This window comes from Varroa jacobsoni, unplaced genomic scaffold, assembly GCF_002532875.2.
Source record: "Varroa jacobsoni isolate VJ856 unplaced genomic scaffold, vjacob_1.0 scaffold_1430, whole genome shotgun sequence".
In the NCBI taxonomy this organism is placed as follows: domain Eukaryota; kingdom Metazoa; phylum Arthropoda; class Arachnida; order Mesostigmata; family Varroidae; genus Varroa; species Varroa jacobsoni.
The window spans coordinates 11339-155517 of NW_019214332.1; the positions used below are offsets into that span (position 1 = coordinate 11339).

Sequence of the window (144179 nt, forward strand, 5' to 3'; positions counted from 1 at the left end):
TTTCAACTGAACGTATAGGCTCGTTTAACCAGCGTGTATGTTATTGCACTTTGTCTTCACATAAAAATCTCGCCATTACAAGACAAGAAACGTATGGATATTAGCTCTAGGAAATTTTAGCCTAATGAAAAATTATATTCTTGCTTAAACTTGGATCTTTTTTATATCTCCGCAAAAAGGTACGATGAACCACAATGAATATTCTATCGTCCCAGGGGACGAAGGTGCGACCCTACAGTTGACTCGGTAATAGGTTTCATCCTTTTGTCCAGAAAATTAAGCATTTCCTCAAAGCAAATGATCATTTGTGTGGCCTGATTCAAGCTATGCTCGAGTGTGCGTTTATGAACGAGCTGGCACATTGTCCAGTCAATTTTGAAAATCGCGGGTTTTCAATTTCTAACAACATTGACAGTTTAGCATGCAGACCTCTACCAGTAATAAATGCACCTGCTCGTGCAACCGGTGTCACATTCGACAATTGTCCGTATATCCAGTGAAGTAATAGAGCAAGCGACCGAGTAAGGCGAAGCCTTTTTTTGGCGCGATTGCCAAAAGAGGTTTCACAGAATGGCCACCATCGAAGGGGACGGCGATAAGGCAGATCGGTTAGCTGCGACATGATCAAAATTGCAATTTATCAATTGGAATATCGAACCGGTCGCTGCTGCTCTGACGTTACATTACGAGCACCGGCGACATCATACACCGCTGGGGTTTCACGCTCCCGAACGACAGCGTACCGGGAACCACGCTGTGGTGGGCGCACTGCCAGACACCATAGGAGTCACTTCCTCGATTGCTTTTCCTTTTGTCCTCTATTTATACCAAAACAACATTGTACATCCTTTATGCTACTATACGTTGCCACGTGCTGCTGGAGTTGCTCGGCGTGGATCGAACTTTTTTTGGACAGCGGCGGGTATGTTGAATACGCACCCAACAACAACAAGAGTAACAACCACTTCGTTACTAATTTATCTTCATGAGGACGTCCCCTGGCAAGTACCTACTTACAGTACACTTAGCTGTCAGCGATTATCTCGACACATTCACGCGGTGTAAGTATAAGTTCGCAAAGCTATGCTAAAGGACGTTTTAAGCAGGATGCGCAGATCCGCTCATACTTCAGACTAATTACAGGTGGCGTATGTACGTATTTTCAGTCGATGCAGTTCCAGAAATGCAGCTACTCGTTTATTGTTGAATGTAAATGGGTAACTGTAGGTAGTACTGGACGACGTTCTAACCCTCAATTAAACATCGCGGTCAAGGGTAGCATAAACTCAAGTTGTCCAAAAATGACTTTACATAACGGTTCGTGTTCTTCTAGCCTCAAACTGTTTCGCAGAGCAGAACTTGTAAGAATTGCTCTACGGCCAAGAGCGCCAAAACACAGCAAGCTATTAGCGGGATACGTAGATTCTCATTGATAGCACGGCTTATAAAAGAGAGGTCTCGAAGATAAGAGATCTCTTGGGATCTGGTGTAACGTGATAGTACGCGCGGAAGTTTTCCAGGAAGATCCGCAATGGCTCGTCGGTTCTTTTTTTCGTTTTCATGAGTAGGACAAAAGTATAGTTTTGGGAAAAAGTTTCACGAAAGCTGAGGATTCCCTCTTAAATAGGAAGTGCAAAACCAGCTTGACTCTGTAACAGCACGAGTACCGTTCTGCGTCATGTCGAATGTTTTTCTCCCGCTTGAGATGAGCGGCAAGATCCTATGAGATTTAGACTACCAACGACAGACCAACCGCCCTGCAGTTGGTACACAGATAAAGGGAGGCGAAGATTCGGAAACATGGACCATTTTCTGAAGTGGCCTGTCCTATGAACGAGATTTTTTTTGTGGGCGAGAAACGGTCAGCCACGAAAATGTGAGTCCATTGATAGGACTGATAAGACAGACTCACCGTTCTCCGTTTCCGTATCAGCGTTAACCTAAACCTCAGACCTAAAGCCCGCTTTACTCTATCGTCATTAGGGTATATTAGAGCTCGTTCGGTAGCCCTTTTCGATTCTGTTTGGAGCCTTGGATAGGACCATCAGTCTCAGGCTATTGATCGTGCTGAATGTATCTCACTTAGAAGACTTCTTATTCACTCTTTGGTTATATTGTTAGCTAACAGATAAGAAGACGGAAAGGCAAGCCGGTAGTGTGTATGAGCTCACATTGTATATGATATGCTCGTCTTACTTCATAGACCTGCCGAAATTTTGCAAGGGGTTTCTGAAACAGCAAATTTTTTTCTTGATACGGTTTTGATGTACTAATTTTTTCATTTTATTACATCGGTATATAACTATACCAGGCCTGAACCAAGGATTTTTGACTTTTTAGTATTCTATTAAATCTAGTACTTTTTCTTTAGTAGCTTTTACTTCATCTTTTTGAATATAGATTTCTGGGAAAACTAAGTAGTACATATATTCGATATTTAGTTAGTTACAAGCATCTAGATAAGTAACGAGAAGACCCGCCATCAGGACATTCTGTAAACTTGCGCCAGTACAGGATATGTTTAAAAAAGTTGCTTTAATGCTGAACTATTATTGCGTATATAGTTTTTTTTTTACCTAACATAACAGTGAAGGCAAAAACCCTATGAATGGCTAAGCAAGTTCTAAAAAAAATTCTTCAGGTACAGGCCTAGTGCTAGCAGCCTCCGCGGTAACGAAAAAAAGTAAATATACATGAAGGGAGTATCTACTCAAAGCTAACCAGGCCAGCTATCCAGCTAGACCTACGAACACGGACGAACCGGAAACGTAGAAGGTTACTGAAACAGAAGACTCACGCATTGTATGAAATGCGTTCGCTAACCTTGACTTTGGCAATAGGAAAACAACGACAAAGCCGCTCCCTTTGCTGCCTGGTTTTGGGGTGTTCATAATTAGCAATAGCATTTGGCTAGCGCCATACGCCATACCACGACCCTTAAGTGCTTAAATTCAGACCCAGATGCAAGAGACTTATTCGCATCTATGCACAGGGCCTTGGTATGAAAGAAAGTTCGACGGAAGTTTTCCCATCCTACCTAACACTAACCAGGTTTACATGTAGACGATTTATTTGCTACGGTATGTTATCATTGTTGTTAGGTGTTTCTAAAACAACTCGAATGAAAACAAATGAGGTAAAGTAAACGTTTTTTAATTCCTATGTATATAGTGATTCGTATAAATGTAGGATAGATGCGACCTTCGAGTGATGGTAGAAGGATTGTGCACACCACGAAATGTCTCGCTCTTATGTATTTGTCAACATAGACCAACAAGATGCCGCTTTTGCGTAGTTGCGATATGAAAAAGTATTTGCTTGTGAGCAAATCATGGGCAAACGCCTGCCTGGACAAAGGCATGACATTAGGCCATGTTTCCTGAGGATTAAGTGCGCCAAACGAAGACCCCCCAAAAACCTGAAATACAAGCAATTTTGGTTTTTCGATGTTTATTTTTTGTGTCTAAAACGTTTGTACAAGGTGTTCTTCTAAATGTAAGTTTCTTATGGGCATTAACTACACAACTTCTTGATTTGTTCTATTTATATCCGCTAAAAATAATAATAATACAAATACTAAAAACAATATTGTCTGTGTGATTTTCATCACACAATCTAAACGGAACCTGTACAATAGAAATGTATGATAATGTGTAATGTCGTATCTTTATTTCAGTATATTATATTGAGCAATTTTCTCGCGTAGGTCGGCCTAACTATCTTTCCCGTTAGTAGAACCGTTATCATACATTCGTAATGGAGACTAATTAGGCGTGGATTATGACGCAGCGAACGCCTGCGGCTTTACAGATCATAAGTAGTAAGAAACTCAACTAATACGCTGCTAACGAAATCATGTCTAATGAAGGAAATCCTTAAGCATACACAGACCTTGATAACTGTTTTAATAAGCTCATTGTTTATAATCATAGTCCAATTACACCACCCTTAGGAGCCCCTTAAGGACACCGGCAAATGAGCCTGAGAGTAGACGCACATTGTCGATACTAGGGATATGTGGGACACCTACATATGAAATTTGTTTTCAAGCAAAAACTTGCGACACTTCTTAATTTGAAGGAATTAACTGAAATCTGTAGCACTTGTATATATATCTCAGTGTTTCAAATCGGAAAGTATATAGACCTGGTCAAATTTGACAGGCCTCGCGCGGCCTTGAGTACCACTTCAGTAGGAAACTTTGCCATTAGTAGCTCATTAAAGAACTAAAACAGAGAACAATTTGTCCATCCCAGTCGCGGCACCACCGTTTAGAATAAATTATTGGATTAATTTTTGTTAGCAAACCACCCAGGTAGTGTTAATATTACCGACGTCATGATTTATAAGGTAACCGACATCAAAAATTATTGTTATTGCAATCGTGACGAGAATATCTTACGATGTATACGAGATATATATGTGACGCTAAACTAACGGAACAGGTGTGCCTGGTTTTCTCGGCTCCTCTACTCGCATATTGGAATATTTTCTCGAGGCCGCCTTTTCTTTTCTTAGTCTTGCTGTGGATCCTTAAAGCAGATTTCAGTCACTTTAGGTCTTAAAGTTGCTCAGAAAAGCTGTCGAGTATATATTTTATCGGCCTCATCGTCGCAAACAGAATCTCTTTTGTTTAGAAAGTACGCTCTCGTACGCTCGCTGTCGCCGTCAGCAGTAGCGGTGACAGGAGCAGTATTTATCGTAAATCTTTGCGATGAATTTTTCTGCCATAAACCTTCGACGAGTTCGACATATGACTCAAGACTTGGTTGCTTAGTAGAACAACCGTAAAGGTGGGGCGGGCTCCGACCTACGGTCGAGACCCCTTGTCTGTGCCATCGGCTGCGTCTTCACCACCCAGACCCTTTCAAGGTGGGTCGCAAAATGTTTGTCGCCGTGTGTTTGCTCATGGCAGCCTCATAGCATCTGGTAGAGCATATCCCTTCTAATTAAAAGAGGAAATGGCACGGATGGCAAGAATAATATAGATACGAGATATATAGATCGTAAAAATGACGATGACGAACACAGTGATAAGCGAGGACGTTTTTTTTAGACCTTTTGTTTAAATGAGTCCATCAGAAAACTGATCATGAAATACTTAATGTAGTTATATGCTCGGTAGCGTGCAAACGATAAGTGGAAGGAAATAGATTCTTGTGGGAAAGAAAATGGGAAAGAATCAATTACCAGGTAGAATGGACGATGATATTTTTAATAATATCGACATGTACATCAACATATGTACATGTGATGTACACTAGCACTCCGTGCATTACAAGTGGTATTACTCAGCTCGTCAATAAACACGAGCTAATTTATTCGATCTATTGTGAAATCTATCAGTTTTGTGGAATTCAGGAACTTGATATGCTTATGCGCTATATCAGATCGCCTTTCTGCAAACGATTCGGCGCTGATTGAATATGAATCACTGTGATTTTTCTCATTTCTCGAAGCGTTTTGACGATTTAACTTATTTCTAAGTCTCTTTTCTCGGAAATTTCTGAAATGCATATGTATCCGACACACTGCTATATTAGGGAAATACTAGGGACAGCTTTTGGCGCGTGAGGTACATTCGTTTCTTTTTTTTTGTTTTGTCCATTAAGCTTTCATATAGATGTCCAACATAATAGTATGCTTTTCTGCTAAAAAGATTTAAATAGAATATATTCTTGCAATAATTGTATTTACCAAACCGGAAAGCGCATGAGCCGTACAGTTCTTACTACTTTGGAACTACTATAGTAGATAACTAGAATACGCGGATTGCAAAGCTGTGTATCTCGGCATAAAAACATAGCTAAAATTATAGGCCATGTTACATCATACTGGTGCACGAAAACCATGCCAAGACCTAGGAATAGCATGAAGATGAGGCTATGAGCCTTCTCCCCTTTTTGTCCTTGAACAAGCTTTCCTTGATAGTAAAGTAGCTGCTTCTTATCCCTGTACGTTCTATCTCAACCCATACTCAGTGAAATCGTTCTGTGTCTCGATACGATCCAATGAACTGACTCCTTGTTTATGTATTTTTTAAAGCTGTGGAAAGGTTTAACCCCAGCCACATTACCCGTATCCGCTGTTTACGTCACGCCAATCGGTCGTTACTAAAACTATCAAACAGTTGGCAAAATTCAACGATGATTTTGGTGGCATCATTGATCGTGTACAATATTACAGGTAATGGAGAACCGACGAACACGAAGTGCGTGCGGAACACGGATGGAGTTTATTTTGGTCAATGTTTGATGTAACGGCACAATTTCAATTGATCAAAATATATGGTTACGGGAAAGTTTTACTTGTATTTAAAGTATGTATTGGCATTATTTGGGCGCACTACCTCTTAAACTTCAACTAATGTTCAGCTTGCTAATTAAGTAATAACATTGTTTTTGATACGTGTCTAAGTTTGTGTAAGGGTTTTGTTTTAAGGGAGTTTATTTTTCTTAGTATTTGCTTTTAAGGGAGCTTATTCTATGTCAGTATGCCAATCTAACGGACAGCAAGCTTAACCAGAAAACATCTATCTGTAAGAATAATTAACTCCGTTCAGAGGAGCAGCGACGGCGACTACGAAAAGCAAGATCACTCGCCGACACGAAAAGAGGCCAAAGTCGAAGAAGTACGTGGCCAGCTTGAGTAGAAACCCGACGTGAGCAGGAAAAGTAGGGAGCCTAAATGAAGTCTATTTTAAGCCTGAATTTCCTTTTCTTTCTCTCCGTCGCTTTCGGTCTCGTTATCTTTCTACTTTTTCGTACGGTTCGAGCAGACTCCAGCCAAAGACGCTGTAGCAGCCCCGTCTTTTTCTCTCTGTCCGTCTACAACGACAAAGGCGCTTCCCAAAAAGATAAACATCCATTTCACTATTCCTTCAGTGAACATGCTTCTTTAGCCGTGCGTTATAGCTACGGAACGACGCTTCCAATAGCATTAACCGAGTGTGCCATGTGCTCACGCTGGTCATCCTTTACTTAGGCAGCGGAACCTGGTGGGCGCTTCTTCGGTTCGCTAATTTGCTACTACCGCTACTGCTGCGGCTACGGCTAGTGCTATAATGACTATTCATCTTCTCCAGCGTAAGGACCCGAATCGGCGGCGTTATTGATTCTGTCGCTATGAATCCTCATATTTGCTGAGCCTTTAGCGCTTCCGCTCATCGAATTAGGGGCGCCAAAATTCAAGCGCCTCCAACGACAGCGAGCGTCCGATACCCAACTTAGGTAAACTAGAAGAAGCCACTCCAGCAGTAGAAAAACAACGAAGTAGACACAAGGTCAGGTATAAATAGCAGCAGAATAGACGTACACATGGACGCTCTTTTACCACTCATTCGTTGGCCTTTAAGCAGTCTATAGTCAGTGTGGGTCTGCGTCTGGCCTTATTCGCATTGATGTCGAGCTTCAGAAGAGATAAAAAATGGACACGAGAGAATGAGAAAAGACAACTGATGCCCGAAGCCTTTTTCCAATCGGGCAACATCATTGACACTCGCAGACTCCTCTCTACTTATTTTGGTTGAAGCGTTTGTTGTTGTTGTTGCTGCTGCTGCCGCCGCCGCCGCCTACCCGCGTGTCATGTTGTTTTTTATCATAAATCTTTAAAGATTAGTTGGCCGTTTGTCGATAGTGCCGTTTTCTTGTTGTTATAGATAGAATAGAATGTCCGGCAGAAAAGAGGAAAAATTGAAATTACAACCATCGGTAACACCCGCAGACGGATAGTGGTTGCGGTGGCTATTATAGAATTCGATGTTGAAGTTTTCCTTCAATAACGAGAAAAAACAATTGTCACAGTCATTTCTGGATGAAATGGAAGGACGTTATCAAAACTTAGATAGTAAATTTTGAATAAATTCAATGCAGACCTACAGAGAGGCCTGATATCGTTTAGAAGGTGTACTACAGTATGATAGGGCATACAGCTCAAGTCACTATGCTGCAACGTTACAATATTCAAGGGAAATAAACGTTCTAGATTAAGCCTAAATGAGTTCTAAGAATATGCAGTTCGCTTACTATACTTATCGAAGAAAACTTGCGTCCATACTGAATTACGCGAAACTTCGGAAATGTTTAAAACGTGTCGCGGCAGCGTTCAATATCTGTTTAGAGGCAAAGATTAATTAGGTATTCGTGCTGATCTTTCATCACTGTGAACGACTGTAGCCTGTGGATAACGAAGGTGACAGAAAGGCGCTGTCAACAATATGCCAAAGCAGCTTACATAAAACACACCGGATACGTTAGATTTAGAAATCCCCGTTGAGATTAGCTAGGTGAAACACCACGTTTCTTCCTGCTCCATGGGTAACGTATTTGGCTGCCAGTCTTAGAGACACGTTACCACGATAACGCATAGTAGAGGTAGTAGTAGTAGTAAGTAGTGTCGGTGTCAAGCGACACTGCTGTTCTTAGTACGACCAAATCACACCATGGAAGAAAAATGGTAAAATGGTGGACATGAACAGGAAGCTTCTATCGTATGAAAGGCGGACAGATACCTAAACGCCATTTGATGACAGCTCAAAGCTTGCCTCGCGCTTAGGCTTTGCCCTAACCACGTATATCAAACAAATATATATCGTTATAAAATACTCAATACGGTAGTCGAAGTATGGAGTCGATTTACACAATAATTTTCTAGAAAATTGGCTAGCCCGACGCGACGCGTAGATACATACATATACACCTAAATTATACGGCGATAAAGCATTTCCGTTGCTAGACCCAGCTGCATTATAATTGACGGTATCTATTTCGAAACAGGCAGTACCATTTGCGCGGGACAGGCAAGACATTATCTTGAAAGGTATTAAAATAAGAGGCGGAATTCAGGAGAGAGACGTACCGAGTACCGCACCATGATGAAACCACCCGATTATCTCTCCCCGTACGCCTGAGTGGCCCAGAGATGGTGCGCAGTCTACGCTTAGTGCTTATACAGCATTACTCTGATTTCTAGCTCGAGCGATGCCCAGAACGAACTAGCGGACCCAACTATGCGTCGCTATATGATGACCCGCAAGTATTGTATATTTCGGTTAGGAAGGGTATCGTTATGATAAAGCTGAGTAGATACCATAGTCCCTTTCAAACATCTTATATAATATACGAATATAGAGAACTATGGCTACATGTCAATATCGTAACTTTCTTAATTAAGGCAAGTGCAGCACTTGTCATATATATAATATATAAAGGTCGATGCAATTTGGTCCAGTTCAACCTTGAAAAAAGAATTCAATTCAGTTTTCGTAAAATTATGTTTAAAATTAAAAAAAAAAAAGTTTAAAATGAATTTCCTAAAACTTTTGTAATTATCAAGCTGGACTAGCTTGAAGAATCTAATTTAATAAAACTATTCGGTACCTATACCAGTTATTTGCTCTGACATACGATAAATAGTGCGATGCATATAATTAATTAATTATAATTAATAAAACTTCTTTAGCAAACATTCAATTTTGGCAAGGCGTTATTCGTTTATGGCGCGCTATACATATATCGACTTAGAATATGTTATTTATTTGAACAGACAATCTTTGGTTTTAGCTAATAGGAAATTAGCTTTTTTATAGGAAAAACATACTTTGGAAATATCGACTAGGGAATGTCTCAGCCCTGCAAAAGGGTTTAAATACGTACGAGCACTGCAAATGCGACGGTGCCTATATCGCAAACTACAAAAAAAATGCAGTGTTTTCGTGTTGGCGTTTCATACAAAAGCCGAATTACTGGCGATGAACTCGACGAGACGCTTAAAGATTGAATTAAATATTCATCCATTCAGCTACAATGCTTCAAAGTGCAAAGAAGCTATGAAAGGTCTTCAAGCTTATTATTATATCTCTACTAGCATGTCTGTACCGGCCAGTTTATCCCTCCTGCTATTCGTGTTCATCATTTCGAGGAATCAGTAATAAATATAGCTATTAGTTTACTATTGAAACGTGTCTTCCCCACACCTCTCACAAAGTTCTTCTGTTTCTTTTTAAGTTGCGTCGGCCGCCTTATGTCGTTCGTTCACGTCGACTAACCCGTAAGTTACTAGTGGATCGCAAATGCATTTGATTTTACGGCAGGAGTCACTGAGTGTAATCCATCGACGCTACCATGAGCTTCATCTCAGACTGATACGTCGAACAATGCCATGAAACTGAAGGATCCGATAACAGTGGCCGCCGAGACGCTGGCCGAGCAAGCAGGTGCTTCATTTGATGAGCAGACGGCAAGCGTGTGGATATCAGAGAGCTACTAAAGCGACCATTTCCACTAGGTCTGACTCTGCTGGCGCTGTTCATATGCTTGCCTAGCTACCTGGTGGAACCAGCGATCGGTGAAAGAAGGAAGCGATTATTACGAAGAAAAAAAAAGGAAGATAAGACGATGGCTTGGTCCGTTTTACAGTACCGCAACGAGAACTATTCGAACCGCTGCTTAGGGTTCGTAAGGGTAAGAGATACAGAGAGAGAAACGAATATAGAGGGCAAGACACTAGAGTGTAACGCATATTGGAGTTGGGGCATTGGGAAAAGTTCAGCCTTGAGAAAGAAGGTAGCTAAGATGGCGTTTCGGTCGGCCGCTTTGCCGCGGCCGTTCGGCAACTCTTAAGGCAAGCATTACGTTGATGATAAAAATTGTGTGGGCAAACATCACGCGCAGACGAGTCGGTAGGGAGGTAGGCTCGTCGGTAGGCACATAAACGACAGGCCATAGTGTCTACGTCATCCCGTCATGACTAACCGGAAGACGAACCGATAGCTGGTTTAAGCTGCGATGGCGGCATATTGGTGGCTATCTGGCGGCTCGGCGAAAAGAGCTGAAAAACAAGAAAGGTTTGGCACACCCTAAATAAATAGGCTGCTGATACGCGATCTCATGGTGGACTGTAGGAAGCGGACGGTGTTAAGCGGTTGAATACGAGTCGAACCAAAGCGGTGCGGCATAGCAAGCTGAACTAACATATGGGATAACATACATAAAAAAAATGCTAGTCGAAGAATCATAGGTAGCGAAATAGAGTTCAGCAGGAGAGGAAAAATAGCTTGGTTCACTCAGTGTAGCAATAATATTGGTAATATAAGACAAGTGTCCAAGTTTATCAGGATGAAAATGGGTGGTCGAAGTGTCCGGTTTTAATGTGACCGCTGTATTACATGTGTTCATGGGATGTGCAAAGGTTGAACGATTCGTGCTTTGTCTGTATGGGACTGGCAAGCGGGAATTAGATGCTAACTCCTTCAAGGAAATGCGAATCAGGACATGCGAAAAGATTAAGGACAATATCAAAGTCAACATTATTAGCCATGACTTATCTAACTGAAGACTTCCGGATATTCATAATGATATCAGCATGATCTAAGTGATTAAGTACGCTACGAGAAAATGAGACTTAGTCCACAAACAAGCGTGGAACGAATAGAAGTTCCCTCCAATGCACTGACCAGGTAGGCTGTGATTTTCGATAGGTCCTTAGAGCATTATGCCTGTGCGCCTGCTTGTAGAAGAATTCCTCAGTACCATTCATGATTACCTGTTCCAGCGTTCTATGATTTGACTGGATTGTTCCAGGGAAGCTGCTATACGGTTTATATGCGGTCTGTGTTCGCTCATCAAAGCTTTTAATTTCTTTCTGGCAGAAACCGCAAGGTAGAAGTAGTGAGCGCATTTTTATTGCACGTTAAGCTGTGGAGAAATGTTTTGTTGGGCTAGTTCTAGTATCGACAGTGTCGAGTCATCAAGATCGAAATTTCATCTTTTTATAGCATCCAGATGGTGCGTAGCAACGTTTTGCGCATAAAATTAAAAAAAAAAATCAGATCTAAGACAATATCGAAAATGCAGTTTACTCTACTATTTGGGCTATAAGTCGGTTGAAACGGGTTTACGGATCAATCGATCAGACCTGATCCGCTAGATGTGGATCCATAAATTAAAGGCAGCGTAAATCGCTTTCTTTCGACGATGTTTTGGTGGCTTACTGATTCTGTAACGTCTGTTCGGTTCAAGCGGTATAAGCGTTCCAGCTTATATACAAGACTTCATAAGATAACCTCCTGCGCCGCTATCAGCGCATAACACGCACCCTCATGATAAGCGATAACATTCGGCTAGAGAAACGGAAAAATATATTTCTTTAAATTGTGATGAAATACGCATTATCAGTTATGCTATTGAGAAAACCATATACATTTTTAGTTACTCGTCAGTTGAGTAATATTACATATGTATTTTGTTTACGTGAAACACTGTATATGGTCATACATTTTTTGTGACAGGAATTGATTCTTATAGTACACTGAATTTGAAATTTAATAAAAAAAAAATCGTTTGTCTCCTCAAGTGTTGATTAATCTTGCCAAGATGGCTTGAATTTTTGACCCTTGGATATTATAGATTTACACTTGTTGCAGCGCGAGCAGTCCGATTATAAGTAGACGGAAATTGTGATTTGTCTCTTGTTTTGTCACGCCAACCTGATAAGTTTACCGTCTGAGAACACTTTCTACGCTTGCGCTATCCTCTCTGGGTCTGCCGAAGTTGTGGTATTTACAGAGGTTAGCAATAGCGCGAAGTTAAGAACATGGGCTTCGAACGGTTAGGACAACCAGTCTGATAAACGATCTCGGTCGTCAGACTGACAAGCGTCTTCGTAATCAGTCAGGATGAGAGCAATATTAGTTTCAAACAGTGTTATCGAAAACACTGATGCAATCCTAAGCAGAAGTAAAGAATGCCAGTTGGTCCCTTAGATTCATGATTATTATTATTATTATTATTATTAGGTTTCACAATAGAGCGAATCAAGTAAGTGCTTTATTCACAGTGTTTATTGTCAGTATATATCTCTCACGTTATAATCATTCATGCTGGTAAAAAATTGTTTCGTTCTGCAATAACAGCCCTATTAGGCACGAAATTATGCTGCCATTGAACTACTTCCGCTCCGTCCGTCTACTGAAGCGGATCAAGGCTTAGATCCTGTCTTTCTTCAGTTGGTTTCTTGACTTACGCCGTTTTGTGTCTCTTCTAAATCAGGACGAAGGGGGAAGCGTCACACAGATAATGAAAGAGAAAAGCCGAACAGACGTTGGGAGAATTTGCTATGTTGTGTTAAGAACGTTGGCAGAGTAGTAGGTTAATAGCAGAATAGAAGCCGTCGCAACAATGGCGCAAGCCTCTGGAGTACGTTAATGGCGGCGTTATTGGCTATTGGTTAGTTGCGATGACAATGTGAGCTTAATGGTTCCACACAGCACCGGTTTGTCGGCTTACGATCGGCCATCCCGATGAACGCCTCCGACGGAAGCCTGAACCACATCATGGCCGTTTAGAAGCCCGTTCTACTTTTTTGGCGAGTCGGCTATTGTCTCAAGTGTAAAAGCTCCAAGTACTGTTTTTACCACAGCATCGCCAATATCCAATAAATTAGCCATATAGCTACCAGATTCGCAGTGTGAGAAAGTGCAGATCTTTTTAGGACGGACTGATCTATCCTCTCAAAGGACCTTTCTTATTCAGCTGACAGGAAAGGTTTTAGGTTAGTCGAGAGTGCTGCTAATCCAGTTCGCCTGCGGAAGGTCACTGGGACGCAAACGCGCTGCATACAACTCTATTGCATGTGAAGGCAGGCCTGACTTGTCACGATCGTTGCAGGACGAAACGATTCCACTATTGTTATCACTGTTAAAGTCATCATCAACGAATAAAATCGAAATAAAAATAAATGAATAAATGTATGTGTATTATATACCACGTTAAGATGCGATGTCCCTAGAGATTTACTCTTTCAACAGTAAAACAGATGCTACTCTCAAAGGTCTTAATTGGTTCATTTTAAACTCTGTAGCATTGATGTGTATGGTCCATAATTATTAAAAATACACAAGGGATTTGTATTCGTCAGATGTGGAAGTTAAACGGATATAGATCCGGCGTGAATCCGAATCTCTCGTACTCACCACGACGTGTTTTAATTTGTCGTTCTCGTTCCATGGTTTCCTAATACAAATTATGCTTACGAAAATACCTTTTTGCTGAGATCCGAGTGATGTGGAAATTACTCTAACAAAAGACAGAACCCTAAATTTAATGTACCAGTCATTATATTATTTGACGAGTTTCCACCGTGCTTATGAGAGTAGATAGTGAGACCCTCACTGGGCAACGTGAGCCACTAACACGTGCCAAATATAGCAATACTCTAAGCTGATCATCTAACCAAAATACACTTTTTCTCCTCGGAGTTTCCTTGTTGTCGTAAACCATAGGGAAGGTTTCAAGCTCTTTTTTTCTTGCTTACGTTTGCCCGATAAGCCGTTTATCAAGCATAATATAGCCTCAGGTGTTGCCTACTTCTAGCGCACGCCAGCGTCAGATAAGGCCTTGTGAATCAGACTAAGACTCTCAGTAATGTCAGGTTTAATGTTGTGTTGCTAAAGCCGGTTTTAAGCTTGAAGAACGACAACAGCAATGGCAGAGATACCAGTACCAAGAAAAACGAAAAAAAAAAAAACGTTTTTCAAATTACGTTACTCAGCGTCCATCAGCTTCCTAAACGGTACGGTACTGTGTGAGTAGATTTACCCGTAATATTAACATTTACTACGTCCTCAGTTTGACTGTTGATGTACTCCATAAGCGCTTTTAATTTGATAACAATATAGAATTGATTTGAATTACCCCTCGATAATCGGGGGTGAATTAGCTCGAACATCATCAACCAAGATGTTTCATCATCATACGTTTTAAATTGTGCTTTTATCGAAAATAGACTGCCAGTATCACTCAATAGTGGCCTGACCACTATGAAAAATACTTTAGTCGATAGACTCTCGTTGCTTGATTTTGTGTCGGTGTGTGAAATATTCGGTCATTTCGGTGGCGTAATTAAATCTCTGGCTATATGGGCTAGATCCGAGTAGATGACTCGTTGCATGTAACACCTCTTTTCTAGTTTATATAATCGGCTACACATTGTGTAGTCGAATCGGCCCGGAAAATGTATTTGAAACTGCTGGCCACGAGTGCGCAACAACAATTGCTCCTTAAGTTCTACTTACTTTAAAAGTGAAAATACGAAACGTCTAGCGGTAAAAACCTTTTGGGAAAGAGTAATAAACGTAATCCGGCCAAGATCTCCGTGCGAAAATCAAATAGTAATGCTAGCACGAGTAGCATCTCATCGCATCTCCCGCTTTCCGCGACTCTTTATCTATCTGGCCGAAGTACGAATGGTCAAAAAAAAATTTGTCTTTTGTGTAAAGTCTGACTAAAACCGTGAAAGAAACAATACATTTATTAATTTTTTTTATTTTAAAACTCGTTTATTCATCTTTGCCAGTAGCAGTTTACACACTTAAAATATAGACAAATGGCAATTTTATCTCCTATCTTATGTCATACATATATGACGACTTCACGAGCCTTGTTAAAGCCATTATTATCAGACGATTTCTAGAGTAATCAATTTAGGGTCTATGGTATTATTTACTTGAGCTACCAATGATTGCGTTATACATTATAAACCATAGAATTGCCATTCTTCGGTTAGTTACTATGCCCATCTGCCCAGCGATTGATCCTGTAGGTAGCGAGAACATGATACAGATACAAAAATTGCCTACATCTCGTACAAACACAACATTCATTAGGTTCAGAAAATTCTGTTACTTTGCATAAGCAGTAGTGACAACCGTATACTGGATAGCGCGTCACTAGTAGACCCTATTAGAGTTTCAGAGTTCGAGTTAGAGACAGAGTTCGAGATGGATCTCGACAACGTTCGATCCCATTTACCAGACTTTTATAGAGTGCCGGAATTTGCGATAGTTTGCGACACGGCCGCAGAGACCTTCAGCAAACAGTAGCGTCACCGCTAGGGAGTGAACAAGCCCGTTGTGGTTTGCTTAATGCATCTCCAAGGCTCCTTTAAGGCACAAGGCTTTTCTTTCGATTCAAATGCTCGATATTCAGTCCGTAAGTGGCAACTGATGCGATTGTAGGGTTGAAAAAAATTGCAAAGCAATGGACAGGGTTGATCGGTGGAGGGTTAAGCATTGATAGCGAAGCTGTCAAAGTTTTTCTGCATCCTTGTAAAATATGCTAGGATAAACTTCGGTCGTTGTACGAAATCAGCCATTCTAGATACGTAAGTAGACCAACATGTGTTACCGATCGGCCTAAAAAATGTAGCGTGTTACAAGCCGTAATTCTGTTTCTCTCTCAACGTTCTAGGCTATGTTTGAAATCTCCGAGAACGCTGGCAGCTACGATTCCGTACTGTCGACTGCAACCCTATTCTCCGGGAGTATCGCTTCTATTAAGTTAAGCGTGGAAACTCTGATATCGACGAGGATGCTTAAAACTAAATTCCTCGGGGCGGAGTTAAGGACTCTTTGAGCTCTACAAATACTGCATAGAGATACTGACAAGGCCTACTTAAGATTCGCTCGATATCGGTAAGTAGGATCTTGTATGCTGTTTCGGTCGAATGCTTCCGCCTGAATCCGTGTGTCTCCTTAAGTATCGGACTCACACTCTCCAGGAGCACGTTTAATCTCCTTGGGAACGGATACGAGACAATTTTAGAGCGGACGCTTTCTTTCCCGATGCCGCCCCACACTATCTATTGGCTTCAATCGCCTTTGCTTTTTGAGATAACGTGAAGTGTTGCATACCGCCATTGATGAAGAAGTAGTCAGGACCAAAAACATTCGTTAAATAAAGCCGTCCACTACGGCGCCAGCACCACGGCGACCTTGAGGGGTTCATTTCAAATCCTATTTGGTCCCGCTTCTTTCTTTGAACGTAGGCCCCGGAGCAACTGAGTTACTTTGAGGACGGAAAACTGTTAGCCCAGTCTTTTACGCTTGCTCGTTGTCGATATGTCCCACATTGCGTTAAACGACGAGACACCTTGATGTACGATGACACTGAATGAGAACATTCCAGCGAAGTGTTGAGGACTAATGAGGCGATGAGGCACGATGTGAACCTGTGGAAATCAAGCCATCTATATGGCTGATACTCGGCCCCTTTTATGAGAACAGCCTCCTTCTTTTTCAAGTATTTCTTGCGCTCAACACCATATGTTGTCCGGCAGATCGCACTGAACGCTGTGGCCAGCGGCTTTGCTGCCGGTTATAGCGCTACACATTACGTAAAAGCAGGTTACAGTGGTAATCCAACCACGCCCGATGTTTCCTCCGACGAACTGGACGAGCTAATGATTCCAGGATGTCTATGAGATAACACCAATAGAGCTTGGCACTGCGAGGATCTCATGAGCCCGCTCCAAAAGCTCCTTTGAGTCCAATTTAAAGGCTCATTCCTCCGGGCGAACAATGGTCTTAAAGGACCTTGAGTCTAATTCAACAGAAGTGTGTATCTGGAACTGATTTCCTCTGCAAATTATCTTTTTCGATACATTTGATTTTATTTCTACTCGCGCTCATTATAAAGAGATCTATGACAGGACTTCTTGCAGAACCGACAAACTTTGTGCTCCATCAGTGCATCTCGAAGGACTGACCTTTCTCTCTAAAGGAATTCTGGGCACGCACTGAAGTCTTGTGCCACGACAATTGAAGCGCTAGAGGAGGGCCCGCCACAGCCTGTAGATTACCGATAAGCTTTTCTACGAGAATCAGAGTAAACTCCCCGTCGCTCGGTCGCACGTACGTCGCCACAAGAAGTATTCTGAGGCAAAACTAGGATGTTGTTCTCCACACGAGGTGGAGTGAGGTCCCCAAGTCTGTGATTATGAAACAGTGAAACTCCGCCATTGGGTGACCGCGGCATGTTTCCTTTGTGCAGGACAGTAGGCGCAGTAAAATACGGATAAGTTGAATGGACCGGTCGCCCAGGTCTCCGTTACTACAAGGATATCGATTGAATCCCAGGTTTCTGGTGCGGGTAGCGCTGACGCAAAAACACCCTCCCAATTCCACTGCGATCTTTAGCGTTTTTGACGATTTTGATCGCGACATCTGCTCTGAAAGCGTGTCTGCGGCTAATTATGAGAGCTTACGATTTGAAGCTGCTATTCTAAGGAACGATCTGTATTTTTAGCGCAATCAGGGCCTAGTTTAGAAAATTTTCAATCGTCGGTGACGGAGGTAGCCACGACAATTCCGTGGTAGGCCGACACGCCACTGAACCAATTCAGATAATGAGAAGTCCTCTTCAAAGGTCAGGACCGGTGGCGATCCCCTGGTGCACACTTTACACAGCTCACAAAAGGCTCGGTCTTTTGCACCCAGGCCAGTAGACTGTCGAATTTCGTTCTGACGGATCACCGGCGCTACACACATGTCCCTCCGACTTGTTCGCATACCTACTTTCGGGGTCCTCTTGATCCTCATCTGTGAAAAAAATTTCATTTGCTTTGCGATCTTACACGCTTTTTCTTAGCTACAAAGCCCTTATAGCTCTATCGGCCCTCTCAACGACTTGACGCTGTATGATTAAGAGAGGCACAACAGTGAAGGGTGCACTCTCCTGCGCTGCTCTTCAGGCAAGTACATCATTAGTGTCTTTACAGTCTAACGGAGAAGGGAAGAGATCGGACATACAGGTCGTACTCTGAGTGTAGCCCTCCCAGTTTTGTAGTAAACGACTCAACGCCGGCTATGAATTCGCCCTTTTTAAACTTTATACACTCACGATAGCCTGCTTGCAGAAACGCGGCTGTCGGGCCACCTGAAATCTTAAAGTTCTTATCCGCTTCGGCTATCGCGCTATTCATATTCATTTTCGTGCAAATGCTTTCCGGCGTAAAAAATCCCACAAGGCCGGTCCGAAGAACTCGACAATAGCGTCGCCTCCATCCAAAATTGTTTTTATTGACAGAGTGACAACCCGGGTGTTTTTTTTGCTGTTAGGACAAACCCATCCCTTTACCCTCCAGGACTAAGGTTTTCAGGGGCATCGGCTTACTTTTCAGGGTTTCCACTTCGCTTTTTGAAGCTTTAACATGGTACAGTAGGAATGTGACATACGCCTTTCGCGCGGTAAGCTGTCCATCTATTTCATAAATTTTTCAGTGTACCAATTTCCAACAGAAAAGCTACACAATCGACACGACCATTTCCACACTGGCAATTGTTTGGCATGCAGCACGGAACATTCATTGCATTTATAACAGCATAGGCTGAGGTTCTATAGTCTTCCATCACATTGCATACGTAGAAGGAATATGGGACATCCTCTGACGTATAAGGTCCTTGTGCCCATTTTGGTCCACTTAGTTGTTGAAGGCCTAGAATCACTGTCGTGTTGTTCACCGTAATTGTTTCAGCGGTCGGCTTTTGTTGTCATTCCATTTCAAAAATCGTACCACTCGCCCTGGCGGGGTTTATAAATAAGGGTCAGAAACGGCTTTTGAGCTATCCTTTGGCTTAATCAACAGAAATAGAGGCTACGTAGGCCCTGATTCAGGGATAAAATTCGAAGAAAGTGTACGCAAATACACTGCCGATTTTACTTGCATTTTTGCTATACGCACGGTTCACTAGCAGAGAAAAGCATTTTTGGTGCTCACCGATGCACAGGGTTGCAATAAGCCGATCGACGCCAGGACGCACTTGCAAAACTTTGACAATTACGAAATTGCCACGGAGCTGTCTTGCGTACGTCTCTTCGACTCGAACGTTCGATCAATGTATAATATATCTCTGTAAGCTCTCACTGTGACGCATATTTACCTACATTATGGTGTTGTTCACTTGGTGAAAGTCTATTTTGTCATTTTGCTCTTTGTTTCCATTTGCTGTGCAGCAAGTCTATTGCCTTACGATGCCTAGTGGAAAATATATTGGTCTAGCCATTTCGCTACTAAAACATAGCTGACCTTATTGCGTAACAGAACGAGATACAGACGACCCTTGAGTAAGTGGGAGAAACGTAGCGCAAGATATAAGGAGGTATTCCCCAGGTACTGACATGCACGAGACAGTCTTTTTACGACCCATATATTTACCAGCTACGCCAAGGCCGATGAGTCCGCAGAGTAGGCCATTGATAGAGCGGTGCCTGCAACATAAACATGTAACAAAGACGTAATATCAGAGTAATCGATGGGAAAGGCGGAACGAGTTGGGATCGCGACCGGGTTCAGTCCGATTTCGAACAGAGGTGCCGGCATATGTTTTCGTCCTGAAGGCAGTGCAAAAATAAAGCAAAAGTAGACATCGCTAAACGCATTCATAGATATGTGCTGTTCAGCTAGCATCAGGAGAATGAAAATGGTGAGCTTGTTCCATCTCAGACAGAACAACACCGGCACACAGGAGTAGATCGGCTCTTAATAACGCAGTTTACATTTAAAGCTTATGAGCTTATGTCGCTGCATCAATACAACGAGCTAGCTGTCTGGGTGGATAAAAGGTAGTTTGCAGAAGAAGCATCCAAAGTAACCGAAGAGCGCAGTGAGCGATGGCCCAAGGAAGAAAAATAAAAGGGAATTTTCCACGTCCTCTACGAAACTAATAAACAGAGCAAAAAAGACGTGAATTTAAAGCATAGCTCCACGTTTGCCAGCTACTTCAGTGCTTAATTTCATCCCGTAATCGATTCCTTATGTATTGGCTGGTGGAGCGTCATTAAAGGGTACCGCATTTGTCGTTCCTACTCTATCCAGAGGCAAAATAACACAGAAAACAGTTTAAAACAGTCTTTCCACTGACAGGTTGTATTGATATGTTTATACACCTCTTCATTTTATTTGAATTTCATGCACTTAAGCAAGTTATCTGCTAGATCTGTGTTTCATCAGCAAAATCGAAAGGCCCAGTTATGTCTACTTCTTTTTTAAGATGTAAGTTTTTTAATTACACCATCAATAAATGTAAACGACAAAAAAATCCTATGTTCCGCTCGAATAAAAAGCTGGATTCCGTCCTAACCTGTACAGTCGTAGCTGTTTAACATTAAAGCTAGATATTTCGAATTTTACGTCCGGTACCTACGCCGCTAGACAAGGCTTCAGACGGCTGGCTACATTCGGCACAAAACAATGTGTGACTACGCCCGGATTCAAACGTAGATTACCACAGTTCCAAAATTTAGTAGACAGACACGTTACACTGCACTATTACGAGAGCATTATTATGAGTGTCTTCTCCAACACGACCATCCTCCAATCCCCGGCTGCTATTCGCTTATCGAATTATTCATTCAACAGCAGCATTTGTGTACTCAGAATCAGCTAGAAACAGGAAAAATGGCATAGTGAGTTTGAAATGCAGGGAGAAAGATTTGAGAAGAGTAGATATCTTCCGTTGTTGTTGTTGTTGTCCTCGTCGGCGCTCAAGTGTTCGAGCCGACGGAGCCAAGTTGCTCGGATAGCAAGAGACTCCTTTTACAAAGATATTCGGATCTGCTACTAGTACCGCGCCGCGGCCGTGGTTCTATTCAAGTAGTTTCTTTCTTCAACTTGGTACAATCGATGAAAACTTGGTGGTGAGTGTTAAGGCCCATACATCAATTCACTAGCAGTAATTCGCGAGGTGGAACTAGTTTGCCGCCGGCACATAGTGCCGTCACTGACTATAGCCTCTACTGCTGCCGTTCGATAGGAACAGTTCATTGCCGCAATACAAGGCTGCCGTTTTGTCCTGTTTCTGTATATTCTGCTCCACGGACGGGTGTCCTGGTAAAGTGAACGTTTTCAGATGTCTCCTTTTACATTCTTGCTTTTTTCTCGCGGTCAACAGGGCTCTAAGCCTGCCATGCGCTACTACAGTCAGACAAAATAGAACTACATCGGATCGGATCGCTCCTTTTCGTCGATAAACGGAATTGTTCTAACTTCAAACAGCCGTAGAAGGGATATTTGCCGAACCATGCAGGCCAATAGCTTCCAGTGACAAGACGAAAATACACTTTCAAAGAAGAAGTTTATAATGATGTATGTAAGATAGCACAAACTACGACGCATGTATTACCAATAGAATAATCTTAGCATTACAGAAATTATAAGTTATTTGCACGTCGTTAAGGAAGCAGACGTGCAACTGGGTATCTGTCGTAACTTTTGCTGCTTAATATTGGCCGGAATTTCTATTGGCACCGTTTGATCCAGTTAGCATTGGCATCAATGGCAAATCCAAAAAAGTATCGTCTTCATATTTCCCATTCATTCATTCAATCGTCGCGTACCATTTTGCCCATTACCCATTAAAATAAGATGTTTTTGACGAAACAACCATAGCTAGGTCGCAATACGTCGAAGCAAGTAACTGCCCTATTAAGTAGGAAAAAACGTCCTTAAATAGCTCCTCCTTCTACGAGCAAAGTACAATCATAAAGTAGTATCTGGGTGCTGGCTACATGACAGTATCAGTTATCGTCTACTTCTCCATGGGCGACAGCAGCTCTACAAATGGAAAAAGAAGGTCTAGAAAACTCAGCCCCAACAAAACCTAGCAGCTAAGAGGATGTTCAACGATGTGATCCACTAAGAACCAGCCTAGTCTAATATGCACAGGTAAAGCTAAAGCGTTAGTAAATACGGTTGTTATAAAAAAAATACTTGGAACCATTGCAAAACATCGTGGAATTATCTTCTTCCTGTGCGAAAAGGAAATTGTTCTTTCAAATGACCATGGCATCTAAACTCTATGACACGATGAAATCTAGCTAAATATATAGTAGACCTATTAATTCGAGCTCATTCGAGTCAAATCAATTCATTAAACTTAGTTTCGGGATACAACGCTAGTCTTCTAATTATGCACACGACGGCCATGCATGAGGACCAGCGCAGCTTCATTTACTTCAACTTTCTGTCCCAGTTGGTACATATTGCGATTAATCTAGGCAGAAGACCGATCCAAACTTTTCTTAGAAGCGGTACCACTCTATTTACAGCAAGCTTTCCAGCTAGTAAATACATACACACTTATTGCGGGTCAACGTTGTTGCTTTCTTTGGATGGATTACCGCGAGAGGTCGCCTGATTATCATTGCGACAAGGTCAGCAGCGTAAACTTTATCTTCACGCCATGCTGGCTTCGCTGACTGTATAAATTAAGCATCGAGGAACAATAAAGTAAACTGGAATTTTCAAAAGACAAAGTAAGCGTTTAAATATTTCAGTGTTATTTTTTATAAATGCTTATTATGAATTTTTATAGCATATACAGGGTACTAAACGTCGCATGTTACCCAGGCAGTAAACGTGAACTTTACCATACAGATATCTCCTGCCATGAATACCCTGTTCGAACAAAAGAGAATCCAGCTTTCCAAGAATCATATGGTACTCCATACGTGGATGAAAACTGAATACAATTGACGACCTCTTAAATCAAGTCAGATTTCCAAATTGTTTAAGAACTTGAGATAAAAACTTCGACCTGATTTCAGACCTACTTTGAAAGCTACCAGATATTAAGTGAACATTGTGTATACACATATTTATTTACTCCTTACAAGCTCCGAGGGGCAGTAGGTAAACGTCGTTAGCATAATGGTGGAATTAAGCCGAGAAGTAAGGCGGATCGCTGGCAGAAGGTGCCGCGTCCGGGGACATCGAGCGTTGTCGATCCGCAAAGGGCAGTATTGATCCCATGTCTGATACTGGTTATATTTCTTTTCCTATTATTGTAGGTGCACCATAATTAACAGTCTGGTCTGTTGTTACGTCTAACAGGTACCGATGAAAAGTTCTCCCATTTGCTCCTCTAGACTTTTGCATCTCGCACTGCTGTATCAGCAAGGACTTCACTTGTACTTGTATTTGTGGGGATTATGGTTCTCCCCAGGTCGAGGGATTATGACTCAGTCCAAGTCGTGACAAACTCATTGCAACCTAGTGCCTAGCCATATTGACAATTGCACGATAAATATTACCCATGCATGTAAGGGCACCATTACATGATTGCACGCGTTTGTTATAAACGGAATATCTGTCCCGTTTTCTTAGAACTGTAACTTCGAAGTTTAGTTATTAGCAATGTTTTGAAGAGATAACGATGCGTTGAGTAACAGATGAATAATTTCTGTAAAACATCTTGTAATTAATGTCGAACTAATACTCTTAATAAATCTGCGCTGCTTTCTATGCTGTGTTACAATGTTTATGTATGACATATTTTATCGGCAGACTGCTCTGAACGTATGCGTAACATGACAAAAACCTTGTTTTTTATTAGTGTCAAAAATTATCTAAAAATCCAGATCATGGCTTTTATTACTGAGCGTTCTCTGAGAGAGTCTAATATCTTTTATATAGCAGTATGACCTTTTCTCGGGCTGTAATTGATAGTGCGTCAGCTATTGATTCTATCTGTTCCTTTGCGCTGAAAACGCAGATCAGTCCATGGCCGGATCCGATTTCCACGTTTGGCCAGTCACAACAAGGCCACCGGACGCCGTTCGTGCCACACTTATCTGCATTAAGCCAGCTAATAAGAAATTCGTATCGTCATTTATAATCACAGCTTTCGTGTTGAGCTTTTCATCTAGAGCAACGTCATAAGCAAAGCTTAATTATAATCCGAAGATACATTATACATAAATAGCGTTGAAGTAAATAATTAACTAGAAACCTTCCTCCTATTAGGATATGTCTATCTAGCCTGAGTTTACCCAGCTAAAAAAATTGTCAAAAGCTGTAGCTTCGTCGTTGTGCTAATATTGTAACTCTCCATAACGCATCCTGAAGGCGCAACGAACAAATCTCTCGGGTAGAGTTATTCAGGTTTCTAACAATAATAGACAGGGTTTTCAACATGGATCTTTGAGCATGGCATATTTTTATAAAATCAAAAGGTGGCTTTTCAAGCAGCTGAAGGAAAAATATGAATTAATAACAATACTAATTATTATTATACTAAATTACTGGGCACACATTAGGAGATGCATCTCCTGCTAAATCGTAAGAAACCTGTTAACACAAATACTTACAAAGGGTCCTAGTAAATGGTTGTTTTTGATCAGTCAGCAGCCACGGCCTTTGGAAATGTCACGCATGACCCGTCTATTTTTTTAATAGAAGCACCTTTCTCAGTATAACCTTTAGGTGAAGCTTAGCCATTTCTGAAAAATTCGAGCTAAACATGCTCATCGAGGACAGAGATGCGCAACCACAGTTGTTTTCTATTCCTAGAAATGTATACTTCCCTAATCAGATGGTCTGGGATGTTTCCATCTTGTTCCCTATCCATCTCGGCAAGTTGGTGTTGTGCCTTTAGTCTGGAAGTCGTGCACATCACCAAAAGACGTTAAGGGCACCAAAACAAGAAACAGCTGAGCCAATTTTGTAGACTGCTTTGAACACGCCGTCTAATCTAAAAGCTCCACACAGAGCTAGAGTTCGTAAGCACGAGTGAAGTACTCTTTCGCAAAGAAGCCCGAGTTAGTTAACTAGCCTAGAAGGCTGATGTATGTGAAAGGCTTAATCTCAAATAAAGGTAGGCTTAATCTGTAGGTTTAGCATTGTTTTTTCTATTCGCAATGACGGTATTAATCTTTGTTTATATATGAGAAAATACGATTAGTCGTTGTAGATAAGCTGATCCGGGAATGCGTTATCAGCAGTTATTGGCGACAAGCGTTAGCGCACGTCGTCCATATCTCTGTCAATGGAGTCTATTGAAATTGGCGCTTTACGTATCTTTTCTTTGTTTCAGAACGTTAAGCTATACCTTGTGGACCTTAGTGTTGCAGACAAGATCACACTAGTACGTATGGATACCGCTTCGTTTACAGAATATTAGCACAGTCGGGCACCATTCATTACATTTTAGTACGATGGCCATCCAGTGCTGCCTGGGCACCGAAATCCTATATTTTTCCCAACAGCTGACATTTTTCACAGCTGTAGCACTATATTTTCATACAAGTTCGTTTTGTTGTAATATATTAGCGTGGGAGCGACAATACGTGTGGGTCAGCTCCAATAAAGGAACTGGCGGTTTTGATACCATCTTTTAGTAGTATAGTCTCATGCCTTAGCTAAGTTATGGCCTTAACTGGCTGTCAAATGTTCAAGTTCAGGCGCGAGCGGCAAACCCATCTGACGAATTGTGAGCTGGATGGCGTTCCAACTATGTTTCTTGTGCGGGGCAGATCTAGATGAGGCATATTTGTGGCAACGTCTCCCAATGTGATTGGCTCACTTTCCACTATTCCGACGACAACAGTATTCTGCGACGGAGTCATACCTAAACGGTATACAATCTGATGTATCGGCTGGTGGTTTCTAAAGCCCTGCTAAAACTTCGAAAGATTTACGACTCCTGGTCCCTCGGCAGCGTTGGCAGCACCGGATTTATTCCAACAAACAACAGTAGCTGAAATAAAAGCACAATGGAGTAAAATGCTATTCTGCACAATAGGCGGCATGTCGAACAGTAACAGGCAGATAGAGACACAATTCAAAAATGACAGAAATGGCTATGACACTAAGCAGTGGAAACGGAGTAATTAGAAATAAAGAGCGGAAGTTTAGTTTGTAAAACAGTAATCTAAGAGTGCCGAAGCAGAAAAGTTAGCATGTTGATCCGAAAGGAACGAACGCTCTGACAAATGGTAGTTCCAAGTATCAATTGGGTATCGTATGTACGAGATACAGCATGGGATGAGGTAATGTCTTGCTGAGTATGGATACGTTCACGTTAAATGTAGACAATAAGAGAAATCATTTATATTTTTCCTATTCTATAGATGTCGGCTTTGTCTAAATCTATTTGTTAGCCTGTCCAATCCCGAAGATCGCACTCTAGACTTTGGCAGTTTTCACTATTTAACCATTTTTGTAAAAGGAAAATACACTGTCAACAAAATTAATCTACTAATTTGAAAAGCCGTCCTTAGGACTTAAACGAACCCGGGGCATCCGCTGATGATTTGAAAAGTATCAGTGTAACCTGTATGCACCGCCTTCTGCTTCACTGATTTCTCTTACTAGGTCTAGTCGAGATAATCTTCTGCGTGGACATGACGCGGAATCATTAAGTGCCCAACTACTCGTATACCATGCTTCAAACACCTCATAATTATTGAATGCAGGTCACTACAGTTAATTGCGTGTTGTTTCCATATGTCATTTAGGGAAAGCAGACTCCAATCAAGAGGAGACGTTTCCAACGAAATTAATAAAAGACAGATGAGCACGCAAGTGCAAGGAAAAATGCTCAAGGATTAGTAGAACGAGCTGGGTTTTAAGGCATCTACCCAGAACCCAACTGAGAAGCGATATGCAACACTGGCAAAATAATCAATAATCATGTTAAAACCTTTCTAAATTGCTGACATCGACTGGCGCCGGCCGTTCAGCTCCGGTGAAACTGTACCCTGTGTGAGCTAACAGATTATGAAAACGGTTTTGCCTCAGAGTCTTGAACATTCAATATCTTCCTGTTTAGATTAGAGCTATTTCATCTGATTCTTTAACTGAATTTAAAGTAGTAGGAGAAAATGTATCTGAGTACTGGACATAAACAAGCATTCGTTTGGGAATATGCTTGAAAGTGACTGGTATATGAAATAATAATATCATACGTAGGATTAATATGTATACGACCATATGCATTCTTTAAAAAAAATAGAAGAGATTTTGATTGGATTTTAAGCCGCATCTGGTGTCAACCCTTCCCAGTAAGGCCCTCCATAACACTTCTTCGTCCAGGCTACCCGCAAAATCTCAATCGATCGCAAGTGACCAACACTGCCTTAAGTAGACCATACAAAATCCTCTGTGCAACTTCCAACACATAGATAGTTACACATTTGCTCGGTTGGATGGAATTATCCGCTCACACTTAATTCAGCCTATGCTTACATATTTGTAAATCTAAGTTATTATACTACTAAAATCTAGGTCAAATTATCTTTACTTTATAAGATCAAAACAACTTAAAAATCAAAATCAAGTTCTCAATAAATACGTAGCCAGCAAACGTATTCGACCTTGCTCTTTTCGCGCCCTTCACGTTCAGTGGATGCTGGGACTATTCGGTCGCATACTTAAAGCACATAGGCGTATATACTCTTTTTATTATTGGAGATTTCTAGCAGCATTCAGCTACGAACTCGAACTATTCCGACGGTGACGCTTTGTGATGGCAGCGAAATTTGTTCTAAATTGTCTGATTTTCAAAGATGAACTCGCAATGTTTACGTAGTGACGGAACGTTATGATTCGTGATGGGTCTAATTCGAAAAAAAAATATCACAATTTCCAAGTAGCTCGTTGGATAAATGGAGATTAAACCCATAATTGCGTGATACGATCATATGCAGTACGTGGGGATTCGTTACATTCGAATGTGATTGATTGAAGAGCGTGTCGCTATTCACGAATGATATTATGACCTTTTCAAGTGTTGAGGAAAAATCTTCTGACACGTAGACAGTATTAAAAGGTCCAGGTGATTATGGAGCCGAGAATGAGCACACTGACAACAATGATTATCGAGCCTTGAATCTCAGCTATATTATCTTTCGGTTAGTTTCGAAGTGTCTCGGGACGCCATCGTTCCTAGGAAGGTATAAGGGATGTGAATTAACAGCTTCCGCGTCACCGTAGCACCGACCATCAAGCTTTCAGTAGAGCGTGAAAGCGATCGTGTGACAAAAGCCTTATGACAAAAGTAAAATTAACACCGAAACGAAAAAAGTTTTTTTGAAATTACTGTGATAGAATAAACTACGTAGTGATGGCAGGCAGAGTATTCATCTTCGTACTTTTCCAAACATCATCGTGATGTTCAGCTACCTCAATCAACTATTCGCAAATGTGCATCCAATCCGTTCTTTTTAGTTCTATCGTATGTTGCCGTCCCATCTCCTATACTGCCATAAAAATACTTATCAGTGAAGCTTTCCACGCGCGATTACAGAGACGCTAGCCTGTCAATATGCAAAAGGAAAAAAATGCAAGCACGTATTTTCAATACAATTGCAAATTGTGAGAAATGAAGTCGACTACATTCAACTTGTAGTTTGCGCGCCGAGACACCGAACTTGAAGTTCTAGAGAGACGCTGACTCATGCTCTTCTTCATTGTCCACCAGTTCATTTCCTCTTTTCTGTTGTAGTTAGACTAGTTTTCGGGATAAATTAAATATTGGAAAACGCTTCCCGGCCGACCTTCATAGGCAGAACAGATGTGTACTAGCTCACAATCTGAACTCGTGTTTTTGCAGCGCTGGCAGTGACTGGTAGCCAACCAAACATGGCCGGTCAGTCCAATTTAAAGAGATCACATACGATTATCTGCCATATAGAAATGGGCCGTCTATTTGTGGGACGTTAACCCGCCTGCCGTCGGACGCGGTATTTGAACACGTATATGTGTAGCTGAGGCTTCTGGGCCGAAGCGGCAGGCCCAACTTTGTTGGTTTACCTAATCAACGTTGATATTTTACCGCCGCAGCAAGGGGAGATTAGTAAACACGGCATTCGTCCAGTAGACATTCAGTGCCAGCCAAGATGGTGGACGGATAGATCGAAGCGCGCCACAGCGTTCGGATCCGGGCCTCGATCATATTTATGCTACTTTACTAGTTGATGCAAAGACTTCAGCAGGCAATTTAGCCTGCCCTTCACTTCTCTCATGCTGCTACACAAATAACTAGCCAACCGAGAGCCCAACGTTTGCCTGCGACGGCAAGAAGCTACTTACATTAGATAGTAGTCTGATAGTATCCCTGTTTATTCCTATTACCGTTTTATGCACTTCGGCTGCATGTTTCGGCTTTAGTCGGCGGCATAGAGCTGGTTCCGAATTCCCCCGTGTTAGGCCCTACAGCCACCGTTACTAACCAGCAGACCGACCTGATAGGACCAGGCGACAGGGCAAAAGCTTGCTAAACCACGTGTATGTCAGTTCCCTTTAATATAAAAGCGGCTCTTTATTCGCACTGCCTTGGGCGACCGAAGGCGTGAACTCGCCTGTTTAGCCGCCTGCTGCTAAACAGTCGAGTAACTGGGATTTCTCGAAAGGGGCGTTTACAACACCGCCACCAACAAGTCAAAACACCTCAGGCATCTGTGGTCATTTATTAGCAGTTGCTGTCCTTGTGCGCGAGGACTAAGGCGGTCGCGGGATGAAGGGAGACAAAGGTGAAAGTGGCTGATTTAGCAGTTCAATCTTTGTTTGTTATATTTAGCTCTCAGGATCTAGCTAGAGTCCCAAAGACGTTAGCTTACTTGACTGCGACCAGCTTATGATAAATACGGATGACTATGCTTCTTTACTCATGCGCTCATATCTACTCTACCCTACCGTAAAAGGTCCGCTATTTAATTTTTCCTGCTTCTTGCTTTCCTTCAGACAAACCAGAGTTGCCCAGCTAAAGACATGCTGAAATTTGTCTCAAAAGACCACTGGGGGGTTGCATTCAAATTTTCGCGCGTTTCGTAATCGAACAATTATGTCGCTAGCGTTTGTCAGCTGGAGTCTTTAATACGAGCATGTATCAGGCGCTACGATTTGTCGTGAATCTTTTCCTGCTAATTTTTAGAGGTTTACTTACATCGCGGGTGTTTGCGTGAAGCCTGTCCTACAACTAAACAGTATCCTCGTGCTAATAATATGGATGTATTGCTGAAGGAATATGCTAACTAACTGCTTTCAATTGTGTATTATGCGTAGAAGATATATTATATAGTTGATGTATCTTGCAAATATAATGAAGTGGTGCCTTCAATAATTTGGTTCTATTTTTATAAAGGGCTTTCAGGGCAGACGAATTAACTAACTACAACGTATCTTTAGGATGCTTTACCTTTAGCACTCACCTACTAGGAACTATACGGATTCTGGAAACTAACAGTTTCCAGAATTTTCCAGAAGAATTCCAGAAGAAAGAGTTGTTGAAGTGCGTGATGCTTCTGGAAATGAAGCTGAACCTATTCAAATTGGAACCCAATAAATGCGCCAACCAATTCACGGCAGTGTTCGATAAAAAAAAACAGTTAGATACAATATGCTTTTGCTTTAGTCGACGTATGAATCGACGTTCAGGTCTGATGAGGCGGCTGTTCACGGCTGCAGGAGACATAGAACTCTAGACTTCTATTTGGTTATAGCTAATGGTGTTAATATAGTGGTCTTTATAGAACTATCAACTTTTTGACAAATCAGCTTCGATGAAAGTATGATGATAATGAAATCGGCTTGAGATACGTGTTCAATAGTTTCTTTTGTATATCGAGGCAAAAGTCTAAGCTATCTTGGACTCCTACGATAAGAATGAGATGAGACTTACATTGCAGCAATGGTGCAACAAGCTAGCGCTAAATTAACGTTTTGAATCAGCTGTGAGGTGTCTATTAGTTTAGTTGAAACCATTATTTTTACAATAATTCTATATTAGTGACCTTTTATATATTACAGGGCCAACTATTTACGAGATATGATTGGCTTCATAGCTTTGAGTTCCGTGCGTAACCTCGCTGCCCGATAAGGTTACAGGCGTATTTAGAGACAGCGAATCTACAGGGACGTAGCTTTTCCTCTGTGGTTTGACAAACTGTAACATATGGTTCGTTAGCGTGTCGTTCTAATGATGTTTAGATTATTTGATAATTAGCTGGTACTCGTTAACCGTTTGGCTATACTGTCAATCGATTACCAACAGATCTATATGTTTCTTTAAGCAGACACTTCGTTTAGAGCGTCGGCTACAACACGGTCGAATCTGTTGTACTCAATGAGAGCGTATGGGAGAAGTTTAGGGTGAACTGCCGAGTTCGCCGACGCAGACCTCCTGAATCACATCTATGTCACACGTTGGCGTGACGCGACCAGTTGAATTTCTGAACAGGATTTTTAAAGCAAGTAGCTAATAACTACACCATGACGCAAAAGCAAAACCTACCCGAGTGATCCCTGGCAGAGCTCTGTATATGCGTGTCTAACGTATTCTTAAAATGGAGTGATACTGACGAATCGGGACGGAACGATATTTTAACTTAATCTTTAGCGAGTGCTAATCACAAGGAAAGAATAGTTGCCCGAAACAAACCTGGTCGTGTCTAAAGTTTCCAGTTAGTAAACCGTATATTGTGAAGTCTCATATGACTTCTTTTCGGTTTTTGTTTATTTCTATTTCGTAGGAGTATATATTTGTATATGCACTCTGCATATAAAAACTGTTCTTTTCCTATAGGGGAAATCACAGAGCTGCCGAAGGTCAGCTGCAGTTCTTGGCGATCCTGTAAATCATTCTCTTGTATACAGCTTAAGCCTCCAAAACACGAAAATACCATTCCCAATTCTATCGAATGACAACTTTTTTAAAAAAAAAAAAAAAGGAGTTCGTGCTGTACTGTAAAATATGTTGTGAACTGTTATAAACACATAAAGAGTGTACACGTAAGGTAGCGTTATATTAATAGCGCAAAAAAATGCAAAGCAATGATGTAATTCGTGGAAAATACATTGCTTATAGTAAAATTAGTCTTTCTATTTACTTGCCTCGTAACAACAGTTCGGTATAGTATATCCGTGTTTTTTTTTGATGAATTGTTCGCTAATCTAATATATAACATTTAAGTCAAGTAATTATAGCGTGTTGTGCCTGCCTTGACTTATGGGCTGGAGAAACAGTACTGACGTGTTGTGCCTCTGATACTGGGTCAGTTGACGTCGTACTTTCTGCATGTCACCATCCCTTTCCTTATCTGTGACGTACTATCATCCAAAATGTCGCGGCGGGTCAAAAAGACTACCTGTGAGAATAACATTTTGATTGTCGTCGTTACATGTTAGTCCGTAGCACGATGGAAATCTATGGCAAAGGATTCTAGCTATTACCACTTGGATGGGCTAAGGCAGCACAGTAAACCGGCACTGAAATGAAAACGAATCTGTCTTGATACAGGGATTTGCTGACGGCATCAGAAGCGCAAACAAGTAGTACGTCTGTGCGACTCCGTGTCGTTTAGAAGCCCCCCTTGCAGGTGGGCGACCCATTAGTTTGGCGTTAGTAGTGGTCCATAGGCGACGCGCGGTCTCGTTTATCTAGAGACCAGAGACTCTTGCATATCCCTTATGACGAAACAGCGGCAACTGCGATGGGCTAGGGCAAGGTTGATGAAAAGTAACTGTATAGAAAATTCGACGGCGATGTAGGCAACGGCAATGATGACGGAAACTCGAGCGCGAATGGAACACAAAACAGACTACGGAGACACGTAATCGGATAACGGCTCGTTGCTTCGAACCTCTACGCAACAAGCCCAATCAATATGGTGCCTGCTAATAAACAGAAATAGTCAATCGGTGGCCTAGAGGAGACAGACACTACTGGAACGCAAGGGCCTATAGAGGCAAGAGTGATATGAGAGGCACTGCCTGTACAGAATTCTCCGTCTGCCCAAACGTTGCCCTTTATGTCCGAGACTAAAACGCCCGCCGAGCGTGTGTGGGAAGCCTGCATAGCCCTGGTAATCATGCATAGTTCTAATGTATGTTGTTAGCCGCTTAAGAAGGCAGTACAGGTAAGACACTCAGTCAGCGCGGGTCCAGTCAAGCGAATCATCAAGAACACCACTAGTCCCACTGGTTCATTCTGTCGAGAGGAGAGCCGACGTCGCCTGATTCCTACGCAGGAACTCTCTCAATATACGACCGTCTCGCGCTCTTCACTGCCAAATTTCCGCAGCAACTCTTAAGCTATCATATCATATATTCGCGAAGAAAACAGCAGGACGATGGGAAACGTAAACGCTTATAACGACGAACGGGTGCCACCGCAGGCTAAACATTTGAGGGTACACGTTTTGCTCAGGACTCTGTTGTAAGGACCTGCAGACTCCATGGTATCAAATCACCTCTCTTGTTTCCTTTTTTCCCGGAGCGCCTTTTAAATGTAGGACCAGCCATCCAAGAAAAAACTACTCCAATCTAAGCGGAGGAATACCTGCGTTCTTTAAGGATATCTGAGATGATTGTCCGGCGCCTGAAGCCCAAAGCCACTGTTACTACTCCTTGCTACCGCTCGCCTAACCGCCTCTAATACCATTCACCTTCTACATTTCATACATGCTCCTACGCCAACATGGTAGTATTCTCTTGATTGACCAACGCTTCGATAGGCAGGCAGCATCTCTTTGCTGCTGGCCGCGCGTAAAGTTTGATGGATAATGTTAGCCGTTAGTTAAATCATGATGAGATCGGAGGCGGGGGAACGACTGAAGAGGAACTCGCATGCATGTGTGCTTTCGTGTGTAGGCTTGTTCCTTTTTCGTCAATACGATAGTCGAATTTACATAGTGATGTGACCTTTTGGCAGACGATGATGCCCCTGACATCCCTCCTTGCTTCCGCCGCCAAACAGTGCGGTCAAGAATTGAATCAGAGATGAAGAATGCTCAGATTATGAGCAACGATCTTTGACAACTGAAAGAAGTCGGCATTAGTATATATGTACTAATATTTATACAACTCGTATTACATGTGTATTTATTCTTTCTTTTAGAATTAGAGTGTATTAAAACTATTTGCAGCAATTGTAATTATAGTGATAGTAATTGTTGTTGATGTTGTATTTGACGTCGCAGACTTTTTTTGAATAGTGCGGATAGACTTGCTGAAACGGTTAGCGCATGCGCATCATTAAAAGGATGCTAGAAATTAGTAGACGATAAGCTCCTTAGCGATAGGCTGCTTAAGCACGACTATCAACATATAAGACTTTTCGAGCCTGTGGACTGATGGATAAACGGTAATTGAAGGACGTATGCGCCATAGGCGATGGAAAGGAAGGAGCGTTTAAGTTTGGGACCTTGCGACATCCCGGAGTCATGGTTGTTAGGTGTCCCTGGGCCATATTTTTTTCTTCCCCTATTCTGTTTGCAAGTGCTCATCGCAATTGAACGCCTGCCAATTGTTTCCTCCTCTCATTAACGTCCTTGAGATTATATTGTTTTTGCAGGCCAATATTTTGTCGCCTAAAGCAGCATAATAGAATCTGCAAAATGATCAGTTTAACTAAAGAGCAACTGGAGCTGACCATTATTTCATCAGTACCACCATGTAAAGTAAACAATCGTGACTTTCACACCAAACAAGATATAGCAGCTTTAAGCTCGTAAGGTAGAGCACAAGAAAGACTGTCATAATAGTTTCAACAGTGACATGAAGTGGGGGGTAGTATAAGCACCGGCCAATGTCAATAATCGCAGCGTTAATGACAAGAGCGGACTAGTCGAGCTGAATTGACTTCAGCAAATCTTATTGAGAAGTAGCAATATTGATCTAATCTGCTATATTTGATGAGAAGATACGTCTACTCTGACTGATGGGGGTAAGTCTTGATGTCCGCGTGATAGCTTTGTGGGTAACGAATTTGCCTATTTATCCTAGGAAAACGTGGTGGGTGATCTAGGTTCGAATACAGACGAAGACAAGCTTCGTTTCGATGCCGAACGTAATAACAGAAACATCAAGTTTAGAACCACTCATGACAGAGCCACAAAACTTGCAAAAGGCACTTTGATTGGGAGAAGCTTAGGTGCGTTATTTGTTGCGACGGGCATGCGCTCATCCGCTACTCCGTGCATTCCGCGTTAGACGAACTCCTGCTATTATTGAAAAATATTACTTCCTATTCGAAATTGACATTTTAAATATTTTTAGTTCTTACACGGCTTTAGAAACCTCTAGAGAAAAGCGTGACGGGGCAGACCAGAAATTAGTGGGGTTTAGATCTAAACGACTTGAATATTGCTCAAAAAGTTGTTTTTGATACACGTAGCTTTCTCATACAGAAATGAACGATTGTTTCAGAGGAGAGAATACCAATTCGCAATCGAATCGTCTAGATGAGCCTTGAGGGTTGGCGTTTCAAAATTACTTGCTTATTCTTGCTATTTTTGAAGTTTTCTTTTAATCTTTTTAGGAAATTGCATTATTAAGATCTTTGGCCTGTTCTGAGTCTGAAATTTGAATACGTAATAATATTTTGTATGTCGAGGTACCTTAACAAGCTTGCACTTACTAGCATTGCACGGTTACCATTAGTAAGTTATTTTGCGAATTAATGATGGAGTACTTTGAAAATTCCTATTGAGCGAATCTGGTACCGGATTGGGGTGAACAGTAATCACGTGTGTGTAAACATGACCGTCAAGAATAAAAGTTTTAGCACATACAGAAAGAGTAATAGTATTGGAAGCAAAGTTTCTACCATAAACGTAGGTCCTTACCTACTCGATCCTGCCACCGAACTTGATTTCTGTTTAACACAACGCCGTGGCTTCCTAACTGGCGGTGAAGGTTGAACCATACGTTGCTTTCGCGAGCTTACGCTCGGCATAAGCTCAGCGGGTTTTTTGCTGATTAAAATTCTGCAAATTACCCGCATTTCCAACTGGCTTGGGATGAATTCACAGAAGATCAATTTTCTACTCAATTTCGACACCTTCAATATTTATGTTATAATTCTGTAACATGTCATCTGTAAAATGCCAGATTTAACCGACAGAGGCTTTCTAGCTTTAACTTTTTTTCTGGGAAGTCTCCTCGACCACGGCTACGTGTTCTTGTCCTTCGGGTCCTCACACCTGGTTAATTCCTCGCTGGCCTTTAACACTCTAACCTTCGTGCTGGACAACTCATGTACTATGCTTTCGCTTAAGGCCTCCCTACCTAGTTCCTTCACGAATCTCCGACGAATTCTTGCGACATTGTGGCCTTCGAGGAACAAAAACTTGAACATTGATTTTCTAGACTACACATTCTTCTCGAAGCGTACTCAATCAGTATCCCTTCGCGAGCAATATACATTCAAGAAAAGCATTTATCAGTCAAATTTCCTGTGCTAGCAGCGAGGTGTCCAAAAGGAATTCAATTTCAAAATTCATCGAATTCGCTTTTAACAGCCAAATGTACGTGTGCACCTGCTGCGTGCATACCATAAACTATTGTGTATACGCCCTATTCCCTCTGTAAATTCCAACAGTTACCCATAGTGAAGTAGTCCTATATTGTATATTGTACTAATGAGACGTCAATCAACATAATACTGTTAAAATAAAGAAGCGCTTAGCTTTCTGTGCATGGCGTATGCGTTACGTAGTACGACTATCGATTAGCCATGACGATGCCTCTGGCGAGTGACTTTTTTCTTGAAATTTTCGTCACTAAACACTTCCCTTTATCATAGCAGTGCAGCAAATTGTTTCTTCTCAGAAGCTTTCCTTACGTTGTCATAAAGGTGTAATGAAATTCGTATTGTTTTTGTCATGCTATTATTTTTACAGTGCATTTTTATGATGGTAACGATGGACATTGGAAATGCTACAAGAAAAGCTACTATTGGCTAATACAGGACAGCGCTGCATAAACACCTGGTGACAATTTTGATAATACTTTTGACGACATAATGTGGAACCTATTGTAAATGGCGCTAGACGCTTGGACCCGATGCAGAGATGTTTCGCCATGTTCTATCTGTGGTTGTCGCTACGAATAGAATAAGGTTATTTGTGTATTAGTAATTACTATCTAGCCACGATCCAACCATTCACAAGGGATCGGGCATTCAGTTATCAGACGCGGATCATATAAGCGATAGTTTCTGAATCGCGGTGAATTTGTGCTGCATTGAAAACAGGCCGGCTTTATACACGGTGAAATTTTCACGTATCCTGCAGTGACTATGTACAGAAATGTAATATTGGAAATCCTATAGTGTTTATACAGCGCTGTCCTGTATTAGCCAATAGTAGCTTTTCTTGTGGCACTTCCGATGTCCATCGTTTAGTACCTGTGTACCGTGCGCTTGGCAATATCTCTGCACAGGACAGTGTCGTCTTCGATACTGATTAAATTTTCATGAATGCTTAGTTTCTATATAAACAGGTGCAATAAAAAAGCGACTCTTTACTACTGCTCGCCGTAACGTAAACATGTATTTATGTAGAATCTACTGGCTTCAGCGGAGCGTAATATAAGCAGGCGTGTGGCCACATTCATCTCATACGAAACCAGTCGTCTATTCAGTAATTATGCTACCGTTCGTAGTAACGCTGACTAAATTGTTATGCCTGATATTTTTTATAGGCACTGTGGGTTTCTAGGCGAAAATGCTAGCAGATATGGGTACGCTATTTGTGCTCTGGAGAAATTTGAAGTAGAAGTAACTAGACTCTTCATTTTACTCTCAAATACGTACGCTAAAATTAGCCTCCAAGAACGAACCGCGGTAAACATATTGGTAGATGTTATCGAATGAAACATTTATTAGCTGGATAGGCTTATTAATCAGCAAAGTTCATCTTACGTCTAACTTAATGGTGTTTACCGAAACTGCCTGCTATAGGGGAGGCCAAATTATATATGCTAAGCTCGACCAATTTAGTTATTTATTTTATTTAATAGTACTACGACTGTTAGACGCTCGCGCATACGAGCTTAGACATTATTACGTATTCAAAAAGACATTTCATGCATCCTTCAATATGTAGTTCTTTTGTGTTGTACATATTGTAGCTCTGTTTCAGTTCCAAGCACCTATAATATCGCATTGGATCATTGCTTGAGAATATAAGATAGCAACGCTTGACTAGATAAATCTATCAGATGCCATCAAAGTGTATAGATCACGCTATCATATTTATATAGTCATAGCACATTTTAGAAAAAAAAGGTAATGTATTTGTTCTATGTATTTTACAAACTGTTTTGCGCCACACCAATCAACTAATGCTTGTTTATGGAAATTGCAATAGAGAGTACTTGAGTCAACAACTGCTCATACAATAGCGTTGTTGTTATTATCATTATTGTCTATATCGATAATGTTCTTCGCTTCCCTGCTATTTTACTAATCAGTTCGATCCTGCATACACTTGATAAATCATACAGCCGAACGCTTTTTACGCAGCAGCGTACATCGAGTAAGATCTAAGCCTATAATTGCACCTAACTTTTACAGTTATGGTGGCATAAAGAACAACTTGAATGTGCTCAACATCATGGCCCATAGAAAAATTATATCTTAAGGCATGACGTTTTCGCTTGAACGGTCAGTGGCCGAACCGGCGGTATTAACGAGTCATATGTAGTTATGTACAGCTTCGTCTCCTATGCTTGACCCCGTATAGTCTACTGTAGCATCAGTTCTCAACGGCTCCTTAGCCTCTAAAAGTGATTCATTCGGCCTTTGTCCTGTCCAAGGACTACAACCGATTTGGCCTTGACAGTTGCCTCTACTACGTTGACCAACTAGCACCCGATCTCTCGACGAACCTTCTACAAACGTTTAAATCCTTGATTTATCCATCCGCTGGCACCCTTTGACCAAGCAAGAATCATAACATAGCTTGCCACTAACGCCACCGAAGCTCTTTTTGCTCTATGGCCACACACACAGCCGCCCAGCACTTTACCCCCAGTAACTCTACCAGGATGTCGGTTCCAATCATTTTCACTTATCACGACAGAAACAGCAGCGTCATCACTAGTAGCGGCAGAAATGGGCAGAACCCGCCGCGGAGACCAATGGGAACAGTCGTATCTTCTTCAGCACAACCGCTGGAATAGCACGGGTAGGCAAGGTAGAAGCCTTCATTGGAGGCTGGATGGTACTAACTGGTCGGCCGCTAAAGAAAGAGCGCAGTGTAGACGACGAACCGCTTTTTGCTGTTTACTGTTCCTCCTTCCACTCGTAGAAGTTAGTGTCCTATGGATCTCCTTGCCCCGTGTTAGAATAATAAGTTGCCATTGCTGCTTGGCTCTCTGCTGATAGCACCAGCTACATCATTCATAGTGGCACTTCAACGCTCTTCTACCCGCCCTGTTTCGGCCAGTCCTCCTACCGCGATTAGCGGCCACTGAGTACGCGATTAATCCGAGAGGGAGGCGCTGTCGAAACATCAACGCAATGGGCTCAACAACAATCTTATTTAACGATGAGATCCATTTCTCGTGCATTTACTTCTTCTGCTCCTCCTAAACCAGTGAAAAAAAAAAACCGTTATTCAAACTCATTACGTTCTGTCCATACTTTCGCCCCCTGTCACTCGAAACTACCTTGTATGGTCATCAATAACCAAAAGACTCACATCACGAATTCAAACCTCAGATGGTAATTCTCTGCTCATGGAAACAAGATTGAACCGTTCGATGTCACACGAGCATGCTCATTCGTTGACCCGTATCTATGACAAATGTTTTTTTTCTTAGTGCGATTGCGCGCTTATCCAGATTCACTCCACTTACTGCACCTGAAGAACTGTCTTCTATATCTATTTATAGTCATCTAACACGGCGGAAATTCTGTGAAGCAACAAATACTGAACTGCTTGACTGCCCATAAAATCTGAGCTGGCCATGCAACATTTGCAAATGGCGTTTGTCAGACATAAGTTGTTTTATCATGCGAAGTATCAATACGCCTTAGCCCGATCCACCGCATGGCCAGCCGATGATCGTCAATGACACAGAACACATCCGGAATTTGGCATAGGGGTACTCGAAACCATAGACGACGCAAGAAGAAATGCAACGATTGAGAGCCAAATGACACTTGTACGGAGGATAAACAAGGGCAAATTTCTATCGGAAAAAAGATATTTTACGATTGCACCAGCTGTACCATGTACATTTCTGTTCGCTGCCATATTTGCGTACTAAAATAAGGCGTACATGTATAATTCTGTAGAGTGCATGACAAATTTCCGTGTGACGATCCTTCAGAGGCGATATCCAATATAGTTGTTTAATTGAGTAACATCACAAAAGATGATTTGAAACGTGTATTCAAGGTTTCTTATTCTGATTTGATAGGCGCGTCTCCAGAGCTGATTGCCTATGTTCATGTATACTTTAGCTAAAATCTATTCTCAATTAGTTATCTGGTAAGAAAAATTTTTTCAGTATATGATTTTATATGATAAAAAAACGAATTTGCCGTACATCTTTTAATTCAAAATGGTCATTCTCAGTTTCTTCTAAGGCGCTGTACCTGCTCGATAACTTCTGCAAACGGATAAAATAGCCTTTATCCACTAACCTATAATCGATCGTAGTCCTTGAGCTCAGACCCTAATATGACGTGACTGCTGTTGAGTTTTCTGTATTTATCGTTGTGAAGTATCGCTATTTGGTTACGAGCAACGAAACACCGTTGCTGCATCTCCAGGGCTTCTGTACTGTTATATGCAATATGTCGAACTCTATCGTACGCGGCTTTATTGCCACTGCTGCTGTTGTTGAAAAACGCGGCGTGTGGTCTCTATCAAAACTGTGCACGAAAGCCGTTCATTTGGCATTAGATTCGAAGCCAACTGCGGACACGTAAGGATTTTCGTTTATATATATTCACTTTGCGAATTCTCGCTCGATGTCTGCTTTCCAGCTATTTGTGGTTACCCATTTTTTTCAGGTGCCCTGTGCCTCTTTGCCTTTCTGTCTGGCCGTCGGCCCTTATCGGCACGCTTTCGCTCTAACTTCCAGTCTCGTTCGCCCTAATTCTGTCATTGGAATAGTAATAGCGGCGGTTCTGCTAACGGATAGATTGGCCACCATCACCGAAGTGTTGGTCACTGTAGAGGCGTGACGACCTGCAATTCTGCTTTACACGTTGGCGATGCTTTTCCATTGGCTGATTATTGTATTCACAGCGGTGTCTGCTTGTTCCCTTCTGCTTTTTCTCTTTCTCGTCTGCTCATTCGGTCGAACTCGGCTTGTATGTCTCGTCCATCACTATTAACCATCTATACCGCTTCTTCACTGGAGGCGCACCGCGCAGAAGATGACGACTAAAACGTGGTATTGCATCCCAATTCTGTATAGCTCACACTGAACCCTTCGGCAGTGCAGTGACGTCGTGTATCTAGCTTTTCCAGCATAGAACTTTCACTTAGACTCTCTATGCTGATGTTCTTTCGTCCGCGTTTTCGAATTTACACCGTAAGTTGGGTAGCTTCTATTGGACATGAAGCGGTCGGCCACGTGGACAGTGAGGTTTGTCCGCCCTGCCGTCTTCACCAACAATGCGCTCAGTGCGTGAAATTCATACAAATGAATATCTACTAGCCTTCTTGGCTGACCCACTCATTTACACGCACCGAATGTGGACCACATAGGTACAGCATGGATAGCAGTTGATGTGGGCGAATATCAATCGAATACTCTAAGAAATTTACAACTGCACAGTTACTATGGACGTGAGAACAAATAATGTAAAAAGGTTTGGTTTTCTGGTGCTCATTGGTGCAGACCTTCGTCGTATGAAAATGGATTTCTATTGGATACGTTGCTGGCCAACTAGAAAAAAGATAAAAGGTCATTTCCTACCATATTCGATAGAGCCTCAAAGATCGAAATCGAGTATTTACCGAGGAAAACAACTAGGAAGGTTTAGAGTGCAATATAGCCGAGAAAATATTTTAACTTTGTGCGTAACCAAGTTTTCTGGCAAACTTAACATTAACACAAAGAGCCCATTCCGGGAATAGTGGCATGTTTATAGAATGGAGAATCCGTATATAGCTACCCCTTTCGATTGCGGCTATGGTTATAGCTTCGCAAATTAGTTTTCGATGGAAATTAGCAATTCTCTATTGATAAACGCACGAAGATAATCTTGTTAATATTGAGGTCACCAGAAGGGCAAAATCTGTTCAATCTAAGTTTAGATATTCTACAGAACCTAGGCGAATTAAAATTTTTAGGTGTCAAAGTAAGACGTCATCGTATAACACATCCCAAAGTCGCGCGGCTGATCTGAAACTTGAGTTAAGGTAAGTTTTACATTAACGAAAATAAGCTTCGATATTTTGCAATATAACTGCGAATCGACATTGACTTCATTCTGCAAAAATCACGATAGTTATTTTTTTCACTGCGAAACAGCCCACCGTTTAACGTAATTGAATTACCCAAATTAAACCAGTGCACCTAGGACCACGTTGGCATCCAGCACGGGTTCAATTTAACCTCTCCACGCCACCCACGGCTAGGTTTATAAGCATATATTCTACTTGTACAACCCATGACTATGGAACGGACTAATATGTTCCTCTGTTATATGTTGATACACCCTAAGTCTGTTTTCCTTTTTATGATGCCCTGACCTTACGCGTCATATTACTAGACGAGATTATATCTTCTAACATGTAGGAATGCTCCGATGCCATAAACTCACAACTGCAATGTCGACCGAGAATTGACATGAATGGTGTGTTACGACTAACATAACAAACTTCAATGTACCGACACCTGTTGACACAGCAACGAAATTACCCATCCTGTAAATCGCAAGATAAGGTTATGTCATGCCTTCATCAAGGAAGAATTATCTTTCGTTCAGATCCGCTGATATCTTTGCTAAGATATTTACGTATCTCTTCGTAAATTTTTGTCGTCACGTTGGGTTCGCTTATTTCATTGTTCCCAGGCAAAGCAAAAGGCGGAGAACTACGTACTCCTTTTCCTTTCCAGACGGGGCCACCAGCTCCATCAGATGCGCCAGTGGTCGCTGACCGTCAACTGTGGGCTGGCTGTCTGAGAAAGGTCACGTCTCGCGGGTCGTATTTACGCGTGCATCATTTTATTTACCCACGTTTACTGTTAATTCTAATTGCACGAGCGGACCATTAAGCGTATCAACAAACTTAACCAATCTGCAACAAGTTGTACGACACGTGTTTGTAAAGTGTTAATTACTGTATAAGTTTTTCTTAACGATAATTGGAATACTGCAATCGATTTGACATCCAAAATACGACTGACTATTTTCGCGATCTCTCCCTGAAACCAGTTATAGAAACAACAAGTTCTACCCAATTAATATTGTAGAGTATTTCTGAGATAAAAAGACTTAACTACATTAGTTTCTTCAGAGCGTCGACAAAAAGCATAAAAAATCGGGCCGCGCGTTTGATAGTGCCCTAACCTTATTTTGCAATCCTCATGTTTCACAAGCTGCTCGAGCTGCGTTACTGGCCCATTTTGACCTGCTGCGTAGTTCACTAAATGTAGCGAGCAACATAACGTATCTCCCTCCACTCGGTTTAACTTCGAAGGAATCGGCAGCCTGTTAGTACAGAGTTGTTTCACACAGTGTACATATAAATACTTCGTGTCGGGAACATGCACAGAAAGAGAAAGTTGGGAGTTTAGTTATCCTACTCAAGTGGATCTACATATACATACATATACATGCGTGTGAAAATAACCATTATCCGAGTATTCCGTAGCTTATTCCGAATAACGAGCTGGCTATACGTAAAACAGAACACAGCTTTACTGCCTAGCAGCTATCCACGTCAGCATTGTCTATGGCTGCTGCTGTCACTATTTTCAGATCCTCTCCACACTTTCTAGCTTCTCCCTTCCGTTAATTCTGACTGACTTCTCCTTACTGCTAAAAACAGAATACAGCCTTGCTTTTGCTGACGTGGACGACAAAAGCTCAGTATTCTCCATCTAGCCTCTAGCACAATGGTCATGTACCCTTTCGATGTACCGATGTGGGTTGTGGTATCACTGCCAATGCAGCCGAGATTGCAGCCTGAATAACTGGGGAACGCGATGAGACGTCAAAAAGAATGAAGTAACCTAGGGTAGAGATAGTGATAGCAAGATAAGACGGCAGAATCCTTACATCGGGACAAGAGAAATCAGACAACGACTGCGAATGATCACGGACGACTTGAACGGGTGACAAGAGTAGCGTGTGACGGCGGCAGCGATGTTTGGTACCAAAAAGAAGACAAAGGGGTTATAAGGGAAAAATAAGCAAAAGCAGAAGAAAAAGCAGCCACGGCTACACCTCAACGAAGAAGAATAAACGACTGACCCAGTCCCGTTGTCTTCGGTCCTGTTTTTCATTGCTCCGCACGTTGACTCCTGAGGGTCGGGGGAACAGTTGGCTCAATGCCTCGCTGCCATCTCCAGCATCCTCCAAGCGTTTCACTCACCTTCTCGGAAACGCTCAAGCGCACCTTCAAGTGGCCGGCCTGGCGGTCGGTTGATCGTTCAGCAAAATTGTAGTCTTTTATGGAGGTGGGCGCTCGCTTGCACCTTCACTCCTATCCAGTCGGACACATTGACAGAAAGGAGCAAGAAAAAGGACTCATCGAACCAAACAGACGGATGAATGGAGGGATGAACAAAGACAACCGGACACTTCGATAGAGAAGCATGAAAGGACGAAGAGTGACTGCTTGATAACCGCGGAGTCTCCGAGGAGAGTCCAACAACTACAACAACTGGATAAAGTATAGGGAAAATACACAAGGAAGAGGGTTGATTGGTTTCATACAATAATGACACCGACAACAGTAGTATTACTACCTGATAATAATAGCGACGATGGGCCGTTCACGTGCCAAATTTTTTTCAGACAGAGCATGTGGCACTTTCTTCGAATGGCTCACGAAGTGTGACAAACTCCAGGCTCAAGCACGTAGAGTTTGCCGAACTCGAGTTGAGCCAGCGATATGTATCATTAACAAATCAAAACAAAACATATACATATATGTATCTAGCAGACTGGTAAGCAAGGTGCGCGGATAATTGCGGCGGACGCAAAGAAATGGTTGTTAGATGCTATGCGCTTTGAATCGCCATAGTGTGAGTCTACCATATAAATTTCATGGGTCTGTGGATATATATGGTATGATACGTTGTTTCAAACACGAAAAAAAGCTTGGGATCTTAGAGGAAACGTGTCTTCTAAGTGATAGCTGCTAAATCCCAAAAGCTACAACAGGAAAAACCACAAACAAACACAACAGGAAAACATATAATTGCCATTGATAGCTAGTTCATGGCGTCTTTCATGAAGTAATCTTTTTGGTACTTTTTCAATTCTTTTTGGTAAGTTTTCAATTTTATTTTTTCCGTGAAGTAGAGGCATTGCCCATTATCGAAAATCACAATAACGACTGAGTTATCGGTTGTGATTTAGACTAAAATATGCATTACTGTGGACTATCTATTAAATTACGTGCATATTGCACGAAGACTGAAGATTTAATCAATGCCCGGTAGGTTACTTAACTGTATAACAAGTAGATACTTCGAATGGATGCGTCCCCTGTATTAGAAACGAATCAGAAAAATGCAAACTGTAAAATTCCCACTTCGTCCTAACGAAGGCGTTTTGGCCTATCATTAGCCCAACGAATGTTGCATATCAGATTTTATAAATTTAAATCTTCAGTGTTTTTTAAAAAGCTCGACACACCATTAATGAATGTTGACAGATATTAAGCTGGCATTTCTTAATAAAATCGGGTGAAGTATGGTTGATTTCCACGCATTTTTACAAGTTCTCAGATATTCACCCCCTCCCCCGTGTTTACTACTTTGGAAAAAAGACTGATAATGAACGGCGCTAATGCTTTTGTACTTAGAGGTGAATCCGCAATTGGCTTGAGAGGACGAGTTTTTTTTGTCTGAACAGGCGCGGCACGAAGAAAGATGGGTTCCATCATTTTCTTCAGCGAAGTAGGTTGTTAGATGCAAGCATGCACCGCAAGCGTATCAGTTATTTGGCTTCTGGCTAAATTATACGCATCTAAATGTAGAAAAGCTGTCGCTACAACTCTCGAGGTTATTCTTTTTTTTTTGAAGTTATTCTCGATGCGCGAAAAATGAGCGTAATGAGAAGAATGACGTAAAGATAAAATCAAATGTCTGCTTGTTCAGTTTCATTACTTATGGCAAAAATCGTTGTCGACGTATAATTAATTCACCATTTTGGAAACTATTCCATATTCAATGGCGCACGGGTTTCTTTTCCAGCGTGCTTGTTGTCTATCTATTTAATTAGCTGCCATTACCAGTTCAGTAAAGAAACAGTTAAGCATAGACGCATTATGGTATCAAAGGAACCATAATAGCGGATCATTGCTATTTGACTTGTGTTATTCCTAAATGTAACCGTTCGAACTCTCATGAGAACTTTTCGCTATTTTTTTTTTTCCTTATTTCACTTGCTCTTGCGAACATCAGAGAGGCACGTTACCTTACCTCAGAACCGATCACTACCTCAACTCAACATTGGTGTACTTCGGCCCTGTCATTCAAAATGGGCTCGATAAAAAATTGCTATTGGGAAGACCATGAATGAAGGACATGGAGTGTCTGGCCGCCGTCAGTGTTGAAAGGCTTGAGAGATTCCCAGTTGGTAACATTACGAAGATATACATACAATATATGGCAATTATTTGAATGTTTACATGTCGACTAACTCCGTGACAACGAATTTCACATAATGAACTAACCTCAGTTTACATAGGTAGTACCGTGCAGACACGACAGCTTTGTGATACAAAATATATTGAAATTTCGACCATCAGTTAAAATGACGAAACGTTTAAAGGACCCTCTCAGCTAGAATGCAGATGATCAGATTAACATCAGGACTGCATAAAGATAATGAGAAGCTAAAAAAAAGTTTGTGATAATATTAGTAGAATGACTTGACTAGCCAGCCGTGAACTAAGGTTGGATAAATCAATACTGCCCAGACGGCAAAACCCCTCCGTAACGACGATGCCATGGGGAAGAACGGCACGAAATGCATGAACGCGGAAATATATGAAGAGACATTATCCTCGCTAGCCACGTGTATTGCGCTGATACACGTAGGAGACATGACAACGTATTCGTTCCACGCAGTCTTTTTGTCACGAGTCTTTACGTTGAGCCGAGGTTTCTGGAAGAGGTAGAAGAGTGATGACTGTGTTTGACAGGTGTCCATTTTGTGAATAAACGCATTAACGCTACATAAAACTCACCACTGACCAGATTCTCAAAAATCTTAACGTTGCCAACAGCATTTCTATAGAATCACTAACGATTAGATCGCTTGACAACAATGGAAACAGAAGAAAACAAATCGTGCACTTAACCTATCTGTATTATTTGTGGGCAATATATTGTAAAAGTGTGATTGGTCGGTCTTGCCATAGATTGACTGCAGAAGCATTCTACCTATAGATATATTAGGGTAATCAAAAGCTTAATATGCACTTCGGAAAAGTGGTCGTAATGCTTTTGTTCTATGCTGTAGTGGCTTTTTTTCACGGAATCACTATAGGTTTTCGGGCTAAATATATTGAGTATTTATGCCCATTTAGCCAAATTTACTTGTCCCTGCACATACCGTCAATAACACAGAGACGTGCTTATACTATTTGTAATCATTATATATTTCCTCCTATATAATCTATCGATTGTGCTTAGCGAATTTACAAGTGATAAAAAATGTCTCACTTATTTTATATTTTGTTTTATGCACTTATATAAACTAGAGTCAAAGAATCACTATGTTCTTTTTTAGCGTTCAGCCCGTATTAAGTAGCTGTTGTCAGTTAGAGTCTAGCGACCCGCACCAAGATATTACCAGCGGAATTCCGTTGTCGCGTTTAAATATAGTAGTAGTAACGAATGGCGGTGAGACATCCAAGGAATCCTTCCTTTATTTGCCACTGTATGCCTGTTTGTATGGATGTGGAACCTGTTCTCTAAAGATCACTTTTCTGTCCATTTACTAATGGATTTATTCAACGGCAACTACCTTTGGCCATTGTTGACAGTCTTGGTTGCTATACTCGTTGGTAAGCTTGTTGCTTAGACTATGCAAGCTTTACGGACACCATCGAGCTAACTCAGCATACGGCCACGATTTGACCTGCAACTGCCACCACCCTCTCAAAACCTAACTCACATCTGCCCACGAAAGGCCGAAGGAGAATAGGTTACAAGTCCTCCTCTGCCATCAGTTTTCATGCATGGGTCGAGCGTTGCTCTACACGGCGACCTCATCTGCGTCGTCGCATGCGTTTCCATGGCCCTTTGTGACCTACCTTAATCGACATAGCCATTCAACCTGTTACGAGAAAGCCGGCGATAGCGAAACATTGCAAAGGAAACCAGTTAAGCGCGAACAAAGTGCGGAGCAATAAGGCGCCGCGTTTGCCCACGCTTGAAACCAAGTTTCAATCAAGCAAACTAAAGCATTCAAAGTTTGGCCCTGGCAATTGTTCAAGTATAATTAATTTGATTCGGACTATTAAACTGCCAAGTGCACACTTGGGACTAGACTTTGCTGGCCAGGCAATACAACGGAGCGGGCATCGATGCCGCGGCTTCTGTGACGCTAAGGCCGAGGTTTGTTTTCAGGGGAAGACGACACACTCACGAGGAAACGCTTCTTTTCGCATATGCCACTTCCTTGCGAGATCGTCGCAACTCTCATACGCGGTACGCACCTTCTGGCTTGGCCTCGTCGGGTGGCAGGGACCACACGAAAAGGCACTCGACACCGTATATATACGCCAACGGTGCTTGTCGGTTCACGGCCTTAAGCCGAAAGACCGGCTGGAAAGGGGCCGGCGAAGCTTTGTGACGCCGTCAAAGTACCACTGCGTATACCTAAACAGTGGGAGGAGGAAAACGACGACGGAGTAAAGGATGAAGAGAACGACAACGATATATATGCAATGTCCATAGTCTAAGGGGGGACCTCAGGGACCTCAAGTCACGTTGAGAATATGCCACGTAAAGTTTGGAACCACTGTCATCACTTAGTCATCAGTGGTTGTCGTTATTATCACGCAGGGGCGAAAAAGCACGATGGTAACCACATAGCTGTGTGTGGATGAAGCTACATCTCGGAGTTACAGGCATTTAGTAAACACGGGTGAAGTCATTGCAGGTGGCCGGTACAGTAAGAACGTGAACCTCCTTTATGGAACACACGGATTGGGAAGGTAAAATGAGGGCAGAAATGCAGTTTTCTCAAAAACATTTTGCAGTGGATTGGTGATATAACTAATATAACTGGAATATCGGTAATGTAGTTAGCACTTTAGATTTGAATTTTACTTTTGTTTGTCTCGATACGTAATTCGAGCAGTGAGTAGTTGAAAATGCTTTGTAAATGTAAATTTAGCTAAGTTTAATTAGTATCGAAGCATACATAAGTATATATAAGATGCAAATTGAGAGACTGGATCTGATTCAAGTTCCGAAGGCCAAGGTTTCAGTGGACCACATTTATAGGTCATTTAGTGGACAAGTTATCTGATGTTATTTTCAGCTCAAATTCCAATTTTTCTAAAAGCCGACTTCGATGTCTTACTTACATGCCAAGCTTTCTCAAGATTCAAGCTTTGTGTTACGCAAGGAACCCACGACTAATCCATCGTATGCTCATAGTATTTCCGTACATTGGTACAATCTGTTTTTAAGACCGAAACGAATCATATCATTTGTGTACGAATATCTAGCTTGATATGCTGGATGATCCACGGAAGGACGATTGTTACCCGTCCAAACAAAAAAAAACTTCTTCAGTAATCGACCTAACACACGAAAAGAAAGAGTAAATATTTTTCTTATCGAAGGAGGTAATTACCCATAGCGGATCACCAAAACGAGCCGAGACGGACCTTGAAGCCTGGTATAAAATGCATCTGAAATATTACGATGTGGAGAAGCAACATGAAGTAGCCGTTGTTGTTTTGCACTATTAAATTTGTTTCTTCTGGGGCATCTTCGTATCCATGCTAGTCCATCAAGAATCATACCGTTTAAAGCCTGAGTCTAACTGTTATAATACAGCTCAGCTTCACATACCATGCAAAATCGATGAAAAAGTTTTTTTTTATTTTAATACTGATAATGAAAGGTAAGTCTTGTATTACGTTTTCATAAATTTATTATTATTTTTCTAAAACAGTTACATTGCTTTCAAGAGCTCCAAAGTAAATTGTTTGGGTCATAGTAGTCTTCGCGCGATATTGTTGGCGTTATACACAGTAAGCAATTCTTTATTATTACTTTGGGTGTCTAGCGTCTGAGCGAGATGAACATCTCGCACTCGATTATTGCGGTATTGGGTATCGATACGGCCATCCTGTCACTAACAAACAGAACATATATTTATGATATAGTCGCTTAGCCTAAGGGTATTAAGAGTTTCTTGTTTTAGCATAGCGGGAAATATCTCGATAGACGAGCTGAACACTCGAATCACCGGCTCTGTGAGGAGGCGTGTTGTTCTTATCAAATGTTTTTGGGATCCGTTGTTTCGAACCCGTTCATAAAGTGACCGCAACCTCATAATGCGGAGCCTCAACCACCTATTGCGATCAAACATTTAACTCATTCATAGCATTCTATCAATTGTACGTTCCATGCTACACATAAAGGCGAATTTATATTGATACGCTTTTGTCCCATTTAAAGAATGTAGCAAAAAATTTTCAAAGTGAGTCTTGTTTGCCACGACCGTAAAGCAAACTATCATCTATCATATTAATATATTTGGAGACGATATTGTGACATACGTACGGGCACCGAAATTTGTCACATCCCACCTGAGGCTCTACATAGTGGTTTTACCTTGCAAAAAGCTTTCTTTCTAATTATTTGTATTGATGAATATCATCACCGAAGGTCACTTTCCTTCTATTTCCTGCAAGTTTTACCCTGTTTATTTGCAAAATGTCAAATGTTTGCTACAGCATATGTACTACTATATATACAGTATATAACGTATGTAATACTGACGAAAAGTTATAAAACTCTAATGCTACTATAAAACTCGGTATGCTAATTGAAGCAATTTACATAGTTGATCTATCATCGAAACGTGACACAGGTACTTCCTTTCAGTTATGAGGGAATACACACCCGTACGGTAACTAGATATAGCGGTTCTAGAGGCAGCCTCAACAACGCCCCCTGTTGTTAACGTCAATTGTCTTATGGTTTTCCTGCTTCTCCTTCCCGTTGTACGTCATTCGGTACCGATAATGATTCTTAACCTGACGAACTAAGACCTCCAGTGTCCAACCAAGCGCAGAAGCAGCAGCACGATTTACCTAACGCGGTATTATGGCAGTCGCTGCAAGGGTCGAGTCTGCTTGAGAGCAGCTTCGACCTACTCATGCAATCTACCCTCTGGGGCTTGACGTTGCCTGCGAAACCAGAAACGAGCCACCACGCTATATGTCCTCCCGCTGCGTTTACTCAAGGCAAAAGGTTGCCGCCTGTTGATATTAAAGTTTCGGCTTGCTCGACAAACGTCGGCCGGCACTTAGCTAAGCTACGTCCGGGAGTAACTGGAACGACGAACTACTAGTAGCAATGGCAGCGATGGAAGCAGCTCCAACGATAGAGAAAACAGCATACTTAACTGTCAAACAGCATCGGTAGCAGCAAAAGTATAAACTTGGATATATACAGTATTATATAGGCATAAAACAACATACGAGTGGCTCACGGTAGGTACAAAAAGGGGTGGGAACCAAAAGAAACATAGGGACTCAAGGATAGTGTGCTTAAGAGGTTGCTTGCCCCCGTGTGCTCGCGCTCGTTCCGTAACGTTGGCACTGAATAATGCTGCTGTACTAATACTTCTGCTGCGGACGAGAAAGCTAGAAGCCGTCTGGGAGTAACACAGTGCTAGAGATCTGGCTGGCGTTAGCAGGCTTTAAGGACGGGCCGTATGGTACTGTCGGCTGCGTCGGCGTTAACCGTAAAAGGTCGGTGGTCCTACGCCACTGTTCTGTTGCTTCCGTTGTACCTAGTAGTCTCCACCGGCTATCGACTCGAAGGCTGGCACAACGAAGCAGCTTTTTCCACCTGACGCCTTTGCGTAGGCCGTAGAGAAGCTTACTCTGCTACCTCTACCCCTGCTTCTGCCGTTTCTCGGTCATTTGCGCCTTTTTGGTAGCGAAAACAACAACAAAAAGTGCATGAAAAGTTCCGGAGACGGACAAGAAGGTCCGAGCATAGCCTGAGCAGCTGGAAGCTAGCTGTCTGATGACTGAGCTGCAGCGACAAGGCAGGTTAGACGAAGCACGTGAGCTACTACTTGACGGGAAAGAGGGTAGGTCTGCGAGCACAAAGGTAGGCCTTGGAGAGTCCTAACCAGCCCGGCTAAACTTATTCCAGTGCGATATAGCCTTTCTGACGTTGTGTAACCGCCAACATTTTAAGCGAGAACGAGTACGCGACGAGTTCTTCTGTTAAAGCAAAAGTACTGCTATACCCGCGTACGTATAATTATGTGCTTAAACAGATCGTTTAGAGAAGTGGCACATGGAAATAGTAGGTGATGCGAAGTGCAGGTAGCGGTGCATGACCTATTGTCACCTTGCTCCTCTTCTCTGTTTGCCTCGTTTCAGCCTCTACTTCATCCTTAATGTGTAGATCCAGAATATTTGCTTTCTTTATCGTACTGATCGTTTCAGAGAAGCGATAATATTATTAAAATGGGTATCATTTACTGTTGCGGAGAATCAAGATCGACCCAGAGTGTGATCTTTGTAGCGTGACCGAACTGTGCGTTTTCCTTTTCACTGACGGTGCAGACGAGTGGGGTACCTCAGTGTTTCTGGATGTCTATTAACGTCAATATGTGAGATCAGGACATTTATTCCTGAGCGCGCCTGTGTGCGTGTATATAGACGCGAGAACACATATTTTGCTGTCTCGATGCACGTATCGGATGGAAGTGCATGCACAATGAAATTGAGTGGAGTGCTTTGTTGCATTTGAAAAAAAGTTGACGGCACACATTTAATGAGCTATCTAAAATGCATGTTAAGTTATTAGGATTATATAAAGCTTGCTTACAACAGTACTGCAAGCGAAATCGTTAGCACAGCTGGAAAAAGATGCGTGATCTGGTTTGTATATGTCGCTACCACAAACAAACTAGGTGTTTATTCTTGTTTAGGCGTGAGAAGAGAGACGAGGCGAGATAATATCGAGGGTTGTTTAGGCAGATGCAACGTACTAGTAATTTAATAAGTATAACAATATAAAATCCCTTGTAAGCAATATATTCCAGGAACGTTTAACACATCTTGGCCGCAGACATCGGTACACACGTCTATCTGCAAACACAGTGTGTATAAGAATCGATATCATATCGGCACAAATGTACAGTCAGCGTTTTGATACCTGATGCATCATGCCTGCCAACGGGTGTTACACTGTTCCAGAGTTTAATCCTATAGATAAATAGAATTGCTCAACGTACCAACAAGTTGCTACAAGAACAAGGTTAGATATCAAATTTTTCGCTAGTCGGTTATTGTTCGGTGTCTCCATCATTGCCTGGAAATAGTCGTTGATAAACCTACTTAAGTATTTTTGAGTGAGGGAAATTATCTCTTTCTACCTTAGGCCTTGCATGGGCTCAAAAATCAATCCTATATTGGCGACTTTTAATTGAATAGATTAGACTGTGGATAGTCAACCGTTTGGAGCCCTTGTGTCCTTCCGGGGGCATAGTCAGTCAATTGGTATCATTAGGCATAGCTTTAATTGGAGTATTTCAATGCATTATGTACGGATTCAATACACGACGCGATTGACTGATTTTCACTGATTGATCACAAAATTCTACCGGTGGAAAGTCTACCATTACCTGTTACGATAGTTTCTCTATTTTTCGCTAATTTACGAGTATAGAGTTGCACCACAATATTTTGTTTATAATCATTCTAGAATTTGGATAAAGGCCAACTTTCAGTTACCTTATTTGGAAAAAAGAAAAAAAAAAAAACGATGAGTTTCTCAAGGTCTGTTATCACAAGAAATTTATCGCTGCTGCGACAAAAAGCAACCGAGTTTCTATGTGTGCGATGGGGCTCATACTTCTACAAAAAGCAATTCCTTTGTTTTTGCAGAACTTTTCAGTGCGCTGCCCTGGTCTGCGCTATAAGTGAAATCTAGATTAAGTTATCGATACTTCAGGAGATGAACTATACATATTAGATTCACATTTATCTAGCTAATTCACAGTATGACAATGTCTGCTACATTGTTTCAAAGACCGTACGCCGATCCGCCTAAAATGATACATATAAATGTCAATGCTACACAAAGACAAATCAGTGCAATCAACAGACTCTGCTATCATGTGGCTACTGGATTGCGGTCTGGGTACCTAGTTCAGGAGAAAAGGCGCTTCTGAACGAACATTTTTATTCACGCATAGAAAACAACACATAAAAAGGTAGCCACATTTTGACATTATCAACAAACGTATCTACTTTTTACCTTATTTTTTTCGTATGTTTAGTCCTTCGGCGTTTGTTGATCTTGGTGGTCATTTACAGCCTTGCAAATGATAATGCGCAGATAAGTAAAACTATTCGAAACAAAGGCAGCATACTCCGTTCGCCTCGAGTCATATGTCATTCACAGACAGCTAGCTAGCTACCTATTTAGCACGTCCGTTAACAGACGGCCGTACGAAGCCTGCCAAGGGCCGCATCTTCACAAAAGGCTTACTCCATATTTCGACCAAAGACATCCTTCACGCAACGATCACACGTCTCGTTGGCCTGCAACTTGCACCAGAATATATTGCATATCTACGATGAGAGCGAATGTTACTCCCAAAACGTCTACCCTTTTCCTTCCGAAATTCGTAGGCAGCAATAATACATCCTCCCACCACACAGAACACCTCAGTCTGCTTATCTCGGTAATTTTCAGCAGCAACAGCAGTAACTGCTTCTGTTGAAGTAATTCTGTAGAATGTAGAACCGTGTCACCGTTCTATGCGAATTTCTCGAAAGTTTGTCCCTGGCTTTTTTTATTATGAGTTTTAGTGAAAAAAGATGCGCAGTCATCCGACGCAGCGTAACGATGGCCGCGTTAGTCCATCATTTCATCGTGATTTTGTTGCAACACTAGGCCAAAACAGGCTGCGTGCAGTGATAGCATGTAGCAGCGATAATTAGAAGAGGACCGCTTAGTGATTATAGCGAGAAATTTGCTCGGATAAAGATACGAGATCGGAGAGTGTGTTCGATAGGAACAGAAGCTCTTAAGTGAAGCAGAAAACAACATGTTTATCTAACAGAGTTTGTCCCCTTTTATGCTACTGTTGTTATCACCCTTGCTGGTGTTGTACTAGTAGTAGTACTAGTTATTATTGCTTTGAAACCACTCTCAGCGAACATCTGTCTAGGGTGTCTGAAGCTGCGATTTCTACTAGGTCTATAGTTGGTTAGGTATGTGTAAATAATTTCAGTGCTAAACGCGTGTAGAATTTGTTCTGCTATAGAGGAAGAACTAAATTTAATGTTAGCATTGCTTTCTTGGCGGTCCTAAAGTCCCTTGCCCAAAGAGGTTTTTTTTGTAATACTACCTGGCCTTTTTCCAATTACCAGTGAGAGTAAATTGTCTCTGGCGTAGCCTTATTGGGACGGAGCTTCACGTTGATTGATGAGAGGTCACCTCGCTAGTCTATATGACTCGTTTTCCAAACACTTTTCAAAGTGTACACCTGTAACTTTTAAGTTGAATCTCGACCGGTTCAGTATAAATATATATATATATATATATATATATATATATGTTCAGTCGAATATATATGCGCATTCGCTTTGGCCTGGATGTTTCAAGTTCACGTCTTCTGTTACCATCTTTCACGTTGTTTCCCGGGGTCCGAATTAACATACATAATAATGTCGATAGTACCAGCTTCCTTTTTCGTCACTTGCTTTCCTCTTGCTTAGACATTTTCGATGTCCCCTCTTTTCATGCATAGTTATTGCAAAAGAGGGCTGCCCCCGCGGCCGATCCCGCCGTTGTCGCTGAGAATCACGCACGTTTTAACTTTTGAAAAGGATCGCCGTCGGCTTCTTCCTTTACCGCTCGGCGAGTTGCGATTTCGTAATCAACTGATCATTTCCTAAACCCTCTACCTTCTTCCGAATAGCTCCTTATCAATGAGATAAACCAGGACAAGCTGCTGCTGCTGGTACAACTGAGCGTGGGCTGTGGCGTTAGTGCTCGCTGAGGCCGTGATCAGGTGCTGCCATGAAGGCCCCTCGCTTCATTGGCCAGTGAAACGCGAGAGAGGCTGAGGCGCTGCAGCTACTGTCACTATTAACAGTTTATTGAGGAAGTTCGTCAACCTGCGAATTTAACAGTGTTTCGTATCGTATAATAACCGTATTATTGTAAAACGGTTAAGTATCAGAAATCGTTTTCAGAACCATTTATGAAAGCTGAAGTAGACAACACGGTTTATAATTCCAAACAATTTTACTCTTGTCGTGATCGAAGACATTGCAAGCGCTTTCGGAGTTTTTGCAGTTCGCTTCTAATTTATATATAATACAGTGGTAATAATATGGCTATAATACTAACTGATTCGGCAACTGGGCTCATAGTCTGTGCCTAGATAGCACTTCTTAACCTTTTAGCGGACTGATGCTGGTCTTGAAGCGATTTGAGGTTTATGGAGAAGGCCGCTTTGAAATAAAAAGCGCTCCATATTACAATTTGCGGATGGCCTATGGTCTTTGAAGAATCTCCAATTAAATTATTCTAAATGAATGACTAAACACAGTTAAGCAAAGAAACAAGTCGTTTTCTTTTCTAGTGAAAAGATTAACTATACAGTTACCCGTAATACTGATACGCGCGTAGCAACAACAGTTAATACCCTAAAAAACACTATTATTATGCCCTAAACGTGATTGCAAGACTCAAGTGGTTTGTAGACTGAAGTCTGGTATAAACCCCATCTCTTTTGCCATGTAATAGCGCTCTTGGGCTATTGAGTGGCGAAAGACTACATTTAGTAGTGATAAATACTACCGAGTTCCCTGAAAGGCGAGTGTGAAAGGCGGCCCCTAGAAACAGTATGCTTTGCCTCTTCGAGAGCCTTCAACTAGCGTGTGTTTCTGTAATGAAACCAAATATCCAGCTTATTGTTGTATAAAGTGTTTCTGCTAATCCCAAGCGATGTACCATAAATGGGAATAATGTAAAGCCGCCACTACCGAGGGAAGAATGAGAAAAAAATATACAAAATCCACTTAATAGCATTCTAAATATAGAAACTTTCATGCAACCTGTGCTAACGGAAGATGCATCGGTCATTGGTATCGGCTCCGCTGAAAGATTTTATTATAAAACACGTTTTTCCTATACGATTATGCAAAAAATTTGAGCGGCGTTATTTTGGTTGGTTGCCCTTATATGGTTGAATACGCTTTTCTTAAACAAGCGTGTGGCTATAATTATTTTTACGACTATATAGTTAGTTTCGAGTCAAAGACACGTTTCATCAGCAGTGGGCTGATGAAACGTGTCTTTGACTATAAATGGACTTTGATCCATTTATAGTGGAAAGTAAATCAATTTACAGGATATCTACTGTTATTTGTTTGAAGAAAGAATCGAAAAGTGTTGTCATCTTTAGCGTCCGTTCCCATAGCTCGCCTTCAACCTGAAATGTTCCTGGTCTCAATGTATTTACGATAGTGAAACTCATATACGTTTCAAGGGAAGTATTTAGTATTAAGCTATTCTATTTATACACGTAATTACAGCATAAATCCACTTGGATGGGAACAGGCAAAAAGAACTAGCCACCGTTCAAGCCGGTGGCAGTTGTTTGAGTGTACAGCCGGTATCCTACGGTATACGCAATATTTGATAAGACAACAGATTTGAATATAGCTTGGTTTAGTATGATATTAAAACGTTCAATTATGTGCTGTTCAGTCGACGAGACCTTATTTATACCTATTTTCAGCTAAAAGGTTTTGATTTGAAGCCAGTTGATAGGTGTACAGGTGTTGTCCTCGTCAATTCAGGCTTTATTACAAATACCTATAAATTCGATTGAAAATTATTAAGTTATTTCGTGCTCTACTGACAAGTAAGAATTTTCGAATATATCGAACTTTAAAATTAAGTTTCATTAATCTGAGATCGAAAATTAAGAGGTCGGCGTTACCCGCTTTCGTTTATATGTAATAGCGCTTGACCTCGTGCTATTGTGATTCTTTCGTCTTTTATTACTATGGAGTACATCGATGTATGGACTAAGTGGTAAATAATTGTGTCAAATCGCCCTGTACGACTTAGCACATTTTCGTATATTTATATTTAATATAATATATATAAAATAAACTAGCAAACACATTATAAAATTCAGTACATTTTTATTTACGCTGCAAATAATGCAGTTCGGTACTAAGCAGCTACCACAAAATGAAAATAATTTCTAAACACTGGGTATGTTTAATGTTAGCGTATCATAGCTATTTTACCAGAACGAAGTATGTGGACTACAATGATGTATCAAAATGCCTTATAGCAAAAACTGCTTAAATGGCAGATCTTGACGCATTTTTTTTTATAAATGCTTATCATTTTTTTTAATTTGTCTTCGGTGCGTTCGATGCAACATATCATTTGAAGCCTCTTAATTTCGATATCTCGGCTTGTATTATTCCTTTCCGCCACCTTTCTACCACTGGCTATATATTTCGCGTTTCTTTTGTAGCAGGTGAACCCAGATGCGAGATTGTAGCGCGGGACCAAGGAAAATCTCTACTCGAAAAAGATTCTGGCTTGTGATTGGGATAATCTGCTGCAATGGGAACTGGGCCAGAAAAGTGACCGAGTAAGTCAACGGTATGTACTCCTCGAAATGAGAATACCACAAAACTCCAATTCAATAATAGGCAACACCGAATAGATCGCATTCGAAGTGACGCGCAGAAATGGATTTTTGCAGAAGATTGCTGGTGAAGATACTCTTGTCGGCTATCTGTTCACATATATAGCTTACTTAGTAACGATGCCAAAAAATTATGGAGTTTTAGTCATGCAGAAAACGTACGCGGCTACCATGAAAACTCTGTATAAGTCTTATTACTTGTCCTTGTTATCGTTTTTTTTTTCTTATCAACCAAGCAGACGAAATGGCACAATTCGATGACGCTCAGTTTTCATAGATGATTAGTTCTCCGTACGTCATCTCGGTTCACGTGCTCCTACATTATATAGCAGTAAGAGCTTTTTACTTAGTAGCACTTTTACTATTAATGAGTAGTCGCTAAAAAATCACCACAAACTGTTGATGTTTCGCCATGGCTTTACGGCTGTGCGCGCGGTTTTTGTGGCTAGAGCTCTCGCAGAAAAAGAGATAAATAGAAAGGAAAATGAGAGGGCTCCGAGCGGCAGTTCCCCATAGGCGTAGCCTACACGCTGGTCAAATTGCGCCGATTGGCCGCAGCTTTTCGTTCTCCATTGGCGGTGCGGTTTCATATCTTCTTCTCCAATTTCGAAGATGAAGGGGTAAGATCCGCTTCCGTAGGCGATCTCCATTGCCGCCGCGATCTTTCTCCGTCGGTCGTTCGTTGATGTTCGCCGCCGATTCCAGCTTTTGAGTAGAATGAAAACTTTGAAATCGTCGCCGCTTGGGAGGCCATCTTTCAGCCCCTCTCTAGAGCTTGACTCCTGGCCTAAATCCGGCCCTTTGTGGGGCAGACCACCTATCAGTCTTCTGCCAAGCTCCACTAGTCCGCCAGTAGACCTTGATTCCTCAGGCCTACAGCTGTTGGCCGTTTGCAGCTTAGTTTCTTCTGTCGCCTATTTCACACTAAGGGGAGATTTCGATGTTTTACCCAACAGCAACGCGGGCTGAGTTTTACCACTCACCAACCAGTTGGTCGGTTGGACCCTGCCCTTAGTGCCTTTGATAACTCATTCTCTTTGGGGCATCATCTGAAGCATACTTGGACAAAGTGGAGGCAGACAAAGGAATCTGGAGGCATTCACCGCTACTGAGCTACTGTCATGCAGAAACGGCGTTTAAGAACGGAGAGCTTGAGTCTGGATCTACGAATATATTGGTATTTTTCGACCAATGGTGCCTGCCATATTTCCATGAATCGAGCAAAATTATAGCTAACGGTGTCGCGGCAGTTCGGCCTAGCCCATGAACGACATTTTGAGGACTTGAGCTGAATAAAAGCCGGGAACTAGGCACTAGTTTCAAGGCAAAATTGGATCATTCTGAGTTTGACCTTCAAGAAATAGATAAAAGAAAAGGAAGTCTGTTTGAGAGTTAGATGGGTCGAACCTGGGATGAACTAAAAAGGAAGAGAAAATACTCCTTCTCCTCCTATGGATGGATACTCCTATAGATGGTCGTCAGCGAAGCCGTTGTTAATAATCAGAATTGAGGCTTATAATATAACGATTTCATATTTATGTCTTCAACGCCGTTTGCTTTCGAGTCCACCTTTCATCATGGAACGAACTAAACTGATACAAGAGCCCCGGGGAAAAAGACAAATGCTGGTTCTACTACCGCAATGACCAAAACGAAAATAGTGGTTTCATTTCGCGAATCTATTTCTTCACATACTGTATTGCTTTCAACAACAACAGTAACAACAACAACATGGCTGTTTGCCAACCAGGTCAAGCCTGATATGCGGCCAACGTCCACCCAACGAAATTGCACGTTCAAACTAGGATCGTCTACGGTGTCGCCCCTACAGGCTCGGTTCTCGGTGATTCACGGCTCTCACCCGAAGGCTATATAGAAGATATGCAGCGTGCCAGTTTGACTTCTCGATAATAGGTTGGACAAACTGACACTTAGAAAAGCTTTTCGAAAAAAAAACAGAGTACTATTAAAGGTCTCTTCAGTGAAGGACCGCGTACCTGCGAGCCCTCCCTACATGAGAAGATCTGATGCGAACTACGGACGGCCAATGTCAATATACTTAAAAATGGGCTCGAGTGAAGTTACGGATTAGAGCTTGCTAAATTTATCATGACTTCCTTACGGAATTAAGAGTACTTGAGGGTGAACTCTGCTATTCCTATTGGTGTTTACAAAGCCATAGTTTCATGTGGACAAGTCACTGGCATCTTAAACCAGGCGAAGCTCATAAAAAACATTTTGAGATGAACTAGGTTTAAAAAATTTGAGAGAAGAGGGAATATGGGTTTCATGCACAGATCGTTTTGCACGCATGAGGATAAGGGGGCAGCGTCATCTGTGTAGCTCATGAGGATGCATGCAGTCCCGTTAGATTAAATGTCGGCGTTGAAATGGATGAAATACCATTAAAGTGAGTAACAAATATTATCAATACAATGCAAACGAAAATTGACGGAACAGCTGCTCGCGTATGGTAACTTGGGCCTTGAGATGGATTTTATGATAATCGAATTATTATGTAACGGTTAAAGGGCCAAAACGTGTCGTTTAAGGGAAAGACGAGATTACTTTGACTAAAAAGCTTAAGCAGAGAAATTATAGAAACAAAAGAAACAGCGAATAATAAGGACAATGTCTGTATCCGAAATTTTTTTATATTTATAAAATCCACCAATAGGCGTCCTGTTATAGTTTGCTGTATCACAAAGAAATAGCTCGATGTCGAAAACCTATTTGAAAGCTGTTTTGTGCATAAACATCTTCGAGGAAAACAAGTTCAGTAGTTGCCTTGTCATTTTCGTCAAATATTAATATCGTTCCCGTTCCGTGGGTCTTTGCCGTTAAACCTTTATTCCGGTTCGAGTTGGCCCGGCTGGTAAATTTTATTTTTAGGCTTCCTCTTACCCTAACGCTTTCTCCGATGAATTTGTATAACTGCTAGCATGCTAACGGCCGTAGACTAAATCCGCTGGAGTCCGAGCAATAGAAAACTTGTCTGTATCTCAAGACAATTTCGGTTCCAAGAATAGATCTTATTCGAATACTGAATGGTAGATATCGCAACTCAACCTGAAAACGATCACAGCTTTTCAACACCATTCTTGCCGGTACAAACGTAGTCTAATCTTAATAAGTAAATGTATAATCTTAAGATGCGCACCACTAACGTTAGTAATGTCCTAATCCCCAAGTGATTGCGGCCCAACTCTGTATATAAGGCCTGTTTGAAGTCGAAGAAGTTACTGCGAATAAATCGCCATTTATCTGTTATAAAATGATCCTCAAGTGAAATCCTCAAGTAAGTGAATCCTCAAGGACGCAAGTAGCAGACGTTTTACCACCAAAGCCTATAATGTACGTTTAAATGTAATGGAAACATTCATTGCCTTCGCGCAACCATTATCAAGTAGATTCTAGGAGAAAAGTACAAAGACTGAATACGCGTCATCGTCATTCCCGAGACTGTGATTATCATCAACGCCAGCAGTCGTCAGTGATGTCGACGCAGTGGGAAAATCAAACAAAATGGTACACAGATTATGCGAAGCGAAAGTCAATTTGCAGCCTCCAACCCGGCCAAATCCTGGGAACACCATCGACTTTAGCCCTTTACCACCATATTTTTATAGCAATAGGAGCAACGAGAACGATAACCGCCCTGGACGGCTACACCTCGCTTGGCCGCCTGTACCAATTTGCCCGACTCGGAGCTATTCGGAGCGGATGCAAATGTTGGCGGTCGACTCTTGGTTTAGTTTTCTGCACTATTTCAACGGCTACTGCCTTCGTGGCTGCACCTTCTACCACTTCCTACATTAATGAAGATCTCGTAGACTAAGGCCTGCAGTAGCAACGACAATAACAAGGGTACTGGCGGCAGCTTCCGTAAGTGTCTGCTGCTCAGCTTTAATCTCTCATTGGGTCAATTTACCAATATAAAACGTGTTACAATACAACCCTCCGTGTGTAAGGATCTGTCCGAGTTAGAGGGATGTACAGCTTCGGCGGGTTTTCGCGCTGAAACTTCAACCCCAGCGACAGCAACGACTGTTGTCGACACGGACAACAACAATGACAACAAATTTAACGGTAACGGCATGAAGATCGCGACAACACCATCGTGCAGCACCGACAACATTCATCATATTCAACGAACCAATCCTCGAACAAGTGCCTCTATCGCCTTTCTCTCTTGTTTTAAGCTTTCCTGTGGGTCTGCCTATCTACTTCTTTTGGATGTGCCTATGTGTGCTTAGCTCATTTCGGCGATAAACTTTATTTTGGAATCAAACCAGGGCACAATTTGTGTGTCTGTGGGTTGCATTTTACAAGAGCAGAGCACGGCATCACAAAGTAAACCCACGCATTTCAAGATTCCCAGACCAACAACCTGGGCGGCCAGGTCAATGTTTGCAGGGGAAAGGCGCAATTTGAAGGCAATATAATGTCTAATGTAGTTTTTCAAATGTGACAATCTTCAAGTCTTTTATATCGGCTTCACTACCAAGAAACTACAGGACACTTACATGCGATGAGCGTGGCGCTAATATTCCTTGGAAGCAGTGTTAAATTTACTTAGCACAACATGCCCATGTTAAACATATATAGGTCCGTTTTTAAAAAGTTTCATTTTGAAGAATAGATAGTTTAACCAGTCTTGATCCAAGTCGCTACTAGAAATAAAACAAGCCATCACTGTGTGTTTCTAAAGTAAATTGAGTGACGTAACAAGAGCAAGTGTTGTCTAATCACGTTTTGTACATTGTCTCAACTAGGATTGCAATAAGTTAGCACCCATTTGTAACGTTCTATAAGTTACTTCTTTTAATCTTCCTCCGGCCTCATTAGCGGTCTCTTAAACCGCGCCTGGGTCTTTTTTTGTGTACGACCTGTATGATCGTATTAGCAGTCACTAAATCGGCGCCGAAAACTCCATGGACCTTTAGCCTATCTAAGTGGAATGGACCAAAATGCTCCAAGTGCCAGGCTCGGTTGAAATCATTTTTTGCTATTTTATCCAAATCGTTGCAATACACTGTAATCTCGTCACACGTGTTTAGATGAAACGACAGCAGCGACAGATAGTTGATTCAAAAGATAAAGCGAGGTCGTCAATGCTATGCGACTCACTTCATTAAATATAGAAGAAGCGGAAGGATCTTATTTAATGGACACCTATGTACGTTATGCTGTTTCCAAAGTCTTGGGAAAGCTTAGATATGTCCGGCAAAATCGCATGCACTCAACAACGCACGGCCGTATCTTTTTTGTGAGCGAAAATGGTTCAAAGCGGATTTAGCGCTTGGTAGTGAGATATTAGGGACCACAGAACGATAAGAAGACACTGCAAGACACATAGACTACCCCATACCTCCAAAAGCATTCGAAGGTCAACGAGAAAGCTGTTGACAGTAATTAACAATATTATAGTTCAAATGATGGTTTACGCGGTGAATATTGAAGTTATGAGCCACCTTTGCAAAAGTGAATCTGGACATCCACGCAATGGGTTTTTTTCATAAAACAAGAATTTTTTTAGCGAGGAACTCGTCTGTAAGTTACGTGTTTCCCTACATGTGTTTGTCCCCGTATGGGAGAAATACGAAACGAGAAAGACATCTAAAACTCATCAAATGTATGGGCTCGAAAAACTCAAAAGGCCTGAATGGCCACGGTCATACTTAAACGACTTAACTATTAACAGTAAGCCCACAACAACGAAGAGATACAAATAGTATCTCTAGTAAGCAGTAAGCACGTGCGCCTCATGTCTTTTGTTACAGCGTTCACGGTGTCTCAAGGGCCGAAAGCTTCAAGATATCCTTGGCCAATAGCATAATCATAATAATATATGTATATATAATAGTAAAATATGAGCAATAATTTAAATTTGGCTCGTGGCTATGAATCTATTTTTTCGATCTAAACTAAATTTTACTGCGTGTTATGACCTTGTGAGGGTGCTGTGGACTAATATCATGAGTTATTATTTCACCTGTATTCCTGCGGCGAGCCAATTATCCTTTAGACACAAAAAAAAAAGGGTTTCACATTACTTCTAAGTTTAGGACCGTTCTTGTGGTCTTAGAATCAGCTTTTTAAATGTCGGACACACATATCACGCTACGAATCGTTGTATTGAGGGGGATGTATTTCCCGAAATGAAAACTCGAGCAAGTTTGAAGAATGTCGACGGTGCCGTCACCGAAGACTCTTAAGCTCTTAAGCACTGTCCACAAAATGTAGGATTCTCTAGGCCTTGAAAGGGGTCCCACAGAGCTTCAACCTTCCTTTCCTCTGAGTAGTACGTGAGCGCTTTTATTTTCCTTTTCCAACAAGAGAAAAAGAGGTAGAAAGACGCTAGCAGGAGAGACGACGACCTTAAACTAGCGAATGTCCTTTTTTGCCATTTTGCTGTCTTCCTTTCTGCTTAGTATATACTCGGATAGAACCGTTTGTGAGCGTGCCGTACGCGTACACTTCAACGCCAACACTCGGCTATCACCACAGCTGCTGGTGAGTGTGAGGACGACAGACATCGACGCTTCGAAGAGAGATGGTGAGAGGGAAAGGAAGACAAAGAGGGAAAGAGAAAACGAAAGGAAGGCGAGCTTTCCTCTAGAATAGGAAAGATTTTTACTCTGCTGCGGGTTTGGCATCACGATGGTAGGCAACGTTCGCAGTAAGAGGAAGGCGTGCTTCAACATGGCCGAGTGGAATAATTCCATGCTACTGTTGCACTTCAATGCGGTGGCTACTGCCGTCATCTCCGTTGCTATCAGTCAGTGCACTTTACGAGTACTCACCCTGTTATTGCACTATATTTTCTGGCCACGTGTTGTTTAAAAACCAGAAGACGGTATTCTTCAATCAGTTTGCTTATAATCGGAGTGTTATTGCCATGCTGATGATGATGACGATGATGATAACTCTGAACTCAAAGTTCGTTAGGAAGTGAATTAACTTTCATTTACTAGACAAACTATTAATTTTGCCTACGTTTACTATGTATACCATGAACAGTGGAAACATCCGACGGGCTGCGACTAAAAAACAATATATAAAATCATACAGAATGAAAGTGCACGATAGCAAATAGGCATTAAATACTGCACTAATCAGCAGCACATAATTATAAACACATTTCGTGCATTTTTCCCCTTGTCAGTTTTCGCCCCCCTTGTTGAAGATATGCTTGTCGGCGCGAAGCACAGCTAATACTCCTTGAAACCTAGTACATTGAGTAAGCTTTTGTTCTCTCAGAAAGGTAGTAGTAGCAGTCGTAAAAAAGGATGCGCCTATTTTTAGGTTTGAGTGGTCTATTTCTGTCCCCCTCATCAATGGTAGAGGGAGAAAGATCTCTCAGATTTGTAAGCCATCTTCAAGCGGATCACATTTTTATTTCCCCGGTGTCGTTTGCTTATTTTGGGGTTCGTTTATCGGGGCTATTGTGCTGTAGTTGCAGCCGGAGAAGGGGTAATCGTTCTGCTGACGAACAGGGAGAGGCAATGGGGAGAATCGGCGTAGGACAACTCAAACGAGCGGTTGGTATAATGAGACGACAATTGTCTCGTCAATTGTCGCTTATCGTTGAATGTGCGCCCCGCCTTCTTCATCGGTGAACTTGCAGGAAGTAGATTTAGACAGACGGGACTGCTGCTGCTGTTGTTATGAGTGTTATTCAATCCCCTTTGGCTCCGATCCGCTCTCCTTGATTTACTCGACGTACTTTTCTTCCTCGACAGGAAGTTTCGTTCCAATGTATGTTGTATTGCTAGTAGAGGTATAATAGAGATCTAGAGAGAAACACATTGTGTGTGTACAGTAATGCCAGCCTACTAAGGGTTAGGCTGCTGTCTCAGCCTTTTACTCGGTTTTCCTGCGTCTAAAAACACGCTGCAATAAACAACTCACCCCGATTCCTGTGCCTAAGTTGAAGGAAAAAATACTTGCTTCAAATAAGAACAGTCTTGTTTTTACGTCGTATAGGCTTTCTTGGCCGAGACCACTGTTCGGTGTTAAGAGGAAATGAAAGAGGAATGGTACAGATGAATATCACCGAACAACAGGTCTGATTAAGACTCACGAAGTTTAGAATTTTGCTGAGGATAAAATCAGGAGTATCATGAAGTTAGGCTATCAAGTTCGAAGCATTCCACACCAACTTATGGAAAAAAAAAACGCTAATGCTCTCGTACAGTGCACTGTGAACATACAATTTCATAATCAGTTCCCTTTTGTACCGAATGTTGGCTTACTTCAGCCCTTGTTTCTTATCTTACTTTTCAGTACGTACAGTTGCGTTAGTCAGTGAGACACTCACAGCCGTACGTTACAGAACACCACCAATAATCTCCTTCGAATTGGCCAAAAACAGAAACTCGCCCTCCCGACCCGCCTGCTCGTTTTGCTTTGCTTGATCCAGGCGATAGGAAACGACCAGTTAAGTAGTATCAAAGCCCTTTTTCTACGGCATTGTTTCTTAAAAAGGCCCTTTATCGGTAGTGAAAGCGTTGCCTGACTGAATGGACAAAGGAAGCGGCCTTCGCAATACACAGAACATGGGCTGCAGAACCCGGAGAGAACAGTTTTTCTTATTCGAATGGGGAACCAATTGAAGGTTAGGTTAGGCTAAAATGGCTGGACTGCTAGACGTCTATTTGGCTGCAAAGATTTCGAGTAGTTGTAACGTTTTCCTTCAGAAATTGAGCAGGAGGACTTGCGACGTTGTCGACGGAGCGGAAGGTGGAGGTGAAGTGAGTGGTTCAACCGAAGTTTCCTTTTGTCGTTCTTTTCCCATCTTTCAATCGTTTCCTTCCATCGCTCAGAGTTGTTCATACAAACACTGCATTTTTACTGTACTGGTAGAATGTTTTTTAACTGGATCAAGAGCGAAAAAGCAAAGGAGAATCAATCTCGGCAAATCCTCGAAAAACTGCTGGGAAGTATTGCTAAGACCTATTAAGGATTCCTGAGGAGCCCGAAGCATTGAGCTCTGTATTGACTCTCCATGTACTAAAGTTCCGGGATAATACTTTACTTTCTTTCGTGCACCAGGCCTCACAGAAGAGCGTCTTTTTTTGCCAAGTAAATTCAGGAACACGTGAGGTGGTCTACGTTCGACACCCGAGGTAAGCACACTTTGCTTTGCTTTTATCCTTTTTCCCTTTATGGGTTTGTCGAATTCCTCTAATGCGGCAAAATAGTTATAAACCTTGTCCTTAATAGAGGCATTTCGAACCCGTTTGTCGGGAAATGAAGTCGATGGTTTATTGAAGGAGTGTAGATGCTCCCGTATTGTTTTTAAGGTTGGGGTTTCGACCATTGATTTTGTTTCATGAAGCCCACTACTTGCGATGTGACCTAATGAAATAAATCACCCTATGCACAGAACTACATCTATTTTAAGTCTTATTTTTGGGTAAACATTCAGTGGGAATTGTATGGCATCACGCATCTTAAGCATCTTGAGTTTTTGGAAAGAAACAAAAACAGAGTGCGCTTACTGCGTAAATCGGAAACCTGCCAAGCGTGCGCGTTAGTGTTAACCTTTCCCAGCATTACTGGGCTCGTGAACCGTATGACGAAGCCGAGTAGCCTGGAATTTCGTCGAATGCCTAGAAACTTATTACCTTTAGATTACGAGTCGCGTTTGTACGCTGAACCCATCGACACACACCACCATCGACTGCTGCTTCTTCGTCTCTAGTCAACATTTCGACTTGCCAGCGCATTGAATTAATCAAAGGTAACTTATAATTAAGGAATAATGGTAATAATAGTAATGACGACAGTAACACGATTTAGTATATCCACTGGAAATATCGCGGCAGTAGGTGACCAATAAATACTTCTTATTGATCAAATGCAGAAAGCGAACCCATCAGAAACAGGCAAAGGGCCAATGTTACTATGGTTGCTACTAAAGCAGGTTTTCTGATAACGTCTTGCACTTGTAACTTTTTTGTTGTTTCAAAGTCTCTGCGTTTACGTGTGTCGCACACTTTACACACTCTGCTAAATTTCTTATGCCTTCTATATTTTATAAAAGGCGGGTCTTATTAACCTAACGACGTCTCTATGTTTCTGTTAGGGTAAGTATTTATTTCTGATTCTCCCCTTGTAGCGCTTTTATGAAGCGATTCTCTTAGCATATGATGTGCGCTAGTAATAGCAGTGGTTAAATACGGTTCATTTAACGCTTCTTTCGGTATCGGTTGGGGTGCCAGCAGTATCAGCACCACTTCGCCGCGACGTCCGCCCAGTAGGCATGCCTCGCTTTTTTTTGCCACGTAAATACTGGGTCGGAAAACGGCGACTTTGCTAACCATAAATTACGATGGTCAACGGAGTCAAAAGAGTAAAATCTACCATGCTCGCCTAAACCAATGGGGCACAACAGTCGGAACGTTAAAGAAACCAACGGAAACGACCGTACGACGGGAGCTTCATTTCAGGGCCGTAAAGGCTGGCTTTCATCACTGTTTTACTATACTGTGTGTACTACACTAACTAGATCATCATACATTTCTCTACCAAAAGAAAGCCCAATGGACTGTGGTAACTAGAAAAAGAAAAAACAACATCAATAAGGCTGCTATTAGCGGCTATTACTTTGAATTACGTCATAGCACATTTGCGTGAGGAATATGGCTCAGTCTAGTTTTGATGTAATACATGCGAAACCAGCAAAAGGATACTAAGTAATAGTGATCTAAGTCCTAACTAATACTAAAGTATATAGATAATGGCTCTTAAAAATATAAGAGTTTCTGAAAGAAGATCACAAGAATGAAGAAGAAATAAAAAATGATCAGGAGAAAGAACCAATTAGATAATAATTAGTCAACATTTAACTAAGTTAGATGTTCTATAAACACACGGATAACCATTCACAGCAAATCTGACTTGCTAGGTATGAGTACCCTAACAACTTTTTGTCACGACAATGGCTCTAAACTGTTTGTCCTGGGTTCAGCGTATTAATAAGGAGTGAACGAGATTTTATGTGAGTGAACATGATAATCCTATTATGATCGGACACAGCTGAAAAATGGAGGCAATATCTTAATATGCTACTTAATACATATATATCTCCTTCCGGATTGCTATTGGAACAGATACGAACTATCAAACCTGGAAAATGTTGTCTAATATATATATATGTTGGCATTTTACTAATGACTAGGTTATAGTCATTATCTCGTCAAGCAACTGCTATATAGCATCCTGTTTAATCTGGTCTATATTAATGATAATATTGGTAGGAACACTGCGAAAACATATATGAGCTGGAGTTCCTCTCATGGGCTCCGTTATTCTACATTTCAGCCACATCCTAAAGAATACCTCAGATTTTTCTCACGTGGCCTCTATCAGGACCATGGCTAACGTCATAGGTGAATTGAAGGTGAGTTGTCTCCGGCCGACCCGGGCATCACACGCATCCGACACATTTTATAAGCCCAAAATGCCCTTTAAAGAACACATATGTATGGAAACACACCGCCCAAAATTTTAAACCCTTATATTTGCTTAGAGGAATCTTAGCGCCGAGTTCGTGCAAGGCTATCCAAAAAGGACTCAAAGCGCTCTTAGACAATGTAAAATCATGTATTTTTTTATACCTCAATTTTTTTTTATATCTCAAGACATATAAGTTAGATGAGATGAAGCACCCTTTGCTCCACTAATTCAATTGAAATTTATTTCCGGGGTTGCGAACGTTCTGTTCTTTGGGAGACTCTCTACCTATTCTAGCGTTGTAGCTACCCTATGGGTAACTTTGTCAAAAAAGCTTTAGGCCACGGCGAATATCTTTTCATGAAAGTAACGAATTCTCATAGGCGGACGATTTTAAATTCTGACTATAAAAATAGGACCAAATGAGACGGCATAACTGCACCTAAAGTTTGTTCAAAAGCCCCAAAGACATCAGCTTCGGTAAGCTAATACAATTATAAGGTTTGTTTTACATATATGTATATGCTATATGGTATGTTTTACATATGTATGCTTTGTGATTATATGATGTAATGCCATATGCCATTGCCGTTGAAAACGCAAATCTTATACGGCAAAGAAATAGAAAACATACTAATGAGTTAGAAAAATATAGAGAATTTGTTGTTGTACAAATTTCATATGCTTCACTCGTTTAAATTCAGTTTATGTTCCCCAACGTAATATCCAGTTAAAATTGCTTTTGATGTAAACCGTAATAACTGTGGATTATTTTCTGGGTTTTTTTGTGAATTATCTTCCTTCGGATCACGAAATCGTCATGGGGAGCTGGCTGAGTCTGATAAATACCAGAGGTGAGGCTATATAAGCATTTGTTTGTCTGTAAAAACTCGATACAAATAACGACGTGTGACCCGGTCAATTACAAGGTAGAATAATCCACGATTTATTTGTTTAGATTTCTGACCTCTGTTGGCGGACAAATGAAATTGCTCAGTTTACTTCAAGCTTCTTGGTACTATTCCTTTGTGGCAGTAGAATCATTCAGCAATTTTATGATATTAGTAGAGTACGCTAAGAAGAAGCTCGGCTTTTGGCTTAAATCTTGCAAAACTCTTCGGCTTGAACCCTCCTTTGAGGGAAACCAAGATTACTGCAGTGTATCTTGACGTTATACACTTAAGTTTACGTCTCGTCACCTGTAATGACATGCTGGAGCTAGCTCAACTTTGTTTGGAGCGCATCAAGATTCTCTCGAGACAGTTTTGCCTGGCTAACTATTCAGGCGCAGTTCTCGTTGTAACCTCCTTGCCTGTAAATGATGTTCCAAGAAAGTTTACATAACTGTAAGATATCTAATTCTACGGCGAACCTACTAAGGATAAGTCATACTAAGGAGACTAAGCAATTTTCCAGCTCAAGTTTTTTTTGTGGTCTTTACGTGTTCTCTCGTACTCTCTGTGCCAGGTAACTTAAAGGGTTATTCTCAGACTCTTTATCCATTGTCCCGTTGGTATCATCTATACACTTGGCATTGATTCAGAACTTAGACACCAAATGTTTTCTGCGCCCCTCGCAGCTCTGAGGGCTTGACTTTGTTTTTAACGAAGAACATAGTATCCGCTCCTAAGTACTTACTTTTGTTTGCTAAAAAAAACGGCAAATGGCCAAGAGGTACTTAATCCAGGGCACTTGCAAGTCACAGATAATAATCATGTCGAGTTTTATATCTATATTACTCCCCGTGAGCGCTGCTTCAGACAGCTAAGTATGCTCACGTCTCGACGGCAGGCGACGCTACTTGCTCCTTATTTCCTTATATCCCTATATTTCTATATATCCTTACGACAAAGCACAAGTTCCAGAGTTTCGAAATTTGGTCTTAAAAGATATGCAGGCAATGTGGCACCATAATCGCGGCCATGGATCGGTTTTCGCTCGACAAAACCTGCTTACTTATTTGACCGAGTCGTGCAGCCGTCATTGGTCTGAATCATAGATAGTCCAAAAAGTAAAACAGGGGGCGAAGTACGCATCTAGAAAAGTAAAGGTTGGTGTCGTTTTTTGCTCCGGATAAAACTTAAGACTGAGGTTTGCTTTAGTACAAATATAAATGCTTCCTTTAAAACGAAATATCCGTAACTAAATTTAAACAATCCCATCAAACTCAATGCAAACACATATAGCAAAAAGGGAATAATTACAGTTATCTAAATTTAGTGACTGATGTTGCAGCATCCACGTGGTAGTTCCTATAGTTTTATATATGTTTCTACGGTACCATCAAAACCGCTGACCCAGAACAGTTCTCTAATCAGAGTTACGCATTTTAAATTCTAAATGTGTTGTATTAATATCTGTATAGTAAAAATAATAAGAAGAAATGAAAAGGCGATCTAGCTTTGTGGTCTTCTGGCCAGAACTAGTGCTCTAAAACCACTTACTCCGCGTATCTATAACCACTAACGTGTTTTATTTAGTAATGCATAATAGAGCATTTACTTCGCTTTAACTCGACAACGTTTATCCTGTCAGATGTCCTCATACCACGATACGCATCTTCTAATGGCCAGTGAGCTTAAGCGACCACGTAGACCTCTTTGTAGGTTCTTATTGTACGTGTCAGGTGGGATTCCGTTTTCGTTAAAGAAGGTTAGCAAATACCTATCTAATAGGATTGGTGCTCACTTTGTCGAGGCGGCAGATATACGGTACGAAAAAAATCATTTGAAGCTTTAGTTCGTAGGCCAGTCCACGTGATAAGCACATACATGTTTACGGTCCCTACTCTACATCCCTCGAAGCGAAAATAGCAGGTTATGAACCAACGTATGGTCCTGTACACGTCCATCATCATCGACCTGTTACCAGGCAACCTCGATGATAGACTGAGAATACAAAGGTGATCTTGGCCTTGGCTGGTCGAGGGACGCGGTTTACATCGACATAACACATCATCAGCCTATTGACTTTCCATTCTCGCTGTAATATTAGTTAGTTGACTGCTGCAAACCTGCACCGTTTGTCGTCTACGTAAAAATTGAGGCATCAGTGCTAAGTATCGTAGCACTAAAAAATGTTGAGGTTAAAGTTAATATAATTTCGAAAATGAATTCGTATAACTATTATCAAAAATGATTTTCTACGTGTAAATTTAACTTAAAAATTAAAGGAAGGAAATGCCTTTTACGCCCTGTAAGAGTAAATACAGCCACCCTTAACATAAAGATTAAAATGAGCATCTACGTTATAAGTACCATGTAAAATACTAACAATTAATAATAGTACCAACACAACTAAAATGTGTTATGTTGGTCTGTCTGGGCTTGGGCTTGATTTACGCAACGTCTACCTAGAAGTTATAGAACGCGCTCCCTGAAGAAAAGCGACGGCATAGGGTGTTTTGCTGGCTGCGTGTTCGGAAGCGGTTAACAGGAGCCTTAAGTGTATATAATCTCTAACTACTTAAACCAACTAAACGCCAGTGGAAGCATTTGTTATCGTAACGAAATTAGCAAAGTGAAGAATTTCACCATTATCGAAATTCTTAGAGTTACCGGAGTAACGCTAAGAAGTCGCTTGTTTGTATCATGGCTACCCTGCGTGGTTTGAATTCGTTTATTTGAGCATTACGTTTGGGTAAGGCACATTCGTAAGTGACTAAAAAATTAAAATAGGACCTTTACCTGCCATCGACGGCCTGCATAACATTGGCTGGACCACTCGCCATTGTACGTGCCTAAGTATATAACTGCAACATCTATATGGAACATGTGATAAACAAAAAATTGTCTTATCGAATAACTCTTACATTCTTGATTAATGAGTTTTAATAAGTTTAAAAAGTGTTCCTCTTTTTATCGTTGTTATTTATGTGTATATAAATTATTTAAAGAAACGCAGCTTGTTTATGGTTGCTGTTACGCCTAATCTGACTATCTATCTTATATTCAGATCAGTTCAGATAAAGACGCCTAGACCCTATTTGATTACGATAGGAAATTCTATGATATAATTCGAACTGAGGCGCACATACATATATCGGAAATATTGAAAGTCCATCCATATCGTTGCTATAGAAATCTTCATGAGGAAATATTACAAGATATCCCAAGTCAGCCAATGCTCAGACTCTGGAAACGTGGGGTTTGGGTTTGCCACGATCACACTTATCGAGCGCTAGCTAATAATTCTGAAGCTGATGTGCGATTTTCGTTCTGTGTCTTCCATCTCATTCGTTCCCTTTTTTTCCTAATACATTTTGATAGCTTCTGTTCAGTTTTGATTTCATTTGTAATGAATTATAGGCCATCCGCTCTGCAGAAACTCATCTGATTTCCTTTTTTCTGCTGTAGATTCCCACCATCAGTACCCGCAGCCATGGCCACCAAGTCAATTCTTGGTCTCTAAGCTTGTGCTCGTTCGCTAATGTCGGCAATTACAATATAATTGCTCCTGTCTGGCACCCAATCCTCGAAATCGAGGCCTACCACAGTACAGGGATGCTTAGGCAAGGCCAACGCGATTTTTGCTAGCTCAATCGAGAGGGCGTGTCGACTGGCCAGTGTCCCCATAACGGCTCCCTAACGGCAGCGTAATGATTCGAAAATTGGACGAAACCAATTCTATTTTTGGGTGCGGAAACCAGTAGAAAGCGCTTGGTCAAAAGGGGTCACGGGCAAGAAGGGGGAAGCAGTGGTTCAACTGGCAACTGACAAAGCGTCACCAAATCGCCAAAGCGTATAAATAGTATGTCAACGTATATACGCCTATGTGCTCTCTAATCTAAAGCCTAATACATCCCACACACAAATGTATATCCGATGAAATTGTATAGTGTCGCCGTTGTAAACGAACGGTGGATCGGGTGAAAATGATGCTTTACGGTGGGATACCTTTGTCGAAAATGCCTAACTTGGAAGCATTGTGTAATTTCACTTAACAGCAATATTCTAATGAAAGTATAAATAAAAAGCCGCTAGAGGCTCGTGTATGTTGCCATACATTGTTCCAATGATTGAGGTTGCGGCTTCATTGTTGCTCCTACCTATAATCGCTAGATCGGCGCGAACCGTATCTAAATGCATCAAGGCTGTAGTAGTTGGAGTGCGTAGTATTGTGTTGACTAAGTCAAGCTCCATAGCGGCAAATACCTTACAAAATTCCATCTCAATCGCTATGCCTGACATTCGGAACATGAGGAGATGCAACTCTTCACTTCATTGAGGTGTTTGTGTTCAGTGTCGACCGGCGTCGTTTCGCCTTTAATATTATGATATGCTCAGCCATTTCGTGTAGCTTTCGAAAGTCCAATCAACTTCTTTTAAAAAGCGAACCATCTGGCACCCTAGTGTTTCCCTTCTTTACGGATATTGCACGAACCTTTCGCGGAAGATTCGTCATGTATTTTGTTCTTTCCATTCTGGTTTTCTGTTCTGCAATAACTCATTTATCTTCCATAAAAAATCTGTGCATGTAACTTTCGTGTAGCAGATTGCAAGGTTGGCATCATTTTATTTAACCCATTTTTGTTTCGTCTGTCCATTAGCTAGTGCAGGCGCATTTCAAGCTCTATGCAATTTTTCTACATGGGCCCAAACCTTCTCGGGGTCTTTAACAAAAAATGACGTTTGTAATTCAACTAAATACCTATCAAAATGCCCAGTGATAACTAATACTGAATTTAAAGGTGACTTTGTAAACGAAAGTAAATCAATTGGAAAACACCTTTACGCAACGAGCGGTTTGAGTAATGATTGATAGTGATACAGAAATAACAGGAACATGTCGGTAACAAAAATGTATTTCATATTGAGCAAAAGTGTATAATTAACACACTGGAATAACTAAGTGGGACATATTTGACAGTTGGTTAAGGCAAAACTTTTATGCAAGACAAATATATCATTTCGATATGATTTCAACTGAATTTCACTGTCAAATACAGGTGGAGTAACAGCAATATTATATCGCTACATTTATTTGCCCTTTTGTAGTGTTTATTATTTTTTAATTTCTTTATTAGAAAAATTCTAGACGTGCACGATCATCGTTTACTCCAGCACGCTCACCTAACTATAAAAATTTTCAGCGTCGGTATCCTATATTGTGTCCCTGGTACCAGTGTTACGATATATGAGATCATCAAATTGATGCAACTCAAAATATACACTTGACTTTTTCTTTTTCGCCTAAAAATCATCCATTTGTTTTTATTATTAGCTCTTTGGGGTCACTTGCAAAGTTCAAGACATTTCGCTTCCCCAAAGAGACAGTAATGAGGGTCGCCGTTGTACTAGTGATGAAAATTATCGGGGTAATGTCTCTGCCTCGTCCTATCGTGCGCTCTATGGAGAGTCGTATAGGTTTCCAAAGTACAGCGGATTGGATGTAGTCCTCGTTTTAGCTAGCATCCGCTGCCATAGCTAGCATCCGATCAAAAAGCTCACTCAATATGACAGTCAAGTAGCGCCGGAGACGTTTTTGGTCAGCAGAGAGGACGCAATTGTTCCACTTCGAAAAATTCGCGCCAAAACCTGTACAGGTTTGCCCTCGCAATGACAATGCAAGCCTAGGTTACAGTGTTGTGCACTTTAAAACCACATGCAATTTTATAATCCACTGCGTGTTCACCTGTGCAAATATAACTCAGACGAATCCATGGAAATTCTTAGCTATTTTGCATTTGGTCTAGCTTATGTTGCCCGATCTCACCTCACCCGCTGTTCCTGGTCAATTCTTTTACGCAAACCATATTCTGACTCAGCCCAATAGAAGTTTTGCCGTCGACTTCGGCAATAGTCAACTGCCCTAACGTTGTGTTTGCGCACCTGGTAAAATACTGGGAGAGAAGAGCGGGAATTTCGTTGTAACCTGTCAACGGCGCCGACGATGAAGGACGCTTCGGTTGAAACGTGGGTGCAAACGGAGGGCTATTTCCTACGTTGATGACACTACTTGGTCTCGCTGTTTGTGTTGTTTGAGCCAGAGGAAGGGGTCTTGATATTATAAAGTTAGCTTAAGAAAACCAAAGCCGCAAAATCGAGAAAAATTTTGTGCTTGAGAGTCGAAATATAAGCGGGCTGGTAAGCTGGATAAAGGAATGGAAATGCGAGGACGCCAATCGAGATCATTTGGATATATATTCGAAACAGACAATTTCCCTTCTGCAGGGCCTGACCGACGTCTGACGTCGTTGCACGTCATGGTTGACAAAAACAACGAGTACTCCATTTCGCGCGACAAATTTAGAGAGTCATGAAAATCCTAAGACTTTCGCTTGTGGACAATGGATGTAGGAATCACGGCTGACTACCTAGTGCTTCGGAGTTGCTATCATTCGAGCTTGTCAAGGTGTGACGCAAATATGCAATGAATACAAGTGAGAAGATTTTAAGGATCAACAACGCACACCTTATGTCCCATGTAACGTTTAGGACCAAAATTTGTACGTTCCACGTTTTCGCCCTTACGAAAACGAAAAATTGGAAAATTCTATTATCTAGGGGTCGTCCTACTGCTTCCAAATATTCCCGCAGCAAATGATAGGACTTCGCAGACTTTTGACAAATTCATGTCTCGAAAGAAAACCATTTTGTACGGCGAATGCAAAAGTAATTAGATAGACGCAATCGTCGAACAAGCTGTCATCATATTAGGTACTACAGTAAAGCATTGTGTGCTAATGATTAAGAAAAATGACCAAAACGATGAGCGTGTGTTTCGAAAGCATAATGCAGCATGAGGCAGGTATGGTACAGTCCTTAAGGTTCTTTCTGATAGGGAATAGGACCTATTTGGTCGCTTCGGGTAACTTAAAAGCGAGTAGTTTAACTACCCCTGCATCAATTTCCTGCTGGAAAATAATCAGTATTATAAATCTATTTCTCAACGACCTTGTCATTGTCATTGTCATTTAATTGATATCTCACGGATTCCTGACAGAAGGGGCAAGTTCTTTTTTGCCTCACTCCGGAACTCAGTTGGCAATTCAGCGGTACTTACACCGAAAGATAACACAAATATGAAGGAAATCTGTGTTACTATAGGCTCAAGTAGCTTTGATTTTTACGGAGACGGTGGGCACTATCCAAGCCCTCAATTATACGGTTCCCTTAGCTCGAGCGTCGAATCGAACGATTACCTACGTATGTGTGCTGTCGATAGACAAATTTATTTTTTCAACGATGTACTCTACCTTTACAGTGGTCGCATTCAGATGGATGTTGACAATGAGTGAAGTTTATAATTTATCATGCGCTCACATCTCAGCGAAAATGTTTGTCAAAATAACGTATACGTTTAAAGGAGAAGCTTTTTGCTTCAAGGCTGCTTTAGAGATTTTTTTTCGTCGAGTACGAGTCGTTGATAATTTTATATAAACGTACGCTTGTTCGTCATGATCCAAGGGACAATGAACACATTATACGACGACTAGCATCTCTCCTATCGTTGGCCCAAGATACTCGAAGCATGGCCGTTCGGTTTAACTAAGCTCTTCTGGCTAGATTTTAGGCATTTTCTGCAGTCCATTTATGGAGGTATTTCTCATAACACGAATTCTCGCGAAGACTCGAAATACAGGGTCTGTACATTCGAACATGGTCTTCCACAGTGTGACTGTAGCCGCCTAGCTAGCCGATTATAAAGCAGCATTGTATCTATTAATTTCACTCACTTTCGAATACCGGCTCACTTTGCTTCTTAAGGCAACTTGCGCTCGTATATCAAAAACATCATATTGCCAATTTTTCTTCTAATGGATAGGCAGTCTTTCAACCGGTGCGAACGACCTAGAGCTCCGCTGTATTATTCATTTTTACAAGCATAAACGTATCCTTTTAAAGGACGTTTCAGCGGCTTATTACTAACTGTACTGCACACTCTGTATACGAGTATAAGGATTGTACAACATCGAATATGGCGGTCATAGAAGCCCCTGCCTCATGGCCGCCCTCATTAATACGTTTAATTTGCAGCTGGTACTAACTATGGTTGACCGTTCACTACCGTCTGCCTTGTCAACTCAAAACCATTAACGTATTGTACTGAAGCGCGAACATCTTGTATAATGTTTGTATATGATATAGTATAGTATACATGTAGTACTCCACACACGGACTAATGAAATGTACTATTAGCTTGGCACATATAATACATGTCAATATAAAAACAAAATTTTATTTTTATGAGTGACATCTTAATATCGCATATGGTTTTTTTTTAAATTTTAAAGCAAATTTTAAAACACAGCGGTAAAAAATGGAAGAAATGTAACTTTCCGTAGTATGACAATTATTAGAACGTTGCAGCATAATACGAGAGTTGCGAGTAACGAGAAGAGAGCTACAAAAGAGCCTGCTTAGTTTGTTTATCTCATGTTTGTGTGAACATACATACCAGCTTTCCTTAACCAGAGAATTAGCCGAAAAATATATCAAATTCTCTGAGCTTCTCGATTTTGTTTGTACTATCTCTCCCCATTCGATCTTGCAGTTCCTGCATTCTCAACTTCAAACTAGAAACTCGGCGGTCTGCTTTGTCCGATCGGTATGTCGGAACATAAGCGCCGCAGTCTTGCCCGTGTCGGATAGTTCCCCTGAGAAACCGACGTCATTCTTTATTGAAACTATGGGTTCTACCTGGCTCATCGGGTCTGAGCATGTCTCGTTCTGCTATCGAATTTGAATAAAAATACAACGTTTGATTTATAGAGTGAGACGGCAGGAAACGCACACTTCAATCACTTACAGGGGCACGTTACCTCTTCTACCTTCGCAAATAGAAGAGGTGCGCTGGTTACACCAGTATATATTCGAGTTTGTCATGCGTAGCGTCACCGCAAAAATGTGTGTAGAGCCTGTCGAAGTCCGCATTTTGCCAAGCACACCACTAAGGTCCGTTTCATGCCCGAATCTGCGCAGCGATTCGTCGGAGGAAAGCTCTTTAGATTTTGATCTTAGCGCAAGTTAACGAAGCGGGACGCGAAATGACGCGAAGCACCAAAGCGCGTGCGATGAACACCAGGTAGGCTTTATATCTTGTGCTATTGTATTCTTGCCAAACCAAGCGATCGAGATTCGTCTATTCATTATAACTAAGAAGAAAAAAATCACATTTGTTACTAACTCACATATCTATGATACAATTTTTTAATTATTTTCCCTAAACAAGCAGATCTGGAGGAGGACGCTGAAGGCTTTCACATGCATGAGCCTCAAAGCGTAAATAAGGCTCGCATGTCAAATTGGAAGATACTATTTACGGTATCGCCCAGTGCTTGGAAGGAGGACGAAGACCCAAAGGAATTTCTTACGAAGTATCTGAAAAAAGTAATTGGCTTGGAACTTTAGCGGGGATAATTCGTATGATGATAGGGATTAACACAGGGGCCAACTCGCTCCGGATCGCCGATCGCAAAACGTTTGATGCTGGCCACGAAAATTCGATCGAGGTGCTTTGTGAGAACAGGACGCAAAAACAGGTCTATCAGTCGTTTTTTCTTTCTAACATATATATCTTCATGCTTTCGTTATTTATGTTTGCCACACAACAGTGTTTTTGCGCGACTGATAACGTTAGACCTTAAATGCGTAGTCCAATACTTTTATTCTTCTTTTCCTTTGCATGAAATATTTTATTTCTCATTGAACAGCCTTCGGAAAGGGGAGGAGAAGAATATTACATGCGCTCCAACGATAATTCCAAGCGCACGACGAGGAAGCGTGTGCCTAGCACGTTTGAACGATAACGTGGGGTTAAGGGTGACTTGGGCTTGTCATTAGACAAGTGCGAAGTTACCATGAGTAACGGTTGTGCGATGTGTGGGGTTATCTTAACACGTCACCCAATATCGGATTAAGCCAAAAATAGTGTATCGGCAGGAGGCGTCGAAAGCGGTAGTTAGATAACGACGGCCCAATGGGGAACCCGCTGGCAAGGAGCATAAGGTATGCTGATAGACGGCGGTAAACTAACGAGCGAAGCACGTAGGGCTGAATTGAATAAAACGATTCACATGGTCATCTCGCTATGTGCTGGGATGTCATATAGGAAGACTGGCTGGGCGATGGCATGCTACAAAGTTTTGAAAACAATTTCAACAGACGGGACACTGTTTGAGCAATGGATGCTGCGAAGCAGCCGCGGCAAGTGTGGCTAGGTAAACGTCAGTTTGGCAGAAACTTAAACGCTGTATCTTGCAGCCACACAACAGTTAGCCTTTGTATAACGTTGCCAAGTCGATGCTGTTAGCAATTTTCCAATCGGGAGAAGAGCAGTGAAAAACTGTGGAAAAGATTTACTAAACGCCGTAAAGGGCGCTCGAGCTGACTGACAAGCAAAGAGGTACCGTGTGAGTACCAAAACTGTCATCTGAGGCGGTAACGGAGAAAGATGAACAGTATTAGCATGCACAAGGTGTGGCCAGGTGAAGCCAACTGAAAGCATTGCATCGCATAAAAGAACGGAGTGAAAAAGCGAACTTATCGAAAATACTTATATTGCTATTCGATAAAGACCCGGCGACTTAAATGCTTGTCACAAACGATCGTAGCGCCAATAGCAGAAAACCAGGGTCACGTCGGCATGAGCAAATGAGGAGCGATCAAAATAGCCATATACCGCAGGAAGCAGCAAAAAAAACTCGAAGATTTCGAAACACAAATTCATCGATGTTGTTTGCAAGCTCATGGCGATGTCTTGCGTAGTCCGCTGTGTCATTGAAAAATCAGTCTTGTGTCTGATTAAATCGTGGCTTTTGACGCGGATTTAACACCATTTGTCTTCAATGACATATGCTAGCGCTTGAAAGGTGAAGACGCTTAAATGTGAAGTATCAGTTTTAGAAATAAGCGCTTTAGCTGAAGGTAAAGGCTTCAATGAAGTTCTACATGGAGCGATAATACCATCTGGAAGATAGGTAGCTGTGTTACTGGTACGGTATTGTTTGCTTATCTTGGTACGATGGCCTCGCATAGCCATCGTTTTCGTGCACTGTCGTTTTGGCTATGCGTCCAGACTAGAGGAGATAGCTCATAGTTGCCAATGTCGAAACAGCTTGACGCCTCTTTTAAGAGATATGATATTGCTGATGAACTGTATTTGAGTTGCCAGGATTTTTCATGTATAGACCTATATGAGCCTAGTATTGGTGTGCTGCCAGTTAAGCCAGAGCGGGTTCCTTCGGCGCATCGCTTAATGCTTCCTTTACGTCGTGCGCTTTCTTTCCAGAGCGAAATAGTTGACGTACGTCGACCGCTTCGACCCATTGTTGAAACATGTCATAGTAGAATCTAGAATTACGTGTTTAGCAACCCTTTTTAAATACTATAATGATTAACCGCGTCGTATTTTTGAAGCGAGTAGGCGCAGCTGGAAAAGAAAGCGCAGCGAGGTCCTGAGTTCTCTAATAGGAGGCGTGTTGTTGAAGTGTAGGCCAAATGTGAGAGGATGAAAAGTTCACGTCAATAAGTGAAAGGTGCTGCGTACTAGATAGATACTCTATGACGGCAATTGGTTGGCGGGCATATAATCAGCAGGCGTTGTGCTATTTACGTTCAACGCCAAGTAATACGTAGGAGTGCATACCTGTGAATAAGCACAGCCATACGAAATTTGTTATCGTGGTTGTGCCGGGAACAATTAGTTGTGCCTGATTCCCCTCGTGGACCATGAAGAAGAAACTCTCCGAACAGACAATAGCTGATTAGAGCCAGGCATCTCCAGAATTAAACAGTCCTGTGGTATTTAGAATGTTTAGGGTATGCGGAAAATAAAGAAACAACGTAGGCGAACAGCCAGTTGGCAAATATTGTCATCCTAGGTGACTAACTAAACTATTTCTTTCCATTGAAACGCTCTAATTACTAGAACACCAACGACATTGTATTTTTTGAAATTTACTCCGATTGGCCATCGTAACTCACCACGAATCGTCTAGCAAAACAAACTGTGCATTCCCTGGGTCTCCATTTAGCTCATTTAATTTCAGGTGGGAAGATAAATGCTGCCAGGAATAATACAGGCGTTGTCAATCTGGCCTTTTCTAATGCGATTGGTTCCTAATTGAATTCGTAAATATACATGCCACGGTCAAACCACAAGGGGAAAGGTCGTACTCTATTGACATAATTCAATACGGCGTCAGCATTGCTCCATATTAGGCTTATAATGTAGACGTTCATAAATTAGATCGACTTCTTTTTGGACTCGTGCGTGTGTTGACCGGTACCCTTTAGAAAGCACGTATTCATAAACGTCGCTGTCTGGATAAGGCAACCGTAATTATACTGCTGAGATCCAGCCAACTCTAAGTAAGTCTTCCTGAAATACTACAGAAATGACGTCGAAGAACAAGTTAAAAATGACGACCATCTTCGCAGGTCAAATCTCACTTGAAAAAAAGCTACGATAACAATACGCGAAATGCCAATTACTATGAACATGTGTGTATGAGCCATAGTAACCTCTATAAAGGTCGGATAACAATTTGATAGGACTGAAGGTTTTTTTCTCGAAAATCAGAACTTTTCTATTTCTTGGGCGTCTGTTTAGCTAGCGCATATTGTAATTATTGTTTTCGAATTGTTCCCAGTCGTGAACTGAGTTACTAAACTAGGTTGTGACGCAATTTTTATGCCATAGTGATTTAATGGGCAGTAGTTGAATGATATAATATAACGCGAGATTCGAAGAAGAGGTCGATCAGAAGTAGCATGATGATGTGTTTTATACATATAGTTATATTAGATATTTTTTCTAGTTTCTCTGAACATTACCTCGATTGCAACAATCATTCTAGAACCGGAACAAAAGGCTGGCAATAATGATCTACCTTCGCTACTGCAATTATAGAGTCTACTAGGGGAGTTCTATTCGGCGTGCACGATCCAGCTACTAGTAATTTGCACTGGTAGTTAAACAGCTTCCTTTAATTCCCATCGTATTATTTTTTGCAGCTACTAAACAGTTCGTTTCTGGTTTTGTTATCATCAAATATGATATATGACCGATATATACGGCTATCATTCTAGTATAAACTGAAAGAAATAAGTAAATTCGAAAAAACGTCAGATCCTACTGACCAGAAAACCGCGCGTAGTAGCAGCATTCGAGGCCTGCTCTTGTGGCCTTGCCCACATAGGACATCTCGTAAAGGGCTGTTGCTTGTTAGCACGTGCATTGGCCTTCAGCCTGTTCAACTTTTACACGATTTTTTGTCGGGTCGCCCCAAACTCTTCTGTATCTCGGAACACATTCTTGTTTGTTTGCAATAGACGCGCCCAATTGCCACTATTATACTTATTCAAAAACTAGTAACACCGCGTAGATATCTTCGAGTCATTTAAAGCTGTGTATTTTATGAGCAACCGCGAGAACAACATAGTTAATTATAGTTTCTATATTAGGTATGGTCAGTCGAGGCAGAACTGTAACGGAGTGCGTACTACGTTTGCGCTCGCTGTGAAGTCGACTATCTTCTATTGAATCTACACAGATTAGATATGGGTTACGGTTAATAATAGCCAATAGGGTACATTTTAGGGCAAGGTCAATGAGTGGGATACTGACTATATTATAATTACGTCTAGTTTCATAACTTATGAAAAACGCTCACGAAACATAGCGTTCAGGGTTCACGGACAAATACATGTTTCCCTACATTTAAAATAATCTGTAGTGTTTATCAGTTGGTCGATATGGACTATCGAAACCAATAGATCCTAATGCACCAAAAGACGTCAACTGGCAAATAGTGGCTAGATCAAGACAACCCATCATCACATGCACACTTCCTTCGGTGATCAGTTTCATGCAGAATGATGTCTTTGCCCTGCTCGTTCTACGTAGAGAACATCATACGCAGGAAAGATAAAAAAAAAAAAAAAAAAAAGCACACATTTCTGTTACGGCTTTATCAGTATCGACTGATGTTTTTTTGTAATTTTGGCTTTTATTGCCTACCGTCCTCTTGATAGATGGTGGCCCTGCCCTATATTGCTCATGTTCTCTTGAGTAAATTTGCTCTACCTAGCACGAACAGCTGAGGCATTAGAGCCCAGTGTACCTGAAAGCAGTAGTAGCAAGGTTGTCAGATGCTGTACCCAAACACCGCTTTCCCGGTCGCCTCGAGCATCGGTTGCCTTCATTTCCTTCCCGTTCTCAACGGGATAATATTTTCCTGTGTAGGTGCACCGATCAACAAACAGCCCTTTGCGGCTTACGATGGGCCGAAATCGTCATATCAATTGCGGATCAAAATCTAAATCGTACACGAATTGAAAGGAACCTCGCAGGCACAATGGGGATAGGGCGGCTATGGTAAGCGTTGCAAATGGCAAGAAACAGGATGGGGTGGCTTGGCATTGGTGTGCGCTAGTGACGGTGAAGATCACTGGCAATCGGCAAGTCCCTTCTGCCAATATCTCGGCTGCGACACTCGCCATAACCAACGACATCGTCTAAAACCATTACAACAGAAGTGATAGTAGCGACAGCAGTATTGGTTGTAGCAAAGGGGGAAAAAGGCGTGTAACGCACGGAGGCAGGGGGCTGAAGGGGCGAGTATCGACAACATCGAAGATGACGAGAGTCGCATTTACAATTCCGATTCGACGGAGTCCCAGCGCGCGCATCCGACAGTAACGCTTACGAGGCTCCCAGCAACGAACATCACATTCTGAACAGCTAAACCCAGATGTGGGGAAAGGGAAAGACAAATATGCCATGATAGAGGGGTTTGCTAGGCCTACTGCGCTTTCTGTATGGCAAGCATGGATCTGGCTTAGCCAACTCACTCACTCACTCAAATACACATATTGCACAGAAATAGATGAATGGATAGTGCAGACAAGCAAGCCGGGCTACAAAGCCAAGGCCCGTCACGGTAACTAAGCGTTTGCAATCTCCCTCCTTAACTCTCAGCGACACAGTTTCTCCCTGAATCGACTATTACGCTAGGTTTTTATGCACGGCTCCATAATGCCGTTGGAGCGCCATTTTCAGATACGGATCATAGCAGAAGGGGAAGATTCGATAACAACGACCAGGTTTTCTATCCGTTCGTTACAAGGGAATGGAGCAAATCCTTTCATTTCTGACGAATTGGCGACAGTGCAAAAAAAGTCTGACCTGATCGAATAATGGAACGCAACAGTCTCAGGCAATTAAATTAGAAGGTAAGATAAAAAGGACGATTATTTAATCATGTTACTGGCGTATTGGGCGGTACCGATTGGCTTTTCGTGTGAGCGGACTAATACAGACTGTGTCTATTCGGAGTATTATAATGAAAATGGCGTACAATCTTCGGTTGAGTGTAATTTAGCTCATAAGGCAATAGAGAGATGTATGAAATAAAAAAAAAATACAATGATGCTCTTTGCAAATATGTAGTTGTAGTTTTTATACTCTATAAGGAAAATCTATTTGATGGAGAATGCTCACTTATGTCTATATTAATGCGGAAAAGCTTTAAGCGCATTTTCAAGTATAGTTACTAACTATTAGTTTATTTTGCTCTAATAATACAAGTATGTTAATTGGTAAGGGCTTTTGACAAGGTTATAATAGGTATATATTTAATTATAGGTCATAATGTATATTTTCAGTTGAACACTTGTTATAATAACGATATGTCATGTTTGGTCTTGAGAAGATCATGTTGGCGGGCAAAGATAACTGATATAGCGCCATCTGATGGCGATTCGATGTTTTCCTCTGCGCAGGATTGACGGAACGCAGATCGATCATGTAATAATAACGTATCGTTGCGATATGCTAGTTCGCTTAACTTGATTATGCACAGTAATGCACTGTTAGGTATATATATATATATATATATATATATATATATATATATATCTTATTAAAAATGCTCCGGGGGTATTTAAAACTATGGGTCAGCGATACGTCTTGGCTAGGCTTATATTTGCAATTTCAAATCCCAGTTTTGTAAAGATCACCATTCTGTCTTAGCAAAAAATTCATCTTTATGTTACGTAATCCTGCTGATGCGTATGGTCCTCCTAAAACGAAATACTCAAATGAGCACTAATAGCCTCAAGAATATTGGTAAAGCTAACACAGGACCACGCGGATAACATGGTCAAAAACGGTGTTTTTTATTTCTCTACTAATCTCATTCCATCGATATTTCAGCTTCATTCCCCCAAGCCAAACCACTAGTTGAGTTGAAGGATATACATTTCCGGAACTTGAAAAGATTCCTGCTCGCGTAACATCGCCATCTCATCGGCTAGTCCTACAATTCGGCAGTCTGGCAAGGCGTAGGATGTCGGCAGTATGGTTTTTGTTGCTTCGTCACAAGAAGCATGTTTTAGCTGCTGTAGCGGGGCCGGCAAAGGCGATGTACGTCAGCAGAGTAGTGGGTCAGCCGTCTGGCGGAAGGAACGTGGGGACCTCAGACTTGTGACTGGCCAGGTGACCAAATCGATATGTTCGAGTTTTTGTATTTCGCCTGGCTATACTATACTGTTGCCCCTGAACTCGTAGGTTAGCTAGCTGTGACATGGTATACTCTAGCCAGTAACGATGATGCCCTGTGAGGGCTCTTTTCGCGACTTCACGCTTTGTCGCCTTCGTTCCGTTCGAACGCCGCACACGACCTACTGGTATTGGTGCCAATTTTCGATTACGGTTGGTTCCGTGTGGTCTCGTTTGAACTGCGAGCGGAAGCTTCGATAACAAACTCAAATGCGGCGAAACGCTGTTCCGGAGAGAGTGAGGGATAAATGAGGCGAAAAGAAAGAAAAGAAGTCATGATTTCCCTCTACGTTAGCGGTCTCGCACTACTAGAGAAAAACATAGGAAGAACGTCCTTGGATTCCGAAAATCTAACGAAGGTTTCCTAGTATCAGAAGACCAGTAGCACCACTATATAGAATCGATCGCATTATATCGGTGTATATATATATATTGGTAGCAGATAGTACGCGCAACTGTGCTATCTACTACCGACAGAGGAAATCGAATACTGTAGGGAAATCTGCTTCGTTCCTCACTGCGAAAAAAGTAGGTGGTGTATTTTTATCCAGACATATACTGCCGAGTCTATACATGCTCAATGAAGAACTGCCCCTTGGTGAAGAGCATTGCGAAACGGGCAAGTTAAGCTGGCAACAATATAAAAGCGAATTCAATTATGGCTAAGTTTATGCCTGCATGCATAAGAATACGTGTGTATGAATTTTACCCCTAAGTTATGCGGTTATTTGTATTCCCTTTCGCTTTTATGTTGGTTGGTTGCTAAGGGAAAATTACATTTTTAATTACAGGATTCCTAATGCGAAATGGAACCACATATTTGAGTCGGCCTTAAGTGCTTATTTCATATGCCCATAAGTGAGCTTCACGAACTTCAGCGGTCTCGATTATTTTGTGTTAGGAGCTGAGTACCAGAAACAAGGTTTTTTTGTATGGTTGCAAAAGTCTTCTGGTTACGGCACCAGATGTAACAAATTGAGAGCTTATCTCATGAATTTCTTGGCGTTACCGCAATCTAAGTTGCACTAAAGCTTGCACAATGCTCGTCTGTAAAGGGCTGCTTAAGCAAAAACCCTTTAATAGGTCAGAAGATTGGTTCGTTTTCTGGAGCTCTTATGTTTAAAGACGTATTTTTTAGAATAATAATTAAAGCGTAATTTTCAAGTTTTTTTTTTTAATTTTTAAAAACGTATTTAATTGGAGATAAACGATCAGTTCTGTAACGATGTTCCTATGCACATGTTTTTAGGAGATGCTCTGATGAGCTAAACATCTATCTTGAATAAATGATAGTAAGCCCCAAGGACGTAAACAAGCTCGAAATGCCATAAAGTTGCCCTCATAGCTGTGCCGTACAATACAGCCGCGTTAGAAATTTCATTTGTTTATTTAATTACGTGTTGCCGCTGAGCTATAAAATAAAAATATGTATACACTATTCAATGGATCATAATTTTCTGATAGTGCTTTCTTTGCAGGACGTAGTAAGTAGAACTCACGAACAGATCAAGATTACCTCCCTGCCAACCAAGAAAGTTAATTTTAAAATGCTATTGAAAGTATAGAAATGTAACAGGAGTGTGAAAAGTTATACAAAGTTTATGAACCTAATTAAAAGATTAGACAACGTTTCAAAAACTAAGAATATTCAAATTATAGACTTATATCGAATTATAGGCGAATATAAGACAGTATAATGAAAAGTTATAGTAAAAGATCTTTAAAATTTAATTCTTTTTTTTAATTAATTATAATTTTAAAAAATTAACACAATCAAATGACGAGCTTGTCATTAGCAAATCAAAATGCGGAAAATCATGCGGACTAAATATAGTAATTTTGTGAATATACATTTACAAAATAATCAGTGTACGTAATTGCTCTTATTGGGTAACTGTAAAGCGGCATTTCGAACACTTAATTGGACCATTCCTTTTTAACAGCATCGTAACCAGTACTAATTGCGTAATTTACTTCGCTACTAGTAAATTTACGACCCCTTCAGGAGAACTTTGGTGAAGATGGCAAAATAAAGTGTTTGCTAAACTTTATAAGTTAATGACAATAGTGTATTGACTATAATAGTACTAATTTTTGAACATTTTTGGATAAAAAGAAGAACTTATAATACACTGAACTGAAATCAAAATCATTCAAACTATATATTTAAAACTTTGGGGCACACTATACTTGTTACATCGGTATACTCACTTAGTAAACCATTAGTACTAGACCTGTGTAAATTTATAAATAATATATAATATAATAATAAGAAAATTTATAAATATTAAATGTTTGCAATTCGCAAACTATAAGTAACTTATCACATCTCGCCATATGGAGGTTTGTTGACTTTTTTTCCAAAAATAAGTTAAACTACATTCAAGCTTCCCCAGATATCTAAACAATTCATTTAGAAGTCATGACTTCACAATTTCTCAAGCGGATTTCAAGCCGTATTGGACTAAGAAGGTGTGAAAGCTTCAAAACTTCTTTAAAAAGCTCAATGACGGTCCAAAAGCTTCTATTAATGGTTTGGATTGGTACTATGCTCGATCTGAATCAATCGAGGGCTTCAAATTCTGTATTAGATACAATGAAAACTTCAACTGAGGACCTAGTCTAGGGGCTAGGGGATAAACATTTTAATCATTAATAATATAAAGTGTATGCTGCCATTACGTAAATTTCCAAAAATATAAGCTGGTTTACGTCATGAGAGGCAAAACACCGAAGCGTTAAAAGATAATACTCAATTTTGTACCAGACAAAATCAAACGTTGCAAATTCTTAGTATAGTTTACAATGTAGCGCAGTTGTGGATCCCGTTCCTTGACCTAAACTTGGCCTGCTTGCCAAGAGCAAAAAGGGAGACAATGAGAACAATATTTTTTAAATTCAGGAGAGCATGTAATGGAACTTAAGTAGTAAATTTCAGAGTATTGTGCTAAGATTAATGAGAAGAAGCAATCAGTACATCACACGCAACTAAAAATACACAAACTTTGTTATACAGATATAAGCAAGCCACAGCGTATGTACGAGCGAATTCCGAAAGGTATCAATACCATTGTCAACGACCATCACGAGGTACGTTTTAATACGTAGCTATAATATACAACTACTATCCAACATGAAATATCAAACATAGAATTTATTACGAATCCAAAAATCCTCAAGATTAAAAGAATTATATTTATCAGACATATTCGGGATAACTGCAGTTTTTCATTTTTTGCTATTAATCCTCTCCCAGGTCCACATCTGCGCGATCAGGTCCCCGTTTTTAAGCTGCTCTATTTGTACTTTTCGAGGCTTTGCTCCTTTCAAAGAGCTTCTTTCAGTACGGTTTCTTCTGTTTTTCTTTGGCATCACTGGACGATGTTAAGCTCAAGTTATTCTCTCTATGAGAATGAACTCTGCCGCGACGGTCTCCTCCGGATGATATCAAATTGTTTTCGCCGAAGCGCAGAGAAGCCCGGTCCTACCGCCGAATCCGGAGAACCCATCGCTCATACCTAAACCCTTGCCCATGCCTCCTGACGGTGAGGAAATGCCTCGCATTCCCGAAAGGTCTTTTCCCCTTCCGCTACTTAAGGGATCGCTTTGACTTCGACCACTGTCTGCATTCGTTAAAGATGACTCTCCATTACTGTCGCTAGCGAAAACAAATGTCACCACGAGGACGACAAGCAAGAAACGCTTGATCACTTCACGTATATACGCCGACCTCAGTGTGCGCGACCTCGAAAATCAAGTACGGCAGAACTTTCCAATCTGCTTTCGTTGCCCTATTCGCTATAATGCGTACGGTGTTCCAATGATACATTCGGTTTTTATTATTGGATTAATTTCATGGACACACGGGTCTAACTTTTTTTGCTTTTCTTTCTTTGTTTTTTTGCTTATTACTGTTTACATCAAGGTTAGCACACCTAAAAGGGAGCTGAAAATAGGCTCGATTCGACATCATTCTATGGGGCATACACCGAATCAATTCAAAATAGCAAAAGTTTGGGTTGACTGTGCCGTTACGGATGTTGATACCGCTTTTGTATTCGCATTTGGTTACATTAGAGCACGATGGAAAGTAACACGCCTTTCTGTAGCATATGCACTTTGTGGCTTGGCTGATTTCAACTAGGAGTTTCAAGAGCTGTCGCAGGGTGCACTTTCTCTGAAAAGGTCTGACCCGTAGAATTGGAACCGCATATTGGACTCGATTCGTAAAATACAAAAGAAGATAGTTTCAAGCAGAAAATATTTGTTGTGCTAAGCGGAGAATTATACATCATAAAACGACGATTTATCATAGAACAGATGTCTAAGGATTTTATTGCTGCTTTAAATGGCAAAGCCTCTATGTGGTTAGGAGCCAATAGACCGTCGTATAATATGGTCCATCCGCTACTTCTGCGAGTTCGTAACACGTACGCTTTGCTTTATTCGGTCGGTCCGCTCCATTTTCCTTTCAACTAATTTCGAGTATGTTGTAATGACACCCATTAACCGGAGTCACAGTTCGAATACATTTGATTTCCGCGTACTTCTCTTTTTTATAACTATTTGGCATTGAAATATCTGTAACTTTGATATATTTCGGAGAGAAAACGTCAAATAGATCGGTTGTGCACCGAAATGATCCTATCTTATGGCCCTTTCACTAGCTGGGGAAACTCTAATGAAGACCACCACGGTCCCGGCCAGCTATGCGTTCGAACTGCTATTAACCATGCCAGAAATATCAGAGGAAGAAGGCACACCGTTCAGTTATACCGTTTTGCTACGCCAAACAATTGAATTATAGAAGCGAATATAACTCATCTTTTCTGTTCTGTAACGTCTATTTGAAGGGTCAGCCCAATCCCCGTATTTCAAGTCTAGCAAACGAGCTCAAATGGCCTTCCAGCTTTTACATCATAGTCACACTAATAACATCTCACTCGAGTTCTAGAATTTGCCATTTTTTAGCGCATTTTATAACTCGACCGGTCGGTAAATCTCACGAAGGACGTAACATATCGACGCTATTTTTTGCGAACTAAATAGATGATTAACAAAAAAGTCAAGTACGCTTGAGCAATACCATTCTATGATATTTAAAAATATTAATATAATATATATGCTCATTAATTGTCGTCTAATTTACGTGAGAAGAAACATTCACACATAACAAAGTCTTGGCAGGAAAAAAGTTCTACAATAAATGGGATACATGAAGTTTGTTGAACTTGAAAGAAAACCAAAAAAAAAGCTAAGAACGCTGGAATTGAACTGAGCTATTATCATTCTCAAAATTCGTCTCTATTTAACTTGGATTAAGTACAGTAGCAGACACGAGAGATAATCCACTTCTATCAGAAGTCCATTTTCACCAGTCACGTTCTCTATCTATCTCCCAGTTGAGCAGTGCTCGGTACACTATCCCGTTTAACGCCTGTCTTGAAAGAGTCCCGTCTGATTCGTGAGCAGAGTTTTCGGTACGGCTATCTACTGGCAGGTGCGAGCAGTTGGAAGACGACAGCTTTCTAGGTTAAAATGGTTGCATTGCAGGCAAGTTTACGGTGACGTTCACATTTCTCTGACCTAACTCGACCCACGCAGCCAGACCTCGCCCGCGGAGTTTTCACACATTGACGTCGCACACCAGCGCTCCACAATCTATCCGTTTTCTGAAAACTACGTAAAGTTCGAAGTTGATGAAGCGATGAGTAAACCACAGACACTACACGAAGGTTTCGCTGTTAGCGCTACTTGGTGAGGTTCAAGGCGAAGGAGGCTTAGGTCATCCTTTTAGCGGCGCTAATTCATACAATCTAGTCCGCTATTGGGTATATGACACTCGCTTGGCTTAGATTTCGATTGAGCGCCAACGAGTCTAAAAGGCTGGGCCACTTTGACCTTCGCCGCTAGTTAAGGATGGTTAAGTGTTTTGCGGTTATCAAGGCACCTATGATTCTGAGCCATTTGAGCTACCGTTCGAATTGTGTAGCCGGCCTCCCTTCGAGCGTTTTGAGTCTTTACGAAATAAAAAACGGTCGAGCAAGATTGATGTGAACGGTTAAGGAAATTGTGACAATCAAACGGCGAAAAGACGCTGATTCTCCTATGTTCTGTCCAAGTGCGTACTAACCGGTCCTGCCGTCTGACTCTGGTCATTACAAGAGGACATCAGATTGCAAATAGGGTAGAGTATACAAATTATTTTTCCTGTGTTCCAGCAAAAACGCATAGCTAAATAATTGCAACCGTCTTGTGATTACCACCATATTTAAGACGATCGTTGTAAGTGCGTCAACAAACAAGTGGCCATATTGTAGATTACAAACTCTGGATACGGCCAATAGTATTTGCCTGATCTAGTTATAAAGGACAAAAACTGCGTAAAGTGATGTCGCTCGATCTCCTATTTGGCAAACCTACGATGCGTTTAAGAAAATAAATTTACAATTAGTGAGTTTAGTTTACGGAAGTAATTTTTGCATTGTTACTAGATTTTTGTAGAAGTTTCCTTTGTGTTTTGCACGCCAACTGATACGTTTATTTTTATTTTTCTTATTTTCTGCATATCTGATGCTGTCTACTTAGTTTCTAATAGAACGCTTATGGCTAAACTTTTCGCATTAGCGTTGTACTACTTCCTCATTGAATGAATTTCACACAGTTAGATAGGCCATAGAAGCAGAAGGACAAAAACTAAAAATTTACGCCAACACCACCTACGGATCTTGACTCTGTCATCGGTCTCGAATTTTCTCGGAAGCAAGCGTCGCTTCAACAACGATCGTTCTACGACAACTTCGTATCATCGTCGCTGCATGATCTGATCGAGATATAGAAAGACACCAGCTGGCGCATTTCTTTGACGGTAAACGACGGAATACATTCTTTTTGCTGCGTAGACGATGTACGGCAACATTTCACCGTGGAAGTGAATGGAGCAAAAGAATAGAGGACGACTCAAGACAAGCATCACAGAAAGGCGTGAAAGGGCCCCTTTGCCATCTACGTGGTGCTTGGGATGGGCAAAGGACGATCGACAAATCGTTGACTAGCTTCTTTACAGAATATTAAACGAGAAACGATGAAATAAAGCGACAGGATCGCTGCTGCTGTGAAAATCTAACATTTGACGCTGAAATGAGCTAAAGCGGCGTATTATATGGAATATATGAAGCAGGAGACGGTGCCACTACTGGGTCACCTTAGAGAAGATCGACGTATCAGCAGCGTATTATTGGTATTGAAAGTGGAAAACCGTTCTGGCAAAAAGACGAGGCTATAGGACTGAGTTTTCGATGTTGAAGTACATTAGTGCAAAATGTTACCAGGAGAAAACACCCGCAATGCATTCGATGGGGTTTGTTGTGATCGGATAATTTATCGAGAAAGGATTTTTTTGCTTTGGCTTGGAATTTGGAAATGAATTAGCTTGGCATGAAGTGTTTTTGGTCATTGCTGGTAGCCTCAAACTTCAAAAGGGAAAGGTTAAAAAAATATTCATCTACGCCTGTTTTGATAAATAGCAGATGTATATTCTTCCGTAGTCTCTGCACCCTGGTGACATTTTTCTTGAAACAGCTGCTTCACAGTCTGTAGTCCACCTGATTTTTTAATATTTAGAAAAAAAACATTTTAGTGAATTCTAAAAAGCAAATATATATATATATATATATATATATATATATATATATATATACTGAACTAAAACGTTAGCTGGGTTTTTGAATCGTGGTAATAATCGCATTATTGCTATTGTTTACAAATAAATACTATCAGGCTCATATGCGGCCGTTTACGGATAATATCGATAATATAGTGAAATATTTCGTATCGCGATCATAGAAAGATTGTATAAAAGGTTTTATTTTGGTTCGCAGATGCTTTGTAGGTTCTTTAGGAGCACTTGAAAACTGGACAAGCTTTGTAAGTTAAATATTTTTTTCGCCGTGTTATCTATTCGGTTGCAGTTAACAGTGTAATTCAAGAATAAGTGGTTTTGTATAAAACACGTGGGGAGTTTCAGTTATTTATGTTGAAAGATAGTAAGTTAAAACTAACTTTACTAATAATAACAAGGAAGTATGTACTTAAAGTTTCCTAAAAAAATGTGCCTCAGAGAAATTTAACTTACCTACATAACTCAGATTTCTTCAAATAAATGCTCTCATCAGGTTTAGTTTTTTATTTACGAGTTTTTTTTAGCTGGTGGCATAGTAAAAAATTCAAAGTTCTTAATTTTTTTAAATCCAGAACGCTACTGTTTAGAAAACCCATTAGGTGTAGCAAAACAAACCAATTTGGCCAAAAAAGAGGCCTAGTGTTTTTCTATTATGATAATAAATAGAGTTAGATACACACTTAACTTTAAGGGCCTCTTATTAAAATTCTATGGCCTGATAATCTTAAGCGTCGTTGTAAAACAGCAGTAAAACTATTCATTTCGTCTCTAAAAGGCTAACGATTATCGAGGACTTGCCTTTATTATAAGTTCCTTAATGCTAGGCTTCCAAACGAAATATACATTGTCCTTTCCGGCTTTTATGATGGTGTGTTTCAAGACACACCACTATGGTACGTTCCAGAAATGCAAATAGAGATAGTACGTACATTTTGGAAATTCAATTGTACAAACCTGAACGTTGCCATACTTTTTTTACTTTATTAATTTTAAAGAAGTAGGTCAAGTAGGCTCTGCTAATAGCCTGTATAAAGTTCGTGTCATACTTTGAAGCGTTACCAATATGCGTCGAGGCAAGAATCTGGTGGCCTTTACTTATTCTGTTTTAACTCGCTAGCCGGCATTGCTTCCGTTCTCACAGAAATTTTAAAGCCGATTTAGGTTCTGGACGAGTTATCCGCCTTAGAAGTTCTATTCTGCACAGCAATACACAGTTACTGTTCAGCGGAATATTTACTAGGCGAACCAACTTACAAATAGAGGAGGCTTGTTTTTTGACTTTAGTGGTATCAACCGAAGTTATTTTGTCCTAGGAAAAATTTTTTCAGACATTATTTTATACTCCCGACAGATCAACCATAGTAACTTGTTTTACTTCTGTAACATTTGTTTATATTAATTTACTGAAATGCAAAATGTTATTTAAAAAAAAATACTATGATATCTATTTTTTGATTGCAGACGCGGCTTAAACCCAACGTGGGGAACGTTTTCCTAGATTTTGGAGGAAGACAACAGAGCGAACAAATCAGTGAAGACCTGTTGTACAAATATAATGTTATAAGTAACGCTAATGTCTAAAGGGCGAAATACATATGTCTAAAACATTACCATTAGTCTCTTTTTTTATGGATTATTGAACCGTAATGATTAGCCTTGCTCAAATCAGCAGGCAGAAAACGTTTAGAATCTGCACGTGCATAGCATTATACTTGAAAGTTGACTTCTTTCTAAGCGTCAAAAGTATTGTCATATTGAAATAAATGGAAAAACTTCGTTTTAGTAGAAACTAACAGAGAGCAACTTGTTAAAGTATATCTTTTTTTTTTTTATATGATTGCTCTACCAATTGCAAAAAAGAAGCCATTGTTTCTACGGTTGAAAAAGTTACTTTGTACAGAAAAAAACCATATGGAAGCCTCCATTTAGGACTGAGGAATCATTTATTTAAAAAGCGATCGTTTTCAGCTAAGTCTTTCTCTCTTAGCTGGATTTTCTAGAAAAGAAAATTAGACGACAATGTATCACTAAAATCATCTGCGTTGCTTTGATTAATACGATGACCGTTGAATCGAAAATTGCTTGTAAGCAATGAACGAAATAGCTTAATAAGGTTTTCGTTTCTGCAGTGTTCGTTTAGTACTAATCATGCTAATTCAATTAGGTCTGACGTGTTCCTTCGTCTAGGCTGATAAGGTTTGGCGAGTAATCCAGCTGTAGAAATAAAGGTTATCGCTCCGATCACTTAAGATAGAATCAATTAATCTTGAAATATAATTGCGAACAGATATGTACTCTGTACAAGGCGAAGAAAATATTAGTAGAACTTAGCTTATGGCCCTTTGGTATAAGCAAACAGTTCAATGAATTCCTTAGAACAACTAAGTTGTATCAATGTAGATATATATGAACTCTAAGTACGAATAGAATTGTCGTTTATTCCTATAGCCTTCGTATTGCAGTGGACGTCTAGGAAAAATTGAAGCTGTCGGCAGGTGCTCCGTATGTTCGGTTCTCCCTAACTAACCTTCTTGGTTTGCGGTTTTTTTGATAATAGTTTTCCTTATAGTTATTTAGTGGATATTACTAACTTCTCAAGAAAAGCCGATAAGATAATTCCTAACAGCTTATCTTCATGCTATCTCTTAAATAATAGACATCCCTATCGTCATACTCGGTTGGATTAGCAAGTTCTTAATCGACGTCGTTGGATATGTTTTGTTGTCAAGGTCCGTACTTCGCTGCGAGAAGGTGATTAGAGTTGACTCTTAAGGAGAATGATTGGTATGCGCCAATCAAAAGTTCCTTGTAAATCAAAACTTCTCTAAGTATCAGTAGCGTCTTTCTTCATTTTTTGTTTACGTAATATTCGTACGTGCATACATTTTAGGTTCTTCTTGAACCTTGAGCATCTATTTTTTGTGTTCGTCTATTTAGCACGACGTCAATTTTTTGGGCATCTGTTGATTAACTTTTTATGAGTAAAATTTTACTTTTTTATAAATAAACTATAAGAAGAACTGGATTACGTATACAAGTACACTGGTGGCTCAAGTGTTCAAAATTCTGTTATTGATTATCTATTATTAATTATCGAACATATCTAGTACCGATACTTTTTTACTCAGTGAAAGCTGTTATGTTCAAGAATATTCGAAGCGTTTACATTTCGCGTGGTGCTGGTGTTCGACCGAAAATAGGCTTTATCAAAATGAACTTCGCAAATGCCGCAAACCATCCATCCCTATCCCTAAAGTGTATTCAAACCTAACCATAATTGTTTGCAACTAAGTCCAGCTATCGGTAACTTGACGAACATGCATCCACAGAGTCACCCTTGTACATGTAGGTGAGGCGCCTCCAGCAACTGCATATTGAACCCAAAATCACATTGTGTTATGTATGTTAATGAAAAGGCTTTAGCCAATGGCTTATCCGACCGGAGATTTAAACAAGTACGGTACCAATTCGGTATAGCTGATCGACATGAACCGCAACAATAATCAAGTTATAACAGCTGCATAGCATGTTCTGCTAATTCTAGCTAACGTTCATTCAACTATAATGGGATGGTAATTTCGTTTATAGAAATACAACGATGGCTTCTTGTACTGGAACGGCACTTAAGATTAAGTTTCCAATAGGGAGACGCCTAGCTTTAACTATAATAGTATAAGGACTGAAACGGTTAAGGTCGTCTTAGTCGAGATGTAAGCTGCCCTTTAAGCTACGCCTAAGCCTCTTTGCTTCTGGACAAAGAGAAAGCTAGCATAAGAGCTCTAACAGAAAAAGACTGCACCGAAAAATAGTTTTTATTCAAAAAAGGAAGCGACCTAGTGGGCCTTCTCAGACAGATTAGCCACTGTTTAAGTCAGTAGCTTATCGATAGTCAAAGAAAGTAATTGTCCACAGTAACTCGCTGTGATTATGCCTTGCGCCAACCGACGATCACTGCACGTAACCTGGGCTGTAGTTCTCAGCGCCGTGAGTGGGTCACTAAAAAGTCTAGTGGTCACTGAAATCGCGGGTGTATGTATCTGACGTAAGTCGACGTCAAAAAAAGTATGCCAGAAATTTTATGGCGGCGCTATTCCAATTGCCGTCACACGACAAATTTATTTCTTGAAATTAAGACAAAGCAAGGGACGAAAATATGACGGTCGCTTGATTGCAAGCTTTTGCTTTATCAACATGTTCAGCGCAGGAACTTGAATTTTGTCTTTCCTGCTATAGAGCTCAGAGAGGCCTTGTTAAGTATCCGAACAGCAATAAAATCCTAGAAATCGCTGCGATTCTAAACGCAAAGGATTATTGTAGAGCGACGAACTAGGTGTGCAATTAGTGAAATATTTAGCGACGTGCCGCGAAATTAAATGGCCGTAGCAATACAAAATTTTGAAGACAAGGCAGACAAAATCAAATATGGCTCACTGTGGCCAAGAGAAGAGTCTATGGCTTGAAGAGGCCGGAAGCCGTCCATTCTAGAACTATCTAACAACAATAGTGATCCGGACATAACAGAGAGAAGATAGGGAAAAACTGTGTCAGGACTCTTGAACCCTATATAATCTTGATGAATTTACTTACTGATCTCTAAACTTGCGGCCAGACAACTACAATGAACCAAGTAAACAGGTTTTAATAGAGTGGCTGGTCACCCATGATCTCGTAGTCTATAATGGGAGAAGCACTCCTACCTCTAAGCGGAACGAACATATATATAACGTATCAAGGCCAAAATATAAAAAAGCCTAAAGGCAACTTTCACCCAGGCAAGACGTGACGGCAGGTCAGCGTGGCACAACCGAAACTACGAAGGAGATGTGCAAAGACTTAGAAAACCCTGCACAAGACGAACTTGGGAAGGGCTTTAGCGCTAAGGGCAAGAAGGCTTATAAGCGCGGTAGTGCCAGCGATACCTTCCTAGACGAGACGACAGCTAGAAGAGGTGTGGGCCGAATAAAGAAACTGGTTATAGTAAAATCCGAACGTGGTCACTGATGTGATCCTGGCCTAATATAAACAACCATTCTCTAATACTAATTGATGAATATTCGGGTTAGCACAAAAACAACTGAATCAACTTTTTAAAATTTAAGAACGAACATTTTGTGTGAATCTGCGTAGAATTAATGGCTAATAGGATCGAGCGTCGAGTTCTTGATGAGTATGGGAACTTTAGTGATTAACGCTATATAGAGTTCAGATTGGAAGTGTAAGCGGGATGTAAGTGACTGCCACGACTCAAAGGGGCGATAGATTCAAAAAAAATGTAAGAACGCGCTAAGTGAAGAGATTCATTCAGAAAGTGCTCCACACCTGAAGCCTTTTCTGGCAGATGCTTAAAGTGGAAGGTACAGTTTGTTGGATACTTCTCTAAAGGCGCCTTCCTCTACAGCAACGATAGTGGTGAAAAGGGAAAATTCGACATGAGTGTATGAGGACACGCCAAAGGATGAAGCAAGCAAAGAGAGAGTTTGCCGGGAAGTGCAGGTTGCCCTTACAACAAATCGCAAAAACACATCCTGTGGCTCTCAAGAAAACGATTAGTAGGAATAAGGCTAAGATTAGAAATCAGACGCTAAAAACTATTTTAGGAGACAGTTAACGAAAATTCATTAAAAAGTCCATATAAAATAGTCAATAGTTAGGTGAACATTAAAAGTAAAGCTGCCCTCGTAAATAAGGAAAAAAGAGTACGCAATGAGAAAATTGCTGAACAGCATAGTTCTAAGCCTTCTGCCCAGTTCCGCTTTCGAAGGTACTGGTCGGTATTAGCCGCAATAAATCGGCAAAGACGCAAATCGAAGCCGAAAGACTAGGAACTTGTCGCGGTCATTGTTCAAAGTACTTTTGATAACCTGCCCTGGAAAACCATAATTAAATTATTTAAAGAAAAGAAGCTGCTATCGCATACTGCTCATGGATGAAAAAAATTAAGCCTGACAATGGCTGTGGTTTCTCCGTTTTTAACCTGTCACTATGAAATCTCGCCTACGATGATGTCGTTAAACTTAGAAGCTCACGCAGGAAGTCGAGCTGATTACGTCGTTCGATGACCTCCCAATTACAATATGAGCGTGCACGTCGGAACTATTTGCAGCACGAACTAATTAATGAAGCTTTGAGGAAAGTTTCTGAATGGATAACAGAAAATGACGTGACCCTAACCCCGGCTGAAAACTAAAATAGCACTTACGGGAAAAGCCCAGCGTATACCTGCGTTTTGCATCATTCAGGTGTACAGAACCGTGAAGAAGCTTCCGTGGCCATAGTCCTACCAGAAATCGTCTTTTGGTAGCTTGAGGTTAATGATCGACGAGAATTTTTGGAAGGACTCTGCTAATGGTCACAACGAACAAAAAAAATTGGCCATCTGACTCTGAAACGGAGTAGAACGCGAACTCGCTTGGAAAACCGAAAGCCGCAGTAAGGGACATCACTATAATCACTGACCGCACCAAAAAGTTTAAAAAAGAACAGACATGTCACAGTGGAAACTTTTACAGCTACCTGTAGAGAATAAGTTGTAGGGTATCTTAACCAATATAAACATAAGCCCGAAAACGCAATAAGCACCGGTCTGCGTATTTATTTTATTTTCAGTGGCAGCGATGGGGTGATAAAAGGGTGGTGGAAGAGGGACATACTCTATCGCTAGGTGGAAACTGCGACAAAGTGAAGGATCAACTTTTGTTTTGATGGCAACCGGCCAATCATATTGACGGATAGGGAGGGAGAGCGAATCGCGCCCGGCAACGGCACAACAATAGCGGTTACAAGGCTAAATAGATCTGCGCAACGGATACGGCAATCTGCGCAAGTACGTACTCATTTAGCATGATTTGAAGATTACATTTAAGCATCTATCTAGGACGTCTTTAAACAGAAAATGACAGACAAGGTCAAACCTTTCAAAAGAATGATAACGGAAGGAGGACCCTTGGAGAATATCATCAAAACAACATCACTCTGATAAGATTATGCTGATATCACTCTGTGATTACACTGACTTCCTATCAAATATCAAGAGAAGAATAAAGTCTTTCACTTTGCTAACTTAACCGCAGTCAGGAGCCCTATTTATAAAAGAAAAATAAGGAAAGACGCCGATCATAAACTGACGGCCCTGGGCAGTCCTGTTTTAGGAGTGAGGCACCAAGGGTGTATTATCACTGCAATGTACGCTGGCTGTTTTACTGCCTACACAGGCGACTGTCAGGCAGGCCTCCTGCGGTCCGATTCAGCAGTATCGGGTCACCATTAAAGTTTGAGATCAACGTTGGGCTAAAAAGTCTCGCGGAAGTAAGCGGCAAATGAATCTCGTTTTCCGAGTACACGTTCAAGTTACTGACTATGGCGACGAATTCACCATCGTTGACAACCTCCGTCGCAATGGGATCATTCTCTTACGATAAAGCATGTGGTATGCAACCATACAAATCGAGCCGTTTGGTCTTTTGAAAAGCAACTACCTCTCTTGTAGTCTTTAATTAAAATTTAAAATAAAATAAAAAAAAATGAAAAGTTAAAATTTAACTTCGAACAAGCAGCGAACTGTTGTTTCACTGAAGGCCTTCTTGTCCAAAGCATTGCCCCGTGTGTACACACAGTGTATTTCATTAGTACTATTGTGACAAACAAAGCTGGATTTCTGAGTATTGATTTCACCTTTAAACTACGTGTTTATTTATAAACATATCACTTTACTGACAGCACGTAACCTATTTTAGTCAAAATGTCAAAAATTTTAACGTAAATTTGTTTTGCTGTTTATGGGAAGTTAAAAAGTTATCTACGCTTATTGACCCGCCAAATAGCTTCGAGCAATGACCTAACTTTTCAACAGTTCCATTTTAAGGAAAAGAGCTCCCCAAACGTTGTTGGATGATGGATGAACGGAAAAAAACGATGTTGGATCAAGTCAAGAACACCTTATATATCCAGCTGGCTTGAGCCACCGATATCTGACGTTGTCCTAGTTAGCTAAACCAAGGGGTTGATTATAGCTTTAATGCGTCTTGCAGATCTATTTACTTAGAACCAACGGAATCAAATGAAGCTCCCATCGACAGCATTTCGTAATAATCTTTGTTTTGTAGCTAAGAGATAACTTAGAGATAACATACGAAAAGGCACAGCCCTAAACCAAGTTATCTTTGGGTTCAACAAGATGAGCCTGACGAAATACAGTCATTAAACTAGGTTGGCCTTAAACGCCGAGCCATTTTGTGTTAGAGAAGAAGTGAGGCCGTCTTAAGGAAAACTTGATCAGATCTCGTACACACTGTTAGAATCCCATGAAGTTACTTAGCCAAGTAAATAACTTAATTCATAGAAAGATCTATTGTCTATACAATATTATACGAGGACTGTTATTTCTTAAATAGATGAGATTGAAAATCTACAAGACATTCCAAAGCTCTCTTTTATTGGTTTTACAGGACAACTATTCGATCACCAATCATCGAAGGCATAGACTTTTCTGATCTTAACGGGTGTATACCGGGTGGATGTCCGGAAAAAAATGAGTACCTCATTGAACCAAAATGGTGGGTGCAAACGGATATTGAATCAAATACAGTAATTTGAATTTCGTTACGTAATGATCTCTGAACGGGAGGTACTTCTTCTGGTTGTCCTTTATTTTCAGTTATCGTTAAGATAATGTTCTTTCGCGCACCACAATATGGACCTTGTTTCCTTCCTAGCTTTTGGAGTGCCGAGTGAAGTCGGGAGAACTTCAGTTCCGAGCTCACGTATTTCGTTTGCTCTCTGAAAATAATGAGGAACCGTCCAATCCGTTGGTGCAGCACGAAGCATCAAAACGAACCAAGAATATCGATGCGTCGTGTAGCGAAGCTGTTGTTATCGTTGAATTACTATGTTTGTCGAAATGGAGAGAGTAGTTTGCCTCAATTATCGCAGAAGCGCCGTGACGCCCACTTAAACGCCGACAACTAGTAGCGTCTCAAGAATACAGATCAACAAGGGTGTATCCCTCGACTTGAATATTCTTGGTAAGATCATATGTCAGTTATTATAATGTCTTGCACACGTTACCGATATTAATATCGTATAGTGCCAATACCTAAGCTGTAAATATAAATTGTCAACCAGAAGAAAACTATCAAGTACCCGACAAGCTACAATATGGCGTCAAATTTAGATTTTCGAAGTGCATTAACTTCAACGTTATTATTCTCCCTTTAACAAGGATTTCTTGGCCAACTTATTTAACCGAAAGGTATTAGCCAAAATGTTCTCGTTTATGACCAACTTACTTTTATCACAGGTTCGGGAAGGTTAGTTATAGTAAACACACTGACTAGTAACTTTCACCGCTTAAACCACATTTCACTCAATAACATTAACGACGTGCATTCTACACAGACAAAAATCGTTCATCGACGTCTGCACGAACTCCTAACAATCTATTTATTAGAGCTTGACGCTGCAAGTCTACCTTGTTGAACCATCAATGCGAACTGATGCTCAGAAACGCTGCAGTCTTCGGCGGGTCAGACGAAGTGTTGAGCAACGTAAGTCGTTGGTGTAGTTAACCCAGAAGCGAATCGTTGAGCGAGCAGACTTTTCTTGGCCAGTATTAACACGGTGCAACTCGTTTTAAGTGAAGATAGAGATGGGCCTTAATTCATCAGGCATTTGGCGTACATAGCCCAGAAAAATTACTATCATTATCCCTAAAGTTCATGAGACTTTAGCTTCGGTAGATACGAAGAATTGAGATTGGAAGCAACCTTTAAAATATGAGATGAAAGCTGAATGACAACTTATTCAAATGCTACGTATCATTTATTCAGTCAAAAGATCAGAATGCCATGAAATTTTGTCTCTAGCAGATAGGCGAGCATGGTGCCTCAAGCTCGATTACGAGTTGCCCCTTAACCAATAAAATCCGAGCGTTTTATTAACACGCCTTTGATTCAGTAATTTGCCTTTCTAACAAAGCAAGCAAATAGTTGTGAACTTTAAATAATAATAAAATCATCCAGCTACATCGTTTAGAGATCCAATACAGTGATTTACAATACAATGATTCTATAGACGTCCTATCGATTGGGAGTGTCAAAGGGCGTATCATTCGTGTTAGCGTCTTTATCGAACTAAGTGAAATTTGCCTTACTATATAATTTGTATCTGTGAAATCAATGAATTTTCTACGAATGACGCAAATCTGGAAACTAAACCTGTCTTTGAGATTTCCTATCGCAAGCATGCCATTGCAGCTTGTAATCCTTGAACCAGATTTATCTGGCAAGAATCAACCGTTTATCCTCTAAAAAACTGATGGTAACTCGCATGAGTTGGTGGGTCCCGTTATAGAATACACAGTAAGCGATTTTGGTTATCTATCAATCGCTGCAACCAGAACGCATTTTTTTTTTTATTTTGACAACGGAATTTTCCAGAAAGAATTTCCAAAAGCAAAATAAATATTCTATACCCTGGATTATGAGACAGCGTGCGTCTGGTCCGCAGATCAAGTATTGGATTGAATAGAAAACTGCTACGTTTTTGGAGGTACTTTTCTCTCCTGCTTTTGCCGTCTTGTTGTTCACTTCTGATGCACCGCTTATGGCGCCCTTTCTGCTTTATCAGCGCGGTACTGCATTGTGAGTGCAAGTTCAATCGAACGCAAGGAATTTCTCAAATATCGATGATACGATGATGGAAGAGAAGTGCATTTTCGACGCCTAGATAGTTGCCGGAAAAGCCAGAGAAGCAAAGTTTTCCTTATGTTCGGTGATGACGCTGTCACTGAAATCGTTGCCCAAGTGTGATTTGCTAAGTTTTATTCGAGACCTAGAAAACACTCTCCTGTGGGCAACGGTCCGGGTTTAACGACTATCATCCGAAGGCACTTTAGAAGAATGACCATACTGAGTGTCTGGCGGCCCTTTGCACATAGTGTCACTGGCGATGAAAGGTGACATCGGGACATCAGCGTCAATCACAAATCACAACGTGAAGTACTCTAGGAGGGTAGCCAAAGCCCAGGGTCCGGCCAGATATTCATCCAAAAAAGTATGCTCTGCATTTCGTGGGACTGCGAAGACCCAGATTCACTGGAAGTTGCTTCCTACATATCATACAATTGATTGGGACGTCTACTTGGGTCAGTTGAATCGAGTGAATCCAGATGTTTAAGAGAAAAAACTTGACAGACAAGGTCGCTAATCCTCTTGATAACAACATGAGTCCACAGATGCCAAGCATCGCCAAAATTGTCCTTCTGAACTACGAATAGAAGCTGTTGCACCTTCTATATTTTCCAGGCTTTTCACCTTTCCCGTTCACTGGGATAAGATTGAGGAGCACATATCTGGCAGTCGTAGGGTCTCGAAGCCTAGTCGGACAAGTTCTCTATCACTAAACCTTAAAGCCTCTAAAAAGGAAAAAAAAACTGATTCACAGATGGCGTAAGTTCGTGGGCAGTAACATGGAATACATACAAATAGGGTAGAGACTTCGTTTCATAATTTAACTGGTATAACTCACGTCTCACGTACTGCCTAATGGCCATACCAGACGTAAAACCTACGAATTCTTGACAGCAAATATCACGGCCAAATTGTTCTTCCGCATACTGATCATTGCTATGATTTTCTAAAACTTTTCATTATTTTTGTATTCTATATAAAAATTTCATTAAAGCAAGGAACAGATTATCTGCAGTATGCGAGTAAGTCTTCCTCGCTTATGACGTTCCGATGGCGCGCAGAAAAATTTGCTCACACAACTATCAGCTCCAGAGAAAATGACCAGCAAACGGCGATGCTTCTAAGACGAAACATGTTTGTGCCTTGCAAACGACGTCACGAAGATTCATAGAACGATTAGTTAATAAACAGAGATTAGTCGCAACCAATTTAAGCAATACGCCCAAATTCACTTGGAAGTGAAGCAGAACCACATAGAACATCTTGTGACTTTGATTTTCTGTTATCATGACTCTACATTTGTTGCGTCGCATAGTCTCTCTACCACATGTATGCGCTGTTTATAAATACGATGCTAGCTAGCTGCACGGTATTAATAAAGACTGTTTATACACATACTTTTACTAACGCCAGTAGCTATATTTAGTACTAATAGTGCTAAGTAAAATGGTGACTTTAAAGTTTATAGAGAACTCTACACTATATGTCGATCGGTCCTATGATGAAATATTAATATCACGTTTTCAAAAAATGACTTAATTTCAGCACCACTTTTTATATAAAATCGGGTAAAAGACCGAATTTTTATTCTTAGGGAAGTTCGCTAAGATACTCTAATCGCTAAAAAATTTTGAATCTACATCATACTCCAAACAGAACGAATTTCCAGACCCACATTCTGTTTAGGTTCCAGAATGTTCATGGGAACCAGGTACAGAATTAAGCCCAAGTAAACAGATCGTGGAATTTCCAGAAGGCGCATAGGGGCGCATTCGAGCCAATCCTAATCCTGGCAAACCTGTAAGAGCAATGACAGACGAAAACGTAGTGCTCTTCTACAGGGAAGAAATTGTCATAAGTTCATTACGTCCAACTCCATGGTCGTCAAGGGGTACTATCGAAGAGCTTTATGAAGACTACGCGTGTTTGGGTCTTCTAATACGACAGCGCATCGATGTTGAAAAGCAATGATAAATCTTCCATAATGTTAACACAACTGAGCGAGAGGAAACACACACAAGAAATCTCTTTACTGCTTCGCTACTGTGACAAGATTCGGCTGCAATAAGCAGAAACGCATTCTAACTCCTTATGAAAGAAATTGTCCAATCAAATATATTAAACTTCCTACTTAACCTTCTCCGTTCTTTTGCGAATGTTTCACAAACAATAAATCGAAAACGAAACCTTTTTTTCGTTTAATTTGGAAACATAAGCCCCAAGCGCTCATATATATATATCTGGTTTCTTGGTGAAAACTTTCGAAAAGTATTTTTTCAATTTTTCTATTGAAATTAGATGGACATCTATCGAAACAGACGATAGTCTGATGGCGCAAGATCTGGGCTATACAGCGAATACGTATAATTTCCCATCTAAATTCTCTCGATTTTTACTAAAGATGTACGTGGGCTTGCATTGTTATACTGGACGACGACGTTCTTTCCATGCAGTGGGTCTGGTCGATTTTTTCAATAGCTTGTTTATTTGCTAACAGTAGAACTTCGTTTTGCCGGACGACAGCTACTCATAATACACCATATTTTTTTCCAGTCTCATTAAACACATAGTATCAGCTTTTTTGGTGTCGTATTTAGCTTGGCCATATATCGTTAAGAAGTTTTTTTCATTTGCATATGAACGTTGCGTATGATGTATTTTTTGTCAATTGTGATTAACCGCATCGGAAATCGCTCAATTTTATTACGGTTCAATAAGGTTTTCGCAGATGGAAATGTGTGGCGCCCAAACACCGAGCTTCACTTCATAGCCGGTGTTTATCAAATGGTTTATAATCTTTTGGTCGAACATGTTTAGTTTTTCATGATCTCATGGCTATTCGCGTGACGGTTTTTCCCAGCTTTCGCCATAATTGCATCAACATTTTTTGCAATCGGTCAGCAACTGCGAGGAAAAAGCGACAGAACAATCTGTGAATCATTGTTTCCCGATAACACATCTTGACCATGAAAAGCACAGCTTATTTATTATTTAAGCACATACCTTGATGGGATATGTGGTTTTACCGTAGCAAAATTGAAAAATAGGACGAATTCTTCCGGGAAAATTTCACTCACTTTTAAGGCGCTCTATCTCGAGTTTAAATAAGAATGTTTCAACAATATTAGTACATCTACTACTCTACACCAACGCTGAGCCGATGTGCTTTATATTACCTGAGAAATGCGGCTTTAAAGCTATTTAGCTAAAAAAAGCGGCCAATGCATTCTCGACTAATATATATATATATATATATATATATATATATATATATATATTGTCTTCTTTTTTGTCGCATCGTCCGCCATTACTGCTTCCAACGTTAATGTAGTGCGAGTTGGACGCCTTATTATTGTCCTTTACAGATATCTTGTAATTTCGATCCTATTCACGCTTCTGAAGCGGCAGCTACCGTTGTTAACTTAAGAGCGAGCCCAGAATGCATTACAATCACACTCTGAAGTCTTTCTTCACAGTGTCTATTCTTTTTCCTCATCAGAACAATGTAACTCAAGACACGCCAACTGACGTGGTGGCTTTTTCTGGGTGTACCAAGTGTTGTAATGGTGTAAAAAATAAAAACCTACGATTCTGATCGTTAGTTTGGTTGTAATACAGAATTGACGCCGCCAAAATTCATACCAGAGATTTACCTATATCAAGCCGAGCGGATTGTCGTAGAGCAAAGACAAAATTAGCGGCATTCGATGAACCGTGAAAGGGACGAGAGGTTCCTGCCAAATCGAAACTGAAGACAAGCTCGATTGGCGAAATCTGGACGGTCAACTAGAAGGCAAGGACCTTGCATCCTCATAGGGAAGTTGGACCTGTCGAGTTCGGTTGCCGTGACCCGCACCCGTCTGTAACAAATAGCACATGTGGTCGCTCCGCTCATTGGCTAAACGTCGCCTAAAAGGAAACTACGTTAGAGTATAACTTCGATTACACTTGACCATGAAACGCACTGAATTTGGGCATTTCTTGACTGAGTGCTTGACGGGCACGGCAAATAGTATGTCGGAGTAGTTCACAAGGGATAAAGAAGGAAACCTTCCAAGACTATTTTGCAAAGCTTCGATATGGATTGCAATAATTGACGGAGCGTTAAATAATTTAATTAACGGTCACTGGACTATTTGCACTTATTACAGTAGGCTGTGTGTCAATTAAAAATGGGAAACAGGAGCTGTTCATTTGATACGGATGTTGTTTCTTTGATATACAGAATGGGTCAGAAACTGCTAAACAGTTGGAGAAGACCCATTCCAAAGATGCGTTTTTATTTATAATAATTAATAATATCACGTATATATTAGTAATAGCAGTGTTTTTAGACAGCTGTTGCGGAAGCCAAAGGTTTATCGTCAAGTCATACTAGTTTTAGGATACGAAGGTGCAGTAACATATCGAAAGCGGCAGACCTAGACACATGAGCAAAGGTCTTGATACGTAACACAATAGAAAATATATTTGTTTAGTTAAGTTTCGTACAACGAACATCTCTTACAGCTACTTCGCAAATCTTTTGATATATTGGCTTTTTCTAGCTTTCGCTTTTCTGAGCGTGTAAGCAGTCGCATCCGAAATTACGAGAATATGTTAAAGAGACTGCGGATGGGGTTTTTCACTCATATATCCACTCGAGCATGAGGTGCGTGCTACAGTAGCTGAATGATGCAGAACAGTGGAAACAATACACGTAAGAGCATTTAGGTGCCAACGAAGACCCAAGCAGCCCCTTGCTTGAACCTCAGCGGCTATTGAATCAGAAGAAAACGTTTACAAAGTTCGTCCAGGTTGCTGGACTATTGACACTGTAATCTCAATATTATAGCATATATTACGCAATACTTGTGCCAAAGTGGGCATTCGTTTGTACGATAAGAACACATTTGTACATCATATATACGTGCACCGTTTATGGCGACCGCATTTCCGTTCTTTGAAGAAACGTTCTTTGAGACTATCGATTATGTACTACCGAGGAAAGTGGAATGACATCGGAATTGGCGTAAATTCCCTACGTTTTCCAGCAGATCGAAAATCGATAATTTAAGCCCTTTTATATGTTTGAAGCTAGTCCTCGAAAAACGCTGTCCTTCTGCACAATCTAAAGGATGCTCTCGATGGAGAGAGTCAAAAACAATCATGGAATTTCTCTCGTGGACAAGATTTTCAGCATCCAATAAACTCCAGCAACTCCAATAAACGAAATATAGGCACAAAAACGGTGGACTATGAATAAGTGAGAGAACGAAAATACCACTAATGGATAGGTTGAAGATGGTGCCGGCACATAAATGAGTGGCGCCTGGGCCTGCAAGTCCTTTGTGCGAGTTTGTATATTACGGTGTACATTTACGAATTATTGTTAATTTGAAATTATATCCTTGTATTATCCTTCCATTAGTAGATCAGGCAATAAGTTAGGAACTACTTAGAACCTACTTGCCCCTTCAATCGTTCGATGTTCCGAATCTTTCAGTGAAAGTCCGTTCAGTACCAAATGTGGCTTCCATATATATTATAAGTCCTTATAAATGCAACACGTTTTATTATCATTACTATAAATCTGGTTTTGACGTTGTTTTTGTCTAAAGGTCGCAACTAAATAGCTTCAATATAACACTAGGTTGCTTCTTCGAGTTGTGCATATACGAAGTAGTACGTTTAGTACAATCGAGCTTATAAGGGAGACCAAAGGCTACAGAGTTCGCTAGAACAATCGCAGTGTCCTAGTAACGACAGTGCTAAAATTGTCGCATCTTTTCCTTTAAAAAAAAACGAAACTTTTACTTCGAGAATGAGAAACATCTCAGTTAATTGTCGTTGGAGCGCCTTTCTGTCGTGTTGGTTGACCTGGCCGGGCTCATAGCGGTTACCAGCGGAATAGCAGCGTCACGCTGCCCCATTCAGAAGAACCATCCGCTCCAACGCACTATGTGGGAAGCGCACCCTAAGCAGGAAGCGTTCCTCAACGCTGCTTACGTTCCAAGGAGAGAAGTTTTCAGAAGTAAGACCTTTTGTGTTGTACTGGTTTCTAAGGCGAGACCCTGTAAGGAGGCTTGGTCTGCTTCGAGCTGGCCCGAAAGTCGGGACTGTCTAGAACTTCAGGCCGAGCCATGGAGGCGTAAAAGCGTATTTCATCGTAATGTCAGGAAGCATCGAGCAAGGTAACCAATGGGGTGATATCGTGACTATGTGTAGTATATGCCCTAAGTCTACAGCCATGAAGCTGTCCCGATTTTTGTAACCCCTGGCAACATTTCTTTCGGCTGTTCGTCAGAGAGGGGGGGGGGGTACAATTATGTTTTATGGTTCCTATAAGCCAAGTTTACGGGCAAATTTTTACTGTAAACACAAATAACGAATAATGATGCTTATAACATCATAATTTACTTTGGACTCGAAAGTCTTAAAGCCAAATTCAAATTTACATCTATTAACGGCAGAGGTAGTATTGGGATATAAAGCGGATTTCATTTAGTTGTGTGTGATATACAGTTCCACTGATGCAATCGAGCTATTTTAAAGGATAACACGTTTACTCATGGAATTAAACGCTGTTGGTCTTCATCTTGGCCCTCGATGAAGAGGAAATATTCGTTGTTTCAGCTAATTCTTCAAGTTCATACAAGCAAGCTTCAACTGTCGAACGTCGTTTTGTTCCTTCCACTTCTTTCTCTCAGTTTTACTAGGCAGCCATTTCAGTCTGCTGCCTTTACGTCGACTTTTAGACCCTTACCTCTTCCGAACCTACATCTTTTATTTGGTGTTTTCTTATAACAAACTGAAACAACAACTACTATTCCTTCCTAGTGGTACTACCCCAACGACGATCGCAGCGACAATCGCTGCTTCCAGCACTAGCGCTACGGCATACCACTAACGCTTCCTACGCTCTTACACAGGAAGCCTTTTGCATGCTCTGTCTGACTCGTCACTATTTGACTTCCATCACTCGATCCTTCATGGCTGCTCTTACTTCTTTTCCTATTTGAGTGGGCGTAAGAGCGCAACGTTAGAAGGGGCGGCTGCTCTGTTCGTATAAACGACTACATGTTTTTTGTAGGTCGGAGTCTTCATCCGCCCATCTTCCCATGCTGCACCCATCAGGCAGAGATGGCCTGCTGCGCGGACTTTTGAAGGAAATGGGTTCGTTAGTCAGGCTGCAGTGGGGATACGATCTTACCAAAGAGCAACCGGAAGCCAAAGTAGGAGTCAGGACGAGGGAAGTGGATGCCATCGGTTCCGCCTCGCCGGGTGTGTTGCCTCTCATTTTCGTCGCGAGGCAGGCTTACCTATACGTCGTTGAACGTAGGACTGAAAGGACACGCGCCTCGCCGCAGTGCCTACAAAGACACGTGTCGCCCCGAGGCCTACGTAAACGGGGGTGAAAGTAAGGTCTTCGGGAATAGAGGAGATTGAAACGAGTGAGACCAAGAGAAAGTGAAGGAGGAAGAGGACGAGAAGCAAAAAAAGAACTAGATAGAAAGACGGGTAAGGGATCTCTTCGTTTTATGTGCTCTGCTATACCCCCATTTGGCCGTCCGCCCCCAAACAACTATCACTACCCTACCCAAAACCCTTTCTAGACACCTGATCCGACTCAAACGCAGCTAACATTACTCTTATCCACCATGAAAATGGGAAAAACAATGAAGTCTGCAGAAAACATGAAAAAGGAGGAGCAGCGAACACTTACAAGTGGAACACCCTAACGCCAGATCCAATACGGCTATATCATCGTATAATTTGTCGCCATCTGCTAAGAACGTAAAGAACAGGATTTATTGTTCGTTGAGACTAGACGATAATCGGGACAAATATAGTGATAAATATTAATTTATTTCACTTTAAAAAGCTACAACTCTCTTAAAATACAAAATCTCAATGTCGATCGAGGAGCGCTGTTTGTAATGCTAGCACCGTTTCTGAGAGAAATAAAGATTGGATAGGACCTATTTTATAGTCTGCACTTTATACAAATAGGAGTTAGTCGCGGCACTCTATACAATCGGCAGTATGCATTAGGGAGTAAATTAAATACAACGATCTAAGTAAATTATGAACATAGTAAAAGAACTCGATGAAAGTCATTACAAACAACTCACATGACTTGATAAAATCTGAAGGCTGTGCCTAATCATGAGCTTCGGAAACACAATAACACGGTGAATGCCGATGCGACTCAACTCAGCTCATTATATCAGACGAAAAATTTTGCTATATTTGTAAGCGCTTGGACGAGCAAAAAGCTCCGCAAAGTTACTGCGGTGACCGAACAAGTGCTGACATGCCTCCGACGGGATTTTTTTATATCCAGCTTATATGTATTGGTCCAAAACTCGCCAGGAGGTAACTAGGCCTTGGAAATTGAGGAATGTGGATATGGTACAAGGCATATTCTTGGTACTTTTTGATACAATAAGACTTGTTAGCTGATTATGTGCGGTTTGAACGTTCAGTGATTCTATCAGAATTGACCACCAGCCTAAGTAAGAGTATTCTCCGCGTGTCGACTTGACTCTTATTGCCCAACGCATATGTTGCCGGCTAGACAATCAAAGAAGGTTCTCTTAGGTGGTGCAGTCGTCTCGAAATTTGAGAACCACCCCAGTTTTTGAAATCAAAACGTACATGGTCGGCCTGTTAAAGAACCTGCGTAACCTTTTAGCACAAACATTTACAGAACTTTTGTTACAAAGAGCAAAAGTTTTGCGATCGCTTAACGGTATCGTACTTCAAAACGAAGCTTAGGTATCATATCGTGGGTAGAGACAATGTTGCAGTCGTCATAATTCCCAACGGCGCTCCCGTATATCAGACTTCACTTACTGTTCATCTAGGTTCTGGAGTATATAGATAAAGAAGGCGGGTCGGCGGCAAAACAGAATGTGCAGCTTCACTTGCTATGTCCACACTGGTTAACTGACTATAAAGCCTTTTTTTTAACGTAAAATCGCCTTTCTCCTGCTTGGGCCTGTAAAAGCGTCTGTCCATCTTCCATCGCCGATTGTGTCTATTTCGACTTTAAGTTATTGCCTTAACCAATGGTACCTTTCAGGTTAGTAAATACCGTGGTTAGAAGACACTTACGCCGCGTGAACAAGCATGTAAAGCTGAGTAGAAAGGCAGCCACGTAGCAATTTTTGCTGCATAAAAGAAATCCAAAGTGGTAGCAATCCCTAATTCGAGACTAGCGGATTGGCCTTTGCCGGCCTAGTCTCAGGTGTTTGAAGTTCTATGAAAACAGCCCCCCTGCTAGAGTATTTAAGCAGGTCTGGGTAGTTCATTCAAGAAGAGGAAAGGTCATCAAGGGTCAGGCAGCTGCAGGCCCTCATTCTTTAGCTGGACCTTCCAGCCCTGTACAGAGTAGACGGATAGTCTGTCTGATAGCAGTGAACTATTAGCACCAAATGCACAAAACTTAAAGTGTTGCTTGGGAACCTGGCCGACATGACCTTCAGACACGCAGTTCTAAAAATAAATACACACCAATTTACGCTCTAAAAGTGGAAAGAGGAAGCCACATAGCCGAACAGATGTCGATGGGTCAGCTATAGAAGAATATTATAGAAATTTACTGACTTCGGCACCAGAAAATGGAAGTGATTCTTACTGAGTGAATAAAGGTAATTTCAGCCTAAGGATGGCCTTCGATTAAGACCGCGGATCAAACAGACTGCGTGAATTTTGCATTAGCCAATTATGTGAAGGTCATGAAGGATTTGCTAGTGAATAAAGTGTTATGCTCAAGTACCATACAGTTAAGTTGACTTCAAGCTAAACTTCCTTCGAACTACTCCAGTGTTTGCTACGCATTCTAGTACAGAGTGTCCAAAAAGTCGCACAACTTCGTAGGTTTAAAAAGAATTACGCGATTAGCCATGGAGATGCCATCTACAAATAGCTTTACGTATTTTCTTAAAAAAAACCCTCTGTATAACTGTCTACATAATAATGTATATAAACCGCGCTCTAAACCCTTTAAGTACAGCCAGTTCTCAAGTAGAAGCAATAGTTTGTAAAAGCCACTGAGCTCATTAAAGCTAATGTAATAAATGCATTAGCCACCTCTAACATTAATCTGGAGTATTCTATCATTAATATGAAGTATTCTATCACTAATACGAAGTATTCTATCACTAATATGAAGTATTCTATCATTAATATGAAGTATTCTATTTGCAGGCCAAACATCTGTTTCATTATATAGCTAAATCTGAGCTGATATTCTTCTTCAGCTATTTTCATTTTTGTGTAAGATGTCTGGATTCTCTTAGTAGTCGGTTGTTGAGTATTTACTTTCTGTATGTTCTCAGTTTGATCGTACATGATGTATAGTTGCATTCACTACGTTTAGCTCATTGAACTGACCCATGCGGTCCTTGTTTTGTTGAGTGAAAATCATACACTCGCTGGTAAGTTATATCGTTGTCCGTATTAAATGCATAAAACGATAAACGCTGAAAACATTTGATCTCGTCACGAGATACCATTGACCATTTCCCCAATTTTGGCAACATCCTCGGTTATAGACCCTAACTCGAAACGTTGAAGAAAAGTGAGGAAACTAATGCCGATATCGCCATTAGCCATTCCATCAGACGGATGAACTCACAATCTATCGATAAGTTTAGCAAGAATATACGTTACTCACTAAGCTAGCACGTGAACGCACTGACGGTGCCAAATGTACAGCCTTGGCTAGGTGAGTACTTTGTAGTTTGTTGCTTAAAACGTTAGTAACTCAATTTGAAGCTCATTGATTCAGAATGGACAATTTTTTAGTCAACACCTTTCACTTGAACATCGGCAATGTCTTCCTGTGTGTATCTTTTCTTCTGGTTTCACCGTCTTAGTTCTATGCGTAATTCTAAGTCTAGCGTTCTTAGCGATGAAGATCGGAGTTTGACCGTATAAAGGTGCTTCGGCACCGTACACTTTTTACAAAATGTTTCTTTTATCGAGCTCAATAAACCACTTAATTATTTGCTAAGAGTTTGGGAATATGTTGTATATACAATGTGGTTATTTAGTCAGTTTCTTGTATTTGCTCGGAGACGAAGAACATCGTGTAAAAATGTATGAAAGCATAACGCGAGACCCACTCACCGGTCCAAGCAAATAATCTCTTTAGGTTACCATTTTGCGAATGTAATCTAGTTTTTTTTTTGTTCTATTTGTAGAATAAGTTGGAGAACATTTCCGTTCGATAAATCTGTTCGCTTGACGCATGAAAGGTCATCATTTGTCTACAAGGTACTTTTGGATGCAGTTGAATGAAATTTATATATGTTTCGATAAAATTGAACTTAAGACACAAGTTAAAAAATATAGTCGTTATGTTACCCTTAAACAAGTCGTTTCTAAAAACTAACTGTGCCTTTATTATCTTAGTAATGCGAGTCGTGTAACGCTTTGATTTTAGTTGAACTTTCCGTTCGTGCAGCCAGATTTGCTTGCAAAGTTTGCTTCGAAAGTTCAACTGCTGAAAAATATGCTATTTCATGTACGTGTGGAGCTTTTAATCGGATCGGCGCGAAAATTTTCCACAAGCGACCTTTCACAGCTCTACAGCTACGAAACAACACGAGATCTCATTGGAAAACACAATGTCTTGCTCAGAAATAATAATAATAATTATTTCTCTGTTTTAACGTATAGTGCTCTTTCGACGTTGCGGTGGTAACGTATAAGCCACCCGTAACAATGTTTAACACAGTACCGCACGTAAAAATTTGAACTATGCGTGGAAAATATCATATGCCTGAGTTTCGAGTATATCTGAAATCATAGCAAATCAGAATTAGCCCATATACATGCTGGTTCTCGTTATAAAGTAGTACCTGCAGTACTAACTGACCCCAAAAGTTTGCTTCGTTTACAGTGCAAACGAAAGTTGACCCCATATAAACTGTAACATACTAAACTATACTAAGCAACAATGTTCTATTTTCTTGCTTGTATGATCCGCTGTCTGAGCGCAACAGACTGTTCTTTTCGAGTAATACTTTTTATCTAATTTTTCATGCTAGTTGTGTGTCCGAGTCCATGTGGCCTTATCACGTAATTAGATTTTCCACCGGCATTGCCACCAATGAATAAGTCAACTCACTGTCGCCCGCTAAGCCACCTGAAATAAGAGCTTTAGGGATTGCCAGTATAGTTGTTCGCAGGAAGCTGCAGTCAAGGGTGCCACTAAGACATATCACTGGCTATCGTCCACCAGGACAAACCTGCTGGCGAAAAAAGCTCGTAGTTGTAGTGGTAGTAATGGTCTGCGCACATACTAGTATCCAACGGCCACAGGTGATCGCTTATGTGGTCTACGGGATGAAGCAGCACTTGTTCAAAGTGACCACTTCCGGCCTAGGGCAGAAGTCCCCTTCTTCCCCCCCCCCCTCCATTTGAACGAACAGCTTTACTACTCAATAGAAAACCTGTCGTTTACAGCGGCGATCCGTTTTCTAGCTGTTCCTGGTCCCTCAGTAAGGCCATTAGCCACCGTTGTAGCAGCCCGCTGCCTCTAACAGCCGTCTCAAAATAAAGGGGGACAAAGAAGTCTTTTCTCGTTACTTATTGCGAACCGTTGTCAGCAAGAGATGGAGAGTTTCGCCCCTCTCCCTTTCGCACCACCGTACAGCCCACCGCTGATACTTGGCGAGAATATGGTCCGACAGCCGGATGTGGCTCGCATCCATCACACGTTTAAAGGAACAGATTGACGTCAAAACAGCGCTGTACGGTCGACCGTTCAACGGTGAACGTTCACCATACTCATGCAGAACACCTCGTGACTGCAACCTCCTGCTAAACGGCTGTTGTCTGTTGATTCGTATTGAGACGTTAGAAAGGCAAGGAGATTATTTGAGAAGTTGCAGTTGACGAGTAACATAAAAATCATCTTACTGTTGGCAAGAAATGTCTGCGCTCATGTTCCTGCGGGTAGGACGAAAAACTGCTGATTTTTTGTGTTACCTCCGAAAAAAGCTATATGCGCATAGCGGAATAATTCTATATGGGAGTGTTAGAAGACGTGAAAAAATAGGCGATGCACAGGGTAGCCAGCGAGTGGTAAAACATGACGGTGACTGTCTATTCAGCAATGAGTGATGAAGAGCAGAACATACATTTCGTTATATAAGTAAAAATACCTCAGAATCCAAATGTGATTTCTCATTTGAATGAAATCGTCTTCTGGTCGGTCGTTCGTTCGTTTTCGAAACATATCTAATCATTTGAGATTTCGTGCGGCAACAGCGCCCCCTTCATCAGGGGTATTCATCTTGTCCGCGTGAAATATTCATAAACATGTCCTTGGAAGGAAAAGCCTGCTTTATAGTATTGGAAAAGCAACTGAACAACGGCCATGTCTTTCTTCATCGTTCATTCTATCGATATTTTTTAGACAAAAGGTTGAATTGACACTTTATAGGAAACTAGCCTGTACAGTTCATCAATATAGAATCGGAAGGATGGGTATGATGTGTTGATGATTATGCCGCTTGTGGAAATTAACAAATTGCTGAATAACTATTTACGAGTATTTGTAAGAAAGTTCCTCGAAGGCGAACATCCGCCGAGTCGGAATTAGGCTGACTGTTTTTACCCATTTACTCTCAATAAAACTAATAACACATAACTTACACTAAGAAAAAAAAAAACAATTTTCTATACAGCTTTAGCCGTAACGGATTGTCACTAATAAATTTTTGCAAGCGTACCTTAAGCCCATCGGTGAATCACACGTAACACGCTTATGCCGTTGTTTCTAATTTTTACTCGAGTAGATACATTTCGAATGAAAATTTATCGCCAATCGTTCGTGTGGCATTGCCTAGTCACATTATTGTTTTCTCTGATCTGCTTTGAATTTATAATTACACTGGAACTCACTGAAACCCTGAACGTAATCAACGTGCAAAGTTATTTCTTTTATCTAGGTCATTTTTATACTACCACGACCATCAACTGGCCAAATCGTTCTGTAAATTCTATTTAGCCGCCTGATATTACATTGGCATGTAGTAAATTTTTGTTCAAGGTACATCACGCGCGGGTAAGTAAATACACTCGTCGGGAACTCGATTCTGTGATATAGCCTCTCTACGCAGGGCACTCTTACCGCTAGTTTTTTTTATAATAATAATAAACGGACGAAATGTCTCTTGCGGATCGCGTTCCAGGGAGGTCAAGCAAATGCATCCCTAAGTGATTATTATTCTAGAATGTTTGAATGACGCAAAAACTCGCATTTTTTACAAAATTTAGTCTGTACTGTGAGGCAAACAATGTTCATAAGAATGTCAAAAGACTGTCTCACCAAGGGCGGACAAAGTATGCCAATGTGCCCATATTCTGCACGAAGTCATGTTACTCTTTGCGAAACATCTCTACTTTCACTTCAATGCGTTAGTGAAAGCCAGCACGCGTCAGATACACATGTTTCGCGCTTATATATGCCTACGCCTAGAAAGAACCTGCTTATCGGTTACAAGCCGTCACAGAAAATCCAGTTCAGCGACAACTTCGTTCTCTTTGTCGTCTCGTAGCCCTAGCTTTAGCATAGCGAGCTGTGTGATCCCCATACGACACCGACAGGATATTGCAAATCGTCAGCGATAACACAGTAGTCTGACCGGGAGCCTCGAGCCGTTTATTTCCAACGAGACAAAACTGGGGAGTTGGCTAGACTGGTTAGCTGGCCCATATCAGATCACGATAGTCAACGGCAAGTATCGCGGCTTCATGCTTCATTCCCATACATCATGTACATGATGCCGTATTTGTTGATGTCGAAACTCATTCGGGATGTCAGCCATCGCCGAGACGCATCGAATGAGCGTACGGGGTGAGGGCTTGTGAAGAGAGCGACGTTTCGGTGACAGCTAAGACAACCGGCGTACCCCAGACTGCGCACTGGCAACTACGGCTTCGTATAGACCCGTTGGCAGACGTCGAGAAGTAACTCGTAGAGCGCCTGCAGGAACAGCGACAACCTTATTGGTGCTGATGGCCTTGGCAGCCATAGTGGAACTCGAACAGCATAGCAAATCATGTCGTCCCCTTCGACGACAAACTACTGCTTCCGATACCAGTAGCAGCAGACGTTACGGACCGACTAACTCGCTCGTCGATGGACGAACTCTTGAGCCATGCAACAAAAGTAAAAGAACCGAACCCATGAATCATATTCAAGACGTTCGTAACGAAGTACAAACCTCACACGAATGTGACTATGTCACATGGCAGCGAACTAATATGGCAACATATTTTAATGGGACCGCATCGCAAGAAGACGAGCTTTGCCACAAGCATACGTTGACGCTTCGCGTCATCATTTATTGCAAAGGCTGATGGTCAAAAGAGGAATGGTGTGAACTATATATATATATATATATATATGTATATATGGGTTACTGAATTATAAACGGAAACAAAGAAATCCAACGCCGTTAATGGCCATCAGCGTGTATCCATTTGGTTGATAGAAAAGTGCCTGTTTTCCTTGTAACGCAAATGGACTGGAGGTTACGAAAGAAGAGGTAAAATAATATGACTGTTATTCCAAATAGAAATAATGACAAACTATTATGTTGGGTCTTGTTCTGTCTGTCAGCGAGAAGTATAATGAAATATATACGTTTATATGTTGTGGCAATGCTTACGTTGTTACACAAAAAAACTATTTTTAAAACAACTCGGTTAGCAAACATTGAATTAATTATTGCGTTTATCATACATAGGAATCAATGTTGGTCTACATCAACGAAACGACATAATCCATATAACTCTTATGAAAATCAGCAAATATCTTAATCTTATTTGCCTGCGTCATGTACTAAAACAAGCGCTTGGTTAGAGACTAACAAGAGATCGGTCAGATCTAGTTCAAACTTTTGGATCCCCAACCGCGCCCGGACAAGCGGTTAATTTTTACCCTTCTGACCGTAACACTTAGCCATCGCTACCAACTATAGTGCATTCACGTGTCCCCCGCGCAACTATGCGTTTCACAATGGCATCACGTACTTGATGCAAGCCTTCCTAGTCGGCTACCTCTCTAGCGTGCACGTCATCGCCATAGTCCTCCAGTGGTCCTGAAACCCGTCCACTGTCGCCGTGCACACCCGACGCCTTTCGTTCATGAAGCTTTTATGACCCTTGGCTACTTGCTTCCCGTACAGCGTATGTTTCGCTTTTTTCTATCGGTTGAGCCTTCTTCCGTCGACGCGAGTCGTTCGCGGCGTAGCCCTCGGCTTGCTTCACCGGCCGCAAAGTAGCAACTATTTGTATTCTGACCATGTCAAATATATGTGTATGTATATTAATATATTGGAAAAAAAAAAGCTTCGCATTGATGTAGCTAGCAGAAACGAGCATTTAACAGGCACTCTCGTTGCTCATATGTGGCCGTATTTATTTGTACAACGAAATGTTAAATATTAGATTTGTTAGAACTCCGCCATGAATATCTGGTTGTCTGCCCTCATTTCGCGGCCGACAATCTCCGACGCAGACTAAGTCTAAATTCGTAGATTGTACCTTGAGACGATGAGCAGCTCTTTGTGCGCAGAGATGACTCTGATGACGATCCGTTGCTGCTGGAAGCACGGGTTGCGATTTCTTTGGCTCAAAGTAATAAAGTATGTTTTGCTGGTATAAGAAACTGTCTACTTTCCAATTTTCTTGTAGAACAGCAAACACTGCTGCCCATCGATGGCTCCCCAGTTGATGCGCCGCTAACTCGCACCGCTGTAGAGGCTCAAAGTAATTGAGCTGGTGGGCTGGCTTAAGGCTGGAGCCTCACTCCCTCAACGAGGCGAATGGTTCTTACATAACGTGGAGCTAGCTAGTTTTCGGAACCGCCCCCACCAATAAGTGCCAGACTTCTACGAAATATAATCTCGAGTCACCTGGACCAATTCGTATCAAGTCATCGTCGGCGACATCAGAAAATTAGCAAGAGGTACTGATCTCACCGCTTTTCAAATGATGCCGAAGAAAACTAAGAATTCGTACAAAGCTCATTTAGCACAGGCTGCTTAACGCTCGCAAACTTGCTGAACTTCTCGCGAGTCTTTCCGTAGCGACGGAAGGATTTGTCTGGAAAGCCAGTTTTCTATGCAAAAAAAGCGTTCATACAGCTATACCTTCCCACGTCTCGTTTGCACCAATCTTGAATTCGGACCAAGTTCGGGCTGTTCCTTGTAAATGTCGGCGCGTCCGCCTTATGACTTAGTCTTGGAGCTATTTCCTTTTTTTCACCAGCCACTCAACTATCGGTTACGTTTCCTTTCATCTAACACTACGGGGAACGAGTCCCAAGCAGCCAGCCCTACAAGTGACTCTTCGCAACTTCGACTATACTGCCAGTCATTCCACCACTGCCACCAAAATAAAGCATACTGACCTTGCGTATATATCACCCGTAGACGTGTATTTATTTCTAGAATTGAAGCATCATATTTGATCTATATGTATATATATATAAGACAAAAGGTGATATATATATATTACTTTTTATGTAGATGTTTATATTCTATAGTTCATATAAACTTGTGAAATAAAAGTACATATATTGATTGCTGAACCCCGCGAGTTGCGTCTGCATTTTCACAGTTCTCTCAGTCTTTCTGAAGGTAAGTAAACATTCTTCGTGAGGGTATGCTAAAGTAGATTGCCGTTATTTACCGACCGCCGCCTTTTCCTAAACGCCATTCGTATCATGCCTGTACCGCGACGCACTAACGAATAAAAGACGATACAGACGGAAATACGCAACTTATACAGAGAGTAGACTTTTTTTTCGGTTTCTTTGTTTAGCTTCCTGTAAACCTAACATGAGATCTATTCGAGTGTAGGTATAGGCCGCTATATTTCGCAAAAAAATGTTACACGGGCAACAGTATATATATATATATCTATTATGTAGCCATTTTGGATCGCACCTAAGATAAAGCGCGATGGGATATTTCTATCTGTAATAACACAATCCTAATAATCGATTTACAAGAAATAGGATCAGCAAAGCTTTGTTAAATACCCGACGTGGATCCGTTTAGCAGTTAGTGACCCAGCAGCTTTAGGCATCTTTTTAAAGCCCATAATCATTCTTTACATAGGCTTCCTTGAAGCTAGAAATTTGTTAAAAACACTTTGTGAAAGATACCTATGCCTTTAACAGAATGCATTACACTTGCCGTTTCTGTGATAGAAATGACAAGATCATTATTTGCAGAGGTACTGACATATATGTAAAACCTAACCTTTAGACAAAAAGATGTTATCACAAGCATAAACAGCACATATCTCTTTACCATCCAAAAGACCCTTGTTCCTCGCGTCCTTACTCCTTTCTTCCTATCGATGATACCGAGTAGCCACAAAGATAATCTCACTGGATGTAAAGCAACACACAACACGATCGATGCGATTAAGTCTTATGTACTAAGCAAAGAGGCGTGCTTTGGCTTGATCCCGTAGGCAGTTAGGCAGCAGCTGCCACCTCCGGCATGCCCTATAATAAATAGAGCAGTGGTGTTGCAACATGGAGAGCCCCTGGACCCATCTTATAGTATTCATAAACGGGAAAACAGATAAGGCGACGTCGTTTTGGCCATATGGCCATGTCGTTCTTTGTAGTAATGGGAAAGAAAGCCATTGTGTGCACTCCGTGCGCGTTCCTAGGTCAGTCGCACAATACCTGTCTAGCCGAATGGTCTTGCATGAGATGCGGTCCTCACCCTCTTACCGGTACTAATAGCCAATTCACGTATTTTTCTTCTGTGTCTGACTGGGTCGTCGAGTTATTCCCGCTGCTTTCATCTACCAATTAGGGTAGCGGTGTGTTTTCACGACTCTTTCTTGCGGTCCTGCAGTGGTCCTATTTTTCGAGCTCGCACTTGTGCTGGCACAAAGCGCTTAGACACTTGTTAGCAGTCGCCTATCTACAGTCTGCCGTCTCTGCTGCTTTGTCGGTTTGTGAGCTTAAACGATTCTGGCTGAATACTTGAACAGAGCCGACGGTCCAAAAGTCCCGTTTTGCTTTTTCCTTTTCATTTCACTGTGACCTAAACCCGAGCGGAACACTTTCCACGGATGAAGGCGACAAGAGCACGGAGGCCGTCTTGAGCCACATTTCTTCCTTTGATACATGATTAGGGGAACAAAAGAAAAAAAGAAAGCGAAGACACAACAGCCAGAATGCTTCTGGTAATTCTACTAGACGATGCTATTGCCTGTGCTCGACGCTTTCGAAATCAACAGCGTTGACGGCTACGTCGACAGAAATAATATATTAGTGCGGCTGATACCGTTAAGTCGACAAATGGGACGGGATGTATTCGTCAGCGCACGTATTACCGCGCCGTATAGCAGATGACACTGGTGAGGAAAAATTTCGAATCGAATAGTTCTCACCAGCTGTACCTGCATTGGTGGGAACGATGATAATAAAGCTATCACAAATCTTGGTTCGACGGACAAGAAGCCGGAAGGTTACTCAACTGCAAGAAGGGGACCGATCAACCTATGCAAAACGAAACCATGTTGAAAACGGAGTGAAGGCATAAGGGTAAGTGAGGGAACAGGTGACCAGATAGAGATCAACGAGCCACCGACCATTAGCTAACTAAGCAGACATCTGTTTACCTTCGGTAGATAAGGTCCGTTTATCTCTGGTGAATTAACGAGGAGACACAGGCAGAAGGCAATGGACAGAATCACAAAGGCTGCTTCATTTATCATAATGTTATTGGTTTGGTTGTTGTAGTTAGTGTCGTGAGCTTACCACAGTTAGACTAACACAATTCGACAACTTGGTCTTTTACGTTTTTACCTACCGTTTATCTGAAACGTCGAAGGCCAATGAGAAACATGGCGAGTGCTAGCTCTATTTCGGTAACGTCGATGTGCTTATGACGATGAAAAGGCGAAACAGATACTTAAACAAAGACAATCCATATTTTACAGAGTACTTATGTTAATGACCTTTCGTGTGTAGGTGCTGAAAGTTTGTGCAAAAGCAGATGCATATATTTACTTTTGGAATTTGTATAATTATAGGTCCATTAGACTTGTCTGAATACACTATAGTTTCGTGTCGTTCAATCTGATTTACATGAGGCACCATTTGAAACTGTAGACTCATTTGTTAGTTAGAGATTGAGTCATATTTATATTGGTGCATATTGTAGAAAGCACTACATGTAAAGGACATATATAATGATCTCGAATTCTAAGGGCGCAAATTACGTTGATACTTGGTAGAAAGGAAACGCGCCTTAGGGAAATCACTGTCGAAGAGGTTACTACCATTCCGTACATCAAAGGTAGCAAGTTGAGAAATTTTATCTATTAGTTGCATGCAATCCACTGTAAAAAAAGATGGACGGCACAGAGCAAAATGATCCACTAATATATGTAATATATCCATACATTTATTGTATAACCGCTCCGATATAACCATTTTTTTACTCCTTCTAATGAGTTCGACGAACGCCTACAAGAGACTGTTATACCGTCAGATAGTCTAAATTGGTCCATTTCATTTGGTGTTTTCTCTTCCTAGAGCTTATTGCAGGGAATAGCTGAAAAATCACTGCTCTTCCCAGAAGGTTTCGAACCCCTTATCTAATACGATCTTTTTTCAATCTCTTCTTTTGAAATTTTATATTGACTGACGAGCTTATGCTTTTGGAGACCCAATGGGAGTTTAAACAAACAAACAAATACCTTTCGCAATAGTTTACCTCGAGCTCTTCTCAATTCGACGTAGCCTTAAGAGGGTCAGTGTATCTTGTAGTAGCTTTATCCAGATTCATTTATCACTTGATGGAACGTACGGTACAAAACAGTTTCACCGAATTGACGAACATCCGAACACCAATGTGTTTTGTTATAAGTATGATTAGGAACTATGATGTCACATATGTCCTGTGATAGTGTAACGTTTGAATCCGGATATAGACACACGGTCCCTTTCAAGGGGATGGGAGCCAATTGTCCGATAGAATGTCTAACGGCTGCTGAGCTCTATGCACAACTCAAAACAATTCAAGCATATCAGATAGGAATGATGATTCCTTAATGATCCTTTCAGTTCGGCCTAAGGTACCGCCAGCTCTTAGCTTGGCAACTCGAACTGTACACCACACTTGCCAATGACCGTCCGATTTGAGTTCTTTCAAAACCCAAATATAATACGACACACCTCTGGCTACCATAGAAATCTTTCATTATGCTATGAACTCCTACAATAGACGACACCGTTGTGAAATAGGCTAATAAGAGCAGATACGTTACCAGCTCATCTATTGGCGCATAGTTCTACGGATACCACTGTGGTATAGCTGTGGAGCTGATGCGCACATTGTTGAGGTGCTGATGGAAAATTGAACGAGAGGTCCTAGAGGAATGAAAAACTGAATGCTTTCAGTTAGTCTAATCCGTCATTGTAAAAGCGTTCCTCGTAGGCAGCATCGTTCTCTTTGAAGGAGAATGCCAGCGGACGGTCGCTCAATATGCGGTAGTTATGATACCGCCGTTTTTGCTGGCCGCGGTGGTGATGGTGCAGTTTCCGAGTATAAATTTTAATGCAGAAAAGCCACGCCTAGGTTTCTATTTCGGCCTTTGCTCTGCCCACGGTGCCTACCGTCGACACCGATCGAAAATGAACCCAATAGAAGATAATAGAACCATTTTACAGTTTTGGAGATGTTTAGGAAATAATGGCAGGACGGGGACTCTACGTTCGTTGGCTGGTTTGAGACACTGAAGAGACAGTTACTGCTGCGACGTTTAAAGGGAACGAGCCAGCAGCAGGAGACGGGATAGGCTAGGCGGAGAAAAAGAAAGGTCCGTACCTCAACCCAAGGGACAGCACGAGAAGGGAACACGAGATATTACTTAAAGTTGCAGTTTTAGAAAGACATCAAAAAAGCGTGGCGACGCCCCCAGTCCTTTCAAGGTGATAGCGGCTCCAGCGGCAGTTCGAATAGTCCTAGGAAAACTCTTCTGCAAGTCTAGCCGCTCTACCTAATCCTGGAATCTTTCCCCCCAGCTTGCCCTAAATAACTGGCCGCCTTTAGCAGAAGCTTTGAAAGGAAGAGCTGAAGGCGTAAAAAGAATGGGGAACACAAAAGCAAGGTCGAAAGAGCAGGAACAGATATACGATAGGGAGACCCCAGGTGAAGTCAGCGAGCTATGTAACGTGAGTGTATAAAGCCGGAGGTAGCAATGCATGACTGGAGGGGGAAAAATTATGCGCGGTCGCCATTGTCGTCTAGACACGACGCACATCCTTGGATGCGCGCACCACACTGTGTGCGGGCTAGTGCGCCCGTCTAACCACTTATTTTGAGATGAACCGGCTCCCCTTTGTTGTACTGAAAAGATGCGAACGCTTATTAAATTTGCCCGTAATTCTTTGCCCCCTGAAGAATTAATTTCTTGCCCTAAGTAACACACAGTGCTACTCGTTACACAGGATGTAATGTGAGTATCCGCTTCTCTAAAAGGTTTCCTCAGTGTTGTTAGGCCCTGGAATACTTAACATGCTGTTTAACCTAGAAGTAAAAGTCTAAGAGAAATAAGGTTGTATTTCTCAGGAATGATTCGACTATATTGTAGATGAAGAAAACAAACGTTCCTTTCAGAATTCGCTTTATCTGAACAACTTCTAATCTGCTCCTCTGCGTCTTTCCAAAGTTCTAAAATCATTAAAGGGAGTCTGCTGATTCTTCTCAGCTACCAGTAGTTTCGTCCCTCTTAAACTGTTGTGGGCATCTCAGAAGTTAAATTCGCATTATGAACCTTTGCTGGATCAGTTCCTCTGCTGACAAATGAAGTGGTCCTGAGGATAGACGCTCCTCCTGCACTCAACCTTGTCTTGCCGCTCTGATGTCCCACACGAGTCGTCCAAATACAGTGACGTTTCACTAGCGGCAAAAGTCGACTATAACAGAATCCGGATGAGAAACAACGACACATTGGTTTAACGGTCAAAGGTAGTAAATTAGCACGATAAATGTTACCGTCTATAGACATACGTGTGCATCCTGTGTAGGGCTATCCTTCCCTGTCTTATTATTTTGTTTAGACTACGCCGTGCAGCTTGGTAGATTACTATATTGTCTAATGCAATAGCTAACCATCGATTGTCGGAACTGCCCATCGTATTTGAAAATCAGGCTGGAACTCGTGCATGGACGTTACTGATCTTACTCCATGCTCGGGTGTTCTGTACACACTTGTACACCAAAGTGTTGACCCCTAGGAAATGATAAGAAAACAGAATATAAATTTCCAAAACGAACTCAAACACTCCGATGAATGCTTAGAACTGAAGGTAGACATCACTTATTAAGTAATGAAATTTTGCAAATTGCCTCAATTTCAGAGTTTTCACTTCTAGAATGAGCCTTAGTTGTCTGTCCGTGTTTATCGAGTGACGTACTACTACTTTAATGTTCCACGATGACTCATGTCACTCACAAGTATCGCTCTTCAATGCATCGGTAAATTTGCTTGCATCAAAGATCTGGCGGATGGAGATAGCTGCAACTATTAATTAGACAGATAAATGTAATGAGCAAAATAATGTGGTAAATTCCATATGACTTGAGTAATATAAATACTTGATAGCTTTCTAGAGCGATCTTACCAAGGGAAATAAACTTTTTATAAGGATATGCGTCTTGGTGTTAATCCATAAGTGATCCAAATTTAAGTCTGCGAATGTACGGCTAAGCTGAACTGCGTCTGGATCATCGCTGGAACTAGAGAGATTATTTACTACTTCAAAGGAACAGAAAATGGGGTGAAAATTGAATTACTTGATCGTTGCTGCAAACGCAAAGCCGGCCCGTTGTAGCGCCTTCAATGTAAGATTATTTTTAAGTTACTGTTTTCGTAGTAAGGATTTTTACCATGGCAGAAACACTGACGGCTCCCATGTATATATAGAGAAATATTCACCGAAAATAAAGAAGTTAATCATGCTCGTACGAATAGTCCGGCAAAAATGGTTGGTCAGCCAAAACAGTGCTTGTTTCTACAGCTGAAAAATTTTGCTTGAGCCTCGATATAGATCTCGAAAGGTTCCTTTGTCATATTATAGTATTATGTTGCAAACTGAACGCATTTTCGTCATACAGGAAATAGAACATAGGAGCTGTTAAGGCTATATAATCCAAAAGTTTACTAAGTTTTATCATTAACAAAACGCTGCTAAGGAAGAAGGAAGTCATATGAACGTATTCGCTAAAGATCGCTCCATCTCGTAGCTTAAATACGGAAGCAATGAATCGTTAGTTTCTGAGAAATAATCAATTAAATACACCTATGCTGTTGGCCCATATAGCGTTTCTAAGGCTGGGCATGGCAAATGTTTTTTTCAACTTTTCAAAAATTTTCAACTGTTTTTGTAAAAATACGTTTAGAAACAAATTAGCAGGACATTTATTTAGACAGCATTGGTTGAACAGTAATTGATTCTGGTAGACAGCTAAAGCCACTTATTCAAAAACGAAATTACTAATTTTGTTTTGTGAGAACAATGGGTGATTTGGGGGTTTGCCTCTTGCTCTTGGTGGCAATTGGCAACTGAATTGTCCAAGGATGAATGGCTGTGTTATAGGAATAACGCACCGCGACGTCCAGACTGCCCTGGGTAGTTGTTAGCCTGCGCAACTGAAAGAAAAATATTAGCTTCCTAGAACAAATGTCCGCTTGGCCAAAAACACCTTCTAACGATACTTGCCATCGTGACTCGTCATACGCGCTTTTTGTAAATCCGACTATGTCATAGATTATGATACTTTTACTTCAAGCGTCTCATCGCAGAGAATTATGGATAAGTAACAGGCTCACAAAGCCTAAGTGTGATAAAGTTAATTTTGGATAATGATGTACGCATCGTTACATTTCATTTACACTGCTACTACATGTCCTAGCCGTGGCAGCTTTTGGCCCGCTCCAAGATTCTTTTGCGATCCGACAGGTCCATCCATTAGGGTGCTTGCTCCTCGAAGTGCGCCCTTTAAGCTTCAAGTTTTACATCCGGTATCACTTATTGTTACCAACTAGGCTATTACGGGGATTTGAACTGCACCCTAGAAAACACAAAACACAGCGGAACCGAGTTTTTAGCTACGTACATGATGATACATTTTTTTGTTGATACGTTTAAGAATTTGATGCATTTTTCGGCGACACTGCGCAGTCCCTATGTGCTATAAGATAATCGATGTTTCACTGTGCCATTTAATAGATTTACTCGTACACTTCAAGGTAAGTTATGCACATACACATATACGTGCTACCACTTAGAGACAACTTACATTTCAGCTTACTCTGTTAGATGACCAATCGATGTCCTTTTGCTTCAGGTAAGTTGGAAATATTGCATCTTAGAATGACATATATGTAATATAACCTAGATGCCTGACTTCTATATACAAAAATATGGTACTGGTAGGGTACAGACTGTGGCAGGGGAGTAATACTTATTAACGTACTGATACCTTAGGCAAATTGATGCAGTCTTATACCTTGTAAGTAACCTTAAATCAGTATGTATGTTAGAACTAAATGAAGTTTTGTTAAGTAAAATATTTGCTTGGGGATATTATTACTCAAATATGAATGTGTGTGTAGTCCGGATTTCCTGTCTTCATGTGACTGAAACGTCCCGGGAGAAGCTTCTAAACATTTTTGAGTAAGTTTTCCGTGAAGAGTTGATCTAATATTCCAAATATATGTGTCCAAATGCGTTAAAAGCTACCGTTTCAGTATGTGTTATCTTACCTGCGTGGTCAAATGGCTAGCGTGGATGCGGTGCAATTATGAATATGCCCCTCGTCTACGTCTATAAACACAGGCTTCGACTTTAATATAGCTCCTAAGATGATCTATGCGAAGCGGCATTGGATCGAATGGGTCACTAAGCGTAAATAATTAATTCTAGCGGGGAGCTATATAGGAATAGATAAACACCCTATGCTATATTTTGTGCACCACGACATTGCAAATCGTTGTAACTTTTTGTTAAAGTAAAGTAAAGATACGACTAACGTATGATGAATTTATTTAAAAATTGATTTTTTTTACCTTGTGCAAACCTTATTTATATAAAATGTAAAAACCAACCAGAGTTTTCAGTCGTTGGAAGCTTCCGAATAGATAACAAGTGTAAATAGCGTAGGCTAAGTGCTGCTAGGAGGACTGATCGTTTCTCTATAAAATGCTTTTTCGAAATCGAGATGGGCTACGATTGATATCGTGACGTTGGCGAAAACCCATTAAAAACCTTTTAACAGCAATATATGGTTACAAGACGCGGCGAATTCGGTGGGTATCTGCCCAGTATCCGTATTCATTAGTTGTTTGTTTTATGCGCAACCGTATGCTGTCAAATACTAGCTGCCTGTATCGGGCCCATTCCACGTCATTCTGACTTAGAGTCAGCGTTGCCTATGTTTAAGACTAACATAATATCTTTCACTTTAGTTGCGAAACAAATCCTTGTCACAATTGGAAAAGTCCAAATCAGCCATATCTATGTTATCCAAATGACAAGATGGCTGCTAGGATACGTATAGATGAATAATATTATCTAGTTTGTATTTTTATAATCGTCTCGCAGCAACGTGGCGAAAAACGGTCGCGCCTCTTTATCCAATCCGGCATTGGCAATAATATAAAGCGCCTCGATTTTTAGAGATTCGAAGGGTACCGTTGCATGAAACGCATTAAATCGTACTTCAGTTTTGTGCTGTAAGCTAAACGGAACGGTGCGATTATTCGGGCTGAAATTTCCGCTTCCTTTTCTGGTCTTTTCGTCCGATTACGCAAGTGTTCCTTTTTAGTTTCTAGTAGTAACCTACAGGATACTCTTCATCTTTTTGCTTTGTTGATTAAACCCATCTCTTTCTTCCTACATATATATATGTGTGTGTGTGCGCGCTATGTGTTGTTGTTTCTTGACAGCGTTCATAGGCTCATGATCAAGTCGTGCTGCACGAGGAGGGACGTGTTTCGTTACTTTGTGCGTCATAGTTGCGTGAGTGAGTCCAATCTCTTCTGCTTGATTAACCAGAAGTATTTTTCCATAAAATTTCTATGGACACACGCGCTTGCATCGGTAGATAGGCATATTTTTTACATAGGCCTTCACTTTGGACTTGCTCTTGAATGTCAGCAAATTTTTTGGCAGCTATGGGCAAGTAAGCTCGGGAAGTAATTGTGACCATAACTGTAGTTCTTTAGAGGTCCAATAAAAATGAAAGGTTCATAGTTTTATATAGATTGTACTATATATGGATTTTTCATATTGACGCTCGAAGTAGTGATTTCTAGGTTTTTCAATAAAAAAAACCATAACTCCACCTCTTCACTTAACCTGCAGAGCCTCCTTTGATTTTACTAGAAATCGGCTTTGTTTTGGGATTATCTGAACGTGGTAACACGGCTCCTTTTAATTTATTGATAGTTACGGTAACTTTGTTTTAGTTTACCGATGCTAATTTCTCTAGAGGTTATGTATACTATATATATATGTTGAGTTAGTGTCGAATTTTGGGCAGTATTTATTTACGGTGATAAATGCTAAATTCACATGCTCGGATCCTGGGTCAGTTCTTGCTTTAATCCTACATCGAGTCGCTTTGTTAAGTTCCACCTTGTTTCTACATATGTAGGAATTCTTAAATATGTGTTCTACACAATCTCAATCGGTAGCCACTATCCACAATACATTTTTATCCTAATTTAATATGGTAGAATTAACTTTACACAACTATAGCAAGGAAGAGTAGAGACCTAGTGTCTCGCCGGCCTGTTGAGCCAGCGCTATCCGATTATTAATGAATCAATATGGGAAGCAAGAAGTCTTGAGCGATTGCAAAGACTGTGTAAAATTTCATATTTTCTTTATCTTTGTCAGCACATTCTTTTTCTAGTCAAGCTCGTCAAGATGTCACAGCAGGCGACAAATGAATGCTTAGCAAAACCTGGTCTCGACGCCATCATGTCTGGATCATGATAAAGTTGTCATCAGGCTGTCCTCGTTAACCGCCTTGTTTCTTTTGATGCGGCGGGTTCTCGAAGTTTAAAAAGATGTCATCGCTGACGGTCGAGGACGAGAGCGTATTTGCTAGAAGCGACCAGCGACAACAACAATGGCGACGTTAAAGCCCTCGGAGCAATTGGTCAGTGCTGAGTAAGTAGCTAGATTTTTTAGCGCGTTTCTCCCTAAGGGCCTGTCTTTTTTCATCGCCACCGGTGAATTTACTTCATCTTTTTTAATCGGCAGATAAATAAGGGTGTCGCTAAAAGTAAAATGCGTCTAAGATTTTTTACGCGAGAACAGAATATTACAGTTATTGCATATAACGATGCAGGTTTATGTTTACGTAATGTCAGCACTTTACCTGACTTAACTTAACTTTTTTTTGCTATGCTGGTGATGCAATGCTATGCAAAAAGGGTGTGAATGCTCACGTTGAAACAAATCGTCAGGATATTCCACACTACGTTAAGGGTCTAAATTGATATTTCTACTGTTCCTTTAGCCTTGTGCGGTATGTCGAATCATGTGCCCCGAAGATGCAGACATAGGTAGAAATTTTTCTTCTTAAATCATTTGTGAAGAAAACTAATATCTCTTATATTTTTAAATAGCTTTTATACACTTGAGCTTAATTGCTGTTCCTCAATTTTTTTTGGAGCTTTTATATATATGGCCTAAAATTCTCCTCGTTCATATAATATTAGATAATTGGTAGAGCTTTTATGATATCGATTTTTTTCGCGTTTTTAATTCAAGTCTCAGGAACCGCTGAATCGGAATGTACTCAAAGGTCTTAGTGAAATCGAAGACCACTCCTGCTAAGTTATGAAGCACTGATTGATTTAATGAAAAACCCTTCCGCTTTTGTACGCAGGCTGATCTTGGTGGCCAGAGTATTCGCAGTGGCTCCGTGGTACTCGTACGGGTCAAAAACGTCTTCAACTAAATGTTTCGTGACTCACATCTGAAGATCTCTCTGCGTGCCCGCCAAAAAACCGGTCATTACCAAATACATTCGTATGTAACTGCTGAAAACACAAAATCATTACGTAGACATTATGCATTAAAGAGGATTTAGATGTGAGTGACTCTCTAGCTTTGTAGTAACTTCTAGTATTTCAATCCATCTTAGATCGTTGAATGACAGTATTTTACCTTCCAGTTTTCAGAACTAGCTAGGTTATTGTTAAAGTAATTGCGGCTTTTTTTTTAAAGTAACTACTTTCGTTACAAATAAACAAGTTTAACAGTTGTATAGATTTAACAATGAGTGATTCTAAAGGGCGGGTTTGAGTATTATCACTAGCTATATATTCAACTTAAATAAGACATTGGGTCATTTATTTCGAATATAATGTATATATCAGTATAGCAGAAAGTTATTTTGCAGTTATTTGAGTAAATTCGCGTCTCAATCATTCAGATTTCGACAAATATATTGCATTGTCGAAAGCTTTTTAGCGGGCCGAAAAAATCGGATGATTTTTAAATTACGCGCCTTTAGCAAATGGAGCACGGTACATGATTACATCAGGGGTCTAGCTATGTACGTCGATAAGCTGACTGACGATTATTTGAGAATAATTAATTTTGTATTAAGGGTATTATTTAATGCTGGAAATTAACGCTCAGTGGTAAGTTTCTCTCTCTCTCTCTCTCGACTATGGGGTCGCTAATAAAATTCATCGAAGATTAATGGAAACACAGCGCAAAAAATCTCGAGCAAGACACCGGTTGACTAGTGATGTAACCAAACAGGAAGATCACAAGAATAGCCACGTACTGAAGAACGAAGGCCCTGATGAATCATCTGCCTATAAAGATTTTGTGTTCTAAAGGACTTTCTAAATTGTCTCTAGAATATGAAACACATGTTTCGGTCAATTTAAATTCAGCTCGCCAATAATCCATCGTCTGCTTCTACTATTCATCTTCAAATGTCTTTATTACAGTTTCACGATACGTGCTTTGAGGGATCGCACATTGAGCCGATAGGAAGCATATTTTTAAGCCCGTGTTTTGCCTTGTTCTTCCCCATGAAGCGAAGAACAAAAAGCTAAATTATCAGGCGTTGAGTACCAATACTAGACAATTGATCTGCCTTTAAATTCACTATTCAATAATGACACTCAAGCAGTTCACAGGCGTGGTAAGCCAAAAGCTTAATGTAAACATACACCTAATTTCATCTGCTGGTGGTGCGTACCTTAAAAGCTAGGGAAATATTTTCACCGGCGCCTAACATGTCATTACCTCACTGGTCAATACCAGATTATGTTTTCCGCCATACAAATATCTGGTGAAATAATTCCGGTACACCTTCGAAACAGCAATGAGTATTGGTATACGGTACGGCGAACACCGCTTGTTTCTTTCAGATTATAAGAAATATTAGAAAGTACATAGCTATATAGCGGGAGGCGATACGCGAGCTATCTTATAGGCTGTCCATCTTGTTTAGTTTTTTGCCGGTAAGAAATGTAAACCGTTATTCAGAACTCTTCAAGATTATAAGGGCCCACCGTGCTCGAACTTATATCACTTGCCTTCCACAGATTCTACTGTGCTCTATGTCACATGTCTACGTTTTCACAACAAAGGCCCTATGTGCTTCATGGGTTTATAATGTAAAACTAATAAGGTCGTCAACATAGCCATATCCCGAATAAAAAACGAGTAGCTGGGGCCACGCAAGCTGATAATAAAGAAATCATTTATTTAACCGCTATAGGGGAAACCGTCTTTCCTTTGAGCTGTTTGGGCGCTCAACGTCTGATCTACAATAGCTCCCTTTATATCTGAAAAACTTCCTGAGTTAATTTTGTTGATTCTGGTAATAAGTAGCAAAACGGAATTTAAAGTCGACTCAAATAAAACCTCAGCTATTTTTTTTTTATCAAACATAACATAGAAATAAATGAAGCAAGAAAAGGATGGTTCCTATATTCGGTGGGGAATTTTATGTTCACGTTACGGGCTCGCGTTTTCTACACAAAAGTCCAACGGAAGACCTGCACTGATTTTCTTGCACTCGTTAACTGTATCCAAATTGATTTGTTACAGGCTGCAGCCGGGTTCATAACTACAAAGTAGTTCACCATAAGCTGCACCTGTTGTTTGCTATTCATTTTCGGAATAGGTACACAATTCATACTTCAGTGAACTCACTCCATTGGACTCAATCGCACTGCATCGTGTAATTATACCGCCTCCAATGATAGCAATTGTAATAACTACATCCGCTTCCCGCTCACTAAATAGGAAGTTTTGACGTTCCTATAGCGAATAAAAGGTCGCTGCTCGCTTTGTCCCAGTCTGTATTAACGCGTCTCCGGACTGAATCGCCTGAATATCTAATCTGAATTATCGAGCCTTCAGACGTCGGCTTACGGGAACTCACATAGCAGCAAGAACTTAGTCGACTAGTTTCTGTCACGGGTTTCATACTTTGAGCTAACGAAAGATAGCGGAGTATGAGTTTCATACAGCGACCCAGTTAAGTTACTGACTTGGGGGGTGTGGCTAGCAAGACCGTTGATTTGTTATAATTAAAAAGGATATTCTTTCTTAGAGCTAGGGTACAAAACGAGATGTTGCGCGAACGGTTTAGAAACATACGTACGTACAAAAAGCCACGCGAAGTGAAAATGATATCGAGAACCTTCTGCTGCAAGTTTTGAAAGCAAACATTTTTGTCAACAGATATGAAAAAAAAACTGATAAGCAGCTTAATTAAGTCAAGTAGAAACAAAATACCCAGGAACGTTCGCTGAATCGAAATTATCAACGAAATAGTAAAATGAAAAAAAATACGTTAAAAATCTATTCATGCGTTAACCATGGAAGGCGACATTAAGCCAAATGCATTGCCTATAGTTGGAATATAGGACTCACCTCGTGTTCATCATTTATATCAAGTCAAGAAACATTTGATCTAAACAGAAGGGTGGCACGTACTCAGTTACTAAGTAAAGGCCATAAGCGGATGCTGATGGGTTAATCTACTTTGGAGATACACGTAGATTGATTACCATTGCTATATTTTCTCTCGATTGATGACTCCATGCATGGACCGGCTCGATTCAAAAACCCAAAGAGTTGCTTAGAAAATCTCAGGTTTCGGTAGGTCTTTCTTACAAACAGCCTACGTAGAGTGTTAAACATTTCGTCCGTGAAAATATTTGACTTATTTTTAGAGAAATAAAGCGGTCTGCAGAGGTCCTTTTTGGCCTTAAAGTAACATCATATTTAGGATCTACTTTTCACGTACGGGATAAAACGTACGGGAAACGTAAACAGTCATGGTGCACTGCTGCGAATGACGTTGTTTTCAATAATGAAAATCAGACCATGGAATTTTAAATCAATTAAAAGTCGCAAATTGGGTATAATGCTGAACTGATTTCAAGTTACCTTTCAACACTTTATATGGTCCTTATATCTATACATATAGGAATATAATTTTTAATAATCTGGTACAAAAATACTAGTATTACATATATGAACTAGCCATAACTTGAAGCCATTCATGGCATAGTAGGTCACAAGGTATATGCATTTTAGGGCACTATCCTGAAATGCTTGCTTACTAATTTAATGTTTTCATGTTATACGTAACAGTATTCTCAACCGTTGATTCAGCGGCCGCGCAACAAGGTTTCTACACGCTAGGAACTACTCAATGCTACACCAGTCCTGTGTTGGCAAAATAGCTGATTTTACTAGGCCTATGAAGAATCTGTTTCCACACACGACTAGAAAACAGACTGAGGTCTGCTGGAAAACGTACTTCAATAGCCATATGAACGAATTCGTCAGAGAAAATAAATCTTATTGAGTAAATATATATATTGATAAGTATATATTGATAATAAGTATATTGATATAAATAAATCTTATTGAGATAAGTAAACAAGCTCAAAGGAAGAATGCAAGGACCGTAGAATAACTCTTCATAGCGGTTTCCAGTGTTCCAGTCGTTCAGAATCCGTTGAGTAATACTCGTATTAATAATAACAAGTGACAAAATAGCGTGATGATGAGACCTTTTTGTCATTGATCTCTAAAACTGAGCAGCTCAGGCTCGAAAGACCAGGGGAAGCTGCTTCAAATCCCGTCAGCGACACATACTGTGCGAAACGGATTTTTTAGCTCTGAAAAAGCATGTCGAGAACTTATATTGATATAAGTGAATAGTTACAACGAATTTAGCTAAGAGCCACGTAGACATAAAACATATTGAATCTGGCATTGAAATTTTTTAAAATAATAATTCTTTTACATAGAATGCGACGCATCGAAAATCTGTTTCTTATCTGTGGCATACGGGAGATACGTATACGTATATATTTATGATTGAGGATAAAAACGTAATCATAAATTACACCGACCCCGATGCCTCAGACATTTATTTTAATTACTACCTGGATAGTAAACGGGGGGCGGAGACAATGGTATGAAGAACAACACTAAGAAAGATACGCCACAAAATGATTCCTTTCCTAGTTAATCATACATAAGTGAACAGTCTTTTAGGCACGAAGCATCGCTGTGAAATTCCTTTCACAAGGGATTGCCATTGTTTCCACATTTCCTTCGCTATGGGTTAAATTTATACTAACCCGCAGTAGGTAACTGGTTAGCTTGGGCGTCTCCCGGGCTCGCTAGAAGCCTCAGGACCACAAAATTGTAGAAATGGTGAGCATCGATCGGTACTCATGCTATATAGAGTCATTGCTGGTACTCGTAGATGGAACGAGTTCGGTTGAGTTGTTGATTGTAAAAGGGCATTATGAGGACCATGATTACACATTTTCTGTTGGGGACAAAGGCAAGGTCAAAGACACGGCAGGCGGCCGGGTCGGTTGGTTGAACAGTTTGCAGGACAATTTTCATGACCGACGAGCCAAACTAGGCAGGTGGTCGAAAGCACTCGTTTAATATTTGCACCGTAAGCTTGATATGCAGATGTGAGGGTTGTCTTTTGGCGAATTCCTGATCAGGTAAAGGCGAAATTAAGGCACGACAAGACATCGCCGCTTGTACGACCTTTCCCGCTGAACGTAGAGCGACATAATAATGTAGTCGTACTTCTGTGATATTTAATGTAAAGAACAGCATTTAGCGTTATTCTATTTCGTCAAAGTGGATTTCGTCCGCGAGGCAAAATCAACGATGCCGTTTTTACGAATCGCCGCACAAATATTTATATAATATATTGATTTATTCTCTTATTAACGTCGTTTATTAAAATAAACATGAGAACATCCTGTAACAAAAGACGAACTCGTATTTTAATGATAGCAAGTTTGCCGGAATATACTACACGTCAACAGACACTTCCGTAGATTTCAATTTCCCACTTCGCATTTTATACGGGACTTAATATATACTTATTTCCAAATATAATTTTTTTTATTTACAATATGCATGCAATTTCATTTTAAAACAAATGCATTTGTTTTAAAATTTGCAAAAAAATAACATACCCGATTTAATATATTAGTTAAAGAAAAAGTTAAATGAAAAGTCAAGGCTTTCATTTGCACCGTGGATCAATTGGACCGTCAATTTATAGAATGGTTTATTGAATTTATTGGTTTTAAACAGCACCAATTTTACCGTTTATTTTAAAAACTATATAATGATCTTACTCATCCGCAGAGATGTTTCATAAACATATAGACTAGGCGATTGTCGTACTTCTATCGTTTTTATTTTTTTTTTTTTTCACATCGCAATTTACAATCCAAGTCGAACAAAAACTGCCAAAAGTGTCTGAAGGCTAAAATTATCGAAGTTTATCTAACAATATACCTGATTAGTAAGTTCATATAGAGGAAACCTAGCGAAGAAATAAGCTAGACAGCATAATATTTAAGGTGATAAAAATTGTCACGAATATAATTAAAAGTCGTGCATAAAAATCTACGCTACACGTATTACTATTAATTCTGCTCTGCATAGACAACAAAATAGAGGTATTGGTCTCTACTATTGTTACTGCTATTGCCTTACGTACGTAGATCCGGCTACGCTAGCGACGAAGTTCCATCCGCTACAGCCAATTCATTTACTGAGCTTTCCTCGGCTATAGTATTCGCGTATGAACGTACAAAGTGAAGCAGCGCTGGTAAAGTTATTTTCAACTCCCAATTTATGGACGTCCGATTTCTGCCAAAAATATTATAGGCATCAATTACGGTTAATGACGATCGGTTTTGTTAATCTGCTCAAGTGTTTTTTGACAAACGCATCAATGATGTGCCTTTTATACGCACATAATTTATGATACATGTTTATTAGACTAAAAAAAATGTTATCCTTTTTGAAATAAGGTCACTTGCGCCCATGAAGTCTAGAGCAGTAAGCGTTTAGGAAATATACACACTTCAGTTGAGTCTGTGCTGGGATCAGAACCTTATAGCAGGTGCAGATGAAGCCACTGAACGAGATGCGCCCTATGTGTTCCAGCATTGCAAACGCCTCGTTAAAGGCCCTACTGTCCAAATAAACGATACACCCGTACTAGAATAATAGACTAATGATAAAAACGGACTGCCTCAGGGGATCAGTCAATCCTAGTCACGAACATGCAATGTTGCTGCGTTATTACCTATTAAATCTGTCACGCGACATCTTAATTTAATCCTACTTAAAATAGTTCAACGAAGAGGCAGTTCCCGACGGCGCTCACGATTGTGTTATACCTATGATGGTATAGTGGTAGTGCGTTCGATTTATGAATTCAGTGATATATAGGGTTCTCTATGCTGGGGATGGGGGGAGGGGGTATATACAAGCCGAGTCCTGTACATGTAAAATGATTCTGAAAACTTTCATACAATGAAAAATAAGCTTGTACCTCGGGCTGTACGAACTTCAAGTAAAACGTTAGGAGAGACACTGATTTCATGTTTGGGCTCGCTTCGATATTCAATGACTGTGTATAAGAAATGTACATAGTAATTTAAAATTAGAACCCATAAAGTTGACAGGAAACACAGTTCAATCTTCTTCAGTGGCTCGTAGATACTCATACGCAGCAGCTTCATGATCTGGCGATGCGAGAGCGTGGTCTCTCCACTGCGTAATTACACCGGCTTTAACGCTTGGATTTGTTTTTACTCACGAAAAAAAATAAAACTGTGCACTTTTTAGCTTCAACTATTTTCGCCATTTAGTAATAATAAAAATAATTTTCCCTATAATTGACAAAAAAACAGACCAGAGATAATGCTTCTTTTAAATTACTGCGCATTTCGAGATTTATCCTAAAACACGTTCAGAATATCCGATCACGACCAAAGCCTAAATAAAGTATCTGACATTTCCCAAATTGTGGTTATAGATTTTCAGTTCAGATCTACCCTCGAAATTTATTCTTTCCCTCGTACATAAAGCTCCTTGAAAACTACCACAATAGTTCAGAAGCGACCGCCAAAATGCAGATTTTTATCGTAAATACAGTATTTATTTTGCGAATTTCTTACCGTGCTTTACAATTTATGTTCTAAATTAATGAGTCTGAAATAAAAGAGTAGTCGAAAGTTTTTTAAGAGCCGCCACTCAAATTGACCGAAAATCAAAAAGTTGATGTAAATATCTTAAAAAGCTTTTTTTGAAACGATCAACAACTTTCCTTATACATCCAGGAGATAATTTTGCTTTTAACTTGGTCAGTTTCCTTTTGGGATCTGCTCAATTTACGTTATCCATAATGGTCACTCTGATACGAATAATATTCCCTCTCTCTCTCTCTCTCTCTCTCTCTCTCTCTCTCTCTCTCTCTCTAGGCTTTGTTTTTCTGCAATTTTCAGGGCAATACGCGGCCTATCCAAATCACGCAGGCTGTACTCATCATTAGTCTTCCTTGAAAATCATCGCTACTCTATGTTGTCTAGATATGTCCTCTTATTTAATGAGCCACTTACATCTGTGCTAATGACAATAGATGAAATGCGCGCTGTACAGATAAGTAAAATAACAATATATGAGCAATGTTATTCAATGATACATATGGCGACTGATTCCGCAAATCGTATTACTTGGTGTCCGTTATTCTCGTAGATACTTTCCATTGATATGGCTTTGTTGAAGATAGATGTCTGTATTTATCATTGATAGCAGAAATACCTAGCAATGATTTGCCAGAAATAGAAAATCAATGTTGTCAGCCATACAACAATAAACGAAGACGTACATAGATCTATTTCGTTGATATATAAGTGAGGTCGTTCTATATGATCGAACGTTACATTGTAGCATCTCTGCCTGGCTGAAGATACTCTTGGTGCTAATTTTTGATCAATGAGC

General features: G+C 40.8%; 4 long non-coding RNA genes across 12 annotated transcripts in view; 2 read left to right on the plus strand and 2 right to left on the minus strand.

Annotated features, from left to right (window-relative positions):
- The first annotated feature begins 10559 nt into the window (after window positions 1-10559).
- Window positions 10560-97711, plus strand: LOC147752178 (uncharacterized). Of its 8 annotated transcripts, none has more exons than XR_015314799.1 (6): window positions 10560-11455; window positions 59276-59406; window positions 65887-65968; window positions 68510-69200; window positions 70784-70862; window positions 97563-97711. It is a non-coding gene; the product is annotated as an uncharacterized LOC147752178 (long non-coding RNA). The 8 variants fall into 8 exon arrangements; XR_015314796.1 differs by lacking the exon at window positions 10560-11455 and adding an exon at window positions 52789-53000; XR_015314798.1 differs by lacking the exons at window positions 10560-11455; window positions 70784-70862 and adding an exon at window positions 52789-53000.
- LOC147752179 (uncharacterized) lies at window positions 38184-40166 on the minus strand. The gene is made up of 2 exons (XR_015314803.1): window positions 40038-40166; window positions 38184-39924 (listed from the first exon to the last, which is right to left on the minus strand). It is a non-coding gene; the product is annotated as an uncharacterized LOC147752179 (long non-coding RNA).
- A 31715-nt stretch (window positions 97712-129426) lies between the features above and the next one.
- LOC111270027 (uncharacterized) overlaps window positions 129427-144179 on the minus strand; it is a 44338-nt gene continuing 29585 nt past the window's right edge. The window contains exons 3-4 of one of the 2 annotated variants that reach the window (XR_002686087.2): window positions 129946-131907; window positions 129427-129749 (exon numbers count right to left, since the gene is read on the minus strand). This is a non-coding gene — a long non-coding RNA (uncharacterized LOC111270027). Of the gene's footprint in view, window positions 129750-129945; window positions 131908-143309 lie in introns of those variants that run through there. The other variant, XR_002686086.2, reaches the window with a different exon arrangement.
- Window positions 134750-139676, plus strand: LOC111270028 (uncharacterized). Its single transcript, XR_002686088.2, has 3 exons — window positions 134750-135014; window positions 135739-135881; window positions 139485-139676. It is a non-coding gene; the product is annotated as an uncharacterized LOC111270028 (long non-coding RNA).